This window comes from Phyllostomus discolor, chromosome 7 (assembly GCF_004126475.2).
Source record: "Phyllostomus discolor isolate MPI-MPIP mPhyDis1 chromosome 7, mPhyDis1.pri.v3, whole genome shotgun sequence".
Taxonomy (NCBI): Eukaryota; Metazoa; Chordata; class Mammalia; order Chiroptera; family Phyllostomidae; genus Phyllostomus; species Phyllostomus discolor.
The window spans coordinates 18,124,880-18,269,058 of NC_040909.2; the positions used below are offsets into that span (position 1 = coordinate 18,124,880).

General features: G+C 37.0%; 2 protein-coding genes and 1 non-coding gene across 17 annotated transcripts; 1 reads left to right on the forward strand and 2 right to left on the reverse strand.

Annotated features, from left to right (window-relative positions):
• The first annotated feature begins 8,185 nt into the window (after nucleotides 1-8,185).
• Nucleotides 8,186-47,938, forward strand: AZI2 (5-azacytidine induced 2). Of its 8 annotated transcripts, none has more exons than XM_036030565.1 (10): nucleotides 8,676-9,020; nucleotides 16,997-17,217; nucleotides 18,635-18,760; nucleotides 19,206-19,305; nucleotides 20,373-20,521; nucleotides 24,553-24,611; nucleotides 28,628-28,750; nucleotides 31,632-31,754; nucleotides 36,519-36,528; nucleotides 47,875-47,886. In XM_036030565.1, coding segments are annotated over exons 1-9 (903 nt in total). In that variant the 5' UTR covers nucleotides 8,676-9,019; the 3' UTR covers nucleotides 36,520-36,528; nucleotides 47,875-47,886. The 8 variants fall into 8 exon arrangements, 7 of the variants coding, with proteins under 7 accessions (XP_028373911.1, XP_035886454.1, XP_035886459.1 ...); XM_036030563.1 differs by having other exon boundaries at nucleotides 8,679-9,020; nucleotides 28,628-28,746; nucleotides 47,875-47,938; XM_036030562.1 differs by lacking the exon at nucleotides 47,875-47,886 and having other exon boundaries at nucleotides 8,679-9,020; nucleotides 28,628-28,746; nucleotides 36,519-37,170.
• Nucleotides 34,898-106,192, reverse strand: CMC1 (C-X9-C motif containing 1). 8 transcript variants are annotated; one of them, XM_036030572.1, is made up of 5 exons: nucleotides 105,983-106,150; nucleotides 90,230-90,300; nucleotides 89,554-89,638; nucleotides 37,757-37,847; nucleotides 34,898-36,081 (listed from the first exon to the last, which is right to left on the reverse strand). In XM_036030572.1, the coding sequence occupies exons 3-5, from the start codon at nucleotides 89,594-89,596 to the stop codon at nucleotides 35,961-35,963; spliced, it is 255 nt and encodes an 84-aa protein (XP_035886465.1). In that variant the 5' UTR covers nucleotides 89,597-89,638; nucleotides 90,230-90,300; nucleotides 105,983-106,150; the 3' UTR covers nucleotides 34,898-35,960. The 8 variants fall into 8 exon arrangements, with proteins under 8 accessions (XP_035886465.1, XP_035886463.1, XP_035886462.1 ...); XM_036030570.1 differs by having other exon boundaries at nucleotides 89,554-89,643; nucleotides 90,213-90,300; XM_036030569.1 differs by having other exon boundaries at nucleotides 89,554-89,643; nucleotides 105,983-106,149.
• Nucleotides 106,193-115,592: 9,400 nt separating this feature from the next.
• On the reverse strand, nucleotides 115,593-115,732 carry LOC114502187. Its single transcript, XR_003685038.1, has one exon. It is a non-coding gene; the product is annotated as a small nucleolar RNA SNORA42/SNORA80 family (small nucleolar RNA).
• Between the last annotated feature and the right edge of the window lie 28,447 nt (nucleotides 115,733-144,179).

Below are 144,179 nucleotides of genomic sequence, written 5' to 3' on the forward strand. Positions count from 1 at the left end.
TAAGATAGGGAAGGCAAGGCACATTTGTTCCACAAAAGAACCCCCCCAAATCTCATATTCATGTTCCACATTTTATTTAGAGCTTTCACAGCCTCACCATGATTGTTCTGGGAAGACTGAGTCTTATCTCCATGTGGACATCTCTCCAGGATATTCTGTACTGAAGCTTCCTGGGCTCCACTTCATTTGACATGTTCACACCCAGTTTCTCTCAGAATATTTGTTGAAATTCTTTGTTCCCTGATTATTCCCCAACCTTTTCTTTTTCTGTTATGTGTGTATTTACTTTTTTTTTTTAGTTGTTAACTGTGGTTTTAATAGAAGGTATAAATAAATCAGTCCGTAATATTGAACAGAACTTCACAATTTGCTTTTTAAACAATATATTGTAAACATTTCCTGTTCTTAAATGTCTATACTATCATTGGCATAATTTTAGTCTTGAAACTGAAATTATATTCTTTATTTACTCAATTATTTCAGTTCTAATAAAATTCAAAGTAAAGATCACAATATTTTTTCAATATTAGAATCACTAGTTGATTTTTTTGTATTTTACAAGTAATTGGTTCAGAAGCCATGAATTACCTATTTTAATTTTTTAAAATTTTTATTAATTTTTAGAGAGAAGGGAAGGGAGGGAGAAGGGGAAAAAAACGTCAATGTGTGGTTGCCATTCACATGCTCCCTCCCCACCACTGGGGACCTGGCCCACAACCCAGACATGTGCCCTGACTGGGAATCAAACCAGTGACCCTCAGTACACAGCCTAGCACTCAATCCACTGAGCCACACCAACCAGGGCTACCTATTTTTCTTTTGTTGCCTGTGCTTTTGGTGTCATATCTAAAATATCATTGCCAAATCCAATATTATGAAGCTGTCTTCCTATTTTTCTAAATGATAGTTATTGTTTAGCTGTTACATTTAGGTCTTTGATTCATTTTGACTTAATTTCTATACACAGTGTGAGGCAAGGATCCAACTTCATTGTTTTGCATATAGACACTCAGTTTTCCCAACACTATTTGTTGAAAAGACTGCCCTTTCCCCATTAAATGGTCTTGGCACCTCTGCTGAAAATTATTTGATTATATATGAGTGTTTGTTGGGGCTCTCTATTCTATTACATTGACCTATGTGTATTTCTACTTGCCAGCACAAAACTGTTTTGATTCTGTAGCTTTGTAATATGTTTTGAGGTCAGCAAATGTGAAGCCTCCAGCTTTATTCCAGCTTTGTTCTTTTTTTTCAAGGTTGTTATGGCTATTCAAGGTTCCTTGAGATTCCATACTAATTTTAAGATACTTTCCATTTTTTAATCCTCACTTGAGGATATATGTGTATTGATTTTAGAAAAAGAAGAAGGGAGAAAAGAGAGGGAGAGGGGGTGGGAGGAGATGGAAAGGGAGAGGTGAGAGAAAAAGAGAGAAAGAATGTGTGTGTGTGTGTGTGTGTGTGTGAGAGACACACACACACACACACACACACAAAGAAACATCAACAGTTTGCCTCCCATACATGCCCTGGCCAGGAATTGAACCTGCAACCTAGGTATGTGCCCTGAGCAGTGATCAAACCTGCAACCTTTTGGTGTATAAGACAACATGAGCCATCTGGCCAGGATGTTTTTGCTTTTGATAATAGCCATTCTAATGAGTGTGGTCAATAATTTTAATTCTAATCACTTATTTCCTCAAAGTATTTTTTCATCAATATGTTAAAATCTTCTAGTATTGTGGGTTTGTCTTCTAGTTCTGTCTAGTTTTGCTTCATATGTGCTCAAGCTATTTTATTCTATGCATATCATTTTTATCTTTTGATGAAGTAACACTTTTTCTTGAAAGTGTGCTCTGTCTTATGTCAAAATACCAGGCTACTTCCTCCTTTAGTTTTTTCATGATCAGTATTTTTTCATCCTTTGCTCTTTTCCACAGATATCTTATAATCAACAGTTAATTTTTTTCAATAACAATCTTTGTTTTTAGTAGTCTGTGTATATTTAATATCATACTGCTGTATTTGGCTTTAAATATATCATCCTACAGTGTGAAACAATAAAATGGATGTCAACTATGTCTGTTTTTTTCTAACAATTTTTATTAAAACATCATTAGAAGGTTCAAAATTATTCTTGATTAAAATTTCATATTAAAATCATTTAACATTTTTACTATTTTTTCAACAAAAAGGAGACTTGGGCCTGATATAATCTAGGTTGAGGATGGTGAAAAGTATACTTTCTCTAACTCCACTACAGGAACATTTCATAAACACTCCATATAATGTGCTACAGCTTATAGTCGACAATTCCTTACTGCTCTATAGTATTTCTCATCTAAAAAAAAAAAAGTGAGTAAACCTGTCTCACAGTTTTTGTAAAGACGAAAGTCATTTATAAAATTTCAAAAATTTTTGTTGTTGCCTTATTTTTAGAAAACAAGAATTACGGAGTAATCTGACAATTTGCTTAATACTGAGATACACAAAATTTTTCCCTAGGCCTTTTCCTTAACCCAAGCCATTATTGTGTCCCTAAACCAAAGGTACCCACATGCATATTTTTAAAGTATGTTTGCTCTATCTGCAAAACCACAGTTGTCCTCTGCCTTGCTACACAGACAAAAATCTTTTCATCCTCTGAGTTTTTATACTATATTTCATACCATTTAAAAACTATTAACCAAAACAATAAATGTTCAAACTTAGTGACTGAAATACTCAATGTCAAAAAATAATTACATTTTTCATAAATGTAAATATTATCGATAATTTAAATATTTCTGTTGCTACTAAATTCCCAAGTTAAAACACAGAACTTATATAGCTCTGGTCACTTCATTTCCATTTTCATCTAAATGGTATTAAAATTAAAAAGTGAAAAATAATAAAAGATTAATATGACTTCTAAAATTTTGTTTTGAGCAATCAACTCAGTTACTATGCTCAAAATGCTCAACATATCAATGATTTTCTCAATGTACAGTTAAGTGTTAACAGTTCTGCCTTATCTCTGATTAAATACTTTACAAGTATTTACAGTTCTGCCTTATCTCTGATCTTTAAACTTCTTTGTTCTCTAACACAGGTATTTGCAACATGTTAATTCATTTCAGGTAAATTTGTCAAACAGTCTTATCAAGGAAATAATAATGATAAAAAAAAACTCTTCAAATACAACATTTGGATTATTCTAGGAAAAGGACTGGTAGGATGGAGTAAGAACTTCTCTTAAGATTTCTGCCCATGATATACAGGTAGCAATGCAACTCACTACGAAGGTTTACAACTGAGAATTTTCATGCTAGTTTAAGATGATCTTTGGAGAAAAACCTTTGTATTTCAGGCGAAAGGGAACATGCAACTTTGATTTGTACTAGGAAAAACTAGGTGTCAAAATAGTGATGATGCCTTTCTGCCACATATTCCAAAAAAAAAATATGACTAAGTAATGTAAAAAAAATTATGACTCAGTATATTCTGGAGATATAGAATCCTAGTCCTAATGTGAAGTACAGCCATAATTCTTTATTTTTTTATTGTTTTTTAAAAGATTTTATTTATTTATTTTTAGAGAGGAGGGAAAGGAGGGAGAAAGAAAAGGAGAGAAACATCAATATGTGGTTGCCTCTCACGTGGCCCCCAGTGGGGACCTGGCCTGCAACCCAGGCATGTGCCCCAAATGGGAATCGAACTGGTGACCCTTTGGTTTGTAGCCCTAGCTCAATCCGCTGAGCTATACCAGCCAGGGCTTGAGCCACAATTCTTAAAACGAATGTTGGATAATTTTTCTGGGGTTCCTTAATTCTCTGAAAATTTTCATAAATGTAAAAAAGTCAATAATAATCTAGAGTACACATACTATAAAATCATAAACTGAATGAAAACTTTATAAATGAGTTAAAGACAACAAATTTCAGTGCCCAAGTCAGCACTGTTCATAGGACCTGTGGGAAAAATCAGCTGGGCTAGATTAAGAATGGTCTTTTGAAACATGTTAAGGAGTTATCTCAGGAGCTTCTGAGGAGAAATGTAATGGTAAGATTTATATTTTTAAAAGATCATTTACATATCCCTATAAATGGTGAGTTGGAGGGCAAAAAACAAAAAAAAAGGGTGGAGGACTAATTAGAGGAAACTATTATAATAATACAGATAAGAAACTGACACCATAGTGACTGTGAAATAGGATCGGAAAGATAATTAAGGGATAGAATCCATAAAACCAGGTGAACAGATCCACTATGTGATGAGAGGGAGGGGGTTACTTAAGACAAAAGAGATCAACATAAAATGATTGTCAGGAGAAAACTGTTAACAAAATACTCTCTGTGAATTAAAAGATAAAATATGCCTTTGTTCTTGGATTTTTAAGAATCAATTTACTCACCATTTCAATCTACACTAGTAAATTATGTTTTTAACTTTGTAACTACTGAAAGTCTACAATTTCATTTTTATTTCATGAGTTGTGCAACAGGTTTGGAAATTTTCCCTTTCCTCTGCTACATGCTTTATTTGAAAAATCTAGCTTAATGTTTTTCTATGCATCTTACTGAAGTTTAAAGTCACCCTTTAGTTACTGTTTATTTGGTAGTCTTATAAAATGTCTTTCCTCTGAAAAGTTGAGGTTTCTAAATGAAAAAAAAAAAGGTTTATTTTTTTTCCATAGGAACATAAACACAGTCAGGGAATTTCCAGTCACGTTGTTAAATTTCACGCAGGTCTGTGACTATGTGACTGATTTTTCTGTAATAGATTTTACTTCCTTATTCATTAAAAAGACAGTTTGCCTGTCTCATCTCACTGTCTAAAACAATGTTTGGCATATGGTAGGTGATAAATAAATATCTGTTAAATAATGAATACATTAATGAATTCATATCTCAAATAGCAGGAAAAGTATAACTGTCAAGTGCCAGAGGAAGGTTGCTCACACTTCATTTAATGAGAACTGTAGGAGTCCCTCTACTGGATCTTCTTTCTTTTTCTGTACCATCTACCAACCCCATCCTGGGTCTCTGTTAGCTGTCCTCATATTTCTTCTCCCTACTCCTCACATCAAAGGCTTTCCAGGACTACTAATTTTTTCTTTACCTATGTTTCCAAAAGAAACTCATTGCATTTAGTTCCTGTGCATACAATTGTAATACTGCAAACAATCATGACTGACGACAAATCACTTCAAGTCAAGCAGTTATTATGAAGCACAGATTGTGTGTCCAGGACAAGGCTAACTGCTAGAGGCAGTAGTATAGACTTCTATTGTAAATAGAATAATTTATATTCCATTTGCCACAGTAATTTGATTATGTACTGTCATCCATCTATTTGAAAAGCACATGAACAAGCTCTTTTAGTTAGGAACTTGGTATCAATTCCTTTTTTCCTTGAATTCATATTTTTATTTCACTTCCCCCACATAGGTTTATTCCCAACCTATATTATGCTTGAAAATATTTTAAATTGACCATCCTATCATGTTTCCCTGCAATAAAAGTATATTTTAAACTTCTGAAAACATAAATTCTATGAATTTTCTTTAGTGTTATCATTGAATTACTATAACACTACTGATCAAATAATGCACATATCACAAATTATGATGGCTATGAAATAATAAAAGCCAGCTTTTGTGGGAAAGCATGTCATAAAGAAATGGACAGGGTCTTCCTCCTCCCTTCCCATTCCCATTTAGGTCATGTAACCAGAATGAACATTATTGCTAGAAAAAAACAGAGCTCAGGTTGATTCTATTCTTATTTTTGGTATCTCTCCATTTTAAATATTTGGAAGTAGGAAATTTTCTGGTTATACCAATAATCACACTTTTGAACTACTAAACAATGTACCAAAAATCACAGGGGGTATGTCATCAAAAATAATTTTTAATGACCAGCTGACAACTCAATTGAGTTCTGCAATATTAAAAGCCATTGGAAATTACCATTCTGGCAAAAGAGTTAACTACCCAGCTATTAGAATCATTCACTTTCTAAACAAGATTGAGGTCAGATTAAAAATACTGCTTTATGCCCTGGCTGGCATAGCTCAGTGGATTGAGCGCGGGCTGGGAACCAAAGCATCGCAGGTTCAATTCCCAGTCAGGGTACATGCCTGGGTTGCAGGCCATGACCCACAGCAACCGCACATTGATGTTTCTCTCTATCTCCCTCTGTTCCCTCTCTAAAAATAAATAAATAAAATCTTAAAAAAAAAGTACTGCTTTATTACAGAGTGCAAGAGGTACCATTACCAAAGGGGAAAGGTATCTGATATAGACACACTCTAAGGCAGGTCAATTTTAGCAAAGAAAACATGCACGTTGACAACCTGAAACCTAATACCCTTAAACTATCCTTTGCATAGTCCCTTGGAAAGCCTTCATGTGCCTTCCACAATTAAGGGTTGGCCACATGTGTTGCCCAGTTTGAAGACTGCTGCTTCAAGATACAGATTTGGATGCACACAGTGTTAACAAAAATCACACAGTAGTTCACAACCTTCTTTGTGTGTGTTTGCTGTGTGTGTGTGAGAGAGATGAGGTATAGAAGAGAGGGAAAACAAACTATGCAGGCCTAGACACCAAATTTTTCATTTTTGGTAGTATTTTTTAATCTGCTTTTTATCTGTCACTAAATCTGTTTCCTTACCCTAAAGCTCAACCTGGATATGACTCATCAGAGAAACTTTAAAATACTGAGCTAAATAATTTCCTCCTTTACTCAAAGAAAAAAAGTGAATGTCTGTTTTTCAACAACTCTGAAATTACTCTTAATTAGGAAATTTTTGGACTAGAAAGCATTTCTACATCCATGAATCAAATACCAAATTATTTTATTTGGGATGATTTGGGGTGGAACTGATTTTGGTAACATTCTTCAATAGTCTACTAGCTAAAACACACCGCTTGGTAGCACGCTTTTAACTTTTTCCCCACTACCGTCATTGGCTATGGTTGAACCTCAGGAATTAAGTAGGTTTGTTTTTAAATTTGCATAGTGCATTATAGATGCAAACAAACAGGATTCTTGCCCACAAAAACATTGCTCTCTTCCCTGTCCCAGACCAATAAATTGAAGCCAATGAACCTTCCTAAATGATTACATTAATATACATATTTAAGCATTTTAAACACACCGACTAACTTTAAGTAGTGACCTTTGTTCATAAGAGCTGCGAATTTTCATTTAAATCTAAACCAAAAAGGGAGGCTTAGCAACAATCAAAACATAATTTAAAATAAACCCTACAGCCGAATCAATTCTTTGATGAGTTGACGTTTGGGCTGACGAATTAAAAGGCGATGCAAAAACACCTGCCAACAGAACAATATTTAAGCCCTCGGTTGACAAAAGCACTTTGCAAAGGCGTGGCCAGGAGTGTAACTGTTGCCAGTTGGTGGTTCATGAATATAAACTGCTTGTAATTACCTTTTTCTCGGTTATTCCTTTAACCAGAAATAGCCCTAAAACTCGAGGGCTCCATCTGGCTGCGACTTCCAAACGTGATAAAAAGACAACTACTCCGAACTCCACAGCTCTGGAATGTCATCTAAAAAAAAAAAAAACCCACTGGTGGCAGCAATTCCAGAGCAGCTGGTACTATCACCAAATCCCAAAGCTGTGCCCTAAATTCAATAAATTTCACATTTTTTAAAGAGTTGTGTGTGGAATAACTACGGGACGTTCTGCAACGCGCCCAGTTTGTTTCAAATAATCGCCCGTGGGTTTGAATCAGCCTCTGGGAAACAGGAGGGGGCGAGGAATATGGCTCCCCACGTGCGCCCCTCCTGTACGCACGCGCATCCTGACAGGTTTCCCAGTTCTTCCCAGCAACCGCGAGGCGACTACATTGTAAGCTAGAAAAGGCGCTACCGAGCGGAGCAACACGTAGCACACCCGCTCCGGAACCCTCAACTCGCTGCTAAACGAAAAGGAAGCACTCGACTACACCAATGGAGGCCAAGAGACCAACCGTGACGTCGTCAAAGAACGCTCTTACCCAACTCTTCCAGTTCCCCCTCCAACTCTTCGCGTCGCCACGGCCCCGCCCCGTCCTGCAGCGAAGACTCACGGGACACGTAGTACGCCACGCCCACCTTCTCCCAACTCCTAACCCGCAGCCCCGCCCTTCCAAGCTCCGACTCTCCCTGCTGCTCCCTCAGGCCTGACTTCCGGTTTCCCGGCGCGGCCCGAGGTCGATCCGCGGTCTGTGGCAGTCCCTTTTCCGGCTGTGTGCAGGTCTTCCCAGCACCCCCCTCGACAGGACGCCCCCTCCGCGATGGGCGACGCGGCCGCGGGCCGGTGCGAGTGCCGCGGGGGCCGGCGAGCCTGAGTCTCGCGCGCGTGTTGCTGGGTAACGGGGCTGCTCCGGGCGGCAGCTCTGGCCCTCCAGCCTTGGCTTGCTTCTCCTTCTCGAACCTCCGGGGCCTGGGCAACAGATTGGGGCGAGACGGTCCTAGTGCGGGCGAAGCCAGAGAAATGGGAATCCCTCCGCGGTGTACCCAGGTCGGCTGCCTCCGCTGGAGAACCGGCTGTGTCTTCGAGGAAACCGGAAGCTCGTGGTGACCCCTTGCGACCCGGTTTGTTTTCGGTCGGGCTCCGAACATTGGGGAATCGAAACTCGGAGGCCCTACGTAGCTTGTCTTCGGGGTGAGTGACTCCCTTGAGCCGGCTTAGAGGCGCGGGCAGTGTCAGGACTAACCGCCGCTGCTCCTGCTGTCCCGGAGCCCCGTCATTTTCTCTGACGAACCCGGGCCCCCTCCTACTAGGGAGCGGCCCACTCCTCGGCATCCTGTACCCCTGCCACCCTCGCATCCTGGCTGTTCCAGGCCCATCCTTCACTTTACTTCTCCTTTTCTTTTTGTATTCTGATTTACGGGGGCGCCTTCAGTTTTGTTTCATTCATTGAGATTGCATTTATACCTAAAACGGGAGGGGGGCGCGTGGCTAGGACGGTACTGCCTGCGGCGTCGGAGCAGTGGACTCAACCCCTGTGTCCATTATCGAGGTCTAACAGTAGGTATTCGCCGTTTTTCCTATGTCTTACTTGTGTATTGTATGGTTTTCGGTCGTTTGGATAGTGACTGCTACGTGCAAGGTAGGCTAAGACCCCCTTCCCTCCCACAGGGAACTTGAGTACTCAAAAGTGAGATAAGATACAAAAACTGCAATACAGATGAAAACATAAATTGCTCCAGATGTGTTGTGGGAAATAGGCTGATAAGACTATGACGTGGGAGTATTGAAATTGACCCTTGCCTTTTAAACGTAGAAGACACTTTTCATTTTTGTCATTTTAAATTGGATTGAGCAAGCTCTCGTGGCATAATTTAAATTCCAGTTCTCTAAACATGCCATATCTAATTTTCCTAACCTGTTGTGATCACTCATTGCATCACTTGTAAATTAAGAGTTGTGCATCCCTCAAAGGGTGATTAACAAAATTTTAATTCATTATGGTTTGTAAGATGGAAAACTGTATACCTATGTAAAGTTTTACCATTATAGAAATGGTATAGTGTCATGGAAAATGCACTGGATTAAGTCAAAACATTACCTCATCTGCATGGTGGTTTTTCTACTTGTTAATTTGACACTGGGTAAGGGATAAAATCTCCTCTTGATTTCCTCTCTCTTAAATGGTATTAAGGTTTACTTTTCAAGGTACCTAAGCAGAGTTCCTAAGAGTTCGCTAGCTCTGCAGTCAACTGGGTGATTTTCATTCTTGGCTCTCCCACTTTCTAACATTTGCCTACCGAGAAGATATTTATGTAGATTTTAATGGATTGTTAAGAATAAATGAGACAGTTTCCCTTGCAGGCAAAGCATATTGCTTAACATACTGTAAACACTTGGTAAATACTAATTACCAGCACAGAACACTTTCATGATTAATAAAATAATTTTCTGAAGTTTTTCATAATCCATGAAGTAACAGTCAATGTGGAATGTATATTCTCAATTACATTTGTTATATCGCTATTAGAGAATACAGTAATTAGTGCTAATACCAGTAACATTTAGTGTACATAGGTGCTCAGTTACCTTGAAATGTATTACTTAATGAAAGGAATGAAAAGTAGACTGCTTTTTATAGTACATACTTAAACTTGACAAAGTTTATATGTATGTTAACCCTGAAAGTCTTAGGATTCCCTAGCCATACACATTGATTTCTGAACTCATGTAGTTAGTGAAGTAACTCTGTGAGGGTTATGAAAATGAAAACAAAGTTTTTCTTACTGTGCATGTGATGCTCAGTACATTTTTGGGCACTCACTGAGTGCTCACGGAGTTACAGGGTGTTTTGAGTGTTGAGATACATAGTTGAGTGACAGTATCTTGAAAAAAAGCACTTGATGATCCCCTCTTTTTGAACTAGTTAGGCCATTCCTGTCTCTAATTATTTCATTAAAAATAGAAAAAAGAGGAGTGTTGGTCTATGTGCTTCCATTAAGACTTGATTCTTGCTTCATAGTGTCTTAACTAACCCTATGAAGAGATTCTAGCTCTTCAGAAGTGGAAAGATGATGGAAATTATAAGTAAGACGGTTCAAGAGGCAATGTAGAATAGAAAAAAGAAAGTAACAAACAGGCCTTGATTTAAACTCTGCCTGTCTCGAATACTGCCAGTGTGATTGTAGGCAAATTTGTCACCTCTTTGAGCCTCAATTTTCTTATCTCTGGTATGATAATACCTGCCTAGCCAAGTTTGGGGTAGACCAGAGGTAATGTGTGTACTATATATCTTTTACTCAGTTCCTGGCAGAAATGTGAATTCCCTTCCATCTCTTTAGGTTGTCGTTCCATATTCAGATGAAAATGTTGCCTTCACAATTTAGGAAGGTGACATCTTAGTGATGTACTTCAACTCTCTTGTTTTATTGGTGGGAAAATTTAGATCTGGGGAGGTAAATAATCATGGTGTCAGAATGTAAACTAGAATCTGAATTTCTGAATCTCCATCTAGGGTTCTTTCTACCACTGAGTTCAGATAATTTGAACTCAGATATTAGTCCAGGTAATTTTTGCCTTGTCCAGATAATTTTTGGGCAAGTCAGAATCCATATTATATTGCCTTTCATAGTGTTGTATTAAGAGCATACATTTGGAAAACAGCTTATCTGGTTCACATCCCCACTTTGCCACTGATTACTTATGTAGTTGTAATTAAAGTATTTAATTTTTCGCAGTTTGTTTATAAATTATGAAAATAATACTTAAGTAGAAAAATGCATGTAGAAGCCCTAGTGCGTGGCATATATGAGCAATGAATGGTAGATATTATGACGATGAGATGTGAGAAGATAATTATTTTTACTCCTAGAAAAAAGACCAGGCTGGTATCAAAGATATTCTGTGTTTTGTAGTGTCTCACACCCCAGCATATGTAGCATATCTCAGCTGACTGCAGTGAAGACTTTATTCTGATTAAGTGTGAATCTTTTTCCCCCCCTTTATGTCTCTCCTCTAACCTCAGGAAATACTGTTTTCTATCTACCTGACCTGGCAAATTGTGCCCTTCTTTGTCCATTATTATTGCACTATTGTGATTGATAAGAAATACATTTTTTGGTCATTCAGGTAACCAAAGTAATATTTATCAAATATATTTGGTCTTCACAGCTCTCTGTACCCTTAGAATTTCCTGAAGGATAATAGCTATGAGAGCATCTTTTGTCATAATACAAGCGTGGGCAAAAGTAGGTCTGCAGCTTTAATACAAATAAATAATATAATAAATAAGAATAAACTCTTGCGTACTCACAACTGTAAACCTACTTTTCTCTACTCCCGTATTTGGTCTCATTCTCAACTCCTGGAAATGGGCACCTTCTTACTTACAACAAGCCACTTTCCACCAGATCTAGGTCTATGTTAATGAGATGACTTTGAGACAACACCTAAGGATGGTGGCTGCTTGCCAGGAGAACCACTCAAGTGATTAGAGGGTTGGAACTTTCAGTCCCACAGACTTCCAAGTAGTGGAGAGGGACTGGAAGTTGAATCGGTTGCCAGTGATATAATCAATATTCTCTATTATGTAATAAAGACTCTGTAAAAATGCAAGCAGGAGAGGGCTTAGAGAGTTTCCAGGTTTGTTAAGCAGAACACTTCCATGTGCCATTGTGCCCACTCCCCAAACTTCAGGAGGACAGAAACTCCTTTTTTCAGGATCCCACCTTATGTATCTCTTCATTTAGCTATTGATTCAAGTCCTTCAATTTTTAAGACAGATAAGCAATTTTCCTGCCACCATCCAGTGCATCCCATGTCATGTGTATAATTAGAATAAATATATAGCATAATGGTATAAAACTTGAAAAAGTTTTAATGCAAATAATGTTTTCTTATAGGGAGATACCACCATGTGTAACTTTATGTTGATTTATAAATAAAATAGGCAATCAATGTAAATATATAAAACAGTCTACGTACTAATTTTGTCTTAAAAATGACCAGTTATCATACTGTATAAAGTATGGCGTTGTTATAGCAATACACTTCCTTTCATCTAAGGTACTTAACAGACTTCCATAGGGTTCCTAGTTTTTTAGTTCTTGATGAACTTAAGTGTGTGAAAGAGTCACTGGGGAGGGAAAAATACTAATAGGTTCTGAAACCCCAGGACTTGTGCTACTTAATTATCGGGCTGGCCAAAAATTTCATTTAGTATTTTCTGTAAAGTAAGACACATTTTTCATTTTCACCAATAACTGATTTGGATATTTTGAGTATGTCGACTATCTCCTGGATAGTATAAAATTGATTGTTCTCAATGACTTGATTTGATTGCTATCAACTACAATTGGCCTACCTGATTGTGGAGCATTGTCTCAGGAGAAATCTCCAATACAAAACTTTGCAGACCACTTTTGACACACTTGATTGGTCAGCACCTTCTCCATGCACTACAAAATCTTTCTTTGCATTTCAGTTGCATTTTTACTTTTCTTGAAATAAAGCATAATGTGCCAAAAATGTTGTATATTTTCTTCCATCTTTAGTATTAAAATGGCTACACAAAAATTCACCACCTTTGATAAGGTTGTGTGTATTTTTTAAATGAACGCTGCTATGACACCTGTCACAATACAATTGAACAAAATTGTTTCCACTGAAGTTTAAGACATCTAAGCACTACTATAGCCATCTTATGGAAAAAACCAAATGAACTTTTTGGCAACCCAATAATTACCTTGTTTTGGCTAAGCTTTATAACCTTGCCAGGTCTCAGTTTTCTTATCTGTGAAATAAGTGCAATAAGATTTTCTATGTCATAGGGCCATGATGAAAATAAACTGGGGGTATCTGTAAAATGCTTAGCACAATACTAAGTAATTCATTTGGTTTTGAATATATTTTACAAATGTTACTGTAATTTTTAGGACTGTAAGATGCACTGGACCATAAGACACACCTAGGTTTTAGAGGAAAATAGGAAAACAAAATTGAAGCACAAAATGTGGTAAAATATTCAATAACATATATAACATAGGTCACTGCCCTCCCTCCCCCACCGTAGTGAGTCAGGCACGCTACATTGGAACTATAAGATGCACCCCCCTTTTCTCAAATTTGGGGGAGTGTGTTTTAACAGTCCAGAAAATATGGTACATAAGTATTCTTCACCTTTTTATGTACCATGTACAGATCTGTCTTAAATTCCACAGAGTAAGAACCAAATTCTGGAGTCATCTCCATATCAAAAAAAGAACCATCTCAGGGCTAATCAGATGGGTCAGTTGGTTGGCGCATCCTCCCATACAGCAAAAAGGTTGGTTCAATTCCTGGTCAGGGCGCCTACAGGAGACAACCAGTCAATGTCTGTCTCTTGTTCTCCCCCCTTTCTCCCCCGCTTCCTCTCTGAAATCAGTTTCTGTGTGTGTATGTCTCCCTTCAGGTAAGGATTTTTTAAAAAAGCATTTCAGTTAGTCTCCATTCTGTTTTTCTAGTTGTAATTCTTGATGCTATTCCTTTTTTCATCCTTTCTCCCCACACTCTTTCACACCTTTGAACTTGTCCCCCCCATTGGAATTTAGCAAACACTTTAGGTTTTTAGTACAATAAGTATAATGAAAATAACCACCCTCTTAATTTAAGATTACAGGCTTAATTTAGAGTCATTCGATCTCTTGTGGTATCTTCTTTGAAAACCACTCTTCCTCTCCATCCCTCCAGCCCCATAGCATTCTGTATTGTTTCAAATATTACTTACCTTAAAGTGCACCTACTGTAGGACATCTTTGTAGAGAGCAGTTAATGCTTATTTCTTGTTTCTCAGCTGTGTTTTTTAAAAAAATTATTCCAGTTGAATAAGTCCTGCCCATTAATATATTATAAATCAGATGTCTAAGATGGGCACAATTTTACCTCTCCCTAAACTAGACTACATCCTACACTTAACTAGCCATTTACTCTTCTTTTTCTTGTTCTGCTTTTAAGATATTACGCATGTGTGAAAGAACCTTATATGGAGATACATGGACATGCTTGCAGTTTGCAATATGGGAATAACCCATACTTGCCTTTGGAAAGGAAATAAGAGAATTTCAACTAGCAGCAACATGATTGGAATGATGTTTGCTGTTATGTTGGTATAGCATTGGCCCCAGAGAGAAAAACTTAAGCCTCTTTAGAGGAAGAAAACTTACATAAACTCTTTTTCCATCATTAGGAGAAAGTGCAACTTGCACTGGAAGTAGTGGGAGTTAATTATGGTTATGAGATCTGCCACTTTTGGAGGATATCATAGGTAGCCTAGTCCCTTCTTGCTTTCGGATTTCATTGATATACTGGGAAAAACTCCATAGTTTAAGAGTAGGAGTTAGTGAAGATAGCTTGAATGGCAGATTTCACCTACTCTGACTTGTAGGATACACATTTATTTTTGCCTACCTTTCCCATAATCCATTTGGAAAACAAATTGCTAGACACTTCAAACTCTGGCCTTAATTGTAAGCAGTTGAAAGGTTTTAGTTATAAAACCAGAAAACCAAAATACACAGTGATAAAAGGCCAGACCCCACCCTGCCCCCCAAAAAAAATTTTTAAAAAGCCTTTCCTCAGTATTTATGTTGTCTGAAATAAAGCAAAACAGACTTTACAGGCATTGATTGACACAGGGAAGGAGATCAAAAATTTCAGAGGAAAACAGACATAGTAAAACATAGATTCTGGACCTGTATTTACACCTCAACTCTGCATTTACTGCGTTAATACAGAAAATCACTTCCTTCTGCATCAGTTTCCTCATCTATAATACTTTTTAGAACAGTGATTGACACTAGTAAGCAATCAATTATTTCAAGCAAGGGATGGCAATAAAAACACTTTTCAGGAATCATTAATGGAATGTTGTATTTGGTGTTTTATTTTGAAAGATTGTTTAGGTTCTCTTATGGCCTGCTGTCGCTCTTACCCTGTCTTCCCCATGTAAGTCTTTAGAAGGTTTCAGCCACTATTTCACCTTCCATAGTATTGTTCAGGAATGTAACTCAGAACTCTCATTGGGGAAGTAATGCTGAACCTAACAACAAAAGTAGATGTACAAAGCTAGTATATTGTTCACTGACTAATGAAGTAACTGGTTTCTCTTAGGTTTTAGACCCAGAGTTTCTTTTTCAGTCCTATTCTATCCATTCTTCACTCAATAATCAGCATTTGCCCTAGCCAGTATGGCTTGGTTGGAGTGTTGATCAATAAACTAAAGGGCCATGTGTTCGATTCCTGGTCAGGGCCCATGCCTGGGTTGCAGGTTTGGTTCTGTTCCCAGTCGCAGCACATACAACAGGCAGCTAATCAATGTTTCTCTCCCTCTTGTCTCTCCCTCCCTTCCACTCTATAAAATCAATGGGCCTATCCTCAAGTGAGGATTTAAAAAATTAGACTGTTTAAATAATAATAATATTGAGCATCTTGCACACAGTGATGAGCTGTGGACATAGTAATGAGCAAGAACAAACCTAAACCCTGCCCTCACAGAGCTACAGTTCTACTAGCTTTAATTTGGGCAAATTACTTTACTCTCCCAATCCCAACCAAATGTAGATGATACCTACTTCATAGAATTGTATAGATGAATTTAAACAAGGTAGTGTTAAAAGAATGTAAAACATGGTATGGGACATAGTGGACACTCAAATATTAATTCTTTTGTCTTCTATTGTGAATGTATAACAAATATAATCAGTTAATGGTATAGAAAGAATATCATGGAGTGTACATTAAAACATATAATGTATTTGTAATGAATTATACTGAAAGAACTCTTAAAATTTATAATTTGGGAAGCTATAAAATTTTTGTAAGATTTTATTTATTTGTTTTTAGAGAGGGAAGGGAGGGAGATAGACAGAGAGAGAGAAACATCAATGTTTCTCAATGTGCGGTTGCTGGGGGTCATGGCCTGCAACCCAGGCATGTACCCTGACTGGGAATCGAACCTGCAACACTTTGGTTTGCAGCCCGCGCTCAATCTGCTGAGCTACACCAGCCAGGGCAGAAGCCATAAAACTTGCTGCTTATATCTAAGAGTGAAAATGATGAAGAAGAAATACATGACTATAAAAAATTTAATCTTTTTCTTTGAAAATTGTTTTGAAATGGTGTTTCATAACTTTTTAAAACCTACTAATAGCTTAGATTATGGTTTTATATGTTCTATAGATATCAACTCATTTAATAATCTTAAAAACTCTGTGGAGTAGTTGCTGTTAGTTCGTACACTTTATAAACAAGGGAACTGAGGCAGAGAGGTTAAGCAGCTTGTCCAATGGCATGCAGACACTAAAGCAGGAGAGCTTGGATTCAGAGCCTGGTTTCTGGCTTGTAGTTTCAGAGCCTGGGCTCCTAACTCAGTACTTATGGTGCCTGTAAAAGAAGCAGGAATTTTTAAACATTGCCTCAGTATTCACGTGACTCTAAATATTTCTTCTTTCTCTGTTTATTTGTTCAATGAGACATTTGTATTTTTTTATTCTTTTAAATAGTGGTCATGGATACACTGGTAGAAGATGATATCTGCATTCTGAATCATGAAAAAGCCCACAGGAGAGATACAGTGACTCCAGTCTCAATATATTCAGGAGATGAGTCAGTTGCTTCACATTTTGCCCTTGTCACTGCATATGAAGACATCAAAAAACGACTCAAGGATTCAGAGAAAGAAAACTCTTTCTTAAAGAAAAGAGTAAGATTTTTGGAAGAAAAGGTAAGCATTACCTTCATTATATATTATAACTACAAGAATAATTCAAAATATTTAAAATTTTAAATATTTTTCTGTCGTGTCTTCCATGGTTATACCAAATTTCCAAAAATAACTCACTTTAATCTGAAAACTCTAGGCATTGTACCCATCATACTGTGCTTCACATATAATGGGACAATATTTATAGAATAGGATTTAGCAACTTGGGACTGTGCACCAAACATTTTTCTTAACTCTTTTTCAGACTGACTTACCTTTATAACTTTATGTTTTTTATTCAGCATTTTAAATCTGTAAGAAATATGGCCAATAAGGAAGGAAATTAGGCGTCAAAGGTGGAAGCTCCTAGAACACTGTTCTATTATTTTTAATAATGTCTTCACCAGGACTTACCTCAACATTCTCTTTTGCTTTTGGGACATAGGTAACAAGAAGAATGATTTTTAACTAATAAATTTCTTCTAATCACCTTTTTCATGAAGAAGCGTGACACTTTTAAATGTAGACTATACAAGCAAGGTAGTTGATTCATTGTAAGTCATCAGGTCTACTTTGTTTTGTATACTGGGAATCTTCCTCACTCATCCATTTATTTTGAGTTTTAAAGTTTTAACTTAGTTTATTTAATCAGAAAAAGCAGTATATTCATATTTTACAAACAGCATCTTCAACGAAGGGGGAAGAAAATAGATTCCATTGCAGCCAAAGAAATGAATTAACTTTTTGTGAAAACTCAAGGATAGAGCTTTGTAGAATTTACTTCATTTGGGGGAGTAAGAGAAGGGGTGTCCATTGTAAAAATAATCATATTTTCTTTGTATTCATATGAATTTACTTTAAAGGTGATTAAATGAATTTGTGACATATTGGGATAAGTAAGAAAAGGTAACATTTTAGAACTCATAGTTGTGTGTATTTTAAAGTTCAGAAGAATATTGTGAGTTAACATTGGAAATATTTCTGTATTTTCTGACCAACAGTACAATTAATTTCTGTTCTGGAATAATATAGGACTTAATGAACTAACCCATCTGCTCCTTAAAAAGTCAAGAACACCTTAACTTGATACTTTTTGTGATAATGGAAATTAAATACTACTGGCATGGAAAACACCTAAGAACTATAAAAAAGTGATATACCGTGTTTTAGTATGATAAATTAATATGTTATAAGACAGGTACTGCAAGGCATAAAATAATAAGTAAAAGCATAAAAGACTACTTTTAAAAATATTCTGTGCTTTTTTGCTTTCTTAATCAGTAAAGCTTGATTGTGTGGAAGTAGACTGTTCAGTTAATTATGATCCAGGCTTTATCCCTACATTACAATGATTAAAGATGTGAAGCCATCAGAAGACTAATTTTTTTTTTATATAGAATACCCTCTGAAGCTTTCTCTTCTAATTTTACACCATTAGCTTATAGGAGCTCGATTAGATGAAGAAACAAGCTCAGTGGGACGAGAACAAGTAAATAAGGCCTATCATGCTTATCGAGAGGTTTGCATTGATAGAGATAATTTAAAGAGCAAATTGGATAAAATGGTAAGTTGGTTTGAAATGAATGACATCTGTATATTGCAAATGAGTTTTCTCATTCAAGAGGTTAAATTTAGAAATAAAAGAAATACTTACATTTATTCAATTGAAAATTGGAAATATATAGGCTCAAGGCAAAAAGAAAATTTTAATAATATTTGCAACTTATTTGTATAATGATGTTTAGGACTTAAATACATCTAACACCACTAACATATTGAAAAATTATGACATGGTAGAATTTATTAGTGTTTAAACAAATAAAAAAAGCCAGTGAATAAAGTCCTACATTAGAAAAAGAAAAAAGAGATTAGTGAAAAACTGAGTTCATTTTCCCACTTTGCTTTTAAAAAACTAGAATCAGTTTTTAAACATCTACCTGAAAATTAATATATAATACCAACCTATAGATTTTATTGAATGTAATTTGGCATTTTCCCTTCTTAACTAGAACAAAGACAACTCTGAATCTTTGAAAGTGTTGAATGAACAACTGCAGTCCAAAGAAGTAGAACTCCTCCAGCTAAGGACAGAAGTGGAAACTCAGCAGGGTATGCTACTTACTTGTTAATAAATATACTAATAGGATGAATATATTTTTCCCTTTGTATGATGTATCCATGATCAGTTTTCTATATCTGTATGCTGAGGCTTTAACTTATTATTTTTTAGGCTTGCATTAATTTCTCTAAAGTGTTGACTCCTTTTAATTTTTTCTTAGATATAAATTGCACTTTTCCCAGAAAATAAAATAGTTTTTATTCAGGGCTAGTTTATGATGAAGTAAATGAAGAAATGAGTAGAAGCCCATCCTTGCCCACTGATAAACCCTGGCTCTTCCTTCCCACTGACATTTTTTGCCCATTGTTAGACACACTGTCAGAGTAGTTACAATTACTTTTTTAATATCTGAAGGTTATTAAAATGTGCAGATGAGTGATGAGTTGCTGGGGTGAAAAGTTAGGTCTTGGGGATACGAGTACTGGCACATTCACATGAACAAACATTCTGATGAAACAAGCTGAGAAGTAGGCCTGAGAGACCTTTCGATAGCAGATAGAGATGAGCTCTCCCATGGTAGCTGATTGGGGCTTTTTCTAGGTAGACTTAGGAACTAAACCAGGGCAAGTCAGTATCTAGCTGTATTGAGGGTCCATTGTGGAAGCCTTATGAATAAAATTATTTTGATATTAATGTTCTAGGCTTAAGTGTAAAACTTTATACTCTGAAAGGACCAGTTGGAGTGATTAACTGAGTTTACTCACTTTAACATTTATCACTGCCTTAACCTTGACTTATATAAAGATTATTAGTCTGTCTATAATTTGAGCTAAGTGTTATGTATTTTGAAGTTCCAAACTGACAAACTTGTACTTTAAACTAGACAGAGAATCAGGGATAGGGGTGAATAATACATTCTAAAACAAGATTGTTAGAGTTTTTTAAAAATCTCATTAGCATAGTTTCTTTTTATTACTATTTTAAAAAAATAATTTTGCATATTTTGTGTTAGTTTTTCTGTTATCTGTATTTCACTAGCATATTTACTAGCCTTTTTAGAATTGCAAGTAATGTAGAAGGCAGAAATAAAAATATTAATGTCCATTTTTTTCCCTAGTGATAAGGAATTTAAATCCCCCTTCATCAAACTGGGAGGTGGAAAAGTTGAGCTGCGACCTGAAGATCCATGGTTTGGAACAAGAACTAGAACTGATGAGGGAAGAATGTAACAATCTCAAAACAGAGCTACAAAAAGCCAAACAAACGGTACTGCAGAATTATTAATTGAGAAATTCAGAATTCTGTGTGCATTGTATGAATGGCTTTTAACTAGGTATTAAATCGGAGCTAACAAATTGTAACTACTTACTGTTACATTCTCTGATAAATTCACCTCTATCTTTCCAATTTTTGCTAAAATTTGATATACTGTATACATTTACAATATTCTTGGAATTATATAATTTTATTGTAAAAACTTTTTAAAAGCTTATTATTTATTAATTTATTAAAGCTATTTCAAACTCCCTTTCCTTCAATTTCCTTAAGTCATTTGTTTTCTTGAAAGGTTTAAAGAGAACTTGGGTTTTAAATTTCCCATTTTATTTTCCTAATAATTTGATTAATTTAGACACCATAAGAAACAATTTTTAGAATTCTTAAAAAAGACTTTAAAGAGTCCACTGTATTCAGAAGTATAATATTTTGGGGGCAAATTTAGTTTTTAACAAATAGCTGATAATTCAAGGATTGGGTTGTAGCGGGTGGTTGGGGCCAAAAACCAAAAAATCCTGATATGAGTTGCTTAAAGTGTGATTAGCTTAGTCATCCACTGAAACAAGTTGCCTATCTGTCCTCACCAAGCATCCATTTATTAATACTTTACACTGGGTTCTAACAAACTTGGATACATGTTTTCAGATGTCATGACAGATAATGCCAAGGATAAAAAGAAGTGATAGAGAAGCAAGGAAGTGTGAGCAAAGCACCAGGTGCAAAGTTTAAATTGGTTATTACAAGAAATTTAGAAGCTTAGTAGTCTGGAATCAGATAGCCATTATATACAGTCATGTATGTTAAACTAAGGTAACTGGTTAAATAATTATTTCTCAGTTCAACCACTCTGCCCATCAGAGTATTACAGCACCACTGAGGAGCTGTGTCACCTACCCCAGATTCCTCCGGGATGCCACAAACTGAAACAGTAACTACTTCCAACACCTCTGACAGCCAGCCAGGACTGTGCCTCTGAATCCCAACTGCCCTTACATGGAGCTGACAGTTCTTTCAACTCTATAGTGCAGCTTTTATCAAAGGGGACCACTAGTTAAGAATGAGCCAGGCATTAAGAGTAATACAGCACCCTACTTTGTCCTTGACCAGATGGATTCCTCTGAAACATACAAAGAAGTTGTTTTGGAGCCCCCAACCCTGATGAATGGGAAACACTACAATTACAGTCAACTCCTATTAAAGTCAAATGTTTTTTTTTCTATTTGACATCTCAAGTTGATTTTCCCAGCTCTGAGCCTGTGACTATGTACCACAATTCCTTCAAATGCTTTCAGCATCCTATCCCACAAGCCCAGCTGCCAGTCATTCCATGAGCCTTCTCTTAAAAAGATATGCTTGCAAGTAAAGATCTGTACCTTGAAGCTCTAAATTATAATTGTCGTTATATATATTTTACTTGAAATAATCTGACAGCTTTTATACATAATGGGTATTTCCATATAGAGCAGGAAGCGTAAAAACTTGTCTCGTGGAATCATAAAAACTTGTCTTATAGAATCATAAGAACTTGTCTTATAATTGTGGTACTTGACTACATAATATCAGGAGAGTTATTTAACTCTTCTGAAATTTTGTTTATAAGCATTAAATATCTATTTTTTCATGAAGATTAAATTAGATAATATATGAAGCAATTAGCACAGAGCCTACTACATTCAATAAGTGAATGTTTTTCCAAAAAAAAAGAAAAACATAATTAGGGTAATTCAGAATGGTGCTTTTTGCAATAGGTATGTAGATTTGAGTTACAGTTCAGCTCTATTTAGTTACTCTTTTCCACTAGATGGTGCTAGGAGATAAATTTGCTGTTAGTTTAATTCATCTATCATAAATCTCAGAAACAGACTTGAAGGTAGAAGAAAGTTTAGAAATCACTTCTTCCTACTGATGAAATTGAGTCCAAGAGACTGAGAAACTTGAAGAGTCAAAGGTGAAATGGGGGGAATATTAAAAAAAAAAAAAAAAAAGTCCTCATCTTCATAGGAATTTACTTGGTAGGGGGAAGTGAGATTTAAAGTTTAAAATGCTCACAACGAATATAAAATGAACCAGGAAAAGAAAGAATGGAAATGCTTAATTCATCAAGGGTTCCAGGTTTTGATCTTATCTTGACATGGCAGGATGTCTACTTTTAATTCGTGTTTCAAAAGTGTTGCCAGCCAGAGTCAGCAGTAGAATCAAAAAGCAGATGAAAGCTAGAGAAATTCATGTTCACATTAATAATCTTGGTTATGTCTGCTATAGACTCATTTACAAATATTTTTAAGATAGTACTCTCTGTGAAACAGTGCCTTCTTAAATGTGATACAGCATCTTACATGGACATAATAGTGTTTTTTGTTTTGTTTGTTCTTTTAAGTATTTAGTAAATTCATTTGACTAGGTTGGGTATTAATGAGGTAAAGGTTCAAGGGTCAGTTCCACTGTGGGTCTTTTAGACTTCCTGTATACCCACTATTCCTGCCTTTGGTGCAGTTGATAAAGCTTTGAGGAAAACAGATGGCACTGCCAAGGAAGTGCAGGAAACACTGGGTCAGGAAAGTGGAGTTGGTGTAGATGTGTAAGGTTCCTAATAACAGCCCATTCACAATATCCTGTAGTGTACTGAAGGTTCTGAGAAGTCTGCTAGTATAGGAACCTGTTTACCTTGAGCAATATTTACCAAGATTTTGTAGCCATCGGCCCATTTATGGGAAACTCCCACATCATATGGCACTGGTTGGGAAACAGATCCATTACTGCCTTTTAAAACATGGCAAACTGATGACTGGCCAGGAACCAGGTCTTTGACTATCAGAAACAATTCCTTTGTGCTTAATGCTAGTTTACATTAGATTGACTGAACTGTTTGGCAGTAGCTGGAAAAACACTTTTTCAATCCCAACTGTCAGATTTTTAAAAAATCAGTCTTTAAAAATGAAGGTTTCCGTTCTACCTATGTGTTTAAGTATACACTAATTTAAATGTATATTTTTAAATCAGTGATTCAAAGAAGCTAAAAGAGGCTGATCTGATTCCTTTATCTCCTGTGGAGAAGAGGAAAGAAAAATGTCCAAGGTTATGTGCTTTGGACGTTGTCTGATCTTGGGCCAGTTCTGCTTCCCTTCTCCCCGAGATACAACTTAAATGTTACAGTATTTTCTGAATAATCAGAAATCCAAAAAATGCTTTAACTCCTATAATCGAAAGCATTTAAAAATTTTACTCTTCACAGTTCGTAATACTCATAAAGTCCTTACACGGCCTGTTAATGTTCCACTTTAAAACACTTAGATTATGTAAATAAGAAATACTAAAATTAAATTTCAATATTTTAAATTTTGTTCTCTCAGTTTATTCTGGCCAATTCTGCCAATTGAATTACCTGTGATAGTGATTTTTATTTGTTACAGATCCTTAAATGAGAATGCACTGCAAACAAGTGTGTTACGGAGCTGTCTTAAATATATTAAGTCTATTGTTTAGTATCTTTTATAGGTTTCTTTCTGTCATATCTATAACCTACACCACTAAAACTTAAAATACATGAAGATTTTATAAACTTGTCTATATGGAAAGGAAGTTTATGCTTATCTTAAAAAGTAACCTATTAAATTTGGGTACTTTTTAAAAGTAATACCAATAAAAATGAAATAGCTATAAAACTTCCATTTTCTCATGGAATTCATTCAGATGCACCTTGAGTAAATATTAACTTATTTGTTACCCTTTTTAGAATATAGGCTGCAGATTGATATATTCAGAAATACATTTTGTAAGATTCTGAGTTCTTTTACAAGAGAGCAATTCCACTTTTTTAAATTAAAATATGAATGACTTTAGTTGTAACTGAGTTTGAGATATCTTGTACAGGTTTGGAGGTATTTCATTAAAACTGAATGTGTGTATATATGCTGTACAGCTATAGATGTATTCTACCCATCTGAAACATGTCTCTGTTAATACAAAGTGTACTGAGAGTAAGTGGACTGTAACAGCTTTCAAACTTTTTTTTAAAATGACAGGATCCATCTCAAGAAGACAATCTGCAGAGCAGAGACCTGCAAAGACTAAGCATTTCAAGGTATGAACATTTTTCATCATTCAAAAGTAATGCCTTCTTCTTCCATAGGCCACTTTGTATAGGTACTTAGATTTGTCATGATTTAACCTTAAAAACAAAGGGGTATTACTTGGGTACTGCATGTAATCTCTGACCACAAGATATAAAAGTATTTAACTGTTAGTTAACAATAGATGTGAACTTGAGTGGTAGAAAGGTGTATAATGTGATACCTTAAACAGAATTTCTAAACATTCAGTAATATTTTAGATAGGATATTAGGGAGTTAGCTGTGTAGAAGTATTTTGTAATAAATCCTAATTTTGTACATGAAGAATTACGCATTCCCACATACAGTAGTAACATTTTGTCTCAAGGGTAAACTTAGCCTTAATCTTCGGTATAATAGGAATTTTAAGAGAATTATCCTCCTGGGGTAAGGACAAGAGTAGCTATCAGAGTTTGTATGTATTCAAACATTTTCTCAAATATAGATCATTTTTACTTAAGTAACTTAAATACCGTAATTTAAATTACCTGATAATTTTTGTTTCTGCTCTGTTAGCATCCCCGCTCTGCATGGACTTCCATCCGGTATAAAATTCTGATTTGACTTCACTGTTTGATCATTTGTCTTCCAAAGTTTACTGAACTACAGTAAAGTAACTAATGTGAATTCATACTTTTTCCTATGAAAATGGTCCATTAAGGAAAACAATATAAGGAAACACCATGCAGCCACTCTTTCTGATCCAGGGATAGGCAGACTTCTTCAATAAGGGGCAAGCAATGAATATTTTAGACGTTGTGGAACATACAATCTCTGTTGCAAATAAATGCCATTTAACAGTGCTTTGATTTTGCTTTCGACTTCTAAACTTACAGCAAAGACGCTTTGCCCTTTTTATTTTTCACATTGTGTCTAGTACAGTGTCCATTTAAATTACTTCTGAAAGTTGTTTTGTCAGTTTATCTGCCTCATTAGTACTCAAGCACGCTTGTGTTCAATAGCATATGACTAAAATAACTATGTTAAGTACCTCAGTTTAAAAATATGTGATTGCTAAAAGATGCTAACCATCATTTGAGCCTTCAGTAAGTTGTTTTTGTTTTTTGCTGGTGTAGGGTTTTACTCCAGTTTGTGAAAAATGCAGTATCTATTAGATGCAGTAAAGCAAAGCACAATAAAATGAGGTATGCCTATAGAACATACCAGAGTGTAATACACATAATATGGGGATAAGTATAGTTTCTCGTAACTTGTTTTCATTGGGTTGCAGTGTAAAGTGACTGCTTGCTGTGCCTTAGAGTAAAAAATGTATGAAATACGCTCTTAAGGGTGAGTCACAGTTGACAAAATATACATTTCTAAGTCTCTGGCTCTTGGCTAAGCCTATGCCATATTTTCATTTTAGTTCCCCTGGGGATATAATAGCTGAGTAAATTTTCAAAAGCTAAGAAAAATATGTATGGCTGAAATAAAAGCTTAGTTAAGTATATTTTTCTTATTCAAGGGATATTTATTTCAGTATTAAAGAGTTAAATGCATAGTGTCAATTAAGAAAACTGGGCTTGCTCTTGCTGGTATAGCTCAGTGGATTGAGTACAGGCCTGCGAAGCAAAGGGTTGCCATTTCAATTCCTAGTCAAGGCACATGCCTGGGTTGCACACCAGGTCCCTGGTGCGGGGCACCAGAGGCAACCACACATTGATGTTTCTCTCCCTCTCTCCATCCCCCTAACCCTCTCTCTAAAAGTAAATAAAGAAGAAAAATCTTACCTTTAAAAAAAAGAAAAGAAAACTGGGCTTATTCACTTTGTAAGCAAGACATGTATGTACCCCTTCCCAGAGAATGTGAATAAATAGGCTTCGTTACATTTAATATTCAGAGGTTTGAGGTTTTACCAGGATGGCTATGAATGTGGCCCAACACAGAATCGTAAATTTACTTTAAAATCTTTTTTTGCTCATCAGTTTTTGTTAGTGTTTGTGTGTTTAATTTGTGGCCCAGAGACACCAAAAGGTTGGACACGACATAGAATTAAAAATAAATTTTCAACACACCTTGAAGACTATATAACACTTAATATTAGTTGTAAAGTAACTGCCATTACTTTGCTATCCACAAGAGGGAGAACTTATACTTAGTAACAATTTTAATTTATATATCTATAGTTTTCAATTCAGGTAACACTAAGGGCAAAAGAAAAAGACTAGATATATGTTGAACTTCGTGACCTAGTTGTTAGTTTAACCTAATTTATAAGCAGTCTTCATTTTTTTAAATTGCAAAATCTATATTAGACATTGCTTCTAATAATTCTGCTAATTCTCTTACTTTATATGCTTACTATTTCGAATGATTAAATATGTTTGGTATTCTGGTATCTAAACACTATCTTGGATGGATATTCGCTTTTCTTTTCTCCAAGTCGGGTACTGATTTACCATCTCATGCCGATAATAAAACACTATTTGCATGCAGTATTATTCGTATCATGACTGCATGAATTATTAGCATGTGTGCAGTGTTTATACCCACTGCCGTGTTATACGAGCAACTCTGGAAAGCATACCAAATGCCCAAAATGGTACCAAGGAACCAACAGCTCTTTTCACACTTAAAATAGGTTCCTATGTGAAACATGCATTGTAGCACCCATCTCATGTTTACAGATGAAATGGAGGTGGTTAACTAACTTTTGTGAAGTAATTATTTCACACATATCAAAAATCTGCAAAAAAGCCTTGTGATTTTTAATAGACTACTGGTTAACAAGTAATATTGACAACAGACGAAAGCCTGTAGATTTTTTTCAGAGACAGTATAAAGTTTATTCTGCTACTTCTATTGAAATCACTGTCTGAGTGCATTGAAGTATTTTGAGAAAAATGTATGTAACCTTACATAATTCAAAATAATTCAATTTTTCAATGTATCTGTTGGTTCTGTGATTAAAGTAGGATATTAGATTTAAACATCAAGAGTATTAGTCCTTGAAGTTTTTTTAAAAAGGTTTATAGCTCAACAAAAATTAAAGCATGAAGTGACTTGTCTGTCAAATTTGATTTCATCATTACTAAATTTACACTGGTATCTTTACTAGGCAATACTGCTTGTTTGAACACTGTTGTACTGGTTGTTCTTACATCTGATGTTGTATGTATTCTAGTACAGCAAAGGAAGAATATATGTTGAAGACTGATTTATTTATTAGCAATTAAGAACCTAAAAAGGAAGAAAATTATGAATATCCAAATAAGAATGTTTAATGGAAGATGAAACTTACTTAAAAATTACATTTAAAGTAACTAATATTTCTCAGATAATTGAAATAATATTTCTGATCATAAAAATGAGAGGAATTTGTGAAGTTTTCATTTCTGTTTCCTATAATCTCTCTAGATTCCTTTCCTTTACCAGGAAATCGTCTGGCTCTTCATGTCTTGTGCTGTCATGTCACATTGGTTTAGAACCAACAATATGAGACAGCCCAGTCAAACATAAAAGAATGGAATGCATGAAACTTAAATTTTATTTTAATGGGGCTTGGGTATACATTCAGCAATTGATATAGTATTTCGATTCACAATGTCAGAACAGAATGGTCATAAGTTAAATACAAATTTAAGACCCATATATGAATATCACATTGGTCTTGATCAGAGGTGCAAATGAAGAACATACTCCCTACTATTAAATGTATTAACACCACTGTACTATAGTCTATAATAATACCTCAATTCTGAGATGAGAGCCATAGAAACTCTCATTGGTTAGAATACTTTTTATTATAGCCTTCTGTTTAATATAGTTCATTTAATTGCCATAAATTATGGCAATGTTATTATGAATAAGGCCTTTTTAATTATTATAATGCCCTGATTAAATATTTTTCAGCTATTTAATGTTTTAATTTACATAATCTTAAAACTAATTTGAGCAAAATACAGATATGATTATTTCTATTTTAAAGTTATTCTCTTCATTAAGAAAATAATGACCATTAACTCTGTTTTTTAAACTTGTATATCAGTGATAACATGCAAAATGCATACTGGGAACTGAAGAGAGAAATGTCTAATCTACATCTGGTGACTCAAGTACAAGCTGAACTACTAAGAAAACTGAAAACCCCAACTGCAATCAAGAAAGGCAAGTCAGTGTTTGCTGGAAACCACTGATTCCAGCCAAACTGCTTGAAGAGCAACTAGCTATCCTATCTTATCAAAATCTCATCAAATGAGTTTGATAAGGCAAAGTATATATAGTCTGTTCACAGCCTACCCATTCTCTGCTTTGGCTTCAGTCTCATGCTGGTCAACTTCACACATAAAGGTGTTGCTGATGTGTTTTTTCTTCAGTACTGTATTCTTTTCCCCTTGTGGCTTTTTTTTCTCAGCCAAGTGTTGCTTATGTGTATAAGGCTGAGGTGTTAAGTTTGCTCTAGTTGACCTTTTACCACAACTACTTCATCTATTTAAAAAAAAGAAAAGACACCCAAAACTATTTTTCATTACAGAATACACCAAAGACCTAGCTCTAAATTGTTTGTTTTGAAAAAGTAACTGATTCATTATTTGGTTATTTTCTTTTTTGTAAAGTTAATTTTTCTGTCCATAAAGGATAGATTATTTAGAAGAGTACTAGGTACTTACCCCTTCTAGCCAAACAGAAATTTTCATTGCTTTGCCTTTCATATTTAACTGCTTGGCTGACAAAACATTTTGCATTTTGTGCTAACTAGTGGTGGTTACTTTGTCAAAGCTAATTTTATACCTCAGAGAAAAATCAGTGCATTTATACCTTTTACTTCATAATAGTTGTATTTCTGAAAAGTTGTATAATTTTTAAGTGCCCTAAAATTTATTTTAAAGTAATAAGATGTGACTTTTTATAAAAAATAATCACCAGTTTAAAACTGTTATATGTACCTCAGATTGTCCCTAAAGAGTGCATGAAAGAATTGTACTTAAAGCTCTCAGTAGTGTACATTAGTGGGGGGAAATTTTGCACATTGGGAAAGTTAAATTCAGAATTCCTTTCATTTTTCTACAGCTAGTTCCTTATGAAGCAGACAAAAGAACATGGTGCTTTGGCAGCCATTGACTTACTTTCTGGTTCATTTTTTCCCTTGAGTTTTACAGTGGCCAGGGTTACATATAAGGTAATACCAGTTGATGGTAGAAATAGGATCTCTCTTAAAAGGGACTTGTACAGTAATTTTGCAGTGAGTATTCAGTGTGGCTCTTTGTTTATATAATAAATATAACTTCCAAATAATAATATAGGACAAATGCTCTTTCTGTATTTCGAAATGGTTCATTCCTGTGTCCCTTCTGATCTGGTGAATGATACATATTTAGAGCTTTGGAGCATAAGTTTTCTAAAACATTTCCTACAACAGTGGCAGGCTCAAGTCCACCCCTCCTCACTCAGCACAGAACTCAATGCTTTGAGGAGCAGACAGCGCCAAGTCTAGATCACCTTTTTCCCTGACCTACAGTATCACCCTGCCCAAAAGCTGAACGGTGATACTTCCAATTCTCCCAAACTCCTCTCTCCTCCTAAGAAAAGACAATGAGCTTATTTTATAATGTGGTTCAATTGCTTTCTTCTAAAACTACAGAGTCAAGCCTTAGTTGAAATTGCTATCGCTTTTGAACTTGGGATAAATTTGTCTTTCTGCCCTTGCTGAATTGGAGGAAGAAAAGCTCATACTACCATCTTGTTGGCTGTGGCTAAACAACAGCTTCAGAGCAGTCTGTTTTCTAAGGCATTACATGTGTACTAAAGACATACTTTTATGTTATTTTTTTTTTTACTTGGTCTATAGTGTGGCCATGGCAGAATGTACATTTACCATTGCATGTGTTTCACAAGACATAGGATTATTTTGTAGCTTTTATTTAAACTGTTTTATTCATAAAGGCCTGGATAAATATTATTTGTATCTCACCAACTCACAATATAATTCTTTCTGAAAAAAATTTACTTTTGGATCACCTATGGAAAAATACTTAAATAAGTAAAGGAATATGATATTTAACAAAAAAAAAAATTACTCAAACTTAAGAACAGCTTTCTCAGTCTCCTCCACTGAAGTAAATAGCCTGGAAGCCACCTCTAGCCACACTCTTAAAAGCCAAGAACAGGATCTTTGCTTGTATTGGGTTGGCCAAAAGTTCATTTGGTTTTTTCTGTACAATGGTTCTAGCAGTGTTTAGTTGTCTTTAACTTCATTCAAAACAATTTTGTTAGACTGTATTGTGACAGCTGTCATATCAGCATGCATTTAAAAAAAGAAACTATCAAAATTGGTGGATTTTTGAGTATCCATTTTAATATTGAAGATGGAAGAAAATATGCAACTTTATTTCAAGAAAAGTAAAAACACAACAGAAACACAAAACAAGACTTTTGTATAGAGAAGGTGCTGTGATTGATCAAATGTGTCAAAAGTGGTTTGCGAAGTTTCTTGGTACTATTGACATTTTGGCCAAATAATTCTTTCTGTGGGGCTGTCTTATGCACTGGAAGAAGTTTAGCAGCATCTCTGGCCTCTATCCACTAGAAGCCAATGGCAGGAGATAGGTGACATCCTCAAAATATCCAGATCAATAAAGTTATTGGTGAAAATGAAAAATATGTCTTTTATTTTACGGAAAAAACTAAATGGACTTTTTGGTCAACCTAGTATTTTAACTTTATTAGTTTCCAACTTTTTAAAAATTTTACATTCTTCACTTTAAATAACTCAGTGATACAAATGGACAGGATTACTATGCTGTGTCCATTTTGCAAATGAGAACAGTGATACCTGGAGCAGACAGTGACTTCCATGTCAGGATAGCTGATCCAGTATTAGAACTGAGATCATTGGTCCTCTCTCTTTAAGTCCCAGTGCCCAATGATTACACTTGTTTGGGAGTGTTAACTTTATTTCCAGTTATAAATCAACCAAATTAATACATTGTTATATGTTTTTATGATCACAAATGCCATGACAGCTGACATTTGGCCTATACTTTCTTTTTTAGCTTGTGCTCCTGTAGGATGCATGGAAGACCTTGGGAAAGACAGCACAAAACTGCACTTGACGAATTTCACTGTAACATACAAAAGACATCCCACTCTCTCACCAAATGGCAAAACTCTTTGTAGTACATCTTCCCCTTTACCAGGAGATGTAAAAGTTTTATCAGAGAAAGCAATTCTCCAATCATGGACAGATAACGAGCGACCCATTCCTCATGACTGTACAAACTTTCAGGAACACAACTCTTACGGCAGAAATTCTCTGGAAGATAATTCGTGGGTATTCCCAAGCCCTCCTAAATCAAGTGAGTCAGCATTTGGGGAAACTAAAAATAAAACTTTGCCTTTACCCATCCTGCCACATTACTTGGATCAACATAATCAAAACTGCCTTTATAAGAACTAATTCTGAAGACATTCATGACTTGGTAATGAGGTTGCTATACCTCCTGCAATAGTTCTCTTGAGAAATTATTTAATAAACTGAAAGTGGGGTTTGATTAAAATTTTGCAGGGTTCTTCGATGTACACATTTGCACATATTGTACCATAGTACGTAGTTGATTTTCCAGTATGAAAGAGCAACCCTCCAGCTTCTCTTCTGTCTAAGAATCAGATATATGCTAATAATAAACTAATAAACGAGGTGTTTCAAAAAGACAGTTCTACCTTTGATGATGATTGTAAGTTTCTGCCTCTCACATAAAGAATGAAATTGAAAGCTTTTAGACACAGTTTTACAAAGCATGTAAAATGCCTAAATTTGTTCATTAAAAATAGAGGAGGCCATTAACATAAGAAAAAATGGCAAGTTGCATAAAGGAGCAAATGGCAATGTGAACGGCTTATATTTCTGTTGACTTATAGTGCATAAATAAAAATATAAATAGTGTAATAACAGTATGTAGGTTATTCCATCTCTATATGCTATTGTTTTCAAAGTTTTAAATCATTTTTAATCACAATGTTGATAAAATTTAGAATTGCGATTTGAACTTTAAAACTTGAAGCAACCTGATCATTGAAGCCAACTTTGTCCCAGTACATCCCTCAAGTCCTAACTGAAGTGATTAAATAGTAGAAAATCTATATGGTGTGTGAATAAACTATTATCCTATACATCAACCAATTAGAAGTGAAAAGAACATCACAAAGGTTTCAATCTAATCTGTCTCTTCAGAGTCTATAATGAAGTCATTTTCTTCAAAGGGTCTATACCCGCTCATGTAGACCAGCTTATAAATTGTTAGGCTTTGGTTTGAAATGTAACATTTTCCTCACTGAGTGGTTTTTAATCGATTTAGGAATTTAATTCTAAAAACCAAAATCTATGCTGTATTGATACAGATACAGTCATAGCATGTCCCCAAACTCTTTGATTCTAAATGGCCTATCATTTATAAAGAAGTAAGGAAAAAACAAGGATGGCTTCACATGGAAATTACTAAGTTCTTTCAGGGCTGCAGTATTAAGAATATTAGTAATAAAATTATTACTCGATTCCTATATCCTTTGCCTGAGATAAAGTGTTTCATGTGGGAAATCTTAGCCTTTTTAATAGACAGTTTGAAATGTTTGTCTTGAACTAAAAGATTATCACAGATTTCTGTATTGACTGAATAGCATACATACATAAACAGTGTTCACTGTTCACCAGACTTTTGTCTATTACCTCACTTACTCAAGCTTGTCTGTGATTAATGGAATTGGTGTCAGATGCTGGAATTTATTCTGACCAATGAACACAGCTGCCTCAAGGGAGTAGAATCTCCTGCCAAGTAACAGAAGACAATATGCATAAAACAAATATAAAATTCCAGGCTTCAGCTAAAGGAAGCAACTACCTGTGTAATACCACAGCAGCAGAAACTATTTTTCATGTAGCTACAGAGGCTGTATATTATATCTAATCTCTAAGCTTACTGGTTTGCCTTTTTTAAAGCCAAGATTGGAAATTTTACAATGTAAAGAAAATAAGTTGTATGAGATAATGGCTTGATTAATGCTTTGAACAATGCAAGGAAATTATTTAATTAAAATTATTTTTGTTTGAAATTGAAGTGGGAGTGAAATTTTGTCCTTGACTCCATATTCCAAGGTCAAGTACTAATTTTGAGTTACTAATTTGATTCATATAAAAGGTATCTGTCTTGTTAAGCTAACTTCTTTTAAGTGGAGAAAATGCTTTTCCATCTAAACAGAAGGGTATCTGTGAAACAGGTATGTTAGAAAGTCAATGGTTAGTGTTCTTGGTAGTTTAAAGTGCTAAATAAATGATGTGTGAGACTACTTTAAAAAGATTAACCAAAAATTGTTTGTACCCAGCCATAATTTTTTAAATGTACACTTTATGATCATCTGTTCTAAGTAAGATTCACAGAGAAATGAAAGAATGGGCCATCTGTAGTTTTATAAACTTGCTCCAAAGGGCTTCCCTTGAAAATTTCTTAATCTTTAGATTTTTATAACAACACATCAATTTACACATCCATGACAATGAAGAGAACATAGCTAACAACAAAAAGGCCACTTACTCCTTCCTCTTGATCCCCATCCCCTATTGGGTAAAAATTTTTTGTTATCTTGTCTAAAAGGAAACAGGTTTTGCCAAAATGGAACCTAATTCAGAAGCAGCGCAGGGACATACCTATGTGAAACATCAGAAAGTCAAAATAGGGCAAATTCAGACTTGCAGAACTGAAGTGCTGAATCACATGAAAACTGGTCCAGAAAGGCTACGTCGAGGAGGTAGAACTTCCAGGGTAGATCTGGACTGTCACTTAACAGATCAGCAGAGGCACAAATGAGTGAGCAAGGTAACACCTGAGGCAGATACGCCCACTGGAGAAGTAAACTTGAGTGTCGATAGGCATGGATACTCTAAAAGCTATACATAAGAGTTTAGTTTTTGACAGAATAAAAAAGGATGAACTTATTTATACTATATATCTAGCAACTATAGGGAAAGTGAATCTACATAAATGAATTATCCACATAAAATTGAAGTTGGCCCCTGTGATTCTAATCAAAATTATAAAAGCCACAGATTATGTATTTCACTAGCTTTAAACGTATTTTGCCTTTTAATTAACAAAAATGAAGGTCCTGTGCTATAGGAAATGCACCAATACCAAAAGGTCAACAGGAATATAGGCTTGTTTTACCCCTATTGCTATGTGACCTCTAGATCACTACTGGCTTTGCTTTTGTCTTCTCTAGCAATCTGCCTCCTTTTGATCTGTGTGGCCTGGGTAAATGTGGTTTTGGGGGGTTTTAAATAAGAGTAAAATAGTTCTTTGAATGGCTTACTCAAAAGTGTGGAACTTGAACATGCCATTGGTTCTTAGGATCCTCTTTGCTTGCTTTAAATCCTTCTACAAAGTCAGATATATTTCATAGGATTGGGGACAAAGTGAAATCTTGTCCTTGTATGTGGTAATTTTTGTGATTTTAGTGAGAACTATAGACATAAAATTTACTTACCTGGAAACTGGTTGCAACGGCTGTGGTAAAAAGTTAATGGTTCATGGGGTGGGGAGGAAGCAACTTTTAATATAAAAGCTCAACTGGAACCAAATTATTGCATTGGGACAAAATTTTCACATTAGCTCCTGACACCATTACTATGTTACAAAATGGTCATTTATGTTTATAAAGAAAACTTTTTTAAAAAGCAGTATTTTCAGTAGCCAAATTAACAGGTCAAGGAAAGTAGCAGTACATTTAGGAAATTTTCTTTAAAGATGTTTAAAATTAATTCATTTTAAGTAATCTATCATCTGTGTTTCCAAATAATTCTTTAGTACTAATAATAACAATAACTAACCATTAAAGAGCATTTGCCTAAAATACTCAGTCGTTGCAAAAACTGTATGAGGCTTATTTCCACAGGTGTACAGCTAGTAAGCAGAGAACTAGGAAGGACTCTGGTTCATGACCACTCCATTGTACTGCCTGGTTATTTAAACCCCTTTGAAGGTGGTCCATTCCTGCTTTCCTTTAGTTGGTTACGCCAATCCCCACAATTAGCCTTTTCTTCTGACAGAGTACAGTAAGTCTATACTGAACCCTAAAAATCAGTATCACCATTATAGAACTATAGTTGTGGAAAAGATTTTTGAAAACTCCATAATGACCAGGCAAACCATATCCCATTCCACTATTTGCTACTACCCCATTTAATAAACAACTTTAAAATTAAAAAAATCTTTATTTCAGATAAGATTAATATTTCCATAATTCAGGATAAAGTAAATACTTCCTTGAGTCCATCATTTTAGGTAAATGTGATTTCCAGGAATAGAGTTACTGAGTATCATTTGAATATTTGCCTACATGCTTGTTGGAAGCTTCTGTATCCTTTTCTTGGCAGGAATCCCAGTTTTTCTGAATTCTTCCCTTTCCTTTAGGTATTCCATTTTGCATTCTTCATAAAAGGCAGGATCATTATAACTACAAGAAAAAAATGAACATCTTTTCAAGTGAACCATTTTATTAAGTATTTAATATAAACTTACCTTAGTAACATTCCATTCATTAGGTACAACCCTTAGAAGTACATTTTAAAAAGTGACTAAAATAATATTGACTGTCAATTGCAACTGAAATTTTAAAATATTTTTTAAAAAGTCTTCTGGTAATGATCATAAATTCACTGTACACATTAGACTACCAAACTAGTTAAAGAAAGGAAACAAAAAGACCTAGTGGTTCTCTTTTGAATAGCTCTATCCAAATGAGACACAGCAATGAGAAGCACAGTGCCTATCCTCAGGCAGCCCATGGTGGTACAGAGCAGACAGGTAAGGAAGGAATTACTAGTAAGTACACAAAGTGCTGTGACGGAGATACAGACCAGGGCACCATGGAAACATGGGGAAGAGTGGGAGAAGGGGAGATGTCAAGGGGAAATGCTGGAGTTAACGTTTTGAAAGACCACCAGAAATCCCTATAGAAGGCACATGTACAACAACAAAAGATGAGGAAAAACTGTAATGCTTAAAGAATGGCAAGTAAATTGGAACCAGTATGGCAAACTGTAGATGGGATTTCTAATAGGGAAGTATATTCTACAAGTATATTTCATACAGGAAAAAGGGCCTGACATGAAGCTGGAAAGGGCAAGAACCAAACCATGATGGTGCATTTATGCCACAGTAAAAAGTTAAAAAATCTATCTTGAAGATGACGGGCACTATTAGGAGAACAACTGTAAGGTCAGCTTTGTGTCTTAGGCGAATCTGACAGCAAGCATGTGGCAGACAGGTGAAAAGGGGATATCCAATAAATAAAATAACCCAGATAAGCAACAATGAGGGCTTAGGCCGAAGGAGCAGCAGCTGTGATGAAAAGGAGGCAATGGATCTGGGGAAGATTTAGGAAATGAAATCAACAGGAAATAATCAGTTAGAGTTAGGAGACAAGGAAGATACTAGGCAATGGCATAATTCACAAAGACATAAAATGCAGAAGTAAAAGGAGCCAAGTTCAGTTCTGGACTTAAGAAAGTATTCTGCTATACTATCTGTCAATAATGTGAGTAAAAAAAAAGGGTGGAATTCAGCAGAAAGGACCTGCATTCAAAGAACTTGGCATATTTTCACTTTAAGATTCAAGGAACTACAACTATCAGTGAACATAGTATTTAAGATTTAAAATTTTAATTCAAAAATCTAAATTTATCTTTGTGTCCTTCTTTTGACTTATTGCAACCTTCCTAGGAGTTAAATTAATCAAAAAATAAAATCACAAGGCTGGCAAAGGTCTTAGAGATAGTCTGAGTCTGTACCTTATCATTAGGTTTACCTTAAGCCCATCTATAATACATTCTATAGATCAACCTGTTCATGAAAAGAAATTGGTTAAATCACATGGAAATCATGTCTTTGTTAACTGATTTCATGTAGTTGATCAGATATAATGCTCACCCACATAATTTAAAGAGATCATAAATGTTGCTTTTTTAGAATAATCTTCAACCAATTTTAGACTCAGCCAAAAATATCTGGGGCGGGGGGAAGTACAGAATATATTACATTGAATGAATTAAATAACATATTCTTACTATTACGTATACTACACACACATATACACAGATGCACAGACACTTAGGTAACTAACTACTTACTAAGAGGTTAGACATTCTTTTAATGCAGAATTTTCTTTCCGGCATTTCACTACCATAAGGACTCCAGACTCCTTGCAACATTTGGTAAAATCTGAAATAAAAAATTTGGGGAAAAGTGACTTGTAATTACATCAACACAATTTCTGACAGCTCTAAAAACTAATTTAACATCTATTACCTAGACTGTGCTTGGCACATTGCACATGCTCCACCAAAGACATGTACATGAGTAAAAAGAATGAGATGAGTTTCATTTACTTTGTGGAAATAAATAACGAGATTTGAAAAGAGAGACAGAGGACCTCTGAGAAAGAGTGAGGAGGCTTCATGAAGACAGATGGGACTTCTAATAAAACGTATGTTCTACAAGAAATCATTAAGGAGAATAAAAGAGGAGCTGTTTCCAAGACGTGCAGTCTCTGCAGGTCCAGTGTCTGCATGTCTTCTCCTGGTGGCTTCAAGGTACCCCCGTTCTTTAAGACAACCTCGCCATGCTGCCTTAACTCCTGAAAACAGGGCTCCTACTCAATTCTCGGGTCTACTCTTAGATGCCCCAGAAAATTTCAAATGGCTTTCTGTCAAATTTCCATTCTGGTATTTGGCCTTTTAAACTATACTAGCCCCTCTGGTATCCTGCCTTCTCAGGATCACCAGCTCAGAAAAGCCTGGTGCCATCATCTACCCACAGCTGGGCCACCCGCTCATCTTTCTTACATGTGCTCGGGGTCAGACTTAGTTGTCCCTTATCCTTTCTGAAGGACAGCATGGGCTTTGCTCCCTATCATGTATGCCAGCTCTCCTGAATTATTCCAGTCCTTCCTCCTGACCTCTGGCTGCTCTAGTTCCCTGCTTTGCCACTTCCAATCTCATGTATCTCCTGTAAGTAACCATCAATTTCCATGTCAGATCTTAAATTATGACATTATCCCCACAAAGAAGTGGTAGGCAAAAAGTGACATTTTCTGAATATTTTTATAACTCCTTTAATACAAAGTTATCAAGATCTTTGAGCTATACATGTTACCCTTCCAGTTACTAACAAAAATAATTTATGATTATTTTGAATCAAGCAGGTAATTTCAGGAGTCTCCATGAAGACACACAATATGTAACAAAAATATTTTTAAACCACAAGAAAACTGGAAAAGATTGAGATTTATTAAATGCATAAAAACCCAATAGAGGGGCTTTAACTGGGACAACAACCTTATAAATATCCACATCTACCTGCAAACTTTGAAGGATAAGTGGTAGAATAAAAACAAAGGCAGCAGATGCAAGAAATAACTTTAATGCAAATATTATGTCTGGTCACATTAAACTACGGGTGACATGTAATACTCCACTTCAAATATACACAGGATTAGCTTCCCTTAGCTTCTTGTTCACAAGTCTCAGAAGTCCCACCAATTACTCTGATTCCTGAAACTATTCAGAATCGTCTTCATTCCAACTACAAATGTTCTCATTCCTGTCTGTGCAGATGAGCTGGACACAGAGGCCAAATCAGACCAAGGGAGTATCTTTCGTGTCCTTGACTAGACTCCCTCCAACTCAGAAAGGCACGGCATAGAGTCAGCTCATTATCCACAGAGATCATGGCTACCAAAAACTTTTACTCTGGAATGTCATTAGCATTCCTACATGTTAATTTTCCTATTTATAGCACAGTGAAATCTGCCTTTCTAGAAGAATTATCATCCCGAATAAAAATTAAGACATAAGCAACACCCAAAGGGAAAATGCGCATCAAGCTAGCCCAGAAGGGACCAAATCTGGCTACGGGCTTCCAGAAGGGAACTGCTGTGATGATAGGGGTGATGAGCCATAGGCTGATCCCTGGCACCACTACATCCTTCCCATAGCCTCACACACCTACTCCAGACCAGTTCACTCAATGTCTGGAAGAAAGAATTTGCCTAATGAAATATCCTAGCTGACCAAACCCCAGTAATTTTTCTGGAAAACGCAAACACAATGGCTATTATCAAAAGTCCACTTTCCAAATTTAACAAACCCAGTATTTTTACAGAGAGAAATTCACAATATATATTTGGGCATTGCATCATTTTAAGATTTCTTTTCCTAAAAACAGAAATGCCCTTCGTTGGGAATTCATGTGAGACAGCATTTATGTGCTCTGATCCCAATAAAGGCACAGTCTACATATTTTCACACTTGTCCAAATCTCTTCAGGCAGGAATAACTGTGACTGGCCTGAAGCCTCAAGCTGTTTGTAGGGTTTTTGTCACTTGTTTAGCAACAAGATTTTAATGAGGATCTTTCTTTCATACCACATTAGCATACATTCATATAATAATGATGTTGCTAATACTGCCAACTGATTTCTAAAATGGTATTCTGAAACAAGCCCAATTTAAATTGCTCCTTTCAATATAATATTAAATGTTAAAAAGCTTTGTGATGCCTCTATATAATTTAATTTTAATTACCACTAAACACTATAAAAATAAAATTTCATTCACTTAAGTCTATCTTAAGGTAATACAAATGAATATCAATAAACATTGAGAGTAGAAAGATTATTAAAAGTTATTCCAAACTTTAAAGAAAAGAAGTTAAAGAAGAATTCAAGATGTTTTTCTTAAAAATATTGAGAACATGAGAGTATACTTCTTTCATAAACCCTCATTTCTCTGGGGAAAAAAAAACACTTCATACTGTATAATACCCTATTGGAAAAATATTCTTTAGGTATAATAAAATTTGTGGCAAGTACATCTGTGAAAAACAGAAGGAGATAAAGCCTTTTCCTAACTTGAACATAATGGGTAAAATAATCACAGTGTAATTAAGTACAAGTAGCCTATAAAATTTCCAGTTGATATATTAAAAAATCCTTTGAGGGAACTTCTGTATAAAAGCAGTAAGAGAAATAAATGATTTAGAATGGTTTTTAACTCAATTTATGGAACTTTCATTCTATGTTAATATTTCAATAACCAACAAGAATAAAGTTCTTAATTAAGCCAAAGGTAAGTATTTATGCAGCAGCTATGCATGGAAAAAGAAATACTGAGCACTTGATCTTTTACACTTTTCATTTACTCAGGTTTAAGAACCATTACTTCACAAATGTAGTAAGTCATCCAGTTACAACTAAAGCATCCAGTGAGGGATGGCACTTTAAAAACATACCAAATCAAAAGAAATAATTCCCAGTGTTTCCTGTCTTTGACTAGAACCACTCCATTTCTATCTCCACTAATTTATACTTTTTTAAAAAAACCCAAGCTTATACATTTTTACAGCACCCCTTTAGACATAGCACTCATTTCTAACTTTCTAGTACTCTATTTCCTTAATTAGTAATGTATTCATAAAGTACTTTTTCAAGGTGTATTATAAAAAGCAAATATATATTTGGGTGCCATATAATTTACAATGTTAACCTATAAGCTTATATGTAATATTTCTGTGATTACACCATCACCTTGATGGTTTCACCTTTAAATCTAGAACTTCAATTTAATCTAAAGGAAAAGCATTTTCGAGGTCTTGCTCATTAACGACATGTAGTAGGGAAGATTTTAAAATCACCCTTAGTTCCTAATATATCATTAACTTTACAACTGGAAATTATAAGCATAAAACACTTTGCTTTTATAGAACTGGATAATAAAAAGAGAGACATACTTTAAACAATATATAAAATATCTTTTGACCAGTTTAGAATCATAAGAGATTTTTAAAAACACAGAACTGAAAATGATACAATTTGCGGAGGGCCTAGGTAGGAGCCAACTTTCAGTAAGGTTCTCCTGCAGTTTTAAATTTGTAGTATAAAGTTAAGTCTAAAACTCATTTTTTCTCAGGATGAGCTGTCTTTGAGTGACGACTTCTGTAGTGAACAGCCTGACGTCGGGTCCCCATAGACAAGGCTTAAGTGCCGTGCTGCTCTCAGTAATCATCGTCCCTTCTGGAAGCTGCGAAGTAAAGAGTGCCTGAAGACAACGGGAGGTCACCCTTAGTTCTGAGCTCACCAGTTGCAAATGCAGTGACGACGGCCCAGGCCAAGGCAGAGACAATGAAGACAGCAGACTGTCTTCCTTGTAATGACTGCACAGCGGAAGCAAACCAGGGCCACAAGGCCACACAGCACATTATCTTCTATACCTGATAGCATGAACAGCATTTCATGAAGTTCACGTGAAAGATTCTATAAACAGTTCTGACTCTATGTGCATTTATTTATAAAATATAGTAATAAAACTGTAGACCTCGTTGCAACCTTTGAGTCAATGATCTCAGTAGTTTGACTTTTGGAAAGAATTCAATCCAATTCGATTCCATACAAAGCCAAGAATTATAAATAATTCCAGATTGCATGAGAAGTTAATTAGGACAAGTTACATTTAGTTGAAAAAAGTGTACCAGTGAGTATTTGCCAGCAAATATTCTAACAACAACAAAATTCCACAGACAATTTTCAGGGGATCGATAAAATTACTCCAAATAGAAAAACATAACACACAGAGCTGACAGTGTCTTTTACAAGACACACAAACTGAAACAGTGGCTTCTTCACTACATTCACGCCTTTAAAAATGTTTCTGTTTCCAAAGGTAAAATTAAAATACGACAGATGGGAAATTGCCAAGTCATGCTGTCATCTTAATGCTTAAGAAGAAATCTGATTAGAAACATTTCATTTTTCTTTCTTAAATCATATAGCATGATAAAGAATACGATACTCCTGTTTTTACAATAGCAACAACAGTAACAATAGCTAACACTTGTATTTCCTATGCACCAGGAACTGTCCAATGAGTTAATTCTGGCTTCAGAGGTATGAACTGAATCAATAAACTAAATTTTAATTTTTTCATATATTCTTTCAGTACTTATCCATAAACTCATAAAATATCTATCATTCATTCAACAAACATTTTCAAATTAACTTACACTATGTGCCTAGCATTGTGCTAGGTTCTGGGGCTTTTGTGCTGAACAAGACAGAGAGGGTCCCTGCCCTATGGAAGCTAACAACAGTCCCTGCGGAAGATAGACAATTAAAAAGTACTATCCTTTGAGTTTGACATCTGCTCTGATAGGGGAAAGGTGGGGAGGGTACTTGGATGCAAGGGATTGCATTTCCAAACCTATTCAAGAGGGAATTCCCAGAAGTAGTTTTAAGTTATGATCTATACTAATCAAGCTAGCTAAAGAAGAGAAGGAAGGATGTTCTGGACAAAGGGAAGAGTGCAGGTCTGGTGGTGAATAGGCAAGACATATTACAGAGAATAATTCGGAAAGGCTGGAACGTTTCAGGTTTTTTGGTTGTGTGTGCATATGTGTGCATGCATGCATGAGTGTGTTTGGTGAGTGGAGGCAGAGGAGAAGGAAGAAAGGCATACACCAATTATGACTGGTAGGCAGTGCTAAAATGATTGGGCTTTCTCCTAAGGGCAGTGGAAATCCTCAGAAGGGTTTTAAACAGTGGAAAGGCACAACCACATTTTCCGCAGAGAACTAGAACAGCAGGCAGAGGGACCCAGGAGTTGAAATAATAGGAAAACTGGTCAGGAATCTAGTACAATAAATAATGCAAGCAAGACACGGCACGGGGCTGGAAAGGCCGAGGAAGTGGAAGTGGAGAGAATAGACGGCTGTAACAGAAACTTACAGGACCTGGCACACAATTAGTTGTGAAGGAAACAGATACAGGAGTCAAGGATAAATTTCTTGTTGCGTGCATTCTGGTGGAGTCTGATGATTTTAAAAAACACCAGAAAAGGGACAGCATATCATGTTGTCTTGTTTTAGTGGGAGCCACTGAAGGGAGCTGGAGCAAGGATGACTACGGGGCCTGCGACACAGGCATGTAGAGTCGTCCAGAAGTTAGTCAGTCATATGGGTCTGAAGCAAGTCTGAGAATATGGTTTTGACAGTAGTAACTTATAAAAATAATGAAAACAAAAGAGGCCCTGGGAAACCACTGGAGAACACCAGTATCTGAGCATCTAGCAGAGAGGTAGGAGGCTGCAAAAGACCCTGCAGCATCCTTGACAGAAGTCAAGGAACCAAGTGAATGGCCCTCACTATATGATCAGGGTCCACTGGAGCCAATTTTATTTTTTTAGTTTCTTTTATATTTTTAACTATTGCAAGGATGATATTCATTACTTCTACTTATCTTTCTTATGGGACTTCCAAAAAACACAAAGAAAATAGACATGTTTGTAATAAAACTCATTCTGTCTTGCACTTATCAAGTAAGCTCAATGGATCTTTGTGTAAAGCCAAGATACAATATTGACTCTTAATGATCTTAGTTTTCCTACACCCTGAAACACTTCACCATAACATCATAGGAACTGTTTCATGACTCATCACTTATTCCCAACTATAGTAAAAATGACTAAAATAAGAAAAAAAACTGAGAGAATCACCTAGAAAAATGATGTAACAGTGAACTAAACCATTATTACATCAATTTTCTTATGTGTTGCCCATGTATTACCTCATTATTTGTGACTATATAAAAGTAGTCTTTTTGTTTCTGCTTTTTTGCTTTCCTTGAACACAGATGAGTATTAAGGGTTTTGTTTGTTTGTTTGTTTGTTTGTTTTTTACTTTCTAACTATGTTACTTAGAATAATAGCCCACAAAGATGTTCAAATCCTAATCCCTGGAACCTGTAAATTTGTTAGGTTACAGGGCAAAGGGGAATTAAGGTTGCTAATTAGTTTAACCTTAAAACATGGAAATTATCCTGGATTATCTGGGTGAGCTCAAAATAATCACAAGGGATCTTAAAAGTGGAAGAAGGGGATAAAAGAAAAAAGAGGAAAAGATGTGATGTTAGAAGCAGGGTCAGAGAGATATGATCTTGGCTTTAAAGATGAAAAAAGGGGAACACACTCCAAAACACTGGGGGGACTTATTATAGATTGAATGTCTGTGTCCCTGAAAGACCCTACTGCCTCCCACTTCCCCACTCTGTGATGGTATTAAGAGGCAGGGCCTTTGGGAGGTAATTGGGGTTAAAGCCAAGAAGGTGGAGCACTCACAAATGGGATCCGTGTCCTTGTAAAACAGCTTGCTTCCTATCTCTGTTCTCCAGCAGGTAAGAACGGAAGTCAGCAGTGTGCAATCAGCAAGAGGTCTCTCATCAGAACCCCCCAGTGCTGGCCCCCTACTCTGGAACGTCCAGCCTCCTGAACTGTAGTTCCATTGTTTATTAGCCATCCAGTTTATGGTATTTTGTCTCAACTGCTTAAGGCAGGCCTCTAGAAGCTAAAAAAGGCAAAGAAACAGACCTTCCCATAGAGCCTACAGAAAGGAATACAGTTCGGTCAACATCTTGGCTTTAACCCAGTAAGACCCGAGTCACACTTCTGAATTACAGAACGGTAATATAATAAATGTATTGTTTTAAGCTTCTAAACATTTACAATTTGTCACAGCAGCAATAGCAAACTCATACACTGCTGAGAGTGAAAAAAGAAAATTGACAAAAAGATGTTTCACAATTATTAGATGAAATCAGAAGACGAATGCAAAGAGACCAATAGCAGTATTCTAAACTCTAATGATGATGGTGAAATTGACTGTGGGCAAATCGTAGACCATGAATCTTGAGATGACAACATCCTAGATGAACTTTCTCAAAATCAGAAACTGATCATATATTTTGAGGGACAAAAATATGATATTCTCATCTCATCACTCATTCAACAGGAGGGCCTTTGCAGGCGGTATTATGTAACAAAATCCTGTACTATCCCATTGTGCTAAAGAATATGTGGCAGTGTTCTTCCATCGTTTATATGAAGTTTGTGTGCTGAAATGTACTTGGTCCAAACACCAAGAACAGGTGTATAAACAAAGATGAATAGAAGAAATGTATATTTATGGCACACATAAATTTAAAAATAAAAATGTTTTAAAATTATGGAGCAAAAAAAAAGGTGGCTATCCTCTTCAACAAAATTAGTACCCATGAATGTTTTAAAAAACATTGCATCTTAAGGATGCAAGTACAAGAAAAGCCAGGATGGTGAACCAGACCGCGCTAGAAATGCATCTGACATGTGGAGTCAGTATTTACAAGACAGATATGTTTTGGGTTTATAATGAAGAGTTAGTTGTATTCAAAGGGCACTGACTCTTTCAAGAATAAAACTTTGAAAACAAAAAAAAAGAATAAACATTTAGGCTTGATATGTTTCATTCTTACTAAAAACTCTGCTCTTCTGTAAATTTAATATAATGTGAAAATATACAAAAAACTTTAAAAAGGCATCCATCAGATGGCTATCTTTTCTGAGGTAGCTTGGGTTAAAGGAGTGGTCACTACCATCCAATGTTGCTGAGCCATCTACTAAAATAAGAAATGAAAATCACCTATCAGTTTTTCTGTTAAGATTTTAAGTCATACTACTGTCCGGAAATATCTGATTTATATAATGTCCAGGAGGAGGGGTTAGAACAAATAAAAATCCTTGTTCCTTATCACTGATGTATTATATATAGCTTTATTTTCAACTCTCTAGGACTGTTATTTCTTTAATCAGGTGTTCATTAAAAACAAAATACGGTTCCTAACTTCATGTGCTTATAATATAGTGGCAGACACAGGTAGGAATTCTGTAATACCAAATAGCTGTCTCCATTTGATCAATTTGAGTTTGTTAACCCTTTAAAACCTGTACTGTGCTATACAGCAGCCACTGAGCATTTGAAATGTGCTCATATGAACCGTGGTATGTTGTAAGTGTAAAATATATATTGATTTTGAAAGTTTAGGATGAAAAATGAAATGTAAAATAACTCATTAATTTTTATATTGATTGCAAGTTGAAAAGACAGTATCTTGGATATAGTAATTAAATAAAATAGAATGTTGACGTTAACTTTACCTTTTTAAATTAATTTTCACACTTTTAAAAGGTAGCTGCTATAAATTAAAAATTATACCTATGGTTCACATTATGTTTCTACTGTCCAATGAAATTTTCTGCAATGATGGAAATGTTCTCTGCACTTTCCAGTAGGGTAACCACTAGCCACATGTGATTACCAAGCACTTGAAATGTGGCTAAAGCAGCCGAGGATGTGAGTTTTTCATTTTAATAAATTTTAACTAAATTAAATTCTGTCTAGTGGCTACCATAATGGACAATGCAGCTCTAGATACTTTTGGTTCTTTATACTCAGATGAGATGCATATAGGTTAGTAATGAGTTGGCTATTGAGTCATGATTTGAAATTTATGATCATAAGGCTGTTTAATCCTCCTTATCTTTCCTTAGAGCACAGGTGGCAAACACAAGGCCCGTGACCTTGTTTTATCCAGCCCAGCACTTGTTTCTACCTGGTGGCAGCGCCGAGCTCTCACCTGACTGTTAAGGAACAGTTACATTTATACAGCCCTAAAATTACATTCGGTCCTTTGAAGGCAACCTCAAGGCTGATGTGGCCCCCGGTGAAAATGAGTTTGACACCCCTGCCTTAGAGTATATTCTTCTATCCACTGACCCCTTTCAAACCTATAAAAATACTTAATCAAAATATTTAAGAAAATAGAAACCAAGTATCATTAATATCATCTGATAAACTTGACATGCTTAGATGTTATTCAACAAATAATTCAATAAATGAATGTCAAATTTATAATCCTTTCTACGAGGCTTACATTGATTTAATTCACCCTTATATTTACAATTATGGTGGCTTGCGCTGTTATCTAATGTCTTTGACACAGACCTAAATTTTTGATACTGTTTGTTCTTTATTATCATCATTTCTTGAGTTTAGTCAGAGTCAGGGTTGTAGTCAGAATTTATCCATAAAACAATATATAATATTTGGGGCTTTAACATAAATTAAAGAGCTTCGGGGGGTACTCAGATTCACTATCTCCGTTTATTAAAATATAAGTTTAATGGGAATAAAATGTGATCCTGACGAGGAGCACTTAGCAGGTAGCACATGGAATGGAGATGATTTCTCTTTATGGATAACCAAAAGGCAATGGCACATTTATGTTGAGCAGGGTCTAAAATGGTTTTTAATTCATTTCTCCATTAGAAATGGTCTTTTTTTCCTCCTTTTTGCCATGTAACTTCATAATTTTTGCAAGGTATTTAAAGGTATTACAATAGTAGTAAGAACCAAATGATAATGGCAACTAAAATATAGTGAGTATTCACTAGATACCAGGAACTACACTGAGTACTTTATTTGCTCACATGAGTTCTACAAAAACACTGTTAAATAAGCACTAACGTTGTCCTCATTTACCAGATGAGGAACCTGAGCCTTAAGGAGGTTATGTCACATTTCCAAGATCCTACACACTGTGGCACGGACTGGCCTAGGGCCCAGCCTTTTTAATTCTGGAAAAATACTTGTAAATACTATCAAATCCCACTTATTCCTTTCCACAAAGAGGACACAAGAAAACCTCCACACCTAGCAGAAATGTCTTTGCCCACAGGATGGACTTAGCCCAGGCCTGTTATCTCACATGAGGTCACAACAGGGACCCGGGGAGAGTGAGTGGGGAAGATCCCACACCTCCCATCACAACCACAGGAAAAGGTAAGCCACAGCTTACTACTGTTTAGCAACCACCTGAGAAAAATAACATCAGATACCTCCCTCTCTGGTTCCACAGCCATTTTCCGGAATTCTTATCAAATATAATCAAATATTTAAAGTACGGATTTTACACATTAGAAAGTGGCTTCTCTAAGCAGTAAATAATAAAATACTAAATTTTGTATATCAGATTTTAAGTGCTACCAGAATTTGAAAGACAGACACAGGCTAGTGAGCGAAGGAAAGCACCAAATCAACCCATCTTTTAAAAAGATCTAACAGATGTGTAAGTTTCCCCAAATAGTAGAATCCATGAGTATTACTAATAGTGACAGAAGGAGAGGACTGAGTGACAAAGCAAGAGAAATATATGTGCATGAGTCTGGTTTACACATTTTGTTACATGTTCCCTCTTGGACACCCCTCTCCCCGGCCTCTCAAGTACTGATTGAAGCAGCCAACAAAGGAACGGGCACATTTCTGAACATACAGCCATCCGGCTTCCTTGCCATCTCCCAGTGGGTGGTCCCCCCTCTCCCATCCGCTAACAAGTAGAATCACACAAAAGGTGGAGCAATGCTTTTAATGATGTAAGCAATGAACTAGCCTGCTGAAGTTTTTCATGCTTGCAAGTGGTTTTACAGTCTATTTTGGGGATGAGTCTATGACAAGTGACCATTAACCATCACTGGAAAAGAGCAGCTGCCTTGCTCTAGACTTGAGGGATAAAAACGGTTAGAGTGGGAAGAATCTTACAGGTCACTTAATCTAAACTCTTACTCAATTCAGAAAGTCATTCCTAATCTATCTCACTGTTTAGACTTGTGGTGACAGAAAAATCCTTATCTCACAAAGTAGCCAGTTCCTGTGTGTGTGTGTGTGTGTGTGTGTGTGTCTTGAGGTGAGGGGTTTATAGCCTGCAAAAAACTACAGCAAGTCTAATGCTGCCTCCTCATCAAATACTATAGGAAATAATATTACTATTGTTTTCCTTTTCCTGATTCAAAGCCAGTGTGAATGCTGCGCCCTTCTCCTTATTAGATGTGGTTTCCAGACTATTGATACAACCAGGGTCACCCTCCTCATAATCTGCTGGTTTGCAAATTTATGTATTTAACACCCTGCTTTGCTCCATAAAGGATCTGAAACAGCTTGACCTGAGCCTTAAGAAACAGCATCCATAAAGGTAGTAAGTTCTTCAAATCCAAAAACAATAGGCAACTCAAATATAAAAATAACTATGGTTATGTCTTTCTTTAAGAAATATATAAATAAATATATAATATAAATCACTTGTACAGAATTACCAGCCCTTCTTCATCCTGTCCTCTCTTAGCTGAAGGAAAAAATATTTTCACATAAGTAAAAAGTAGCCTTTGACACCGTTAAAATGCCACTTACCAGCTTTCTTTTAATCTAACAGTCACACCCACAACCAAAGAACCAACTCCATACCACACAATACCATGCAGACAATTTAAAAAAAGTGCACAGATAAGGAAAGATTTCCAAGACTTAAACAGAAAACAGCAAAGTGCAGAAGAGTCTATGAATAGTATGTTACCATTCCGGTTTATAACACACACATACAAGTGTGTGTACGTGTGTATGCATGCATCTAGAACGAAAGACCGATGTCTGTGTAAGCAGAAAACGGCTGTAGAAGAATATATAAGAACACCGGTGCCTGTGGTTGTCTCGGCAGAGCGAAATGGGAATCTAGGAACAAGAATCGAAGACGCACATGTGCTGTGTTTTGCTAGTCTGTGCATGCCAATCTTACAAAATATAATTTTTTAAAAAAGTAGTAGCTTTGGTGGAAGAGAGGGGAGAGTAAAAAGCCCAGATAAGAGGAGCTTTGGCTTTGATGAGCAGAGTGAAGCCATGGCCTTCCATTTCTTTTCCTAAATAAGCTCTTTCCCCCTGAATTGCTGCTCACCAACTAGGGTGTAGGGGAAATCCCTCTACATCTCACTAAGAACATCCACTCGTCACTCTAGGGATATTTCTGCATGTATGGCTTAATTTCATTAAATGCTAATTGTTCTCAAATAACAAATCTGAACATTCCTTTTCCCAAAATATACTGCTATAGAGATCCTACTATTCCCATTATACTCAGGCCGGCTGAAAAGCACTCTTCCAAGATGAAATGACACCATCAAAAATCACACTGCTGGCTTTCTTTTCATTTAACATGGTCACAACAACTGCCAAAATGGAAGAAATCTGGCAATGATACGACTTGTACTACCTTGCTAATATACAGGTTCAAATTCTCAGTTTTAAAGAGAGAAAAACAGAGGATAAAAGACATGTTATGCTAAATTTAATTAGGCATTTAATAAGTGTAGTATCCCTAGTTAACAAGGCAAATTGATCCTTTCAGTTCTGGCTGCAGTTTATTTAAAGACTTTACAATTTTACTACTTAAGAGCAAGTCCTATGGAGGTGTTATCTCACCATTTATATTTTCACAACACTTATGATATTGCTATCACACTCTTAAAATAAATGAAAAGCCCATGCCACATTTCAGACCAATATAATGATACAGACTCTATTTTTATTTCTAGAAATAAACATTAAAATAATTCTGTATTGCTCACTTTATTCTTATAATGTTGAATATAAAAAATAGTAAAACTAGGATTTTTTTAAAAATCCCAGGTGTACTTGAAAACCAGAGTTTTTAAAATTGGGCACTAGAAAAATATATCATTATAAAATTCTGATAACAATAGATACCATTTTATGACAAAATTATTATGCTTTTAATTTTCTATTAAATTGTGATTTAGTAGCTTGCTACTTTAAAGATTAGTGTGTATATAGAATGAATTTAGTGGTGCACATAATGAGACAAGAAGGTAGAGGGTGAACATGAAAAGATTATTTTACATTGCAGTGCATGAGCTATTTGATAATTCCAGCATAGTACAAAAGAAAGCTTCTCTCTAGATTGACCATGGTTCAGTTAACATCACTGAATATCTAATACCTCCGACTCAATTAATTCTCACTTGATTAAGATCAGACTGATATTCAAACTAAATCATCTCTCCAGTCAAGTAGAAATCAATATTTCTGATTTTACTTTTAAATTACAATAGAAAACAAAATGCACACATCTCCAATATGCCAAGAGTAGCTTTTCCATTCTAGTCTACCATGGCATGGCTAACACAGTTGATTAAAGAATTATTCTAATTTGAACACCAATATGTAGCAGAATCTGATTAATTTGAACACAGAGATGGAATAAAGTAATTAAATATATCTTATACAGGGCAAATAGAAATTGACATAAAATAAACTTGACTTCTTTAAAACAAACCTCACTATTTATCAGCTCAACTACTTAGGAATATGGTTTTATTAAAGATTGATTACTCACAGAGAAGAGCCTTTTTTCAGGCACAGATATTTATAAGGTGGACAAAGAGTTCTTTTTTAAGTCATGTTCTTTCTGCCACTGCCACCTCCAAAAAGCAGGCACATACCCAAAACCAAATGATATGACTTTTCCAGAAAAACCAGGACATACTGACCTATTCTTGTTGAGGTAAAACTTAGTGAATCCTAAAATAACAAAACGCTTACATATTTGTAACTCTTACTACTAAAGAGAATATGAAATAGACTTTCCTCCTCTTTCATTCCTTCATTCCCTTCAAATTTAAGATGGGGGAGGGGAGTAAACCTAAATTATTTGTTGGGTTAATTGAATACCAAGTATTGTTTTGCTTGTTATCAAACTCAATAATTCAGATGAAAATGACAGAATATTTTCAAATATTATACAATATTATCTAAGAAAGAAAATCACAGCTAAATGTACTATTAGAATTAAAAATAATACAATTTAGATACTTAGTGTGTGTCAAATACTGTGTTATATATAAATACTTTCTGTGTAAAGATTTAATTTAAATGTGAAATATATACTAATTATATATTATTGTTAAACCTTACAAAGTAGCTTACTATTATATACTAAATGATTCATAGGTGTTACCACCTTAGATGTCTTTTCTGGTGTCTTAAGTATATCACTTGCCGAAAAAAAATATGAGGAACCAAGAACTGTGCAACTTAATCTGGAAATACAGATTTTCAAAATTTATACCCTATGAGAAACTGCCTAGAATTTAGTTACAAATTATAACTGAGGGCATGAAATTAAAATTTGCTATGATAAGATACTCTCTGAAGACTTGTAACACCCCAGGCAGGGGCCACATGTGCAACTTGGAAGGTGGGCCGTTTGTGTGTTAGACCGAAAAGGATATTCTTTACTTTTCACGAAAGATGCCACACTATGTTTCTTGAACCTCACAGACATCTCAGTTTGATTTTCTTACTTATGACTGAAGCATATCTTTAGAAAAATATTTCTCTCATACACACATTATACAGAGTGGGGCAAAAGTAGGGTTTACAGTTGTGAGTATCTGAAAGTTTGGTTCTCGTATTACTATTTATTAATAATTATATTATTTCCATAAAAACAATTGTAAACCTACTTTTGCCCAACCCTGCCCATGTTTATATATTATAAAATATATATTCCTCTATCTGTTATGTTTATATAATTTATAATGTATAATATATAAACAGTATTATCTAATATATGTATTATATATGCATACATGTATATAAATATATAAAAATAACAGTGCAAGCACCAAGATTAACAACCAGTGCCTATGCCCCATATTTACAGGTACAGCTGTTACTTTGTTCCAGGTAATTGTTTGCCTTGCAGAAATGAACTTATAATTTTGAAAGTTGGAGTTTTTGTTTTACGTAAAATCTTGTCGTCTTAAATAGTTTAGCTAACTTTGTTTTCTCGGACACCTCTGAGAGAAAATACAAAGTATGTCCGCACAGTGGCGCCCAGCTGAAGGCTGACGCTCTGTGCCATCAGCTTGAAAGGCTTTCACGAACACTTCAACTCAAAGATAATGATGCACATGCAGTTTGTCCATCCAAAACTACTGTCGCTTACTAGGCAACTACTAAAGCAGAAGTCTCATACTAAGTCTAAACGGCACTGCAGCCACAGAAGCAGAGGAATTAAAGGAAGACATTCCCGTGTCTAACTCCCCAATCTCTAATGCCCAGGCCTCATGCTTTCCAGAGTCCTACGAGGCAGCGGCAGTCACAATGGATGTTGCACATTTACTTCCCTTCAGGAACCTAAAACAGGGAATCAAAACAGATTCTTAACTAAAAGTTTAGATTTCTCTGAAGCCCACTGCATGTATTCTGTATCCACTGCTAGACCTCCCTACATATATGCTCCAAGAAGCAAGTGAGGTACGGATATTTTGTTTGAATGGGTGCTACTTTACAAAATAAAGGGGTTTCTTTTCCTCTACTATTAAATACCAGGCATTTAGTAAGTCAACAAATTGTCTGCCACCCTCAGAAGTCTCCAATGGAACAGCAAAGCAATGACACACTTTGTGTTAAACAATACAAAATAAAACGGCAATTATGGGGAAATGACAACAAGTATTACTTGGCAGTGAAAGACTGACTGTCCAAAGACAGTCAGACACTGAAGGGGGACAGGCTCACCACGGGTGATCAGAAAGGCAGCACAAAATTCAAAGGACTCTTCCCACATTTGCAAAGACAAATGAAAGAATTCCAAGAAATGTAAAACAACAATCTTTGCCTCTATTCCCCTACTAAACAGTCTATGAATCAACGTGTGAGTACAAATGATGACATGAATAACTATTTTAAATATGTCTAATAATTTTACATGGTCAGAATCCAATATACCAGCTGTTAGTTATATTCACTCACAAAGCATTATGGCAAAGTCTAGCAGGTCAGTAATATGTGGCTTGGCTTTTAAGTAGATACTCATAAGACATTGCTAAATAAGAATTATACTTTTGTTCTATATTTTATTACTAACTTTCATTAAAATAACTAAATTAATTAAAATATAAAATATCTAAAACATAAAAACTAAAAAAAGGATTTTAAAATTTTCTGTCATAAGGACTGAAGTAGAGAAAGTGGTTGTCACAGTCTTATTCACTGATTCTACAAAGAATATTTTTAATTTTAAAACAGAATGTCAAACAGGGTTGATTGAAATAAAGAGAAATAAATTAATGCTAAATAATTACTAAGGAAGTTTTGTTTATGGAAATGAATAATTCAGTGTGTTAGAAAGTAAATTCAAACAGCAGCTGCTTTGCTGACTTTAAGCTAAAAAGAGCTTTCTCGAAATGTATAAACTTTAAAACTAGAGAATCATCATTTTTTTTAGTCAAACCGAATTATTTCTTAGGTTTCCTGTTATTAATATAAAGTACTGCACGGTTATAATAATAATCAACCATCCACTTAAGGAGTCTATCATTACATTTTTCATGGGAGGTATCTGTCACTTTCTAGTTAATTGAATATATGCATGATTCCTGGCCTGTTAAGTCTTATAACAGCTGGAGGGAGAGATGAATTAAGATTTCTAACAATCTGTTCCCAACCCACTTGGTTCTGGATATTATTCAGATCTCAGAATGAATCTATGGCTGCCTTTTAACTCCACGGCAGTCCACTTCTGTCTTCTAATTACTTACTCCAATATATCAGGAAGGAGCTCTCCCTCCATCAATAAGAAATGAACCCAAACTTAAATAAACAAACACTTGACAAAAACTGCACATATTACAAATTAAGTTCATTTTTACTAAACAACTGATCCATAAAAGAACCAGTTTCTCATAACAGCAGCTAGTCGATACAGAAACTTGAAAAATAAATGTTGTAAGTCCTCTCAAATTAAATCTGAAATTAAAACACTTCCAAACAGCCACATAAGACAAAAGGAAAAATGAGTTCCACTTACATTAAAAATTTTTGTGGTAGTCTGCAACTCTTTTGTGGGTCATGAAAATTTAGACCACAAACATTTGTTTTTTAAAAGTGAAAGAGAATAGGTAATATTAAAGTACATTGTGAATTTCCACTATAAAATGCACACATCCACAACAATGCACATGTATAGGTTATACTGGGTTGTACTTTAAAATCTCTCTTACCACAGGCCAGTTGAAAAGAGATTTTGATAGCCTACTGCATGCAAATTCTTCCCCTCAACAACAGCAGAAAAAACCCAAACAACATATTTGTAATTCATTCTTTTGTTAAATATTGACTGAGCATTTCCATCCCTGCTCTAGATACTAGGGATAGATGAGTAAAACAAACCAGGCTCTCTGCCCTTGTGAAGCTTATTCGAAAGAAACAGATAGACAAGAAACATGATACTGTTTAGTATGTCAGAATGTGGTAAGTTATAGGAAAAGGGAGGTTAAAGGGGTTATGGGAGAGTGGAGATGCTGGGTTACCTTTTACATAAGGTTGTCAAAGTAGGTCCCACTGAGGAGAATTTTAGGGGAAAACTAGAGGTAAAATGATCAATAAGATCATTTAGATCCCCAGTGATAGCAAATACAAATATTTTAGTTTCTAGTTCTACAAGACTGATCAAAAATATTTATAAGGAAAATGAACTTGAAGGAAGAGTAACTGTAGATAAGATTAAATTTCCAAAACTGTATTTCTAAACACAAGCAAGGGTGGCCACTTCACCAACCATCAAAAAGAAGGCCCAGTTATTAATGCCAATTAAGTCCCTCTGAATCAGGGCTTAATTTTAAGATGTCACTAAATAAAAGTACAGACTAAAGACAAATACAACATTTGACTTAAAATATTAATGCAAAAAATGAACTCAGGTTTAAAAAAATCCATTGAAAAATATTAATCACTCAGGGTATTTCTAGGGCAACAAAGTATGAAAACAGCATTCTCAACTTATTCTAAAGTCTTTTGTTTTTCTAAAAAGTCAGTGACATAAACTAAGCATCTCTGCAGCTTCTACCTGGTAACAGAAGAATGAAGAAAAAGTTTAGTTAACTAACCCATCCTTCATTTTGAATAAAACCAATTCCCTGAGTGATAGCAAACATGAGTACCAGCTGATGTTTTGGAATGACAAATCCAGAGAAGTTAACCTGCTGCTGGCATGCACTAAGAACCTAAGTCCTCCATTTTACGTAAGTCAATGAACACAAACATATTTCCTGAAGAGAAGGTGGGGGGAAAAGATGAAAGAACCCCTCCATGTTTTTTAATTCATAAAAATGGTTGAAAAAGCATGAGCAAATTTAGGATTTCTGTTATTATTATTTTATATTGACTGTAACTTAATTTCCATCAGCTTTTTAACTTCTTTTTTTTTAAATGAAATCCATGCAGTTGAGAAGGTAACTTCTGGTATTGACTAATGTCCATGCAGCTATATAAGTTATTCACCTTACTTATTCTGTAAAAATAATTCTCCCAAATCCATCTGATGTCTGAAATGCATAATACAAGTTTACTTGTTCTATAGTGTAGAAGAGTAAAATTTATTTCATCTGACAAAAAGGAAATACTATCACCAAATTTTGCTACATAACTACATAACTTGAAACTTTAACTTAACTACATAACTACATATCCTACTTAACTACATAATTTGAAACTTTAGAAAACAATTCTGTAAGAAAATAAAGCAATTACAGATATTTTTGCACATTAATGAGAAAAAAGGATGTCTCTGTTTTGTACCCATAATAATTAAATAAGGCTCTCATAATTGCAATGAATTGCAATGCCAGCTCTGTAACTTTTTTTGATAAAACTCATTTTTGTAACTGCCCCACAGTTGGTACTGACAGGTATTATTAATGGGCATATCCTGTGATAGCACTTTCTACATAACTAGGCATTAATATTTTAAAGGCCTTTTTAAAAAACCACTACTTCACATTTATTTTACCCAATTAAAATGGGTTCCTCAAAAAGTAACAATTATTCTTTTCCTTATTTGAGACCCATGCAGTTCAAATTTAATCACATATCCAAAATATAAAAGGTCTTAGGAAGAAAATTAACCCAGGTTTTACAGGACTAATGGGTTTTCAAAACCTTGTTGTAGTGACTTTTATGAGGAACATCAAAGCAAATTTTTGTCAAAAGCTGGACATCTTGGATATTTCATATTGACCTCAAACTTAAAATGTGTCTGCATTCACTGCTTCTTGCAAATCATCTGAAATCAAACCTTTGACATCATGAAGCCTCTCTCTCTTCTGGGGTCACGTCTTCAGTCACCAAGTCTTGTTAATGTTTCCTTTGATACTGCCCACTCTCTCTGCCATCTCCCCAAAAACGGGCCCTGTATTTGGTAGCTTAGTCAAACAGCTTCCCCTTTCCCTAGTATCACCTACTCCATCCAGCTTTAGTGCACATATGGATCACCACTCTTACATCTCATGTCACTACAGACAGGAGGAAAAAACAGAGCTAGAGATTAAAAGGACGCAAAACTCATTAAACTACTGCATTTATCTTGCCATAAAATTCCTATTTCTATTAAGAGACTTACAGGCAATCACTAAAGGCATAATTAGCATATATAGGCAGGTATAAAAGAAAGTTGACTTGAGATTCAAAATAATCTCAACAATATGGAAAACCAGGGCAAAAAAAGAAATTTAGAGAATAAACTTCTCAGGGACAAATGAAAACTCAGGCATTTGGTTAAAAAAAATTCAAAGTGTACAGCAGAATGACAGAATGCAATCCAACAATATGAAACAGGACAGGCCACCTAAACCGACCTCAGTATCAGTGTTCCAGGCACAACGGCAGGGCACTCACAGCACGTCTGTGTTCTACTCTGAGGGCCACATACAGAGATGGACCAAATGAGCGAGTTCCTATGGAAAGGTGGTCAGGAGGCCTATGCACACCACGTTATGTATTAACCACGTCTTGGGAACCTATCGAGGCCATGATGGGAAAAGAGAAAATACTTAAATTTAGCCAGAAATGAGGCTCAAAACAGGGAATGAGACTATGATTAGTAAAGTAGGCTTAAGTAAAATCCTGGAAAATGTTAAATTTAAGAATTTAGACTTGATCCTACAGGAAGTGGGGAATGGCATGAACTAAACTGTACATTTCAGAAATCTTTACCTAGCAATAACATTTAGGGCAAAGTTCGGGGAGAAGAAGGAAAATAAATTTCTAGGTTGGGGAAGCTAGTCTATATGCTAATAAAACAATCCAGGCAACAGACATTGAGGATAGTTCTGGGTAAACACTGCAGGATACCGAAGGCTCATAAACCTTTTCGCAGTAAGATAAACAAAAGGAGTTTAAAAAGGGAAAAAACTGGCCAGCTGCCACATACCGTCTCATACCATAAACTTCGCAAAGTAACAGTCAGGAAAGAAAGAAAAGATTCGGGCAAGGTTCAGCATGGCAAGGCTCCCAGTCCCAATTCCTTCCCCTAGAACCCACTGGGGAAAGAAAATGCGCTCAAAAATCCCGAGAATTCCCACTAGTAGCACTCTTCATGCTGGAGAGAAGCAGACTGAGGGCATAAATAGGAAACCTAGAGAAAAGTGAAAAACAAAACCAAACCCCTCGGAATAAAAGCCACCACCCAACTTCAAAGGCTATCTCGGCAGAAAAGCCACCAGGGTGTGCCCCCTTTCAGGCTTCCACACTTCACACAGAAGATGAGCCACAGGTAACCCCACAGGAAAGGGGGAACATGCTGAAGGCCAGTCGCCAAACCACGCACTGGCCAGTGCGCTCTCCTCCCCGACCTCCGGGCGTCAGGAGAGCCGCAGAGGAACACACGCCTCAGCCCTCACGCTGCAGCCCAGCAGGGAGGACGATCCTATCAAGCGAAGGTGGCAGGAGTGTTAGAGAGAATTCACCCACAATTCTTCAAAGGTACAGCACGGCAGCCCTGAAAATACACCCTAAGGAAAGAAAATTCATCTCAAATGTCACACTATATAAGAACTTAATAAAAACACGAATTCAAGAAAACTAGACTTCAAGGACTGGTTGATGAAATAGAGGGAGAAGAAAGAGAAGATATAAATATAAATTGAAGACCTAAACAAATCCATAACAGTGTGAGGTAAATACATTAGTAATATGTAAGAAATAGAATAGACAGGTACAATGCAAATGAAACTTTATAAGAATGACTTGAGGTAATCATAGTAAGTATAAAAGAAAATTTTTTAAAAGGTTAATGCAAACACAGAAAAACAAAGTGTGATAGGCAGCTATTGTGGTAGCAGCTCCCAGATGGCCCAGAACGATCCCAGGCTTCTGCTATCCACGCCCTGAGCTAAACCACTCCCTCTGAAGGAAGGCTAACCCTAGAGATTTCCTTCTAATTCATGAATATGGCAATGTGGATGGGATATCACAGTCATGGCTGGGTTGCAAAATATCATGACTTCTGTCTTGTTAGCAGATGCTCTCTATTGACTTCCCAGCTTTCATGCTTGGAGGAAGAAAACTGTCACATGTGGGAGAGGCTTGTGCGGCACGGACTGGAAGGCGGCCTCTGGCCAAGTCGGCAAGGAGCTGAGACTGTCAGCACAACATCCCACGGGAGAACCAAATGCTGCCAACAAGCAAGCATTGAGTGGGTTTGGAAGGAGGCCCTTTCCCAGACGAGAGTTCAGATGAGACTGCAGACCCTGAGCCAACACCTTCAAGGACCCAGCCACACCATGTTGGATTCCTCACCCACAGGAATAGTGAGATAATAAATGTGTGCTATTTTTAGCCACTAAGTTTTGGGGTAATTCGTTATGTAGCAAATAATATCAAGTGTTAATCCCATTTCAAAGTCCTAAGGATGACTGGTATCTCTGAGGTAGAGAATTCAAGAAAGGAAAAAAAATATTTTTAATTGACAATTTAAAAAATGTTTTCTGACATAAAGAATTGAATCTGCAAAGCAAACTGACAGTATGTTCCAGAAAGAAATGATGCAGAACAGACAACACCCAAAATATATTCTAGTTAAGTTACCAAACTCAAGGGTAAAGAAAGATGTTTTCTAATGTCCAGGCAGAAAAATCAAGTCATGTATGGCAGAGTAGTTGAAAGGTAGGGCAACAATGAAAAACAGGCTGACCTCAGACTTCCCAGAGTAACATTCCATGTTACAAAATACTAAATGAGCCCTGGCTGGTGTGGCTCAGTGGATTGAGTACCAGCCTGAGAACCAAAGGGTCGCCAGTTTGATCCCCAGTCAGGGCACATGCCTGGGTTGTGGGCCAGGTCCCCAGTACAGGGATGTGCAAGAGACAACAACACATTGATGTTTCTCTCCCTCTCTTTCTCCCTCCCTTCTCCTCTCTCTAAAAATAAAATAAATGAAATATTAAAAAAACTAAAGCAATATGTACAAAGGTCTGAAAAAAAGAAAATGTGACCTGATAATTTTATACCCACACTATATGTCATGCATGCAAAAGGCAACAGGCAGTCATTTCCAACCATGAAAGATACCTAGGATTCCAGAACCCAAAGACTCTTTTTAAACAAAACTAGTTATTTGACAATAAATCTATCTAATCAAGTAATGGAGCAAAACAAAGAAATAAGGAAAAGATGTAGTAAGCAAAGAATTTAGGGCCATAGAAAAAATGTAAGTATTATAAATTTTGACAATGTGAAAATACAACTTACAAAAACTGGGACCTTAAAGATAGGAAGTGGAGAAAGAATAATAATACTTTCAAAGCAGGTAATCAATCAATACTGTCCAAAATTAGCATCTGAGGAATATATTCCTTATATTATATAAAGCATTTGTTATTTTTATTAAAAGAACAATGTTTCCTAAAAACCTAACTCAAACTCAGAGGAAAGTAAGTGACGAAAGCCTGAACTGCAGTAGAGGTCTCACGTATTGTTAGAAAGACTACTGAACTGAGGCTAGCCAACTGCAAAGGCTCGATTCAACACTAAGTTTCTAAGATCACATCATTTCCCCTAATAAAAATCTTTGCTAGAAGGAAACCCCTGCTTTCTACTGTGGAAGTCTAGACTTCTTTGCTTGGCTTTCAAGGAACACGGAAACATGACCCTAAACAGCAACTAGTCTCACACAGTTAGACTGAACTTCTCACTGTAACACAAATACCTTATGCTCTATCCAGCTCTCATGTTTAAACTCCTACTTGGGGTATCTCCTAAATAAATAGGTCATTTAGAGACTACAAATTTAAAGACTATTTCTTCCCCAATACTTACTAATAAGATAGAGTTTTTAAAAGCCCAAAAAGGTATCTAAATCTAAGCTAGCTAAAAAAAATCTATTTGCTGCATAAAATTCTTCCTAAAATCTCCAAATTTAACTAAAATATTCTTTTAGATTCCTAGAGCAATCACAGACCTTTCTGTATAAAAACTGAACTTAAAATTAATATTGCTTTGTAAATTGCATTAGTCTGAACTAAAAAATTAAAATAATATAAAAATAAAAATACTAGGTTATTAGTGTTATAAAAATTAAAAAGAAAAATAATTAGCAATGCTTAATTACAAAGAAAGTGAGAGCTGAATAAATATGATTTGAAATACAAATGTTCTTAAACCTTTGATACTTGGTATTTTTTATTTTGTTTTATTTTTTTAGAGAGGGTAGAGGATAGGGAGAGAAGCTTCAATGTGATAGAGAAACATCAACTGGTTGTCTCTCATACATGCCCGAACCAGGACGAAAGGCAACCTAGGCATTGTCCTGACTAGGAATCAAACTGGCGACGTTTTCGCCTTACAGGACGATACCCAACCAACTGAGTCACATCATTCAGGACAATATTTTGTATTTTTAAAAGATAATTTAAGACCAAAACCAGGAGCTCCTAATGCTGTGACCTAAGATTGAAGTTCTCCATAGGATGTAATAGGCACTTAATAGTGCTATGTTTTCCTGTGGAGACATAAATTTTTTTTAAAAAAGATAATTTAATATATACAGAATACTATAGTTTACTAAGTGTTTTAATGCTCATTTTTATTTATTTCCAAAAGTAATTTTATAATTAGAATCACTCACAAAGGAATTGTAAGCACATTTAAAAACTAGAAATTATAAAAATAACAATTATTTTTCAAAACTATTGTTTAACCAACAATTATGAAACTTCAGATTTATCATAGAAATATATTCATATAATCCTCTTTAATAACACAGAATTATATTTGCAAATAAGCAGCTAAAACTTTATTTTTCCTTTTAACCATTATCAGAATGTATATATTCTTTGTCTTAATATTCCAGCATATTAAGAATACCAGATGCAGGTTTGGATTTCCCCCTTAATGATTATAAAGTCTAAAATTATTTTAATTCACTCCTTGAGTAAGACCTAAAACTTTGTTAAGAAACACTTAACACCTAATGTTACATGTACGGTAAAGAGAAAGAATAGGATTTCCATATATTTCTACCACAAGATGGAGATAAAGTAGATGTATTTATATATTTCAAAAATATATAACTTTTATTAAAATATTTGATAGCACTTAGGTCATAGTCAGAAATATATGCTGACCTTTAAGATAAATATATAAAACTACTTCATATGTGATCAGTTTCAATTAATTTCCAAAAATATTGTTTTGATAAAAGAGAAGAAAATACAAAAACATGTTTTCAAGTTCTGGTTCATTTTACAGAGGGAACTACGAGTATTACAATCTTTTTAAAAATACACTTAAAAACAGGACTCCTGTTTCTATAGCAGCGCTGTCCAACAGTACCTTCCGCAGTCACGGAAATGGTCAACATCTGTATTATCCAATATTGTAGCCGAAGGCCACATGTGGCTATCCAGCATTTGGAATGTGGCTAGTGCTACTAAAAAATATTAAATGGTTAATATAACTAGTAAATGCTATACAGGACAGCACAAATTTACGTAATAGCCAACTTAATATTTTAATATATATCAAATCCAATCGTTTTCAGATATTAAAATAATTAATAGATAAAACCTCAACCTTAAAAATAAGATAATTATAAATTAATGATAAAAATAGGTTCTCACAATTTTAATAAAGGTTTTTCCATAACCATGAGAAAATAAATGGAAAAGCTCAATATAACTATACAAGTGAAAAAACATTGTACATTAAAAGAAATAAAGCTTTACAGCATCCTTCAGAGGGAATAAAAGAGCATTATTAAAATATATAAATCATACAAATATTTTTAAATATTTTTAAAATATAGCAATAAACCTGTGAATTTTAATAGTTGATATTGAAATGTACTCAAATATTCAAAACATTAAATATTTACACACAAAATGAAACCCATACTTATCATTTACACAAGTCGAGGTTTAGTTAATGTTTTCAATAGAGAAAAAAAGTGTCCCTTCTTACCAAACAGTAAGGATCTAATCTACAACCACAAAGTGGAGCACTTTGCGCCAGACGCAGATTCCAACACAAATCACTGGACTTCAAGAAATGCAAAGTAGGGCAGCATTTAGGCTAGAGAGCCAACGGCCAGTGTGTTTCAAACTAGTACTCTGATCAATTCAAAGATGCTATAAGATGTTAAAACCAAAAAAAAATATTTTAAGATCACATCCTGAAAGCATAATGATTCATGATCAAATCATTCACTAAGGTCTATAGAGAGTTTTGGCAGAAAAAGGGAGGGAGCCGACATGAAAGTACTATGTACACATGACAATAAAGAGACAAAAGAGTGTTAGAAAGGAATTTGTAGACTGGTCACCAAGTAATTCTTGAAAATAGGTTGATGGTTTGAGTATTCTGGCACAGGTGCTCTGTACCAGAATATCTTATTTTAAAAACCAACCCCCCAAACCCCAAAAGTTTAATTAACCTGCATGTAGGTTACAAAAGTGGGATGTTCTCATTTGCAAATAAATAGTCAAAATCTGCTTACTGTTGACGAGTCACACTCTAACAGAAATTGAAGAGTAGAGTTCCTCTACTCAGCAGATCTACCCCTCCTAGAAAAGATCGCATCAAATTACTTCTGCATGTGCTGTGTTAAAACTGAACCCCTAGAGGGCAACTGAGCTTCAATTTTTACTTCATAATTTACTTCAGTTCCAAACCAGTTTATAGATACCATGTTCTATTTCCCTATACCTTGAAACTTTTCCTTCAAAACAAAAGAGAAATAGATGAAAAGAAGGAAACTGAGATATTCCACCCACTAATAACAAAATATCATTATGGACTGTGTTCTTTAATGGTGAAAATTCAAAGTTCAAGAATATGTATATTCTTATAGGCTTATTCCTGAATAACACACAAAATAAATGAATATGTGAACATTAACACTCTCAGTGGGAACCATGTAGCAGATAGGAAAGACATACTTAACAAGTCTATTTAATCTAAATGCTTTGCATAACTTTACATTTATTAAATGGCATGTTAAAATGTACAAAAAAATAAAATGAAGAATCTGGTCTCAATAACAATTAACCCTATATATAAACTACCCAATATAACCCACTGTAGGAATACCAATGTTCCACCAAGGTCAAAATTATGAAAAGGTTTCCTGACTGTCCATCTAAGCTACCTCTAAATCACGAAGTACAAATGTTAATATTCAATTAGGCCAACTCAAAATACCGATGTAGGAAAAAAAGAGTTGCAAGGGGGACCCTTCCTTCAAAATATGGAATTTATTTATAAAAAACTGTGTATTTATTCAGTCACCTTCAAAGTATTCTCCATTTGATGTAATACACCTATTGAAATTTTTTCCACTGCTCAAAAACAGTTTTTGAACTTGTTGATTTTGATGCCTTTTAGTGTTTCAGCTGTTTCTTGTTTCACCTCTTCTACATCTGCAAAACGTTTTCCTCTGAGAACTTTTTCATTCCAGGGAAAGAAAAAAAAGTCACTCAAGGGTGAGATTGGGTAAATAGGGAGGATGGGGCATGGGGGTCATGCCATTGTTGGTCAAAAACTGCTGAACACTCAACAAGGTGTGGGCAGGGGCGCTTGTAAATCACCTATCATGAGATGGGCAAACATACTGAATCTTCAAAAAAATTCACTGAAGCCGAACACAGCCTCTCACAACAATCCCAGTTGGTACATTGATACAGATGGGTTCCCAGAACACTCACCTAGTAGGAAAAGCCTGTACTACAAGGGAACCACCCTCCAGAAGATAAATCCAGTTTTTGGGGGGACCCCCCTTGTATTGTATCAGTGTTAACTAGGCCACTAACCTAGACAACTCAACAATGGCATATTTATTTTTTTAAATATATTTTATTGATTATGCTATTACAGTGTCCCATTTCCCCCCTTCATTCCGCTCCACCCTGTACACCATCTCCCACCCACATTCCCCCCTTTAGTTCGTGTCCATGGATCATATATGTAAGTTCTTTGGCTTCTACATTTCCCATACTATCCTTACCCTCCCACTATCTATTTTCTACCTACCATCTATGCTACTTATTCTCTGTACCTCTGCCCCCTCTCTCTCCCTCCCACTTCCCTATTGATAACCCTCCATGTGATCTCCATTTCTCTGGTTCTGTTCCTGTTCTAGTTGTTTGTTTAGTTTGTTTTTGATTTAGGTATGGTTGTTAATAACTGTGAGTTTGTCATCATTTTACTGTTCATATTTTTTTATCTTCTTTTTCTTAGATAAGTCCCTTTAACATTTCATATAATAAGGGCTTAGTGATGATGAACTCCTTTAACTTGATCTTATCTGAGACGCACTTTATCTGTCCTTCCATTCTAAATGGAAGCTTTGCTGGATAGAGTAATCTTGGATAGAGGTCCTTACCTTTCATGACTTGGAATTCTTCTTTCCAGCCCCTTCTTGCCTGCAAGGTCTCTTTTGAGAAATCAGCTGACAGTCTTATGGGAACTCCTTTGGAGGTAACTTTCTTCTTTTCTCTTCCTGCTTTTGAGATTCTCTCCTTATCTTTAATCTTGGGTAATGTAATTATGATGTGCCTTTGTGTGTTCCTCCTTGGGTCCAACTTCTTTGGGACTGAGCTTCCTGGACTTCCTGGAAGTCTATTTCCTTTGCCAGAATGGGGAAGTTCTCTTTCATTATTTGTTCAAATTTTCAATTTCTTGCTCTTCCTCTTCTCCTGGTGCTCCTATGATTCAGATGTTAGAACATTTAACAACGTCCTGAAGGTTCCTAAGCCTGTCCTCATTTTTTTGAATTCTTGTTTCTTCATTCTTTTCTGGTTGAATATTTCTTTCTTCCTTCTGGTCCACACCATTGATTTGAGTACAAGTTTCCTTCCCATCACTGTTGGTTCCCTGTACATTTTCCTTTATTTCACTTAGCATGGCCTTCATTTTTTCATCTAATTTGCAACCATACTCAACCAATTTTGTGAGCTCCTGATTACCAGTGTTTTGAACTGTGTATCTGATAGGTTGCCTATCTCTTTGTTGCTTAGTTGTATTTTTTTCTGGAGCTCTGATCTGTTCTTTCACTTGGGCCATTTTCTTTTTGTCTTGGCACGCCTGTTATGTAGTAAGGGGCAGAGCCTTAGGTGTTCACCTGGGCCGGGTAAGCCATGTCGCTGGGTTCTGACACTGTATGTGGGGCCGAGGTCTGAGAGGGAACACCACCACTTGCTACACTCTCTACCAGATTTCAGTCATTTCCCCGGCTACCCACAAGCAAATTGGGCCCTTCTGGTGCTGATTCCCAGGATGGGTGGGCTTGTGTACATCCTGGGACCCTGTGGGTCTCCCCAACAAACTTTCCTGTGAGGCTGGGAGTTTCTCCTGCTGGCGCCTCAACCCCCACAGGTGTTTTCAATCGGTGGTTTGAGACTTTATTTCCCTTGTACCGGGACCCTGGGTTGCGCAGTCCATCCCGCTCCCCCTTTGTTTCGCCTGGTTTATCTGAGTGTGAATATGGAACTGCCAGGTCCACCAGCCACTGCCTTGCCTGCCCCGTTCCACAATCTGCCACCTTGCTGGGTCCGCCAGCTGCCGCCTTGCTGCAAGTCCTCTCTGCCCTGGCCGCCCATCTCCACCCCTCCTACTGGCATGGATGAATGTTTCTTCTTTAACTCCTTGGTTGTTGGACTTCTATACAGTTCGATTTTCTGTCAGTTTTGGTTGTTTTTGTTTTTAAATTATTGTTGTCCTTCTTTTGACTGTGCAAGGAGGCACAGTGTGTCTACCTACGCCTCCATCTTGGCCAGAAGTTATCCAACAATGGCCCATTTAATTCAGCCTTTCTTAGCGAAACTCAAAACTTGAGCATATTCAAGTCTAATATGTATATACCACCAGAGTAACAGAATGAGCTGAGAATTTATCTGGATGATATACTGGATTAAATAATAAATTGATAATTGGATAAATCATGTGGTTTTCATCCAAATAAGATTTTTAAAGGATCAACTCTCATCCTGTATATATATATTCTGTAATAGGTACTCACTAAGTGGAACGAAATTTTAACCCGACCCGTGAGCAGTTTTTAAATGTGAACGTGTCCACACACAAGCCTCCCTTCCCAGTGCGGCACGTCACCAGGGACTCTCTATTTAGTTGGCACCAGAACCACCACCTTGGGGAGGGCAGAGAATACAAGCTCATGCTGGTTAAGATTTTGTCTCCATGTCATAGTAATTTTCTTCACTAAATTTGTAAACTAATCATTCACAGTACATTCTGTGGGCTGAGAGATCTAAAATTATCACAGACCAATCTCTGCTCATTTAGATTAGAATCTATATATGGAATTTGACAAACCAAAGAATGCAATGATGGAACACAGAGAAGAGACAGGCCACAGAAGAGGGAGAAGTTTGTGTGCCACAGGTTGCTAATTTCCAGAACAGGAAAAAGGGAGGGGAAGTAGTCATATAATTTATAGGGGAAGGAAAGCGGTCAAGGTTTCAGACTACAAGAGCATACTTGGGTTCATTATTTCCTAAGAGTTTACTAAGGGCCTTTGGCCCACTGGAAAAGAACTTGAAGGTTGACACAGATAACTTGAGGCTCAACTTCCAAGTTGAAAGTAAGGGAAATAAAGTTTCAAGAAACAAAAACACTTAAAACTAAGAATAGCAACAACAAAACAACCAAAAACTTACAAACAAAAAAGAGTACTCCAGATAGTGAACTATGTAACTTTAAAATACACAAAATGATTAAGTACAAACTTCAAATTATAAAATAAATAAGTCATGGGGATGTAACATACAGGAGAGAAAATATAGTCAATAATAAAATAATTTTGTACAATGATAGATGGTTAGTAGACATATTGTGGTGATCAGGTGGTAAATTGTATAAATGTCGAATTACTATGTTATAAACCTGAAACTAATATAAAGTATTGTCAACTATACCTTAATTTTTATATATACATAATCTGTCCAAAAGATATCGAGCATGTAGTATGAAAAAGAGACATTTATTGAAGAAGATACAAGATATAAAAACTATTGTACATAGGGCAGTGATTCCTCAGTCCCCTTCAGAGTGGGCACCTTGGAGCCTCTCATAGTTCTCCCAGTCTCCATCAGCTGCCCTGTCATATTTTCCTGAATTTCATCAACCATCTGAAATGTCTTCCCTTTCAAAGATGATTTTAGTTTTAGGAAGAGCCAGAAGTCAGAGGACACGAAATCTGGGCTATAGCGGGGCCGAGTCACCTGGGTGATTAGATGTTTTGCAAAAAACTCTGTAGAGACATGATGCATGAGCAGGCACATTGTTGTGATGAAACTGCCAATTACCAGTTGCCCATAGCTACACCCTTCTGAATCATTTGAATAGTTTCTGCAGAGGAACATTCAAGCTTAACGTAAAATCTGATGCAGATTTGTTGCTCTACTTGCTCAGTCATTTTGAATGTGTTGGCCACACAGTACACATGCTCACTCAACAGTGTCTATAGGCCCCACTGACTAGTACAGTGAAGTTGTTGTTGTTCACACACATGTGCATTCCAGTACATTCTCCTTGGCTGCCAGGTTACAAAGATGTCATGCAAACTGTTCTCATTATATTAACAATGGCTAGACTTTTTCCAAAGAGACCTCGTATATATACACATACACAAAGTGCCCTGGAGAGGGGAATAAAACCCACATGGCCTGTTACTATGTGTTACTGGAAGGAGCAATTTTGTGCCTTTGGCTAATCCTGTTTCTCACATCTTGGACGCATATTCAAATCACACTGGGATCTTTAGGGGGTAAAAAACACAATACTTTTCTTGGTGGAGAGCAGCCTGTACATCATTACTTTTTAAAAGATTCCCACATAATTCTGATATATAGCAACGAGTGAAGACCACTGATCTAGCCTACGTGTGATGTTGAAGGTCAAATGCACTCCAATCATAATGGCAGAGTAGAGATGTTGCTATAAAAATATGATCATTTGAATCTCATCATCTGAATAGATTTGACCAGGGAAAATATGGAAGGAAAAGTTAATAGAAGAAATTGCATGAAGCCTTTATCACTGAGCATTAACAGGTCTACTCTGAAAATCATGGGGTACTAGCTAAAACTAAAGAGTTCCTTAATAAATCAACCATATATAATTTGAACATATGGTCCCCTGAGGCCAAAATAAGAGAAAAACAAACAGTTCCAATTTTTCACATTAGTACATCAAAAAGTATGGCTAGTCAAACCTTCAATATGATCAGAAATACAACTTTTCAATAGTTTAAAGTTTATGAGCTAAGCATTAAATAAATCTATGGGAGACACACCAGGCAAAAAATAGATGCAACAATTTGTACTATATACTGACACAATCTAGAGTTCAGTGACTGTCTAGTTCCTTTAAAGTGAGTACGAATTTCCAGATACAGTCTTGATTCTTCATCTAGGATTGTCCAGAGTTCAGTTTGTGTACTTGAGTGAGGTAATCAAAAGCTGCAAATGCATTAATCTGTACTGAGCTGGAACAGAACTGCTCCTACTGATCCAATAAAGGCATCCTCCACCACAATAGATGGGTACTGTTTGTCTGGAAAAGACAGAATGGAAATGAAGTAGTCTGAGATCAAGGACCCAATAGGCTTAGAAAGACAACTAAAAGAATGAGACGTACATGTTTCAAAGAGAACTGGATTCTAATCATGTATTTAATATGAAACGTGGTTTAGGCTAATCACCTAATCTCTTACATAAAGAGCATTAGAAAGGTGATACCTAAAGATACACTTAAATGCTATACAAGAATTGTTTTCAGCAACCTCACTGACTAGGGTGGTGTCAGTGTGGGGTCAAACTATGGAAGTAGTGATCCCTCACCCACCATGGGAGTTATGTTCCAGAGACCCCCACAATAGGTGAAAATCTGCGAAGTAGCAGCGTTATATTTATTTTATTATTTATGTATATTTTAAGGCTTTATAAACCCTTCCCACACTCCTATAAACCTTTTCCACTCTCTTATTAACCTTTCCCACACTCTTATAAACATTTCATATGCTCTTAAACACTTTCTACACTCTTAAACCTATGTAATTTTAACAACATATAAAATTCTATATGGGTGCTCACCAGTGAAGTATACAGTCATCCCTCACCGTATCGCGGTTCACTTATTGCGGCTTCACCGTACCATGGGTTTCCCAAACTGCAATAAGTGAACCGTGATATGGTGAGGGACGACTGTGCTTGGTAATAAACACATGGTGAAGTTCAGAAAACAAAGAGGAAGCTAAACCTGGAAAACTGGTAGAAAGATAATGTGTCCTAGTACATTAAATCCAGTAAGGTTGTCTCCAGCTTTGCTAATAAAGATATTTAAAGTAAGAAAAGATGTCTAATAATATGGATTTAGAGTTAAATTTGTGGCGTGATTTGAGTTTAGTAATCATTAGAACCAATTTTAAGATTATGGTGAAAAATCAGAAGTATTAAAAAAGTCAATTAGCACAGGTATTACATTCAAATATAGAGTAAAACTACTGGTGTTGATTGGGGGAGAAAATACTCTGACACTGAACTTTCAGGTTCTGTGAGCACAAGTCAACAGCCATTAAATTAAAACAGCAAACTACTGTTTAAGTATTTAGCAATTCTTAGACCAAAGGTGTTTTCCTTTAGCTTTGGGAACTTAAAATGTTATATTTAAAAATATGACTAATCAATTTCTCTAGAAAAGATAATGAATAACACGTGCCCAAGGATGCCTGTAAGAATGAAAAAAACAAGACTATGTCACAGTAAACTATGGAAAAACACTATACTGCAGTAACACGCAGCAGCATGACACTTCATAAATGAGAGAGGCTATGCCACCGCAGTCTGAGATGGCGTCCCCTTAGCTCTGGCAAACATGTATCACTGCCGGTCATTTTCATGAACAAGAGCTTCTAGTTTTAAAATAATGCAGAAAGCTATCATTTAGAAATGAAAGTAGTCGATTTGTTTTGTGTTCTGTTGGAGAATTAATTTTTCAGTTCCGTCTGTATAAAGTCTTTTCCTGGGAAGACAAAGACAATGACAAGGGAGAGGAAGAAAGGACAAATTTCAGATGCTTTTGATTTCTTGCTAGAAAACAAACCTAAACTTCTGTTTCACACTTTAAAGGCAGTCCAAAATCAAGATTGATTCGCAAACTTTGTCATTACCCCCCAAATGCACCAGTGGTCTCCTAAGGTCACTCTCCGCACTGCCACATAGACAAACCGTGCCCACTCTCACTTCTGTGCCTTCAGTCCTGAGTCTACGGTCTGAAATGCTTTCCTAGCTTCCCTGTTCTTACCCCACAGCCACACTTCACGGTCCAGTTCATAGTCCATGTTCTTCATTAAGCTTCACCTGACTAAATCAGAATTCACCAGCGTTTCTTTTTTCTAAACTAACATATAGAATTGTATTATAATTTTTTATATGGTATAATTCTATGTTACGCATGCCTGGTTTGTCCCTCATCGGCCAGGCAATGGGTTCTTAAAAGCAAGTCTCACACTTCTACTCTGCCTCTGTAACACTTCTCACAATTTTGAACATGTGATAAGCATTCAATAAATATTTAATAAGCATGCTATTAAAATTAATTCTGTAAACTAAGAGAAATATTATTTGAAACACTTAAAAGTTTCTGAAGAAGCAAATGTCTGGTTATCTACTCAATCTTCTTTACCTATATTCAATAAAAAGTAACTGGCAAGTAAAACAAACAAATTCTAGAAAACTTGGAAAAAAGTTGAAAAACTACAGTATTCCCAGTACTAAGAAACAACATTTCTGTTAACATTTCTACATAGTTCTTTCTTCACAGAATTAATCATAATTTTAATGTAAGTTTCATTTAATAACTATCTCCCCCACCAAACTCCATATGAACAAGGAGTGAATCTGCTTCAGTCACAGTTTCGTGTGCAGAGTACGCAGTTATGTACAGTGCTTGGTGTGGAGTTAATTTTGGTAAGCTACTCTTGTGTTTTTAAATTTTAATGTAATTAAACCTGGGGTTTAATTAAACCTGGGGTTGTTTTTCAGCAAACAGCCATCGGGTAAATATGTTAGGCTCTGTGAGCTACAAGGTCTCTCTGCAGCGCTGTGGCATGAAAGAAGCCATAGACAATGCATAAGTAATAGGCACGGCCTGTGCTCCAGTCGAACACAGACAGGCTGCAGACGATTTACGACCATCCAGCTGCAGACTGCCAGACCCTGAGTGAAAATTATGACTAGTTTCTCATATCAATAATACATTTATTATGATCACAAACGTGCGTATATCATCATTTCCTATACCAGCGATTCTCAACCTTTTCAATCTCATGGCACATGTAAACTAACAGCACACCAAAAACTATATTATATTTTTGCTGACCTGACCAAAAAAAAAATAGGTATAATTTTGACTCATTCACACCGGATGGCTATTCTTGTGTTGGCTGTTGTCATTTTTTTATTTGATAACCTATGGGAAAAAAGGTCAGTGCCTTTGACTAAATACTCAGCTATTTCATGTTTCAAAAAAATCTTGTGGCAAAGCAGTTGAGTATCACTGTCCTATACTGTAATTTTTGTAACTAATCAGACTATTGACATCTAAGTTTTGGGCAATTCTCCATATTATATATAAGGCTATGTTGAACACGCTAATGTGTATTTTATTGCCCATCTCTGATTGTTCCCTACCAGGAGAATTGCTAGATCAAGGTTATTTTTTTTAAATACTCACAAACCCCTTTCTTGACATTGTGTTGATCTATATTCCCAGTCAGTAATATACTTGCTCCTCCAAAACCTGTCAACATCATACATTATATATATTTCTTATCCTCAAATACTTCAACAAGCACATGATTAGAGTACTATATTTGCTTATTTTATTAGATATTTACATACAATGAAATAAGCCGGAAATAGACCACTCAATGAAACAAAAGTATAGTATACAAGTATGCAACATAAATCAACAAAATACAGAATGTTGAAATCACTCCCGAAAGGTCCTTTAATGTCCCTTTCCCATCACTCCCTGCCCCATTCCCGCCCCAACAGTGCAACAATCGTTTGAATTAGTTTAGCCTATTCTAGAACACTACCTAAAATACTGCCTGTTCTGCATATCTTTTAACTATGTGCTCTTTGATATATCTTTTATATTTACATTTCACTCAGAATAACAGTTTTAGCTTCATCTTTGCTACTGTGTACAACAGTGATTTATTCAGTTTTACTGCTGAACAGTATTTCGTTGTATAAGTATACCACAATTAGTTTATCTCTTTTCCTCCTGAGAGACACCTATGCTATTTTCAACTTTTGGCTATTATGGAAAAGCTACTGTATGTGCTAGAGCATTGGGCAAGTATGTGTTTAGGAAATGCTGTCAGTGTTTTAAATGTAGCCATTCTGGTAGGTAGGCAATTCCAATTACATAAAGGTTACCTGTATGATACTGTTCTATAGATCCCTAAGGTTCTCTTCATATTTTTTATCTTTTTGCCTCTGTTCCTTAGATTGAATATTTCTATTGATCTATCTTTAGGTTCATGGCTCCTATCATTTTCATTCTGAAGTTTTTATGTCAGACACTGTTCTCTTCTCCAGTTCTAAAATTCTCAGTCTTTTTTATTGTTTTGAAATCTCTGTTAAGATTTGTCTTTTTATTCATTGCAATCATAGTTTCCTTTATATTCTTTTCTTTAAGATTTTATTATTTATTTTTAGAGAGATGGGAAGGAAGGGAGAAAGACAGAGAGATATGATGATAAGAGAGAAAAACATTGATTGGTTGCCTCTCACACACCCCTAACTCGTGACCTGGTCTGCAACCCAGGGATGTACTCCGACTGGGAATCAAACTAGCAACCTTTTGGTTTGCAAGATGATGCCCAACCCACTGAGCAACCCATACCAATCACAGCATATTTTCTTTATATTCTTAAGCAATTACAACAGCTGATTTAAAATCATTATCTGCTACTTCCAATACCTTAGTTATCTTGAAGTTAGCCTCCCTTGATTTCTGTAAAAAATGGATATTTTCCTGAATATTCAGCATCGTATCATGAATATGGTGAATATGTAAAAAGTTTGAAATCTGTTCCATTTCTCTAAAAATCATTTTTTCCTTTCTAACTTATTCATATTTAAGCAGTCAACTTTCTTCTCTGAATCAAAACTGCAGAACCCTATCTCCCCTAAAATGTACAGTGGGTAGCAGCTCAAATTTTGGTTCAGTTTTTAGCCTTAAATGAGGTGCTTGGATTTTGCCCCATGTGTGGTTTAGAACTGAGACAGGGATATAGGCAGAGTTTATGCACAGAATTTGAGGTTCCTCTTTTCTGGCTCTTAGAATGTATGCTGTTCTCCCTGCCTCACTCCAAACATATAAATATGAACTTCCCAGGGCCTGCAGTTATACAAACCCTGTGTTGGGGACCGCCCTGCCTGGTCTTAGGAAGCTGTAAACCCCCGTGACTTAAGCTGAGTGAAAGACCTCCGGACCAGGAGCCACTAAGGAGACAAAACTTATTCCCCTGGCATGAACGCTGCCTGTTCTGTGCCTGGCCTCCTAGGCTTGATCAGTTAGCCAATGACAGGTAAGATTTCCTATGGAGGGAATCGCCTAAGACAGGCATGATCACGAGGAGGCCTCAGAGAACAGGCTTGGGGCTGTGGAAATGAAGGGGTGATGGACATCAACCCCTGCCCCCTCAGCTTTGTCAAAGCCTGAGTCCTTGTTCTTAGATGTGAGAAACCCAAATCTCCTGGCTGCCTTTGTCTCCTCTGCCCGACTCAGGTCTGCAGAAATAGCAGGGGCGGTGCAGTCCAGACCAGAGACAACAGACCCCTGGCGTAATCAGGCCTGGGACATAGAATATGCAAGATCCTGTGAGATCTGTTTGCTGGAGGATGTTATTAGATTAGAATTTGAAGGCACAGACAGGAAACCGAAACTAGCCCTTTGAGCCCTGTAGTCCTTTCAAATGATAAAACTCCAACTTTGCTCAGAATCACAGCCGGGGTTTTGTCAGCATCTTTGAAAGTCACCTATTTCTTTTGATCTTTTCTGCCAGACTGTGAATCCACAAACTAAGTCTGTATTCTTAATACAAATCTGTTTGGGAATGGAAACGGGGCACTCCCCACTACAGCTGTTCTGTCCCTACTTCCCCACAGGACCTGGTTGTCTTTGTGTATGTTTTTCTCGTGTTTGGACAAGTCATCCACAGCGTTCCATGATCACTGCAGGCCGGTGAGCACGCGTCAATCCTGTACCTGGTTCTTCGAACTCGCAAGACCAAAAAGTTTTTGTCTTTACTTTGGTCAGAGTCTCAGCCACTCAAAAGAGTAAAGGTTCACCCAATGCTATTCCCTTCCTTCAGTGTTTGACTTCCTCTGATTTCCATTGCCTTTGGTTACTCTCCAAACTTTTCGGTAGCTGTTTCTAAATTTTGTTCATAGTTTGTAGTTGTTTCCTGAAGGACAGGTGTGATAAGAACTATTAAGCCATGCCAGAAGCTGAATTTCTCCATAATAAAATTTTAAATGCCATCAAGTTTATAGGTTACATATAACAGTACAGTGGTACTGTGGTACTAGTCATCACTTCATTCCGATAACACAACAAGCAATGATGGATGAAACATTTTCTCTCGTGGGGTGGGATGGAGACTCACAAGTTCTAATAAGTGGGACAAGTGGCCAGCAAGCACCAAGTGCTGAAACATTTTTTTCTCACCAAAATGGGACAAGTACCAGGTTTGATGACTTCAGAAGCCGAGAGTACCAAGGTGCCACTGTATACAAAGTGTGGTTTGCAATTAATCTGCTAAAGTGAGACTAAATATGTTTCAGTTTTAATAAGACTTAATTTATCAGAAAGTTGTATCCTTTGCTCATTTTTTAAACTGGATAGTCATCAATTCCTTCTTGATAATAATTCTTTAGACACTAAGGATGTCAAATTTTTGTCACATGTTACAATATATTTTTCTAGGTTGTGATCCTTCTCTCTATTACGTTTATTGCATATAACATTCAGGAAATTTTACTTTTCATGTGTTTAGTTTTTGTGTAATAAAATATAATATTTGATTCTTTATAGTTTTACTTTTTTAAGAAATATATGTTCATAGGGAGGATCCAAGATGGAGGCATAGGTGGTCGCACTGTACCTCCTCACGCAACCAAAACTAAGGACAACAAGAATTTACAAACAAAAAACAACCAGAACAGAGAGAAATTAACTGAACAGAAGTCTAAATACCATACATCCAGTCCGGTAAGGAGAGGCAGCGTCAGAGGCCTACGGAGAGGGGTCTAGGGGTCCCAGCAGGAAAAATCGGTGGCTGGCAGATGCGCTCGTGCAGGGCACAGACCACAGCTGGTGGACCCCAGAAGTGCGGGGGCAGCTGACGGACCCGGTGACAGACCCTGGGCAAGCAGACCCAGTGAGGCGTGCAAGGCAGGTGGCTGTCCACAGCCACACATTCGAGCACAGAACTAAGCCAAAACAGGCAGCGCGACACAGACCACGCAACCCAGGGACCTAGCGCCGGGAAACAAAGCCTGAAGGCACCAACTGAAAACACCTGTGGGAGTCGAGGCTGGGAGATTCTCTCAGCCTCACAGGAGGCTCCTTGGAGAAACCCACAGAGTCCAAGAGAGTTCACAAGCCCACCTGCCCGGGAGCCAGCACCAGAGGGGACCAATTTGCTTGTGGGAAGGGACAAGGGGGACTGGAGTCCTGGTGAGAGCGGAGCGGGCGCCATCATTCCCTCTCAGACCCCGCCCCCACATACAATGTCACAACCCAGCGACTAAGGTGCCCTGTCCTGGTGAACACCTAAGGCTCTGCCCTTCATATGTAACAGGCGCAACCAGACCAAAGGGAAAAAAATTAAATTAAATTAAAAAGATGGCTCAAACAGAGTTAAAAGCCCCAGAGCCAATTTTTTTAAGCAACCGAGAAATAGCCAACCTATCAGATGCACAGTTCAAAGCACTGGTGATCAGGATGCTCACAGAACTGGTGGACTTTGGTCATAAATTAGATGAACAAATGCAGATTACAAGTGAAATGAAGAAACATGCACACGGAACCAAGAGTGATGGAAAGAAAACTGTGTTTCAAATCAATGGAAGGGACCAGAAGGAGGAAAGGAACAACCAAACAGAAAAGAATGAAGAAACAAGAATTTGAAAAAATGAGGAGAGGCTTAAGGACCTCCAGGACACCTTTAAATGTACCAACATCTAAATTATAGGGGTACCAGGAGGAGAAGAGGAAACACAACAAGTGGAAAAGTTATTTGAACAAGTAATAAAGGAGAACTTCCCCAAGATGGCAAGGGAAATAGACTTCCAAGAAGTTCAGGAAGCTCAGAGAGTCCCAAAGAGGTTGGACCCAAGGAGGAACATGCCAAGGCACATCATAATTACATTACCCAAGATAAAAATGAAGGAGAGAATTCTAGAAGCAGCAAGAGATAAGGGGACAGTTACCTACAAAGGATTTCCCATCAGAATGTCAGCTGATTTCTCAAAAGAGACCTTGCAGGCAAGAAGGGGCTGGAAAGAAGTATTCCAAGTCATGAAAGGTAAGGACCTACATCCAAGAATACTCTATCCAGCAAAGCTTTCATTTAGAATGGAAGGGGAAATAAAGTGCTTCTCAGATAAGGCCAAGTTAAAGGAGTTCATCATCACCAAGCCCTTATTTTATAAAATGTTAAAGGGACATATCTAAGAAAAAGAAGATAAAAAATATGAACAGTAAAAAAAGACATCAAACTTACAGTTAGTAACAACCACACTAAAACAAAAGCAAAATAAGCAAACAAAGAGAACAGGAGCGGAACCACAGAAATGGAGATCACATGGAGGGTTAGCAACAGGGAAGCGGGAGGAGGAGGAGGAGGAGGGGGAAAAGATACAGAGAATAAATAGCATGGACAATAGGTAGAAAATACACAGGGGGAGGACAGGAATGGTGTGGGAAATGTAGAAGCGAAAGAACTTATGACACATGGACATGAACTAAAGGGGGGAGAATGTGGGTGGGAGGGGGTGGGCAGGGGGAAGGGGAGTGAAAGGGGAAAATGGGACAACTGTAATAGCATAATCAATAAAATATATTAAAAAAGAAAGAAATATATGTTCATTATGGCAAACTTTTTAAAATCCATAAAAATCACCCATAATCCTCCTTCCTCCCACATTCCTTTATAGTTGTTTTTAAAACTTGAGTATATTTCCAGTCAGTTGGGAGACTTTTTACTATTATCTACTAAAGTTAAAATTATATATATCACATAACCCAGAAATCCTATATAGCATATGGGTACCAAAGGACATAAACAAGATGTTTACAGAGGTATTATTTGTACAAAAACTAGAAATGACCTAAATATTCATCCCAGTAGAATGGGTAAACAAATATAATAGTACTACATGACAATAAAAATGAACTATTACATGCAAAAACATGGCTAAATCTAACAAGCATGATGAGTAAAAGAAGTCAGACATAAAAGAGCATATCCTGTATGATTCCATTAAAAATAAAAAACAGGCAATCTAATCTATGCAGTTTACAGTCAAAACAGGTGCTACTTTTTGGGCCCTGGCTGGTGTGGCTCAGTGGACTGAATGCCAGTCTGCAAATCAAAGGGTTGCCGGTTTGATTCCCAGTCAGGGGACATGCCTGGGTTGTGGGCCAGGTCCCCAGTAGGGGGTGTGCAAGAGGCAACCACACATTGATGTTTCTCTCCCTCTCTTTCTCCCTCCCTTCCCCTCTCTCTAAAAATAAATAAACAAAATCTTTACAAAAACAGTTGCTACTTTTTGGGAGGAGGAAAAGGATAGTAACTGCAAGGGAGCACAAAGAAGGCTGGCTTCCGGTAATTCTATTTTCACCACAATAGTGGTTGCACAGATATGTTTCCTCTGTCTTAATTCATTAAGATATCACCTATAATTTGAAAATACAGATATAAAAAAGTGTATTTAAAGGAAGTGATATTTTCAATTTGAATATGAGAAAAATACACATAGGCAAAGAAATAATCTATGATCTACCTTCTTTCTTCCTATATTTCCATATACTTATTATTAAATTTTGAATGTATTTCTATTTCCCTAAATATATGTATCATTTTTTATCATGGAGATTATATTTTATATCATGCTTTTTACAAAGGGTATAGGAACACGTTCATGTTTGTGAATGATCCTTCATAAAATCAACTATTAATTACCACATATTTTATTGAATGATTTTTCTTTTCTCTACTGAATAATTTTTCATAAGAAGATGTAAGGTAATAAAAATCAAGGAAAGTAAATTTCATGAAAAGGGAACCTACCATATGGCAAAATATATTTGCCAATGATACTTTGGACAACGGTTTGATCTCTGAAATATATAAAGAACTCACATGACTGCACATCAGGAAGACAAACAATCCAATTAAAAAATGGGCAAAGGACCTGAACAGATACTTCTCCAAGAAAAGCATACAGAGGGCCCAGAGACATATGAAAGGATGCTCAGCATCACTAGCCATCAGAGAATTGCAAATTAAAACCACAAAGAGATACCAGTTCACACCGGTCAGAATGGCGATCATAAACAAATCAACAAACAAGTGCTGGTGAGTTTGTGGAGAAAAGAGAACCCTAGTACACTGTTCGTGGGAATGCAGACTGGTGCAGCCACTGTGAAAAACAGTATGGAATTTCCTCAGAAAACTAAAAATGGAACTGTCTTTTGACCCAGCAATTCCACTGCTGGGATTACACCCTAAAAATCCTGAAACACTATTCAAAAGAACCTTTTCACCCCAATGTTCATAGCAGCGTTACTTACTATAGCCAAGTGCTGGAAGTAACCTAAGTGCCCATCAGTAATGAGTGAATCAAAACACTGTGGTACCTTTACACAATGGAATACTATACAGTAGAAAGAAAGAAGGAACTCCTAGCCTTCGCAACAGCATGTATGGAACTGGAGAGCATTATACTAAGTGAAAGAAGCCAGGTGGTGAAGGACAAATACCATATGACCTCACCTATAAGTGGAACCTAATCGACAATACAAATAAGTGAGCAAAACAGAACCAGAGACATGGAAATAAAGAACAAACTGACAGTTACCAAAGAAGACAATGGGTGGATAACGGGGGAAAGAAGGGGAAGGGGAGAGTCAGTGAACATGTATACAGAACCCATGGCCAAGGACAATGGGGGGAGGGTTCATGTGGGGGTGGGGATTAGGCAAGGCAGGGGAGGGCAATGGGAAAAAATGGGCACAACTGTAACTGAACAATGATAAAAAATTTTAAGTAAATTTCAATAAAAATAAACATCAAAGTAGATACTATTAATTATAATTTATGAAAGAAAACATTTCAACACATAACACAAATTATTATGCTATGTGGATATGATTGCATTTTGAATGTATAAATAAATGGGTCTGTGGTTTGTTTATGCAGAGCTATAGCCCCCAAAAGAATGGTACATGAAGCAATATTAGAAGTGTCCCCAGAAAATAAAATAAATATTTAATATTTATTTTAAATATTTAAATATTAAATATTTTCCATCTTGGTGAAGTCTGGGATAAATAACAGCAAACACAATCCAGCAACTGCAAAGAGATAACAAGAAATAAACTAGCACATAGGCCAGAAAAATAAAATATCAGGCAAAGCATATCATCACCTACCAAATCTACCAGTCATGACAGGCACAGCTAATTGATCTAATGACACTCTTTCTGACTGATTCCATTCATAATGTGCTAGGCAGTCATTTCCAACTAATTAAAGTCAGCACAGATAAACTGTATTTGCTGTATTTGGCATAGTCAAATGCTACACTAAAGTGGAAAGGACACTAGAATGGGAATTAAGATATATAAATTCTAATATCAACTCTGATATATACAAATCACATGATACTAAACAGGTAATTTAATCTCTTTATTGTGGTGTGAGACAGACCATATCCTTGAATTCCCCACTGTATCTATCTAGTACCATAAATGGCATATAGTACTACTGAAGTGAAGTTGGTTGAATTAACATATCAGTGTAGTTATTATTTATTCTGGAAGGAAACTGATTATAGGAAGCTGAAGGAATCTTAAAAGAAAACCCAATAAATAAAAATATCAGTTTGTAATCTATCATTGTCCAAGCTGAAAATGTATACCAAATGAACACTATGAAAACTTGACTATTTACACAAAAACATTAGAAAAATACTAGAACCACCACAATTGGATAAAAACATTCTACTCCTTCATTTCCCTCTAAAAAAGTAATCAATTTTTATTACTGCCTAATACACTGGTTTCAAACTTAGATGTCTAAACACTTCAAAGTTAATGTCCAAAACCAAACTCCTGATTGTTCAATAACCAAAAACTAAAATAATAAAATTTCTCCATACCCAGTCTTCCTCATCTGTTAACTACAACTCCATCTTTTTACTTGTTCAGGATACATAATAGGGAGTCATATCTTTCTCTCTTGCCTCTCTTGTCAAAATTATCCTCAATGTGCCCACTCTCATCATCTCCATTGTTACCACCCTTCTAATCCACTATCACCTGTCACTTGGATTATGACACTCATATCCTTAACCTGGCATCCCTGATTCTGCCCGCGCCCCTATTCCACCTGTTCTTCACATAGCAGTGAGTGTAAATCAGACCCTGTCTTAGACAACTACTCTAAGCCATCAATGTCTTTCCATTTCCCTCTTCAGTACCTACCGGACCTCAGTACCACAAAATCCTCAATGATTCTGCCCCCTATCAATCTGCTCAACTCACTTTCCTCTCTCCTCATTCATCCCACCCTAAGCACCATGACCTTTTTCATATTCCTTGAACATTCCACTTCACATAGTGCTTCAGAGTCTCCCCACAGGCTGTCCTTCTGTTTACATCATTCTTCCTACTGATAGAATACATGAAGTATCACTCCTTCACCTCCTTTAAAAATTGTGTCCAAATGTCACTTTTCAGTGAGATCTAGATGGACCACCTATCAAATACCATAGCCCCATTCTAACACCAGCATTCCTCTCTGCCCTTACCCAACTTTGTTTTTCTCCAGATCACTTATATTTGCTTATAATGATATGTATCTCTCTCCTTCATTGGAATGCAAGGGCTGTAATGGTAAAGATTTGTATCTATTCACCATTCATATTATGGTGACTGGCCTACAGGAAATACCCAGTAAATATTTTTGAATGACTATGTTCCATATAACCCTAAGATTCCATCAAGTGCTTAAAAGAATCTGAAAATTCTATTTTTGCTTTATAAAAATATATTTTAGTGATATAATAAATGACTAATACTAATACATGCAAATAGTACTATCAAATGCTGACATATTGGAAACAACTAATATATTAAAACATGATGCCAAAAATATATATATGATGCCAGATAAAGTTTCTCTCATATTTGTTTAATTGAACAATATTCTGCAAATTTGAATAAATCATAAGAAATCATTACTATTTAGAACTATTTCTTTAATTTCAGATATAATCTATATTCTGCAACCATCAAAAAAGTAAACCACAAAAATGAACTAGAAGACAAGATACATGAGGCCATATCTGTGATCTAAAACAGCTGATGTAAAACCTGCTTCATGAAAATAGCACAGCATTGTTTTCATGTAAGTTTACTCTGTAAATGTAAATGTGATGTACTCTGTAAATGTAACATAATTAAGCACAGAATAAAATGTTGCTTTTATACATTACAGCTTAAGTGTGATTTTATACTCAGATTTTACATACAAGGACATGGTACTGTTTAAAGGCTATATTTAATTTTAGATTAATTTCTCATAAGATGAAAAACAAGCCCATTACACCAAAATAATTGAAAGTTAATGTCTATGAAAACTAGGAAAATACTAAAAACTTGTTAATGATGTACTAGCAGAACAATTACAACTCATTTTATACTAATAATATTTATTCATTTTAACGATATTTCTGTCAAGCCATGTCAGTCTTTGCTTTTGTGTTCAAATACAGACTTTTCACACTCATGCCTTCAAAGGTGAGTTGCATAAATTAGTTGCTTAAAATCTTAAATCCATTTGTCCAGACAAAATTCAATGCTAATTTAGTCATTTAGAAGACTTAGCATTTAAAATTTCAGTTACTTCAAAACTAAAACATACTAAACCTTTCCCTGGCTAGTGAGAAAACAACTAGCCATTTTATTCAAGATTATTTATGTCAAATTATAGATCATTTTTATTGCAAAATTGCTTTGTTATTCAGAAATAAAACAATCATAATAAGCCATTTAGTCCTACAACAGAGGTATGAGTTCAATGTAAATGAGAACTATTAAATCAATGAGTAATGACCAGTGTGAACTTTGTTCAGCTGTGAAACAACTCAGCTGTGTTTGTGACTGATACAGGTCTATTACTCATGATGCTACTGGCATGACACCAGGCCTGACAGGCATACACAAATACTTACTGCTAATTTATTTTATTAACCTTTATTATGAACATTCGCAGAAAAGAGTTAACATGGCAGGCCTGATACTGCTATCATTAGAAAGAGCTGCTTGCAAGGTTGGTGCTTAGCTGGTATCTAAGAACTTGAACCTGGGGAGTATTCCCATCATTCTCCACTCGAAAGAAGTGGCTCATTGCCTAAACTGTGCAAACCACATGGTTTATGCTGAACACCTGCTTTCCTTCTGGGAGTCAGAAATTTCAGTGCATGCTAGGAAGAGGCTGCCTGTGTGACCAGGTCCCAGTAAAAACTCTGAGGACTGAGTCTCGAACGAGTTTCCTTGGTGAACATTTCACACATGTTGTTAACACTCATTGCTGGAAGAATTAAGCACATCCTGAGTGACTCTACTGGGAGAGGCCCCTTGGAAGCCTGAGCCTGGTTTCCTCTGGACTTCAACCCCATGTGCCTTTTCCCTCTGTTGGTTTTGCTTGTATCCTTTCACTGGAATAAATCTTAGCCACAAATGTGACTATGTGCTCAGTCTTATGAATCCTCCTAGCAGATCACCAAACCCAGGGCTGGTGACACAGTCCTGTGTAGCTCCAAAGGGGATGAACTATACCTTACATCTCTTCATATTTCTTAGAGTGCATACATAATATGTTTAACAGATAGCATCGTATTTGGTGATTTTCTATATTATCCTCCTAATACATCCGAAACAGTCTAAAGGTATGTCACATGTCCACTTCAGTGTTGGTTAACACTGGTGAACTGGTCACACAGCAAAAATATATGTGGTAACAGCACGATTCAAACTACAAATGAAATTTTTGGCAGGTTCAAAAGACTGATTACTTTGATCATTTATAGTGTCCAATTTGTTTTAATGAGTTTTTGATGGTTTTCTACCTGCAAACCTCTGAAAGATTACCCTAAGCATTCTTAATTTGATTTTGATTTTTGTCTATTCACGTATCTTTTTTGTCTATTGACATATCATTTCTAAAATCAAAAGCACTGCAACAGAAGAAAATGATACAGGAGAAACAGGAGTCAGTAAGTAAGAAAAAATAGCTAGGCTATAGAAAGTTCCAAGTCATCCCTGAAGACGAAATACTTTATCAAATGCCAACTATGCAATTCAAAAAAGCAAATACGATATAATTTTTACAAAACACAGCAACTCAGTGACTCTTCCTCTTATGGAGGCTCTATTTCCAGAAGATAAATGTATAATATTAGGATGTATACTATAATACTAGATAGCATCTATACTAGATGCAATATACTATAATATTTTATAATACTAGAATGCATAGAATTCCTAATATATGTGACAAAAATATTTTTTTAAATATAACTAATATGAAAAACATAAATCCTTAAGTTAGCAGTGAGTCAACTACATGGGAAAAGTTACCGAGTGGAGAGTGATCCCCAGAGTCCACCAAACACTTTCTAAAACACCACAAGTTGGTAATTCCCAGATCCAAGGAAAAGCAATGATTCTACTATCATGCTTGGTGGAATGAGGTTTCTAGTTTGGCTTATAGGAGGAGGATAAAATGGAAGGGAGATTGGGCATTCTAGAATTTTCCTTCAATTCCATTCCCAATGTACTCGCTGTTCATTGTGTTACTGTCCTCCAGTACACTTTGGCCATTTATTTTAGTGTCTCTACTCACTGCCAGTAAAATCCCTGGCAAAAGAAGAATATTATAAAGTTGAATCTTCTATTTAAATCAATTGTTCAATAGCTTTTCTTTCAATGTGTGCTTTGTTAACAGAGTTTATAATCATGTCAGAGTTTATACAATAGGAAGATCAGGCTTCTCAATTCTGTACGTAATCTGTAGGTTAAGCCATCTTTATTCATCAAGTCAAAGTTAAGTTCCAAAAGTAAAAGTGTTGATCACTATTTTTCTCTTCAGAAAGAATGTTTAAAAAAGTGTACCTATTTTATAAAGGGAAAGATTTTCAAGTGGACACCAGGTTTAATAAAAACTGCTTAACCGTCATACAAAAGCTAAGATGTTCTTGATTCTGGTTATAATTTTCATTGTATTGAAATGGCAGCAGCGTTACTGTGACTGTAAAAATTCATTATAGAATTAGAATCGTGTCATTGTAGATAAAAGTTAAATTTTACTACTGGGATATATAATGATGAAACACTCCAAGTATTATCTGCTACTTAAGATAGATTTTAATTATATTTAAAACATAAGGTGAAATGTGCAACTCAGACTAAATCAGTGCATAATAAAAACCAATAGTGTATACAGAGATAATGAAGGTATCATGGAAACTGGTTAAAATTTATAATGAAGAGAGAACTAGTAAGAATATAGCAACCTGGCTGAAATTGATATTCATTAGGGTACTCTTCACATCAATAGGGAGCATTTGGACTCTGTGGTCTTTATCAGTGTCCCAGCTGGTAATGGTTGAAGGTTAATGCCTTACCCCATTCTGTTCAATTTTCTATCCTAATTAGCCCTCCAAATCTATAGCTGTGAGCACCAAGTGTCTGTGCTCAAAAGAAACTAATTAATGCTAGCAAATTAGATCAAGTCCAAAGATCCAACAGCCAAACTCTTAGTTAAATGCTCCTTGTTAATAGGAAGTGTAGCTGTCAATAACTGCTGTTGGTGACTATAATGAGGCATCTTGCTTTCACTGAAAGTGATTTCATTTCTCTTTGTCCCTGGAAAAGCTGTTCCATTCCCTTCACAAACCTAAGTTGCTGGCAGTCTGACCCAATTCTTATGATCAACTGGGTTGAAATGACATGAAAAAAAAAATCAAATGCTTTCCTACATAATTATGTTTCAGGTATTTAGCAGAAAGTCAGATCACTTATTAAAATTCCTATATCTTTACCCAAGAACTATACAAAGTGTAATGCTTTTATGTAAAACCCTATAATTATTTAATAAAGCAAAGTGATAAATAGTAAATAAACTACAGTAGAAGTTGTCCTGATTCTAATTTACATTTTATTGTTCAGTTTAAATGTAGCTGTTGTTCTGCCACTTGGGCAACACCAGTGTGTGTTCTTTCCTAATTCACATGGTTAAACAGGGAGAACACCAAAGATTACTACTTTATAAAATAATCAATTTTAGATTCTAAAACACTGTTTTGGACCATATGGCCTTAAAAAAATCAATATATGATTATCTATAAAAATTCAAGTGTTCAAAAATCAATTGTTTTAATATGTTCTAAAACTTAAAAATAAATTGAAATAACCCAAATTTTAAGATGCTTTCGGTCTCCAGAAGATTTTAAGTATATTCATTAAACAGAAACATAACCCTGTCAACAGCCTAGGCAACTTAACATCTGATACGGAAGCAAAAAAATTAAACATTTTTTCCTGTACCATTACAATATAATAGTTGTGGAACACAAATGAAATTTTAAATTTATACTATGTTTCTTTCATTTCAAAAATCAAAAACAGTTTCATCACCTAAGAAAAGACAGTTCTGAAACCCAAAGCTGTACAATCGTTCTGCATTTTCATCCATATCATGGGAGTAAAAAGCTTCCTTTCATTCTAGGTATCACAGCAATGTGTTATAAAACTGCATAAATACAACTCATATTTATAACTTTAGACTATTTATTTAAGTCAACTTCCCAGTAGTGAAAAGGTAACCCTAACCCTATAACCTTATTATTGATTTTTAAGTGTTATTCTCTCCCACCTGAATCAGGATATATATATTCTTTAAAGTTCTATAAGGCAATTATCTCCTGAGACTATCAGCACGACACCTGCCAGTGCCAGATGTGCACTGAACCCTGCCTGCAGGTGCCAATGGGTTCGGTTTTCCTGGCACCTAAGGGGGTGGGGGTGGAAGGAAGTACTCTGAATAAACAACTAATTCATAATGAAAGCAAGAGTAATACCATAGAATGATACTAATAAAATTATTAGTAATTTATTAATACATTTATGGATGAATTTAATTGCAATCTAGTTTATAAATTTATAAATGGATTTAAAACTGGTATGCCCTAGTAAGTCACTTAAGAAACAGAAATGACCACATTATGTCATTTCTGAGGAACTATTTCTCCTTTTTTACTGCCTCCATCCATTAATAGCAAGGCCATTCTCTAAGGAGATACCACCCAAGGGATGGAAGTGTTCCTAGCATCCAAAGTTACAAAACTGCAGTGGACACGGCCTGGCCCCCCGACAGAGAAACTTGCAGGGAAGGTGCAGCCATCACCTGTGCTACAAGTTACTGTGGCCCCTCAGTGAAGACTACAGGGGAAAGTCGGGAAAGGGAGCCAGGAAAATAGCCTACTCTGGTGAAATTTTACAACTACTTTTTTTAGATGTCCATTCTAAGAGGTAGCTGTTTTTTCCCCAGATTTTACTTATTTTTAGAGAGAGGGGAAGGGAGAAAGAGAAGGTGAGAAACATCAATGGGTTGCCTCTTACAGGTGCCCAGAAAGACCAAACCTACACCCCAGGAACATGCCCCAACAGGGAAGCAAACCTGCGACTTTCCACTCTGTGGGATTGCACTCAACCAACTGGTTAGGGCAGAGCCACACTGGTCAGGGCAGAGGTAGCCTGTTTTTAAAGGACATTTCTATAGTAATACTTCCACCTGTTTTTCTAACCACCCATCATTATAGCCTCATATTGTACTTTCCACTGCTTTGCTTACATTTTCACTCTTTACATACTAATCAACAATACATCTCTAGATTTACAGAATAGAGCAGTATTCTATGAAACGTATTTTAAAACATTCTCCAAAAAATAACATGCATATGTGAGTGTCAGTGCATGCATTTAAAACAGCTTCCACTTATAAACATTAAACAACAACAACAAAACAGACTCATTGTAAGTACTACTGGGATTCCATCAACAATTCAGTAATACACAATGACACCAAAGAAAATTATCTTAGAATATATACTGTACCTATATAAATATATGGATAGATGAAAAACAGTTATATTTATGTTATATACATGTTATATTTTGTTTCTTCTTTCTCTATGAAAACCACCATAGTAACTTCTTTCTCCAAAACACTCATACTAAGTTTTTCTCTACATGTAACTATATTTCGGGAGGCGGGGGGAGTGCTTTTTACTAATAATTTGAGAGAATATTTTTAAATTGTAAATGAATTGAATACCGCCTGGAAGTTCTGAAAGCTGAAACCCTGGTATCTCAGTGAAAGGGTGAGAAGCAATTCATACATATTAATTCACTGACTACTTACTCTAAGGCTAAGGATTAAATTCAGATCATATTACAAAAAAATGTATTTGATCTTTATATGAATATTAGAATCTTACCTTGAACTTGTTCAGAACATCTCTCCCGGGCCTTTTCCCTCATTATTTTAGGGATCAAAACATCTTTTTCAACATGTCTGAGATGCTGCTCTGAAAAAAAAAGATCTTTCTTTAATAATAGTAAAGTCTTAAGTAAATCACTTGTTTAGGGGAAAAATATGCACTGTGGTTTACTGAAATTAAAGCCTGTGCAAATATATTTAAAACTGACTGTTTTATAACCTCATAAACTGTGATTACTTTAGTCACTGAAAATCATTCCAAATTATTTTTATATACAACAGAAAAAACTGTGACAGACATAGGCAACATCTAAAAATTTCTGCAAACTATACTGCTGTACCTTTATATAACATATTTCATGCAATCCTGTCAAAATTAAGTCACAGACTAAAAATTATAATTTTTCCTTATTAATATAACCCATTAGAAAAGTTTTACTGATACTGAGATTCAAGGATAGGTGATTTTTATTGATACTGAGATCCAAGATTAAGAGACACACGAATAATTTATTTAGTAATAGGAGTAGCCTAAGAAGGCCAGAACCGGCCGAAGTAAAAGTGGAACTATGTGTGCAGATAAAAACAAAGCCTATGAGATCTCTGTGCATTTTAAACACAACTACCAAAATTAGACTAAAGTGGCTGACTGAGCACCTGCCCCAGGGTCCCACTTGCTCCTTAAATTCCTACAGTCCTGAAAAGCAGAGGGTATGTGTCTTCAGGACCCCAAACTGAAGAATCTCTAAAAGACAAAAGGCAGATTCCAGGAGGCAGTCATTTTGCCACAGAGTTTTCCCCCAGGAGCAAAAGTGGGTGTTGCCTTGGCCAGGTTGCTCAGTTGGTTGGAATGCCCTCCTGTACACCACCTGTACAGAGGGTGTTGCTCCACGCTCTGAAACAGCAAAAATGGGGAGCAAAAGACTTCCCTTGAGAAAACGGAAACATTATTGGTTGAAATACTTGAGTAGGAGCCAAGTGAGTCACTTCTGCTGCCTTTAGACCATGGGTAAAAGAAGTAAGTAATGGGTAATGATCCCAAAAGTCGATCAGGAAGTTTCACAGTATCTAGTAAGGTAGGAACTCCTAAACTTTTCCTGGTACCATGTGGTTCCCAACAACCTCTGGATGCAGGTAGCTATGGACTGATACAGTATTTGCAGAGAGAATAACAAGGCATCTCAAAAAGCAAACAAAAGCAACAACAAAATAGCCAGGAATCTCCTTAATTTGATGAAGGACAACACAGTAAAAGGGAGAAACTAACTAATTAATCAAGAAGTAACCAAGTAAACAAGGAGTTCTTTAAAATCCTAAGAGAGTTTAAAGAATACAGAAAATACTACTTTAAAATTTGTATAATAGACATATTGAAGCAAATAAAAGACATGAGTTTTTGGACAGAAATGGACCATAGATTATCTACATGCACTTAGATGAATTGTTTGAAGCTCAAAAATCCTAAAAGCTTCCAAAGGGAAAAAACATAACCCACGCAGAGGAATGAGAATCAGGTTACATGTTTCACTGATAAGACGTGGATGCTGTAAGACAATGGAGAAATAACTTCCAAGTTCTGAGAGAGACTTACTTTATATCCAAGAATTCCGGAGCCAATTAAAAGCAAAGCTTACTTTTCAAACCATACTGATCAGAAAATATCTAATGAAAAAGAATTTATCCCTACTGCTGTGTGACAAGCCACTAACCACACTCAGTGATATAAAATAAGCATCATATAGGGATCCTACAGGTCAGGAATTCAGGAAGGCAAAGCAGAATCGACTCTTCTCTCCCTCACAGTGTCTCAGGCCTCATCTGAGTAGACTCAAATGACAGCTGTTGATTTCAACAGCTGCAAAAGCTGGGGCTGGAGGATTTAATTCCAAGATGACTTCTTTCTTCACTTATGCATCTGACGTCTGAGCTGGAGCGGCCAAAGGACTGGCTCAGTGTGGACTGTAAACCAGAGCACCTATGCATGGCCACTTCATTTGGTTTGGCTACTCACAGCACAGCGCATAGGCTATATGAAAAGGGGCAATCTGAGAAGGAATGGCTGGAGAACAAGCCTTCCAAGATAACCGAGGGAAAGCAGGAAGGCCTTGTCGGACCCTGTCATGAAGCCATGCATCACCATTCAAGCTACACTGTAATGATTTCAAATCATTAAGGATTTCAAATCACAGCTTATACCCAAGTGGAGGGGAATTAAGACTGTTCCTTGTGGTAAAACCACATTACAGAAGCGCAAGTGAAATGGAAGATAGTGTTGTGAACTTTGTAAAATAAAATCTACCAAAAGGCCCTGGCTGGTGTGGCTCAGTGCACTGAGTGCCAGCCTGCAAATCAAGGGACCCCCGGTTCAGTTCCCAGTCAGGGCACGTGCCTGGGTCGCAAGTCAGGTCCCCAGTTGGGGGCGTGTAAGAGGCAAATGACAGATTATGTCTCACACACTGATGTTTCTCTCCCTCTCCTTCACCCTCCCTTCCCCTCTCTCTAAAAATAAATAAATAATTTTTTAAACTGCCACCAGAAGTAACAGACAATATATTCTGATAAAATAAAAATGAATGAATACACAGAGATTAGAAAAAGATATTTAAATATTGAAACTGTAAAGTACTTGAACAACATCATCAACAAATTTGACCTAACATTTATAAATATTCTGCTCAATAACAGCTGAATAGTTATCAAGACAAACCATAGGCTGGGCTATGAAACAAATCTTAATAAATGTGAAAGAATTTACCATATGACTTAGACTTACCATATGACCCAGCAAACATAATACACCTTAGGATTTACCCTAGAGAAATGAAAACTTAAGTTCACACAAAAACCAGTACACAAATGTTCACTGCAGGTTTATTAGTACCAGCCAAAATAAGAAAATAATCCTCAAGTCCCTCACCTGCTGAATGGATTAACAATGGTTTATCCAGAAAATGGAATATTAGTCAGCAATAAAACAGGATAAAACTATTGATATATAACAGCAGCAACTGGGATGGACTCTAGGACATTATGCAAAATGAAAACAAGATAATGTCAGAGTTATTAGTTATTCAACAATTCCACTTACATGAGATTCTTAAAAGAGACAAAATTAGTGATGGAAAACAAATCACTGGTTACCACTAGTTAGAGCTGAGGAAGCAGTGTGGGGTATTAAGGGATAATGAGGATTTTTTGATGCTGATATAGCAGTTCTGTGTGCTAAACAGCTGTTACCATGGTTATTTAATCTTCACATGTAATAAAATGCCATATAACTACACATATACAGCAGTACATGTAAAAAAGAGGGGAAATTCAGCTAAGACATGTACCTGAGGTAGACAGTATGATACTAACGTCAATTCCTGGTTTCCTTAGTTACAATGAATTATAGCTGTGTCCCAACCTTTTTTCCTTTTTTCCTCTAAAGGGGCCTTCTTGGACATTATGTCCTAATGCCCCCTAAGAAATGTTACTATCACAGATACACAGTATATCTGTTTACACGCTGTATGTACAACAGTGCTTTATACATTAAAAAAGTAAGGTTCTCTCCCCCAGTGTGAATGTGTGCCCCTTTAAAGTCACTATCACACTCGCTGCAGACATGCACTAGGACTATTTAAGACAGTATCATTAGGGAACCTAGCTGGGGAACAGATCCATGGAAATGGCACTAATTTGCAGCTTGATGCATTTAAACTAGCTCAAAATTTAGTTATAATTTTTTTTAAAGTTTTAAAATGTATAAAGGAAAGCCAAGGACCTAGAATACCCAAAACAACATTGAAACAGAGGAACAAATTTGGATGATTTGCACTACCTTATGAGAAAGGTGTACTACCATGCTACAGCAAAGTAGAGTCCCAAAATACTTTCTCCAAATATATAGCCAATTTATAAATGCACCAAGACTAGTCAATGAAAAAATAAAATTATTTTCAACAAGGACCTGGATAAACATGAAGATAAAATTAATCTGAACTCTCTGACCTCCAAATTTACAGAACCCAGAAAAATTAATACGCCATGGATCATAAATTAAAACCATTAAACAAAATTAAAAGGTAAACCACAGACCAGAAGCAAGTGTTCACTATCCATATATATATGTAATATATACACAAATATATATATATCTGACAAAGGACTTGAATCAAATATATAAAGAACTTGTGTATATCCATAACAAAAATACAAACAACCCAATAAAAATAGGAGAAAAGGCTTAAATGGACACTTCAAAAAGATGATCGACAAATTGTAAATACATACATGAAAATATGTTAAAAATCACCAGTCATTAAGAAAATGCAAATGAAACCCATGATATCATTTACACCCACCAGAATGACTAAAATTAAAAACACTGAGAACACCAAATGTTAGGGAGAATGTGGAGAAACTGGAACTTTCGTATATTGCTGGTGGGAGTGTGAAATGATAAACCTCTTTGGAAAACTGCTTGCGATGTTATGAAGTTAAATATACACCCAACCTATTTTCCACTCCTAGGTATTCATTTACATGAGATGAATGAAAATACATGTCTAGAAAACAATTTGTACAAGTCTGTTTAAAAATTAGAAAATAACTAAATACCTAACTGAATGAATACTACTTAGCAATACCAAGAAACTAAGCACTGATACACTTGATATGGGTGAATCTCAAAAATGTACTTTAGAAAAAGAAGCCAGACACGACTACATACTGCATGATTCAAGGACATGCAGAACTAGTCTAAAGTGATAAAAATCAGAACACTGGTTATCTGCGGAGTTGAGAAAGGTATAGGCTGAAGGATGTCTTGATTAGGGTGTTAAGTCAGAAATAACACGCTTTAAAGTATATAAATAAACCCAGCCAGGCAGCATACTAACCATTACATACCAACTTTTAACTAATTATGGTTTTATACATATTTCAGAGCTATCTTCAACACTACAAATATTACAGATGGCACTTTTATTCATAAAATTACAGTGCCTTCAGTGTCAATGTGATGCATATATGTTATCCATTTGTATAGGAGCTTACCAAAAAAAGAAAATCAAAGTCTGAGAGTTTGCTACTACATACTCATATGAATTTATACGGAGATAAAGAATCAGAATAATGCCACTAGGAAAAATTTCCAAAGCTCTAACTTCTCAACATTCTATCACCACCTGAAAGTCAATTTTCACCTTTTTCACTGGGTGAACTTGTTAGCTCGGATTTTGTTCTGGGGCTCACATATTCCTGCAAATATGGCAGCACTCGATTACAAGGCTACTGACAACAGTACTTGCTATGAATCCACAAAGAGAACAGTGAAGCAAATCAGAGATCAGAATCTTTCACTGGAAAGAAGTGACACCCAAAGGGCAAGGTATGCCTTTTCAATAAGAAAATTACTTTAATTTAACTAAATGGATTCTTACCTAGACACTGCCCCTTTTTAACACTTTAACTTTCTAGTATCATTTATTTGCCCCTAACGATATTTCCACGCTACTGTTTACTCTGGAGGAAAGACAGGAAAACTTTGTAGTAAATTTACAAGTCTCCTCATTAGCAACAATTTTGATCTTTAGGTCCCTCTTCTTTATTTCATAGCAAGAGTCTCCAAATAAAGGCCCAGGCAGATGGCATCACTCACAGTAGGAGGCAAGAACTTGCAATCACTACCTTCACACCAGGAAGCTAAGCACACTCCAGTTCCCCTCAAAAGGACAAAGACATGGCTGCTTCTGAGCAGATTTTCATGTTCTCGCCAGCTCATTCATATCTTCTTGCTATGATGATAGTGTAAAATGATGAAGCGGGTAGACTGGGCAGATATCCTCAGAAAGGGAATACGAGGATAGTCATCAGTGTTCTTTCTACCTTCTTCCCTTTAAGTCAGGGGTGTCAAACTCATTTTCACCAGGAGCCACATCAGCCTCACGGTTGCCTTCAAAGGGCCGAATGTCATTTGAGGACTGTATAAATGTAACTGCTACTTTACTAGGGGCAAGGAGCTCGGCGCTGCTGCGTGGTAGAAACAAGGTGCCGGGCCGGATAAAACAAGCTGGAGGGCTGGATTCGGCCCACAAGCCTTGTGTTTGCCACCCGTGCTTTAAGTCATACTTGAACTAACAAAAATAAAAAAGAAAATCAGTAGTAGGAGAGATTACCCCACCCGCCCCCAATATTCTAGCCTGCCTCTGTTTATGAAACCTCAAGATGGGGACAATAATGGCCTATTGTTGTCACCATAGCCCTCCCAGATAACTATTTTGATTCCATTTTTGCAGAAGTAGATGCTCAGAGGTGAAATAACCCAAGCTTCTGATAAAATGCCAATGTCAAGATCATGGAACAAAGGTCCTACATCTTCTTCCACAACACTATTACACACCTGAGAAGGTGGCCTATTTAAGGGATTTCAGCAAACAAGCTTATGTGAGCTTCCAGCCATCCTGAAGCATGGAAACCCAGGTTGTCCAATCCATGGCCCACAGGCCAACTGCATTTGGCCCAGGATGGTTATGAATGCAGCCCAATGAAATTGTAAATATATTTAAAACTTTTTTTTGCTCATCAGTTTTCGTTCGTGTTTGTGTATTTAATGTGTGGCCCAAAACATCTCTTCTTCCAGTGCAGCCCAGAGATGCCCAAAGGTTGGACACCCCATAGAACTGTTTGTTTCAGAAGCATCATTTTGAAGAAGCAAACTTCACAACTATATAATAGTTATGTCTCTCTCTCTCTCTTTTTTTTATCAGAAAGTTAAATGGAATTCTGATTCTCTGATTCATGCTATAGAGAAAATTAATTTTTTTTAGAAAAAGCAAAAGCAGAATTTTTTGTCAGTTGGTTGAAAAATACCTTCTAAGAGTCAGTCAATCAGCAACAGTCTAATTGTTTTCATAAGTTCAAACTCTTACAAAATACGAAAAGCACATCAATGAGGCAGATGTGCCTATTTCTGCTTAGCTTTTGGCTCAGATACCACCTATGTCCTACAGTCATAAGCTTCATTTGAACTTCATCCTACCAGCTTTCATTGTAACTAAATGCCTAGTTGACTCTAAATGTGCCCATTTCCCAAAAGCATTTATTTCTTGGACCTCGGATTCTGCACAATGCTAGGTATCAAAACTTCCTCTTCCACCCACGTTACTTTAACCAAGACGAGGCCAGAAAGAGACAACAAATCTCAAAGTAGACCAAAGCAGGAAATCAACTTATGCAATAAGACATGCCAATTTTAGAAACACGCTGCAATCTCCACTGAGACCATAATTTCTTAAATTAAAAAGTTTCACATTCCTTTCTTTGGTAAAACTTCAAGACTATCTTTCCTGCAAGCAGAGTTTCCCATTGATATCTATTAGAAAATCAGCAGTGTTGTGGGAGGCAGAAGTAAATATCCGAGAAAGCAATGAAGGACAGCACGCCTGGGCCTTCTCAGCAATAACAGCCTGCTTATTTTTTCTGTAATGCACATGTAGAACATGGCAGACTATTCTCAAATCTATGAATGTTCCTCAATGCCTCTGGCCACCCTATCTCTACTGGTTTTTCTTCTTCATCTTACAACAGTTCACTAAATTTATACAAAGAAACATGTACCATTTTGATAATGGAGTGGGGAAATTACTTTTCAATTGAGAAGTTATTCAACCTTTGCTCCAATCAATCACAGTATCTTTCTTGGTATGGCCTTCAGAACCAGTTTGAGTTAACATGAAAAACAGTTCCATAATACAACTTTTTTCCATAATGTAAATTTTTTGTGGCAGTAGCGTTTCCCATGACGAGCATCTCCCACCTTCATCAGACTGGTTTTGGCTAACTCTGGCTGAAATTCAAGTTCGCCTTTTGAACAAAAGGAGGATATTAAGGTGAATGTACTGTAGATGCTGAAGGCAAATTGTAAAGGAGTCTCAAAAATATTCTGGACAACTGTAATAATATTAGAAAAAGTATAAATGCTTCCAAGATAAAGATCTGCTCCTCTTCCTTTTGTGGCTCCATTTTTAAAGACTGTGTTTACTATGCTGAGTTCTTGGTGCTTGTCTCTGTCTGCAAAACTACTTTACCACATTTCCAAGAATATATTGATAATTCCCATGTCCCACCAGCATCACAATTCCAACTGAACGTTTCTACAGTTCAAATCTTCATTCTGCCATCCCAGTGGTTATGTTATCCTCCTCACCCCCCAAAAAATCAGCTTACATTTACATAATATGCAGAAAAAGCACAATAAATATTTGCAGAAGGCAGGAAGGGATTGTAGAAGGAAGGAATGGGTATTATGAAGAAGCTGAGGTACATAAAGCTCAAAGCAACCTTCCAACATGACCCAGCAAATAACTGGTGAAGTCAAACTCCAGCTCAATCTTCTGTCTTTATTTTCTATCTTCTACTTCCTATTTTCTTATCAAAGTTTACTTATCTACAATCGAACATACTTGTTCCATCCCAAGTTCTCCCTGACCCCAGCACCTGAAAGAGACTTCTCCTTCTAACCCTGAGATTTTGTGGCCACCAATACTACAGTTCTAATCACATTTGGACTTACAATGTTTCACATCACACTATCTGTATAATCTTCTCCTAATAGATCAGTGGCTGCTATGGACAAAATTGCATCCTCCACTTCACCCCCCAAATTCACGTTGAAGCCCTAAACCTCAATATGACTATATTTGGAGATAGGGATTTTATGAGGTTAAGGTTAAATGAGGTCATATAGATAGGGCCCTAATCTGATAGCTGGCCTTATAAGGGGAAGACCCAGTAACAAAATCGGTCAGCACGTTGATCTTGGACTTCCCAGTCTCCCCAACTCTGAACAAGTAATCTTTGTTATTTAAGCCACCCAGTCTATAGTATGTTCTTATGGCAGCCCGACTACACTAAGACAGATTCTGTTACCAAAAGTTGTCGATTCTGGCCACATCTAACAACCACTGAGGGGTCTTTATGAAATTCTGATGCCTACACCCTACCACAGACCAGTAAAAACAGAAATGCTAGGGTAAAACTCAGGCATTGGTATTTTTAAATGCTCCCCAGATAATTCTAAGATGAGGCTAAATTTAGAACCACTGCATGAAACTTAAATTTAATGATGTGAGAGATCATACCTAATTTCATCTGTTACTCCCTAACTTCTGGCATATGATAAATATGCAATAAAACTGTTTAATATATGATATTTAAAAGCTTCAACATTTGATAATTACAGATACTCATTCTGTTAACAAGTATTTATTAGTTACCTACCACATACCAATCACCACACTAGGGAGTGTATATACACTAAGGAGTAAGACAAGAAAGGCTCCTTATTCTGCAGCATAAACATTTAAAATGATATATTTCAATTATTCATGCTTAGTAATGCTTAGTTAACTCATCCTTTGATCTGTACAATTCTCCCAGTAGCAGTTCTTTAGAAAAATACAATGAGGAATAGAAAAACACCACATTTAAAAATTTTTTTCCTTCAATCTCTTTACTTAAAAATGTAAATATATAATTGGGGATGGTAGAGAAGGTTATCAATATTTTTATTTGGGCATAGTTTTGTTTGCTCCACTTGTATGAGGTATAAAGTAATTATTTCTCACATATTTAACATCTATAAACCGAGAGATTTCTATAAATATGCCATTAGCACCCCTATATCAAACTAATGATAATAATCCAGTAAGGGAAACATAAACGTAAAGCTGCCCTTTCCTGTGGTGAAACTTCTGTGCTACGTCAAGAACCCCTTGAGACCAATTCCAAGTGTTAACAACCAAAAATTCAAGAAGTGAAGCAGCCTTAGCAGTTATCTGAAGTATCTCACTCTCCCTGCCCCTCATCTTCAAACCTCACATCACACCATCTAGAATACTCTAAGGGCATGAGGCTGGTGGCCAAGTCTAAAACCAGAAAGCAGCTGTGCTACCCCCCAAATTCAACTCGGTGCTGTTTCCACAACAGGATCATACCTCCCTGGGCTTGGGAACAATGTCTTACTGTCCAAGTGTAATTAGCTGTCCTATCCTTTCTGATCACCTAGTTTCCAATGGAGTTCATTAAAGAAGTGAGATCAGACAAAAAATAGTTACTGTTTCCTGCACAGGGAGAATACTCCCATTTTCACATCCTGATTTTCTTCATCTCTCAGATGATCTGATATGGACACATCCCATCTCTAATTCTCGTTTTATTTCTCAAGCAAAAAAAAAAAAAAAACTCTGTATCTAGAATGAAAGAAACTCTGTACCCAGGTTATTTGATAACTTGGTGTTTCTTTTTTAATTCCAAATATTTTGTTGATTTTTTTGAAAGATTGGGGGTGGTAACAATAAGGAAAAGCTTCCTATGAAACTGATGTTAAAGTGAGGTATGAAAAATGAACAAGAATTAGACAGATCTGAGAATAGGGAAAAGAAGGAAAATTCCACAAAGCAGAAATAGCTTGTCAAATTGCCGAGAGGCAAGATAACAAAGCACAGTTTGGCATATGTTAAGTATATCTTTAGCCAATGTGATTCATATTCAAACTGTTTTACCACAACCCCACAACACTTTGCATCTGGATGCTGTACACACATCTGTGTGTATGTGTATATTTGTGAAGTACCCCTTCCTACCTGACCTATCACTACACAAATTCTCACTACCCAAACTAAGGTTCCTAATAGGTTCACATATATTAGTTTTAGGGTACAGCTTGTATCCCTCCTTTAGGAGAGAATGTAGAAGCATTTATACCTGCACCCTTCTTAGGACTGCCCTTGGACATGGTACCACTGTGTAGTTTTCCCTGATGCTGCGCCCTCAGCTGCTGCAGCGGGCAGTGACTGACAGGTAACACAAAACCCTGCTCCCTTGCCTCCAAAGCAGGACAAACCTTGTACTCTGTCATGCACCGAAGCTTTTTAGGCTGAGACGGGCTTTCCCTAAAATCATCTTGCTCAGCTTCCTCCCCTTCCCTCTCCTGTCCCCCTCACTCCACAGGCTTTCCTCCTAAGAGCATTCCATTAATAAATCACTTGCATATGATACCCAGACCTGGTGCCCAGATCTTGTTTTTTAATATCATGTCCCAATAAAAGGAACCAGGGTTTGTCAGAGAAATAACTAATTCTATGGATGGGCCAGGGGTAGATACAAGAAATGCATAATAATAATAATAATAATAATAATAATAGAAGCATATCACAAGGTCCCAGAAGCTAGTTTGTAGGAACAAGGTCCCAGAAGCTAGTTTGTAGGAACTCTGACCCGCCAACTCTGGGAAAATGTGAGCACCAAAATAATTACATATGGTAACAAATTATAAACTATTGGTAAAATAGGAATTAGTAAGTCCACACCAATAATAAATCTATAAATAAACAAGAAATACAGTGATGTCTTGCTAACAGCAAAATGTCAACCACCTAATAAACATAGAGAGAATACTGGAGGTACAAAATCATTACTTTGCAACCATCATAGAAAAGACTAAATAAGGCAAAAATCATTAGTGGATGCTGAATCAAAGGGGAATTTTTGATGAGGAAAGAACTTTTGCAAGGTCTTAAATGATCTGCCCACAGATAACTTATTAATTGCAAGACAGGAAAGACATATCAGAAAGAATTGAACAAGACCCTGACAGCACGATCGAAATTCACACTACCTGTGAGTGACAGAGGCACTTCATGTGCCTCGTGCCTCCAGATATGATACTCTGAGACAGACAGAAACATCACCACTCACACAGCGTCTGGCTGAAATTGCATAACCTCAATCTAATCAAAAGTCGGATAAACACAAAATGAGGAACATTCTAAGTGTCACTTCCTTACCTGAAAACGTACAGTCTTCCCATTGTTCTGAGAATAAAATTCAAAGTCCCTGAACTGGTTTGCAGGACATTTCCTAATTGACAACTCAAACCCTCCAATGCCACAGCAAATGCTCCTCTTTGATCTTGACTTTCTTGTGCATTTTTTGCTTAGGCCAATGTTTTTCATCTTTCCAAGAACCACCCATTAGAGGGTTGTTAAATTAATCTAGTGAGAGAAACAATGTATTTTCTAGTGCAAACATACTCTGAGTTCAGATATATACAAAGTGTAGAAGTTAACCAGATTTTTAATTCTAATACAATGTATGTCTGTCTGAGAAGATCCTGTGGAGGTACAGAAGTAATCATAAAATCAAAATTTTTAAATCACCTACATAATCGTTTACATATTAATTGCATGATGCTCAGAAAAAGGTTCTTCAAATCTACTTACGTCTAATTCAAAAATTAAAAATTGCCACTAAATCTAAGTGCTAGTACCCCTAAAGCTAATCTACCAACACCCCCACTGGAACCACTAAAAGAACCCACGCAAACCTAAGACTCCAAGAGCTACCATAATGATACCCCCCCAAGACATATATACCTTCAACATCTATGAATACAATCTCATAAAATTCCTTACCCCACCTCCCACCCCTGGAGCCCTATCACTGTCCCATCATTATCCCCTAATTCGATCTCTAGGACAAAACACCAGTTAGATCTCTGGGACAGGAATGGACACACAGACAGGTGTGTACACACACACACACACAGGCACTTGATATAAGGAAACCTTTCATGCTGTCATTACCCTATTACACAAAAGTAGAAAATAAATCCGCATTAATTGACAGAGGGAAGGGCAACTTGCTACCCTGCTAAGAGAGAGGTGGAAGAAAAAGGAGAAAGGACTCTCTTCTAGTTATTAGAGAAAGTCAGAATGATCAGGCCCAGATTCCTAAGAGTTGTCAGCTGGGTAGATAATCATGTCAGAAATTTATCTGGATCTGAGACCAGGAAAGGCCTACGCCGGTGTTGTTTCAGTTATAGCACTGGGCTGTTTTATAACTTGTTAGGGGCAGTTTGACTTCTAGACTTTTGTTGAATAGAGAGATCATTTCTGACCAGTGCAAAAGATAGCCCCAAAAGATTAGTTTATGATCCTGTTTTAAATAAACCAGTTTTCATCTAAGCCAGTAATCTACAAAATTGTTTATTTATCTAGTTTCTCAGTTGTTTTTTGAACTGTTTTTTACATTTTACTGGTTCCCTCTCTAATTAACAAGTTGAAGAAAATCTTCAAAACATTTGCATCAGTAGTAATTTTGCGTAACAGATAACTTTACCTTTATGAAAATTCTACTCTTAACAAGCAAAACTTTTAACATTGTTTCTAGAGATGATCATGGGTTATACATTCAAAATAAACCACCTTTGAAATTTTTAATCACCTACATTTGACTGGATTTTTTAAAATATAAAATATTTGTAGAAAGAGTTATACATTAGTAAAGAAAACTATTAACTTGGAGTAAGAGTCACTATGCTTAAGTCCTACTAAAGAATAAGCTACGGTGTGTATCTCTTGATAATTACTATGCAATCACAGGTCTCATTCATGGCTAAAGATGTAGAGAATTTCTTCTGGAAATAGGAAGATTAGAAAACAAGAAAATACAGGTGATAGACCGATCAGTCAATAAAACTGGGAGAGTTCAGAACAGCGTTCTCCTCTCCTCTGCATGTTATATCATCTATGGAATACTCTAAAGTGTGAGAGACGGGAAGACAACCCAGGCACTAGCACTTTTTTAGAAATGTAAGCTCTCCACAGCCACTTTTCCTGAGTGTTTCAGACTCTCTCCGGCTTTTCCTCTCTGCAATCAAATAGTAAGAAAAAAATAATGAACATAATTATACCTGATAAACTTACAAAGAGTGGCATTATTCCCTCTATGGTAACAAAAAGGAAAATAGTTTAAATAAAACAACATAGAAAAGTAAGTATGTAACCTACATTTCATCGTTGGGTTCAGTGTTTCTTGAGAAAAATGGACACTACAGCTACTTAAAAGCTACTGCTAAATGAAGATCCAAACTACATAAAGATCTCAAAAAATGTAATATAAACCAGTGGGAAAATAAATTTTGCTATATGAGCTTCGTTTAGCATACCTACTCGGTAAGGGCACATACCATTCATGGTGGACTATAAAAAGCAAGAGAAATATCAAAATGTGAAGCTATGCTTCAACATATGAACCAAACCAAAAAAAAAGTGGGGGGGGGAGGGGCAGAGGGAGGCTTCAAAACATTCGTATTTTTTACTTTAACCAGATAAAGAATTTTGTCTAAAATCTTTCTTCCTGCTGACTCCCCTTTCTTACTTTCCACTCCAATCTTGTTTCCATCCCCACTTGTAAATTTCCAATCATCTTGTCATGAAATGTGACTATTACCATCCACCCAACTGCTAAAGTAAAACGCCTGAGGAATTATCCTTAATGCCTCGGTTTCCCTCCCCACCCTTACTCAGTGCAGCAGCCAGTCTAGTCAGTTTCTACCGTCTTAGTCTGTGTCCTTCACTCAAGACTCCTGACAATGCATGCCACTGCACCCAGGGTAGGAAAGACATAAATTATATCAGGCCATAATATAACTTTAAAATTATATTATGCCCTCCTTCAAAGTCTCCAAATGCCTTCTTACCATAGCCTCAAGCCCCTGCAACATCTAGCCCCTACCTACTTTCCCAACATCTTTCTTTCCTTCCATTCTCCTCCAAGTTCTGGCCTGCATTCCAGTCAAGTATTTTAAGCATCTACAACACTGACTGCCTGGCATATGCTTTCCCTACCTCTTCCTGTGACTGCTTATCCTTCAGATTCCTATTCAAATGACACTTCCTCAAGGAGTGCCTCACTGAGCACTACTTAAAGTAGTCCTCTCTTCCTCATCTACCACAAGACACTGCTTATCTTCTTCAACATGTTAATCACATTCTGTAGAAATGTGTGTCTAAGGTGGGGCAGTGGGAGTTGTCTTCTTTCTTCTACCACCAGAGTATGAGTTCTATTCCCAGCAGGGATCTTGTTTGTTCTATCTACCAGTTTCTTAGGGCCTAGAACAATACATGACATATAATAGGCACTCAACAAGCAATTGTTCAATCAACAAAGGCTCAAATTGAAGTCTACACCTATACCACTGAACTGAAAAAGAAATTATCTGAGTTCCATCCAGAGTTGGTTCTTCCAGCAATTAGCTGTGTGGCCCTGAACACACCACAAGATTGGAATGAGTTAAGAGACTCTGGACAGTAAGACAGAGGAAGCAGCAAGTATGAAGATTTTTTCTCCTAAATTTCCCTGTCTAAATTCAAGAATCAAGACATGCGAAAGCCTGTAACCTGAGTTTCTCTCATCTGTGTGAGATTACTATGAGTGTCACTTCTGGCTCAGAAATACTAGAATTATATAGGCCTCAATCTACTTCCAATCCAAACTTCCCATTCCCATCCCTCACCGACATTCCTCCTACTCCCAACAAGACAAGGTATTTACCCTGCAACCAAACCTCACACCCTGCATTTTCCTGCCTACACATTTGCTCATTCTTCCACATCTTTGCCAACTGCAACAACTAGAAATTCTATCTTTCAAAGCCCAGATCAATCGTTAACTGCTCCATAAAGTCTGGTCCAATCACCTGGCCCAATACTGGTATGATCTTTACATGTTCTGGAAGTTCTTTTACCCTCCAAATTCTTTTATCCTGTTTCCTAATCTGTAAAACGGAGATCATCGTATCTACCATACCATCCTATTGTTGATTGAGAATATACAGTTGGATAATAAAGTGTTCAATGAATGTATTACTTGTCGGCTACATATATTTTTCTCTCTCCTTGAGGTCCAACAGAGTGATTTTCATCTCTGCATCTCCAAAAGTTTGAATCCATTTCTCCTTCCAATGCCTTGTGTTTTCACATCCGTAAAGTAAAAGGAATGGACTAGAACAATGTTCTCCCAACTATACTCTTACATACATCGCCTAAAGCAAAGATACTACAGGTGAACTTCCTTACGGAAGGAATTCAAGGGGGAACTGAAACTACTCTTGCAGATGGAAATGGGTGAAAGCATTTACGTTAAAAAACACTGATGACGACTTTGGTGATTCTTTCCAAAGCAACTGCCTCTTGTCACAGTGATGGATCCTTTGTACTGTTGTTTTTAAGTTGAGCTACAGATATTGAAGTCTGTGCCCCAACAGGGCGAAAAAACAGAATGAGGCTGCAGAAACCTGCCGCGTTAAGAAGGAAAATGTTTGTCAGTCACAAATGTACTAAAGCTCGGACAAGAAACCCAACGCCTTTACCTGACACTAATCTAACCACAAGCAGCGGGGAGACAACCCGTGGCGGAGGGAAGAAAATGGGGCTGGCCAAAAACCTACTAAGCAGCCTGGTAGGCGGGAGGGGGCATCTGCGGAAGCGGTGCAACCTCCGAGTTGGGCATTTTTCCTAGGCCGGCCCCCAGCCCGCAGGCCCGCGGTTAGAAACCCGGGCCAAGACTCTTCAACAACCCGTGTCCCGCCCTCGTACCTGCCGGGTCGAGCGCCATACCGGCCACAGGGGATGGCAGCCGCGTGGCTACCCCCGGGCAGGGGGCGGGGAGGGGAGGAGCCTGGGCACCGCTGCACGTGCTGCGGCCCGGAGCTTCCTGCCGAAGGAGGAGGAGGAGCGCAGCGCCCTTCTCAGAGTCCAGCGGACTCCGTTCCCTTTTCCCTAGTCGCTACTTCCGCCGCCCATTGCGCTTGCGCCCTCCCGGCCCCGCCCCTAATCGTGTAACGATCGGAACGTACTTTACTGTGGGAAGTGACCGGGGAGGGGGCGTGGCTGTGCGCGTGCCTTGGAAGCGGAGCAGTCCTAAACCCTGGCTGCCTTGCTTTGGGCGGAGCTCGAGTGCCCGGCGGCCGGCTTTGATCTCTAGTGACGGAGCCGATGCTGTGGGCCTTTGGGACTGCGACTCCCTTGGTAACTTGGTCTAAATCTAAGCCCCACCCTCTACACCGGCTTTGGGAGAACTAAATGAATCATCCAGTTCATTTTTTCTTCATTAATGTTCATTCATTTACAAATGTCTATTTCATGCTTGCCAGGTTCCAGCCATGGTTTTGAATACTACTGGAAAATAATTGAACAAAAATAAGGCCCCCTCATGCTCGAGGAGCAACGCGTTGGAAGGGGGTCAGACACAAGCAACACGCTGTTAAATGTGATAAAAGCCATGCTCGCGAGATAGGCACAGCTCATTATAATACCATAAAGGTAGTATGTGTGCAGTGTTATTCTTTCTTTTCCAAATCAGCAGTCTGGCTCCCTTAGAGGTTAAAATTAAAAATTGGGCTCTAGGGGTGTCTCCATTTACTGAAATAATATCCTCAGGGCATACCGCCCGAATCGCGACCCCGATAAAGCTGTGTTTTGTGAAGAAAATGAAGTAAGGTGGTAACCATCCTCCTTAAGAACCCCAATTACCCTCTTCTCAATACAAGAAACTTTTTGGTGACAATTATACCCATTTCCACTCGCAACCAGCTTTCAGAAATGCTTCCTTGTCATATCCACGTTTAGCTAGCTCGAGCCTCCAAAGGGTGACATGCAGCCGGGGACAGATGGGACAGATGTTAGAAAAACAAGGAGCAGCTGCTTCTTCCCTGCAAGGGATTTAGGGCTTTCAAAATGATCCCCTCCCCACCTACCTGCAGTCCCTCCTCCCCTGCTGCTGCTTCCGCCTGGTCAGTTGGCAGAAAAGCTGACGCAGTTGAGCAGGGCTGGGAAAGTGGGTCTCTGCTCAGCAGGTCTTCCGTTTAAGGGCCTATTTGGGCATAACGGTCCTTATTACAGCTGTAGGTTGAGGTGCCAAGGTGAAGAATTAATGTTTCATTCAGCCAGGCAGGAAATCGGATCCTTTTCCTTGTGTTTTATAAATGTCCTTAGAACTACACCAATTTTATCCTGGCACATCTTTTATTTTTCTGGAGGTGAAGGATTTAATTTAGAAAGTAAATGTATTTGAGGAGATGATACAGGGTATAAAAACACAAGTCAGATGCACAGTTAAGTAATTACAAGAAATCTTCCTATACGCAAAAGAGCATCAGGGCAAAGGGGAAACTTGGAGAGCTTTAGTCAAAAACGTAGGTACCAACACCTGCACCTGTATCATGACCTATTAGCTTTGTGACTTAAATAAGTTCTGATGTTTCTCCAAACTTTAGTTTCTAATTTGCAAGGTTGTTGTGAGACATAAATGTGATATCATACAACACTGTTTTAGCAATTAAAGACCACTTCTATAGTTTTTGCCATACCAAGTATCATTTGAACCACTATTATTTGATATTTTTTTATTTAAATAAACTCACATTTTTTTTTAAAAAAGAAGAACTTAAATAGGCACTATCCACTTTAGCCTTATCTGAAGTAATGATCTCTCTAAAATCATGGGTTTTGTGTGTCCCATAAAATCAACTGCCAGTCACGTCACATTATAAGAAGCACTAGCGAAAGTTGTACCTCAATGCCTCGTACGTAATAGTGTATCCCTCTCCTCGCTACATTAAACTACATCACTTTGGGGCAAAGTCTCTACAGTCTAACTGGGAAATATAAGTCATTTCTTAAAAAGTCAAGTCATAGAAATTTAATTGTCAATTAAAGCAGAAGAAATTTCTTAACATATCACATTATTAATAGACAATTCTTTAGATAATAATTGCAGTAAGCACATAAAGAGAAAGGAGAACATGTTGTCCTGGAAATTAGGAACTATGTATTATCTAACCATGATCCCAAGGACTCAGATAATATTTGTCACCTAAATGCCCCACAGTGGCCTTTTCCAGAGGATTGAATGCCAGGATGGTTAGGAAAGACTTCAAACATGTGGTACAAATTATGGTTGGCCTTAAAGGGTGGGTAGCCTAGATAGGCAGAGAAGAAGGCATGTCACACTAGGAGAAAAACAAGAACAAAAGATCTGAGATGTTCTTGAAGGATGGGTGGGGCATGGAAAGGGGGTAGGTAAGAAATGGAACCATATGGGGGTGAAAAGCACAGGGCTGCATGGTAGGCATGTGGAGGGCAATGCTCAAAAACACTTTATCCCTGGCTGGTGTGGCTCAGTGGATTGAGTGTCGGCCTGCAAACTAAAGGTCACTGGCTCAATTCCCAGTCAGGGCACATGCCTGGTTGGTGGGCCTGGTCCCCAGTTGGGGGCCAGGTTGCCAACCGGGGGTGTTCCAGAGACAACTAATCAACATATCTCTTGCACATGGATATTTCTCTCCCTCCCTTTCTCTAAGAATAAATACATAAAATCTTTTTTAAAAAACCACTTTCATGCATTTGAGGATTTGGAAAACTAGGATAGATGAAAATGAGACTAAAATGTTAGAGGGTACCAGATTCCCAAAGCCCTAAACATTAAGCTGAAGAGTGTTTAAATTTGTTACTATAGGCACTCAGGACCTGCTGACGCCTAACAAATAGAAAAATGGCACTGTGGTCAAAGTGATGTTTTCTAAACATTTCTGCAGGATAAATTGAGGTGATGAAGAGAGACCCAGGAGGTAAGCAGAACAGTAAACAGGCCATTGCAGTAGTTCAGGGGGGATTGGAAAACAGCCTAAACTAGGACATGTAGAAAGGTAAAAAGAAAGGATGAATGTAAAAGCAATTGCAAAGGAAGAATCTAAACTTTATAATTCAACTTAGGAGACTAGAACGAGGAGTCAAGAATTTCTAGATGACTCCATTCCTAAGCAAATATATACAGACACATGAGAATACCATGGCAATGCAACCATTCATGCTTCAAGATCTGCCCTCCATTCTCATTACTTGGTCAAACCAGTTAGAAAAAAGTTGCAATAATACAAGTGAGTAAGAATGATGGTATGTCAACTGCAGAGGATATGAAATGAAGGCAGAGTGAGCTATGCAGTATATAGACTAGACATTAATACATATGTATTTATATGGATTTCTTAGTCTAATATCCAAGGAATGTGCAAGTGCAAATATCTAAGTTGTTTATCAAGTCAATTCTGATTACACCTATTATTTCTTTTTGCTCTACTTGATATCCAGTTGGTTATTTTAAAATATTGAGACGGCCTGTCAGCCCCTACTTGCTTCTAACTCTGCCCAGCATCAGAATTAAAGATTTTCCATCCATAGCTCTGCTCTGCCTTATCTTTGAGCCAATAAGAATTAAATTTGGAAAAATGTTAGAATCCCCCATCCCTACCAGTAGATGGAATTTGGAACTATTTCCTGGCTAGAAGATCACTCTCCAAGGGGCCCTACTGGTTCTGTCTGCTTTCTGAGCTACATGATTTAGCCCCCAGCTCCCTGTGGCCTCTACCATCTATGATGTGAATGGGCTTAAGTTCAGGTGGACACATATCAGTTTGCTAATCTGCCGTAACAAAGTGCCACAGACTGGGCAGCATAAAAAACAGAAATTTATCTCCTCACAACTGGAGGCTAGAAGTCCAAGATCATGATGTCTACGGGTTTGGTTTCTCCTGAGGTTCCCTCTCCTTGGCTTGTAGATAGCCATCTTCTCTCTTTCTCTTCACATGATCTTCTCTCCATCTGGGTCTGTGTCCAAGTTTCCTTTTTTTACAAGGAGACAACTCATATTGGATTAGGGCCTACCCTAGTGACCTCAGTTTAACTTAATTACCTCTTCAAAGACTCTGTCTCCAGATAGTTACATTTTCAAGTACTAGGCTTAAGACTTCAACATGCAAATTTTCTGAGACACAATTCAGCCTGTAACCACAGTCTATTTTTTTAAACACTTTTCTTTTTTCTAAAGATTTTATTTATTTATTTATTTTAGAGAGGGAAGAGAGGGAGAAAGAGAGAAAGAGAGAGACATCAGTGTGCTGTTGCTGGGGGTCATGGTCTGCAACCCAGGCATGTACCCTGACTGGGAATCGAACTTTCGACACTGGTTCTCAGCCTGCGCTCAATCCACTGAGCTACACCAGCCAGGGCTCACAGTCTATTTTTTTTTTTACAAGGACTGTGAACCTTCCCTGAATCCCAAATCACTTGGCTAAAGCCCTGAAAACCTGCCTAACATTAGTCTTTCCCCAGAGGACACTTTGTCCCTGTTTTCCTGGTGTTCAAATAAGGCCTGCTTCAACATGGATAAGGCCACCTGGTCACTTTGACCAGCTCCTATCTGTCCCTCATCGCCCACATCCAATTGACGACAACATTTTCTCAGTTCTTCCTTAATATATCTTTATTTCATCTACCAACCACACTGTCATAATATTCCATCCAAGATCTATCAGCAACAGCCTCCTAACTTTTTCCTTGTTCCTCCCATCATTCTTTCTAACTCATTTGACCCACAACAGCAAATATGACCACAAAATTTCTTATATAAAAGCTGAGTGGTTCCCCATATAAATAAAATCCATACCCTTCCCTTTAACAAGGTTCACAAAACTTTTAATAAACTAGTCCCAGCTTACTACCTCACCCTTTCATAACTAGCCTCCTGTACCCAGTAATTGCCATTATATGAATTTACTTGCAATAGTTTATTATGGAGACTTTTCTGTGCACAAACGGGTAAAATTCTGTGTTTAAAAACTGGAGTCATTGTAGAAAGAGCGTGTAGTGGAATAAAAGGGCCTTCGAAACTAACTAGCTAAATTCAAGTTCCCCTCCCCTTCTTTTACTTTTTAACATTTTTTATTGAGACGTAATATATACAGAAAATGGCACAAACCTTTGCGCAGCTGAACGAGTTTTTACATCTGTATACATTTTTGAACCACTACCCACATTAAGATACAGAACATTTCTAGTCATACAGACTGTTCCTTGATACCCACTTCTAGTCAAACCCCACCCAGCAAAAGTAACTACTCTCCTGATATCGATGAGAATTGACTAATTTGGCCTGCTTTTGAGCTTTATAAAAAAGTAATCATACATATCTGGCCTCTTTGGCTCAACTTGATAGCTATGAGACTCTACCATGTATCTGTGTAACTGTGAGACTCATTCATGTGTCTACATATTTGCTTTCCTAACTTAAATTTGGTAAATCATTTCTCCTCCTTAGCCTAGTTTCCTCAATAACACCATCCTGCATGATACACAAATGCTGAATGCGGTTTCTGGCAAATTGTAGGCTGTTCATAAATTCTAGCTATCGTTACTGTGATAAACATCTTTTGCTTTTAAGAAAACTGTTGCTATTATTACACTATATTCAGGTTTGTTTGTTCTATTGTTGTTGTCGTTGTTGTTTTATATGATAATTCAGAGCTACCCTGCCTTCAGGACTGAAATGTAGGTAACAATGTGTTTAAATCAGGATTATGTGAAACACCCTTCAAATGAACAAAGGAGATTTAACAGTGTGCCCTATCACTTATCAGGTGAGAAAAAAAAGTGTGAAAAAATCACCTCTCACCTCTGCAGAAGGCTTTCTATATTTCATGTTTTGTTTTTACTCTATTATTTTCTGGGTGGCCTCCTTCAAGACAGACCGCAGTTTTCTCTGGGGTCAGACATTTAGTTCTCAAAAAAGAAAAAAAGAGATAGTAATAAAGATAATGAAAATACTATGACATGACTTTTATTGGAGTTCTGTTACCGTGGTCTTGTGCAGATGCTATGATACTTTGTAGAATTTCTCACAGGAGCTGAAAAACTTAACAAATGAGAACAGCAGTGTCCTCTGTTGTACACTGCGTCTGAAACGTTAGTGACATTCGAGTTAGATGGCCAGCTGTACTGAAAAGATCTCAAGGATCTTTTGCTTATTTAGAGGAAATAGTCAAGTCAGTGAAAACTTTTAGTGCCCGAATGTCTCTGCACTATTAATCTGACAGTGGGGCAACTTTCTGAATTCATCATCTACTCCTCCCCCAAACTGGAGAACCTACTACATGCTTTGCACTGTGCTGAGTCCTGGGGAGACAAAGACAAATAAGATGATGAGGCTCTCTCCTTAAGGAACTTGGAATCTAGAGAGAGAGAGACAAGCAGGTGGGCAGATAATTATAGTCCAACATGATAGAAGATGATGTGGGAACCTAGGAGAAGGAAAAATTCATTCATATTACAGAAATCTTTATATAAGTGTTTGTATTAAACTAAGCCTTAAAGGATGATTAGGTATGCAACGAGAGAAAGACAAATGGAGCCTCCCCGACAGCATGTTAGTGCACAGAATAGGTGTAGGACAACCATCACGAACCACGAATATTGTTGAAATAACTAGGTTGACCACTATTATTTGGAGCCATATAGACAAGACCCAAGAAGGAAAACAATCAAATGCTGAGAATTGCTGTCAAGAGGCAGTGCTTTCTCACCAGTGCTTTGCCTGGACTAAACGACCCCGTAGCATTGAATCTGGTATCTTTATAACAGGCAGGAAGTAGTAAGTACAAATGAAGAGCTGCCACAAATTCAGGCCTTGACCTTCTGTAAAGAAGAGTGCCTACACTAATATATTCCATTAACTGGATTCCATGTCCTGGATTCGGTGATTCTGTGACATTGCACCACAAGGCACGGATGGAAGGTTTCCTATAGAAATGAGTTATTTATGTTGCCACATCACAGGACTCTCTGTTCTTTGAGGGGAGAGGCTTTGTCTTATGTACACTTGCAGCCCCAGCGTCTGTCACAGGACTTGGCATTTGCAATGTAAATGTTTGCAGCATAGGTCCCTGTTAATGAAGAATGTAAGAATACCATGTGAAACCAATGTGGGTCACATGGTCCATTGATTATTTCTCCTTCGCATCACCTCCACTCTTTTTCCTGTCACTACCTCTGCCTTAATTTAGGCTCTGTTGTCCTTTCTGATTTTGGCTACAGGTACTTTCTAGACTCTCTATGCTTTAAGAAATGTTTTCTGCCCCAGGCACTCTCTTATGTAGAACAGGAGTAACACATTTCTGGCATTATCTGCTTGGTATCTGCCTCTTCCTGAGGAAATTGCCCCTCCCCTTCTTTATTACATGGTTTCTACCAGTGTCCTCACATCCTTACATGACACCTGACTTTAACCATACTCTTTTTTCCAAGAATGGGTGTCTGACCTAAAATTGGCCAGTGAAACTTTGCCCTAGGAAATATTAAATACGAGTCTAAGTATACCAGCCAGTTCGTCTCCTGAGGCCGACATTATAAAATGCAAAGTGTAAAAGCCAGTCAGAGACAAGTTTTACGCCGTGGAGAGAAAGCTATCTCTAAGGAGAAAGAAAAGGTGATGCCCAACCAGAGAGAAGCAGAAATTCGAGATTGAGAAAATCTTGGTGGAGTTTGAACCTGTGGACGTAGGTACTCTGAGGCTCAGCTCCAGTCCTGCCTTTCTGGGCCTTTGCTCTTCTTTGAGTCACCAAAGGCTTGTGTATAGGTCATGTCTTGTATGCCTCTCCGAGTCCTCTCAGCCCCAGCTCCCACATGTGGCCACGTTCTTTGTATGCTCCAACCCTCGTGTGGGTATATCTGGCGGCACCTTGTACCTCTCCCCTGCCTCTCTGACGCTGCTGTATGGAACACCCCTGGGGACCCTCTCGGCTGTCACACACATACAACCCAGAAGTGCAGAGGACATTAATAATGCCTGTGGGGCCATCTTGGTCAACAGTGAGTGGAATCCAATGGATACATGAGTCCTGCTTTGTATTTCCTGGAAAGGCAGTTCACAGGCACATTTTGTAAGACACCTCCAAAGGTCTCAGGGTACCCAGCCCTAGTAACCTGTGAAGTGGACAACTCAATAAAACATCTCAGTGTTTGCCTTTCCCTCCTCCCCTGTTTCACTCTGCCCTGTCCTTCACTCTTGCTCCCTGGGATTATATTCCAAGACAATCCACTTGTACACAATTTGGGCTAAAACTACTTGCTCTTTGTTTCTCATTTCCATTTAAGACTGATTCAAGTCCTTGCTTTCAAAGACATTGTCGCAATTAATACAAAGATCTGCAATGATTCCCTCACTGACTATAGACTAAGATCATACAAGCAACAGGACGGAATGGGAACACACAGAAATCTGATCCAGAGTCTGTGTGCTTAGCTTCTCCAGTGCTGTGTAAACATCTGTCACCTTCTCCAAAACTATCAAGTTCTCTCTAACTATGCACCACACCATTGGGAATACATAAAAATCCAGGCCGAAAAATCCCAGCCTACTGTCTCCAGTAGCACACCAGTCCCCTATTTGCCTGTTTCTGTCCTCTTGTGAGATGTGTCTAAATACCACATTTTATTCCATTGTCTATGGCTGAATTTTAAGGTTGTTTGTAACTTTTCTTTTAAAATCGGCTCTGAGATAATTATTCTAAAAATAAAACTTTCATCTCTAGCTCTGTTTATTTCTGAAGGATGATTCCTTGAAGTGGAACTATTGTGCTCATTACTGTGGATTAATTGTCAACAATGCAAAGTTGTTTTAAATACATTTGCTAATCCCATACAAATAGGTATATGGATACAACTTAGTTTTTACCAGTAGAGATAAATATTTTGTGTGCTTGACACACTTTTTATTGTCCCTCTATGAATTATGTACATATTATTTTTCATTTTGAATTGACTATTATTTTTCTCACTGATTTATTTATTATCTTTCTATATGAAAACTTTTTCTATCCTGTTTGTGATTTTTATTGTAATTGCTTTTTCTTTTACTTTTCTTAGTAATGATCTGACAGCCTTATATACGTATGGAGTATTTTTCTTTTTTATTCCATTATTTAATACTTAGTAAGAGATCACCCATCCTATTCTCTATATTTATTTCTTCTGTTTTCTGTTTTTTTAAAAATAGATTGCTAATTATATCTGTTTTCTTTCCTTCCTCTTAATTTCATTTTATTAGGGTGGGAATTGAATATCTAACTTAATTTTTCTAAATAAAATAATCTTTTTTTCTAACACTATATTCCCAGAAAGATTTACTGAATAACCTTCTACCTTTCCCTTTTCAGTTCTTCTTCTTTTTTTTTAAATCTCAAATCTATTTCTAGGCTGTTTATCCTCTCCATCTACTGCCCATTTCTGTGACTGTGTTGTGGTCTTGTCATTTCCAACTAGTTCTTAAGTGCTGAATAGGTAAAGTGAAGGTACAAATGATATATTTTTTTTCTTCCACTATGCAACCTGCTTCAGTGCCCGGAGCCTACACGCAGATGCCAGGAAACAGTTCAAGGCCACAGTTTACTCTGGCATGGGGCACTATGAGAGATTCGGGGGTGGGGAGGTGGGCCTGCCAAAAATTCAGACCTGTGTATTGCAAATTATATTTTCACCTCTTCCAATGTCAGGCCGTGTCTCAACGCATTGGCCCATTGGACTTACTGAAGGCTCAAGACAAGATCTGTGATTGTCCTGTCAGTGGCAGGACAACAAGCAGTGTCAACTGCTCTGTCCTTCTTGCTCTATGCATGCTGGTTCCTAGTTTGTGAGCAGACAGATGAGGGATGGGCTCTGAGAGCCTGTAGTCTACTTTCCAGGTTCAGCTAAAGAATCTTGACCTCCCATCCTGGGTTGCAGAGCATGTTTATATTTATTCAGTGCAAACCAGCGGGATCCCCAGGAAGCAGAGTTTGAGGTGGAGATTAACACACAGGAAGTTTATTGGGGAGTGCTCTGGTGTTCAATACTTCTGGAAAAGAAGGGAGAGAAACAGGGTCAGGCAGAGGGAGAAGCTGAGCTGTGGTATAGTCATAACAAGAACTTAGCCGACTCCCCAAGAAGCTCTGAAGCTGGGATGGCCCTTTAGAACTGTCCTAAATTGGAGCAAAGAGGCTAAGCTTTATACTCCTGCACTGACCAACCATTGGTAGAAGGTCACCCTAGGAAGGGGCATGGCCTTGAGTGAGGTATGTCTCTTTAGTAGAAGCTGTAGCACTAATGGTCATTACAGAAACATAAATTTGCGAGATTTATTCATTATTGTGTGTCCCTCTCTACAACAAAGGCTCCAGAAGGTAAAGGACCATGTCTGGGTTTAATCACTATTGTAGCCTCAAAGCACAGTAATTTTTTTGTTGTTGTTGAGTTCCTGGCACATACAAAGCACTCAATAAATGACTGCTGGATAAATAAATGACTAGAGGAGGCAATATTCTCATTGTCTATAGCTTACAATGAAGAGGGGAGCACAGAGGTACGGCTAATAAATAGCAGAGCCGGGATTTAAATCCACATCTCTTTGGTTCCAGAAGCCATGCTCTTTCTGTGATGATAGTGTCTTAGTCAGCACAGGCTGGGAAAACAAAATACTACAGACTGGTGGCTTAGACAAAAGAAATTTATATTCTCATGGTTAGGAAGCTGGAAGTCAAGGTGCCATCAAAGTTGATTTCTGATGAAACATCTCTTCCTTTCTTGTAGGGATGCCTTCTCTCTTTGTTCTCACAGGGCTTCTTGTCAGGAGAGAAAGAGAGACAGAAAGATCTGGTGTCTCTTCTTCTTATAAGAACACCAGTTCTATCGGATAAAGGCCCCCACCCTTGTGACCTCATTTAACCTTTATTACCCCCTTACAGGCCCTAACTCCACTGGTGATCACATTGGGGGCTAGAGCTTCAACATATGAAGATGGGGGAACACAATTCAGTCTGTAGCAGAAAAATTTCCAGGGTGTATTATAAAGACACAAAGATGTGTGGGGATCTACCCTAGGCAGTATTGTGTGGCTCTCCAAAGCCTTCTGTACTCCTTTTATTAAAGGAATCCTGCCATTTGTGCCCAATTACATGAGAAATAAGAGAAAAATAGAAATATGTTGAAGCATAAGGTATAAGAAACTTTAAATTAACAGACAGTAGTACTTCAATATTGGGATGATTTGGTCCTCTCTTAATTAGCGACTCTAAATTGCTGCCAGACTGTGAAGCACTTTCTTAATCACCTTCTGACCCATATTTTCTCCTTGAAGATATTTGGCTTTCAATCTTTCTAGTATTTTGCAATAGCCATGGTCTTCGGCCATGAGACTAGTCACTCATCCATACTTGGGCTAGTTTTCCTCTTAAGAGGAAAATAGGGCCTTGTCACTCCCTTGTTCAACCATTCCACACAACCTCACTTTTCCTTGTAGCAGTGGTTCTAAAACTTCACTGTGCATCAGAATCACCCACAGGGCCATTAAAACACACAGCTTGCTGTGCCCCGCCCCCTCCCAGAGAGTTTCTGATTCCAGATGAGGCCTGAGAATTTCTCACTTATTCCTATGTGATGCTAATGCAGCTGATCCTGGGACCACACCGTGAGCATCATGGCCCTGCAGGTAAGGCTAACCATAGCTCTTGTCTCTATCTGGCTCCACCTATCCTATCTTGCTTATCCCTCTCCCTCTCACCATTCTGCACCCCCTCTTCCTAGACCCAATATATCTTACAACCTACCCATATATCTTTACCATACCTGGGACAGTTTAGACACTCTCATAATTCATGTCTTTATATCCTGGCAAAGTCAATTTCCTACCCAGGTCTCCTATCCCTCCTCTCTACAGCCTACTCTTGCTCTCTTAGAATTGTAATATGATTCCACATGCTGTGTTTATATCTTCATTTTATATTAATGCTTTCTTTTGATTGTTTCCAAGACTTTCTCCTTTACTAGACTACGGGGTTTGGCTTTACAGGGACCATGTATCACTTCCTTCTATATTTTGCATGATTCACATAGTACCTGGAAAGAATAGCTGTTTTGTATATGTTGAATTTGTGTTTAATTTAAAGTTAATTTAATTTAATTATTCCTAAAAGATTTAAACTATTTGTGAGATAAGATAACTCTGACTTTTTATAAGATTCCTTTCATTCCGTTAGGATCTGAGACCCTACCAGAAAGCATTTCAATTTCAGCAGTTGCCCATAGGTTCCCTTGATCACTAGCTGTTACTTTCAGCGTGTGTAGGTAGCTGACCTCCATTCCAGTCTGGTGACCAGGCTCTTGTCTGGCACCCTCCACCACCCTCTTTGGCTTACACATCTGCATCTTGAAATCTGGACTAGGTCTCAGCTCACTGGAGGGGTCCTGGACTCTACTTCCTACCAGAATACCACAGTCACTCTGCTTGATCTGTTTGGCTCACTGGAACTGGCTGGTGCCACGAGACTATTGGTCCATTCACCAGCACTTACTATAATATAGAGAGAGGCTTCTGATTGGACCTCACTCCTCACCTTCCCCTTTTCCCTAGTGCCCACTTGTCAACACTTTTCCACTAACCCTGATTCATTATTTCACTATTCTTCAACTCATTCTTCTATTAATTCTTCGACTCAGGGTTTGCATGAGACAAAGGGTTTAACATCATCTACTCTACTTCTGCTTCAAACTATTTATTATTACATCCTGAAATTGTAAAGGAGGAAAAAACTCTGGGCTGGAAAAAAATTAATCAAAACCCACCTGTGAAAAACTGCTAATGGCTTCTTCAGTTTACCATCAAGGGGCAACATAATCTGGGTTTTTAGAGCATATGAATAACTCATCATTAATCGTACTAGAGGTATATAGCATCCCAATTATAAAAATTATCAGCCACAAAAAATTGCATACCCTGGTTATTTTCAGTGTGAAATAAACCTTGAATTTGTAGATTATTTTTACTTTGTAGGTTGGGTTTAAGTAAAAATGATACTATATTTCTTCCACAAGCTAAATAGGTTAAAAACAAAAAAGAACAAACTGTCAACTTGTAGAAACCAGATGCAAGAGATGATAGTGAAGCCACTAAGGCAAGTTTCAAATGAAAAGTTTTAACTGTATTTGGCTAAAATAAATAAACTTTGTAAAAAAAATTCTTACCCTCAGGAATTGCCATATTTCTCACTTCTATGAGGAGCTTGATTTTATCTCTATTAGATGAAATTCCCTGAAGTTTATAATAATAATTATTTATAACAAACCAGAAGAATGGATGATGAACATTATTCTCCACTGCTTAAATGCTTTTCTAATATTAATTTTTTGATCTCTTCACTCAAGAGTTGTCTGTTTTCTCAGTTTCCAGTGGTATAGTGATATTGCCTTCCACTACAAAAGGAATTAAACAATTTTGAAATGCCATTCAAAATAAAATGGGGAACAATAATTCCCACTAATGCCCGACTTGCAGCGTTGTCAATATTAAATAAAGAAATAATTATGAAATTGCTGGCCAACACATGGCACACAATTTGTGGTCAATAAATGTTAGATGTCTTATAATAGAACTTTTGCAGTCTGTGAATTCCAGAAATGCCCTGGGGTGTCCAACCTGTGGCCCAGGATGGCTATGAATGCAGTGCCCCCTCCACCCCAAAAATCATAAATTTACTTAAAACCTTTTTTTTTGCTCATCTGTTTTTGTTAATGTTTGTGTATTTAATGTATGGCCCAAGACAACTCTTCTTCCAACATGGCCCAGACATGCCAAAAGTTTGGACACCCCTGCTTAGGTATTGATGATGTTACTCTTAAGAAATAGAAGTGGCTATAATTTCTTGTCAGAGTGAATTCGCCTTGGAGTGGTCTTGAGAAGAATATTGGAACACCGTGACCAGTAAGCCACATCCAGTGTTCTAGAAAGACTGTGGGAGGGGAGCTGATGAAATCTGGCACCTTAAGGGATGTGTCTTCTCCACAATTCAAAACGGAATTGCATTCGCTAAGAGGAGGTTTGTTGTCAAGAAATGAGACAAGTAGGAAATCATTAAAACTGATGCTTCCGTGAATGCATTTTGACCTCTCCTCCCCTCTCACTGCAGCCCCTCTGTGGCCGGCAACACTGTTGTCCACTGCCCCGGCCCCCACCTACCCTTTTTTAAAGCCCCCTTTTTCTTTGGACCACACTGAAACTATACTCAGCTACTTCTCTCATGAATTTGACTTTTTTTCCTCTCCCTCAATACCCCTCTTCCATTTTGAAATCCTTGATTTTTTCATTATATTTGATCTTGAGAGTTCTGGCCTTCTCTGTTGCCTTTTTCTTAGAAAATTGATCTACTTGGGGGATGCAACTGTTGCCTTTTATTTGGAAGGTTTCCAGATATTACTCGAGTTCTGATTTCTCAAGTTTCAGGTTTGCGTGCCTAGCTCTCTACCAGATAATTTTGATGTCATATTGATACCTAAACTCAGCACATAAGGAAAAACTTATTTTCTATCATCCTCATTCTCAGAACTTAGACCATGCCTGACATCTCAATCATCTTTGAATCTAAGTTCTGCATTTCACTTTCCAAATGAGAGTTATGTTGTGTGACCTTCTGTGATACTGTCTTTCTTTCCTCACAGTCCCCACATCTCTTCCCACCTGGACTATTTTTGTAGCTTCCCGACTACTTCAGACCTCTAGGATTTCTTGTCTCCAACTCACTCTATGCACCTCAGCAAGATTGTGGCTTTACACTTTTTTTAAAAGATTTTATTTATTTATTTTTAGGAAGGGAAGGGAGGGAGATGGAGAGAGAGAGAGAGAGAGAGAGAGGGAGAGAGAAACATCAATGTGTGGTTGCTGGGGGTTATGGCCTGCAACCCAGGAATGTACCCTAACTGGGAATCAAACCTGGGACACTTTGGTTCCCAGCCCACGCTCAATCCACTAAGCTACGCCAGCCAGGGCTAAATTTTTTTTAATTTTTAAAAAAATGTTTTATAGTTGTTCAATTACAGTTGTCCCCATTTTCCCCCCATTACTCTCCCCTGCCCTGCCCACCCCTTCCCTCCCACATTCAGTTCTCCCCCCTCCCCATTGTCCTTGTCCATGGTTCCTTTATACATGTCCCTTGATGACCCTTTCCCTTCTTTCCTCTGGCATCCCCCTCGCCCCTCCTCTCTGGTCACTGCCAGTTTGGTCTTTATTTCCATGTCTCTGGTTCTCTTTTGCTCGCTTGTTTATTTTATTGGTTAGATTCCACTTAAACCATTTTCTGTCTCATCATGTTATTGCTTCCTGAAAGCCCTTTAATGACTTCAGATTTTCCATAGGTCAATTTCCAAACTCCCAGGACTACCATGCCTACATCTTGCCTAACCTGATTTTATAATCCCACTCCTTCCCACTTATCATTATCTGTCTGGTGCCCCAATTCATTCCATTTATAGGGCATTTCAAAAAGGCAGTGGCTCTTTAAAGGAAGGGAAAAACAGAGTCCCAAAACCTGCCTGAGATACTTTGCTTTCTGTCCAGGACATTTCCTCACGATTCAAAACCCCTTCTTTAGAGACTTAGCTTGATCTCACAAATAAAAAGTGGCACTAGAATTCCATAAGGTGTCTCTAACAAAGTTTTTTTTCCTATTTACCACGTGATCTGAACACTGAGAACTGGCAAATTTCCCAAGTTTTTCTTTATTCATATAAAGTTCATAAAAAAGACATAGATCCTCCAATGTTTGTATTTTTATAACTTTAGAAATTTAAAATGTATTTTATTATTAAATATTTAAAATAGAAAATATAATGGTACCCCTATACCTGTCACTATATTTAATGGACAGTAAATGTCAAAAAAAGAGTAAGATTTATTGCAAGTCACTTTAAAAAATATTTTTTATTTTAGTTTACTAACGAATGTTTTGCTCACTGATAACTATTAATGGCTAGATATTGTGATTTTAATCCATTGATTAAGAAGTAAATAAACTTCTTGTATTTGTTTTTTTGGCAGTGTCTAATAAACTAATAAGATATAATGAGTTTTATGACCCAAACTCCCATTTACCTGAAGCTCTATAAATTAATACTGTGGCAATGAGTCAGAAGATATAAAATATATTGACATTTCTGTAATATTTATGTTAGTTTCTTTCTATGAATTGATGGGAATGGAAAAAGAGTTTACTCTTGGAAAGTACAAATCTTAGTTGTTCTCTTATTAGACACAGAACCGAGTTACCCAATAAATTTCCTATCACAGCTCAACTTCCAGGAAACTTGCAGTATTTTAATTGCTAATCATCATAAATTAACTTGTCCCAGTCCTAATATGTCTGTTATTCTCCTTCTTCTTCACAGGTTTTGTACTTTTAATTCCTAATTATCTTACTCACATTTTTAAAGATGAATCTAACCATTTATTGAAAATAAGGGGATTTAAAAACACAGAAACACACCAATGTGATATATTGATGAAAATCATCAGAGAATTCCAAGATACTTTCATAGCAAATTTAAGCTAGTGTATTATAAATAAGACATTAATAGCGACTTGTTTTAAACAGGAATAATGAAACCTAATTTTCATCAGGTCCACAGTAATCTGAAATCTTCAATTTCATTTTAGTATCTACCTTCTCACCTCCAACTTTTACCAGAACTACTAAATAATAAACAAAGAATTGATGAAGATTTGTCACCTTTTCTCGTCGTTTTGATAAGACACTCAAGGGCTCAAGTTCAAATGATTCTTTTTAAGGAAAGGAAAGAGAAATAAGGTAGCTGACTAATTTACAAATGGAGAACTATGTTGCCCACAGAAGTACCTCACTGTACAAGTGAGGCATCCCAGTCTCTGCTCATGGCCGGCCTGCTGAGGTACTCGGTTACTGTATTTGTTAAAGTAAAACCAGTGGGAAGAAGCTAAAGAGCTTCGAAGTAGATGAACAGGTAGATATTAAATGATTTGCCCAGTGGAAAATGAGTCCATGGCAAAGTCCAACCTAGAACTCAGAGTTCTTGCAGGCATCCCTGGAATCATTGTAACTGATTTGGGTAATGTTTCATGTTGAAAACTTTCTAATTGTTTTGAGCAATGGAATAATCTGATTGTTGGCTAAAGTTACCATTTTGAAGATCAGGGTTTATTTGAATGTGTAAATTCTTTCATGTCCATTGAAAAACTATGCCCACAGTTGAATTATAGATTAGGCACTGGCATAGGTGTTGATGATACAGGAGTGAATAAAATAGTGTTCACGGCCTTCAAGATGCTTCTGTCTACAAGTAAGCTTTTAATTATAATAAAGTCGAAAAGCGGGCGGGGCCTAATGGGTGCTGGGCCACATGTGCAGAAGGAGGGGTGTTGAATGCATTTCTGGTTGGAAGGGTATGGAGGTGGGTAGTCCAGAAAGGCTTTTGAAAGGCACTGACATTTAAAATATGAGATTAATAAGAGTAATTCAGGCTAAAGGACAGGAGACGGGAGAGAGAATTAGGTTGAGGGAAACTTGTGCAAGAACTCTGAAGGACAAAAATCCTGGTAGGTTTTGAGAACCCTAAGGAAGCAGTCTGGCTGATGCTTGTGTGTAAGGGTAAAAGATGAGACTGCAAACAGTGCTCCATTACCTTACAGGTCCCATTAATAGAGTTGGCCTTGATCCTGAGAGCAAGGATGGGCCACTTCAAGGTTAAAAGTGCAGTGATATGAGATTATGTTTTCAAAGGACTTAGTAGGTTCATTTACTGGCATTCAAGGGGTCACAAGCATGAATGATTATAAATAATCAGCTTTAAGGTCCTCGGTTCCCTTTTGTAGTCTTTCTTAAAGCCGATCTATGGGACAAGGCACACACTTGTGGTGAAGGCTTCCTTCAGTTTTCTTTTCCCTCTCACCTCATCACAACTGTCCTCCCTCTTCCCAAAAAAGAAAGACGCATCACTTAGCCATTCTTCATCTCGCTCTGGTGGGCACCAAATAAAATAGACAACTCAAAATATTGATATTGGAGAAGACTTCTCTTATCAAGACACAATACATCCATCTGTAGATTTGAAATTTTCCCTTGTTTCAAAAATATTTTTATTAAGGGAAAAATCTAGCATCAGAAATGGGGTATTAGAAAGTTTTGAAATCATATATGTTGCTAAGTGTTAATGCAGGACTGATGATAAATTTTACTTAACAACTTTGTACATTCCTGAATAATCACCAAAGAATGCAATACTCCTGAGGAAAGTTTGGCGAGTGTAAAGAAAGAGAATTGTGGTCAAAGACAGTGATGAGGATGGACACCTTCATTTCACCAGGCAACAACTCAAAACAAAGTTCTCTGCTTTATCTCCCTATCATAGAGGAGAAACATCCCAAATTGTAAAAAAATATGTTAGGAAATGAGAATATACAATAAAGTATGCCTTCTGGACATCTTCAGATTCCTTAGTAAGGAGAAATTACTTTGCCAACGCCAGTGAGAGAGCTCTCACTTTCCTGTTTTCAGCTGTACAATCTGTCTGATTTCGAAAAGAAAAAAGTTTTAGATAATTGATTTATTTTAACAAATTTTACAACTTCAGTGAAAGGAACACATAACAATATTAGTTAATGTTCGTGTTTTTATTCAGGGTGTGGAGAAATAATTTCATTCCTTTTCATAAGGGATTACTGAACACTGTAAACCCAGGTTAACTTTTCACAAGGACTAAGTCTTTGCTCTCTGGCTCTCATCCACACCTCTATCTCATCTCATTGAATCATTCCTCCAAGTATTATTATGAGAGTAACTTAAAAAAACATGTTTTAGATTCTACGCTAAATAACACATGAACAGCAATCATTAAAATATGGTAGTATCTTTTCTGGTTTCCTATTAATTTTTTCAAAGCATGTTAATCTAATGCCCTAAACTTAAAATTAGCATTAGTTTATTATGATAAAGGCCACTATTTCAAGTGTGAATTTGCTGCTTTAATTCTGTGTTTGTTTCCACTATATTACTATATTTTCTATGTATAATAATCCTCAAGTCCATCCTATGTCTACCTATCATGATTTTTTAAAAGATTTTATTTATTTATTTTTTAGAGAGGGAAGGGAGGGAGAAAGAGAGAGAGAAATATTAATGTGCAGTTGCTGGGGGTCATGGTCTGCAACCCAGTCATGTACCCTGACTGGGAATCAAACCTACGACACTATGATTTTTAATGCATCATGAAATGACCTAGAAAAGAAAACTTTGGCTCAAATGTAAAGGTCTTTCTTTGAACAGATGACAGGAAATATCCTAACATGTGGAAATATAAAAATAAAAATTATATATATATAATTATATCTATTATATATAGGGATATATATACATATCTCCAGGCTTTCACTAACCTTAGACCTATAAATAACAATTAATATATAATTGTTATATATTAAGTTTTGCTAAAGCTTTTTTGGTATACTTCTTAGACACTCACCAAGTAAATAACTCTATTACCTGGTAAAAGATCCTTTCACAAGATAGGAGGTGTTGCTTGCTTTCCAGAAGAAGATGGAAAGAGGACCTAATCAAGTTATCAACTGATACATATTGTAAAATAACTTAATGATAGATAATGTAATTTTTGTTATATTACTTGAAAGGAATTTAAAGAAATAACTGTTATTGTTAAAATAAAATTTTTCTCTGGCCCACATAGTTATTTATTAGATTAAAGCTTCTCAAAAATCATATCTATAAGGTCAAACATGGACATAAAATTTATTCTAAATGCTGTCTCATTCTAGAAATAGTAACGTTTATCCACAGATACATAAACCCATAGAAAATAAGATATCCATCCCATTAAATGGTTTTCTTTAAAAATTTTACTTTTTATGTTTAATAAGTATTTTTCTAAATGTGTAATATATTTATATTGTTTTGACAAACTATGTTATAAGTGTACCTAACTCAATCTACAATAAATTAATCCTTAGAGCCTTACAAGTATGTTACAGAAATAAAAAATCCGGCTTATGCATATGCTTTTCTGTTGTGTGATAAGATAATCAATAGAAGGTTACTAATTAATCCTTATCATAAGATCATGGGAGAAGTAGAATGAAAATATAAAATTTATGGAAAAAATAGAATTTCCAATTGTTAGAGAAGTTGTTCATGTAGATATTTAAGAAGACGATGACAGGTTATCCAATCTCATGATTTAGATTCAGCTAGATACACTCAAAAAAGGCCACAGCTTGGGTTGTCATTTTTGGGGAGTTCTTTTTGGTATCATTGATACACCAAATAGTCTACAATTTGCAATACTTTAAACTTACTGTGAAATAATTTTATGTTAACTTAACAATTTATAAGAGGGTAAATATATCTTTTAAAATTTCTATAGGGTGTTTGTAAACAAAATACTTAATGATCACCATTAGAGAAATGTCAAAGAGAACAGAAGGAGCAGGCAGAGGCGAGGTGAGACACGAGAAGACCAGCTATGCGGGTGTTGCAGTAGGAGACAGGACAACGGCTGCACTCACACAGACATTCAAGGTGGGGCAATGGCAACTACAGCAGTGAATAGTTGGCAGCATATTTACTTGGTGCTGATAAACTACTGCTAATTAGTAGACTTTACTTTCTATAGAAATATGTGATTCATTTATAACTTGAGAAATCATGGTTTTTACAATTTAAATAATCAAGTTCTTATGAAAAGGCAACTTATAATAACTTTTCTCATCATTTACTATTCAGGATTGATTCAATAGACAAGGTGTCTAGTATAAAGCACTGGGCTAATTTTGGTTTAGGTAATGAGTCAGTCAGATAGGTAGCTAGATTTCTAGGTCTTATAGGGGATATGACTTTAAAACACTACACTATAAGGCAATAAGTTATATGTGCCACAAATATACCCTTTGACATTAAAATATAAATACAAATAAATATTTTATCCAAGGGCTTTTAATATAATGTATATGGAATACTGCTTTTCAAGCTCTAGTATTAGATGTGCATTTATCCAATGCTATTACTACCTTTTCCAATTTATCATGTCTTAAAGAGAACAAAATGGCCAATTTAGAAAATTAACAAAATAATGAAGACTTGGACTTTTGAACAGCAGATTACTGAAAAGGACCTTGCTGTGACAGACTGTATATTCAATTACCTAGTTGGATCAGTCTGCATTTTAAATGGAAATGACAAAGTCCAGAGGAAAAAAATAACTGACTATTCACTCCAATGCGGTTCTTTTTTCTTGGCTCCTCCCTGCCAATGGTCTTGAACTACACTTCTCTTTGTCTTAACCCCTTGCATGTAAAAATGCTTAATTAGGGGATAATCTGAAATTTTCTTCATTCTTTTTTGAAGAGTCTGTGCAATTAAAAAGTTGAGAATCTGCTTAGCTGTTTGAGGAGCACAGATTACATTGAACAATCCACCCTTAAAAATGAAATAGAATGTTATAATCATAAATAGCTCTGCCTTGCAGTCATTTCTGTAATTCTGTCTAACATTCATATTGTCATTTGATTAGTTAATCATCCATTTTCAAAGGTGTGAATGTGTTTTCACACTTCTGCTAAGACAGTGTTAACTATGAAACTATAGATAGCAATAGAGATTAATTATCTATTGCACAAGTTTCCACACCTTGTGCTTACCAGATAGAGGAAGAGCGTACATGTCTTAACACAGGTGTGATTTCAAAAAATGGAAAAAAATACACTTGGTCAAATGAGTTCAAGGAGTACTTTCAATTGACATATTTTTAAAATATTAACCGCATTTACACTTTTAATTTTATTTTGTAAAAAATTGATTTCCTGTGAATAACAAGATTTGTTTCCTGAGTGAATTGGTGCATATCTTAGTTATAAACAAGTAAATAAGTGGAGGCACTTTACAAATGAATTAGTCTTTCAGGGAATTGGAAAAGGGAACATTGAACTCTACCAGATTATTACAGTAACTGTAACTTCGGAAAGAAAAAGTCAGAAATTTTAGATTTGTCCTCTGAACAGTTAACTCAATACATTGAGCCATCTGAGGACTTTAGTAACTCAAAATAATAATAATTATAACTATTATTATAGTAGTAATAAACTCTCCAACTGGCTTTTCATTTTGCTGCTGCTCTCTGACCCTAATGATAAAATCTGTTCATTTAGAATCTGGCTTACCACCTTTTTGGGCACTTAATTTTTCTATCTCAATAAGTTGCTAGCTTTGATGTGTATGGTATCATGATCAAAAAAAGGGACTAAAGCATAGAAGTTTATCTGTAACCTCATTCTTTGTTGAAATAAAGATGTGCTAAAATTTTAACCCATCATGATATCTAATAATTCCTCAGTCCAAGATCAGTATTAGCTAAAGTAGTGTAGTGCATCATTAATGTCCTGATTGTCTTCTTTAGGATGTAAACCAAGTACTAAAAAGGAACGAAAATTTACTTCTCATTCAGAAAATGTCTCCTCTACCTCATGTGCTTTCTTTCTTTAGACACGTGGGTGAAGGCATTCTTCCAGGCATGGTTCTGTGGAGACACTCAGACAAGCTTGCAGACCTCTGCTCTTTTAGTGCTTGCCATTGTAAATACCTAGCCGGCCCCAAATTCCTTCTCCTTTCTTAGTTTGGATATGACACCACACAAGCAAATGCCAAGCCATTACAGTTTTGGGCAGAAAAATGAGATAAAAACAAAATACCATTGGTTTTTTGTAAGAAGTAGCATAACATCCCAATATTCCTAACCAGTCTACTGGTAGCATACTGTTTTGCGTCATTCCAAAAGGGCTGGCCAATTTATATTTAAGTTGTCTTCCCTAACCTCAAGTCCCAACTCCATGCTAGGACAATGTCCATTCAGTGAATCAGAATGGCCATCATTTATCACGAGGACACCACCTAGAATTAGGGCACTTTAGCTCTCTGGCTCATTTTGACCTTCCTGGAACATTCAACTTAACCAGACACTCCTGAGAAAGCTTAGCCCTAGCAGCATCACTGACCACTTTGCAACCTTACAACAGCAACATTTGGGAGAAAATTGTTTGAAGAAAGTGAAATATGACTAAAGCTACAGATTTGACTTAGAGGGCTCAGAAAAGTAACTCCCATCTTCACTGAGCATGCCTCTTGGAGAAGAGTGCTATGCCCTCATAGGCTTACTCCAACCCTCCTACTTGCCTTTCTGCAGGTCTAAGAGAGAGAAAACACACATGAGTTGAAAGAGAAGGGGTCTGAAAAACTAGATGTATTTCCCTGAAAACCTCAGATCTTAAGGTTTAAGATTTTGAATGTTTTGACCAGCTCCAGAAGTAGATCACGCTTCCCTAACAGCACCACACACATTTTAAAAAGTGCTCATTTAGAGCATATATTGGCTGGCCTCATTGTCTACAGGTGCTCTAATTTGGGGGCAAAAAATATGTATATATAGTAATGCTGAAGTTTCTCTTAAATTCACAGTTGGTTCTGAAACAGGGCATGAAGCAGATGAACTCTCCCATTCTTTGGAGTATTCCAAGCCAGAAAAGTTCCTAGGGATGATTTTCATCTCTTCATCCTAGTCTTTGGGGACTATCTTATGGTGTACCAGAGCCATCTAGAGTTTTAGGAGTATAAGTCAGTATTGACGTGTCAATGCCCTTCCAGTTTTCTGCTCACCATTCATAAATACCACTGGCATCTGGCTTACCACTTTTATATTTGTATTTTCATTTTTAAAAAAACATTTTGCATTTATTTATTTTTAGAGCACAGCAGGGAGGGAGGAAGAGAAGGAGAGAAACATTGATGTGCGAGAGAAACATGGATTGGTTGCCTCTTGTGTGCCTCCAACTGGGGACCTGGCCCTGCAAGCCAGGAGCATGCCCTGACCTGGAAGCAAATCAGCAACTTTTTGGTTTGCAGAATGACACACAACCCACTTAGCCACACCAGTCATGGCTATATTGGTTTTTATAAAATACCATTTATATATTTAAGGTTCAAAAATGAAGTAAAATTATTTCAGTCAATAGATCATAAAACTTTTTCTGTGTACCTGTTTTTTTTACTTACTGTATTTTACAAATAATTCCTTTGCAATGGGATTTTTATGAGAACAAGGAGTAATAATATTAAGCATTTATATTGTTATGCCTAATATTTACTATGTGCTAGACATTCCACTAAGCACTGCATTATTTCCATGAATAATCACAACTAATTTATGACATGTAACAAATTAGGAAAATAAAGTACAGAAATATTAAACAATTTACCCAAGATTACATAACAGAAAAGACTCAGAATAGCCAAGAATTAGATCATGCTTATTTGCTGGCTGGACAAGGAGGAGTCACGTTGCAATGTTTCTCATTAGTCCTGAAGTGACTTACTGCTTTTGTAGCATATATGCTGTCAGGTGGCCAAAGATGATCCCTCAATGAACCCTGCCTCTTGGTTCTTTCCCAGGTCCTGTGACTTACTCTGACCTACTACAATGTGGGAGAAGTGACACATTGTGTGTCTTCCAAGACTAGATCAGAAAAAGCTTAGTGGCTTTTGCTTTGGTCCCTTAGAACACACTCTCCCGGAATGCTGAGGTGCTATGTGAGAAGTCCGAGCCCCTAGCCCATCATGCTGGACAGGCCGTGTGAAGGCATTCCAGGTAAGCCCAGACTTCAGCCATCCCTTCCAGAGTGCTTTAGACATGTGAGCAGGCTGTCTTGGACTCTCCAAGCCAAGCAGTTTGTCACAGCTGAATACCATGGAGTGACCTCAGTCAGCGTCACATGGAGCAGAGAATCACTCTGCTGAGCCCTGCCCAAATTCCTGACCCACAAAATAATGAGGTAGAATTAAATGGCTACTGTTTGAAGCCATTATATTTTGGTGTAATTTCTTGTCCAGCAAATGGTGCCTGGAAAGGCAGTGCTTTGTAACAAAAATTTTAAATACGTGACATTGGCTTTGCAACTGGGCAGTGGGTGGACACTGGTAGGGCTCCAAGAATATTGTAAGTGTAGGCTCAAAGGGCCTCAGAAGGCCATGGCCGATGGTTCTTATAATAATCAGGGAAGAGTTATTGAAGATGGGAAAAAAGGATCCTGTTATATAGTGACATACAGTTGCCTACGGCGACTTGGAAAATAGAAAAGGTGCTTAGAACACTCATGGGCTTGGCTGTGGAGATTTCCAGACAAAAAGAGCAAGAAAGGACCAACTGCTTATTCTCCTGATTATGATAAACTACAAGAAGGAAGATGAAATAAAGAAGAAGCTGTTAAGTTTTTGATTCAACTTTAGAGGAATTATAATATATGTAGGACTTGCTAGGCTTGAAAATAAGACTATTTTCCACCCGCCAGTGTCTCTCAGTAAAAGATTTTCAAAGTAACAGATAGCAAGATGAGATCCAGAGCCATCAGTAGAACATGGCTTCAGGGTAAATAACTCACGGACCTTTAAGACCCATTGTTAGGATCTTACAAAGATTCAAGAAGACTTTTATAGGCCCTCTCCATTAAAAAAAATAAGACTTTTAAAAATTTTAAAGGTGTTGTCCCATGGCAGCCTGACACGTGGCCCCGATATAGAACGTGTCTCAGAAAGAAATGCGGGTATGACTTTATTTATTGGAGTTTATTATAAATTGATTTAAGAAACCCACAAAGTTTTTAAAGGAATCAAAACTTTGGAATGAAAGAGACAGAGATAGTACATAATTATTTCTATGGGCAGGAAGTGGGAAGAAGTCTACCTTCCTGCAAACAGGTATTTATTTTTAATGTAAGACAAATAAAGATTCAGAGGGAAGATCCAACGGACTCATAAGCCAAAGCCAAGAGCCAGAATAATTCATTCACAGGAGGCAGAACTGGGCAAAATGAAGGGATTGGTGGCACGTGCCTGAGTGGATTTCCGAACTTCTGCGGACCTGTGATTCCTGCACACCTTCTGTTCCTTCCCTTTGTGGATGGGATGGTCTGCCTCGCCATCCAGTCTCTGCCTCACCATTTTAGTTTGAGAAAACCTTCTCCTTTATGATCAACAGGGAACTATATTCGGTGACCTATACCCAGATGATAACACATATCCACCAAAAGACTTTTTACAGAATGCTCATCGCAGCTTCATTCACTATGATTTCAAGATAGACACAGTGCAAATGTCATTTGACAATGAAAGAAGCTAGATGAAAAAGATCACATACTATATGATTTCATTTGTATTTAGTTGAAGCACATGCAAATTAAGCTATTAGGGTAGGGGGTAAAGGAGTGGCTGGCAAAGAGGAATTGACTGGAAAGAACCATAACAATATCTTCTAAGGTGATAGAAGATTTTAAATCTTGGTCTGGGATGGGTACAAGATAGGGCTTCCATCTCTTCTATGTTTTAGCTAAGAAGAAACTTAATTTTAGTACCAGTGAATCCTTATACCAATCAGTGCTATTGTATTTTTGTTTTGTATAGAATATCCTTTCATTTCTTATTATTCTCATCAGAGATTTTCCATTAATTTTTTCTTGCTATTTCACTTTTGACTTATCCCTTTTTGTAATCTATCACTTTTCATTATCACTTTTACAATCTTCCAAGGTCAGCATTTCCTGAGTACAAACTTTAAATCACAGTCTAACAATTCATAAACAATTAGAGTTGTATTTATTTATGGCACTCATTAGCACAATGCAAATTAACTCCATTGATAGCACAATAGCTTTTATCACTAGAGACAATACCATTACTTCATATATTAAATTATTTGGTTTTCAGACCAGTAACCTGAAGTTTTGTTTCTTCCCCTTTGTTTCTTCTTTTGCCTGAGACAAACTCACTGCATCTTGCATGTTCCAAATTTAAACCTGACACCTAGATAGAAAGCTGACAAACAGGAAACTACTAAAGGAAGAGGCTCTTCCTACCATGTTTGATACCATCAAAACACACTTTTTGTAAAATCTTTTCTTTTGGGGGCACAAAGGGGTGGGACAGTAAAAGTGTCAGTTTCTATTCTTATCCTTTTGTGCCTATGTTAATAAAAAATGATTGCACAATTAGTACAGTCTCAGCTAGTATTTGCTTTATAATTCGATCTGGGTCAAATTCTTGTCCACGATTTGATTCAGATTACTTTGTTCTTACACCCTTTGCCTGAAGAGTTACAAACCAAAAATGGTAATGAAATGCACTGTGTCCCTTTTAGGGCATTTCTGCTAAACTTAGGCAAGAATAATTGTATATCCCTATTTCCTTCATATCTAATGAAGCAAAGTCAAGCAGTGCCCATGTGAACCAAGGAAGCTGTTGTCTGTTGACTGAGCACATGACCTTCATGTCAATCTTTAGCTACAAAATCTTCCCATCTTTTAAATAAAAGTGAGACCCAGAAACAGTCCATGGTTTATGCATGAAATTCAGGATGTCTTATAACTAGCTGTGTAGGCCACCCCTAGATTAATTTTCTTCATTAGGTTTTTTAAATTATAAGACTAGCACATTTTCATTATAAAAATTGAAACTGTACAGAAACATATTTTTAAAAAGTAAATAAAAGTTCCCCTTGCCATCTCTGTCTCTTGCCTTAGCTCCCTTCCCCCACAAACTGACCACCATTGGCGATTTGTAGGGATCTTTTCATGTCCATGTAGTTCCCACTTAAATATAGCATGTATTTATATAACAATGAGAATTTCTTCCATTGTGAATCTTTCACTATTTTACAAGATTACCACCATTCTTCCATACATGTTTACGTGCTAAACCCACATACTTCTTACAGAACAAACATAAATCCTAACAGAATCATCTAGAAATAAGTTATGATATTCTTCCCTTGAAACAAGCAGGTGATTTTCAGTAGCTTCAGTCTAAGGCAGGGTATGAGAATCATCACCTGACTCATTCTGGGCCTTGCATCCTGAATGTTAGAACAGGTGAGGACCTGAGAGGTCAGCTGGTGCAATTTCTTTATTTTGCATTTGAAAAACTGCCTGAGAGAGATTGAGTGACTTGGCTAAGGACTCATGAATTATTAATAGTAGAATCTAGAATAGACCTTTGGTTTCCTGACCCTTCTTGCAAATCTTTACTGTGCAGCATAGTGAGCCATAAGCATGTGCTTATGGCTTCATGTCTGCATGCACAAAAGGATAATTTGGTTTCAAAATTTCATAACTCAATCATTTAAATACTATGTTACCATCTGATTTCCTGGAACAAACAACCATTTTAACTGCCAACTGTGTATGGTGGTATCCTTGTAAATGTTTAACAACTGGCTCTGAAAAACAAAAAGTTCTGATTTGCAGCATTTGCTACTTTCTGTGGCCAAATTCAAGCTACCACTTTGATATAACCTAACATGAAGTTGGGATAACCTAACATGAACTTGGGAGTTGGGAAGAGGTACGCAAAATCAGCTTCCTGCACCAGTGTATGCTGACTTTAGCATACCAATGATTATACAAGAGTAGCCAACATAAACATATCTTTACTTAAAAAAGACATATTTGGAGTGATCACTCACAAAAGACTCTTTACAAAATGAGTCATTGTACAGCTGTTTTGAAGAGCTGGAACTTTTCAAATGTACTAATATTTTCTGTGCGCCTCACATTTCCCAGACTTTCTTGTAGTTGGGTTGTCCCCAAGTGACAAGTTTAGACTGATGGTTTGTGAGTAGAAGTGATGGATATGTGTCACTTCTGAACCAAGGCAGTAGACAACAAGCATTTATTTCTCATGGTCCTGGAGGCCTGGGAGTCCAAAATCAAGGTGCCAGTCAATTTGGTTTCTGGTGAGACCTCTCTTCCTGGCCTGCAGATGACCATCTTCTTGCTGTGCTGCTATCTGGTGGAGAGAGAGCACAAACAAGCTCTCCGGTCTCTTCTTTTAGCTGCAGCAATCCCATCATGAGAGCCCCACCCTCATAATCTTACCAAAACCTAATTACCTACCAAAGGTCCCACCTCCAAAATACCGTTACATTAGTTAGCTGTTAAGGATTCAACATATGAATTTGCAGGTGGGGGTGGAATATAATTATATGTCCATAGCATCTGTAAACTATTTCAAAAGTTTGGGTCTATAATGATGCTAGGAGCGCTTGAAAACATCTCTATTTATGAAGAAAAGGTCACCTACATGAACTTTCAAGGTTGTTTCTAGCCCTGAGGTTCTGTGAAATTGAAAATGTAGCAATTAAAATGCATGATAATCCAATCTTGTAAAACGGAGATAACAATAGTATGTGCAACACCAAGTTGACGTGAAGAATAAATAACTCAGGTAAAGCACTTCTGACAGTGCTTTATAAAGCACTATGAAGCACTACATAAATATTAGCTATTATCCTCTAACTTGACAAAATGACAGCTTACAGTATTAAGAAAAGATAAGGATTTATATTAAGTTACCCATCTCTGATGGATTTTAAATGAAAGATGTGAGAGGCAGGGTGGATGGGGGATAACAACACAATAATTCAGGTTAAAAAAGGAAATGGCCAGCTAGAGAGTGTAAAAGGGAAGAAAACAAATACAATGGCCATCTAAATGTATCCCCTGGTGAATACAGTTCAAATGGACAAGACAGATTGAGTGCCTAATAGAACAAATGGAACACAGTTTGAAAATCTCTGGGAATTCTGAGATGTCGTAAGTTTCCCTCAATGGAGCTGAAAATAGTAGTAAGCAGAATGCTGGACTCAGGGTGTATTATCAAAGGACAAGGAACCACTTATCCAAGATAAACACTTAGTGCTGTCATGTTGATGTGACAGAGAATGACACTTAAGCACAGATATGGGACCGTGTTAGTCAAGGTAATGCTCTACTGTCATAGTCCAACTCTACTGTAGTATAGTCTGGGTAGAAATCTGCTAAGGCATATAGACACTGTAGTCTGGAATGACAAGTTTTCTATGCAATTTGTAAGAACAGCATGGATAGAACTGGAAAGCATTGTGCTAAGCGAAATAAGCCAGGTAGTGAAAGACAAATACCATATGATCTCACCTTTAACAGGATCCTAAACAACAAAACAAACAAGCAAGCAAAATATAACCAAAGACACTGAAATAGAAAACAGGCTGATAGGGACCAGAGGGAAAAGGGGAGAGAATTTCAGGGGAAAAAGGAAAGGGTTTACAGGAACAAGTATAAAGGACATGTGGACCAAAACTAAGGGGGTATGGAAATGGGAGGGAGGTGGGGAAGGATGGGAGGGTGGGCTAGGATGGGAGTAAAGGACAGAAAACTGTATTTGAACAACGATTAAAATAAAATTTAAAAATAAAAAATAAAAGATAAAAGAGAAATACTATACTACTAACTGGTAGATAGGGTTTAATCGAAATTATTTTAACTTAAACGGGCTTGGGTTGGGCTTCCTCAGAACAGACGTTGGGACAGGAACTTGAGTGTAAGTAGCTTATTTGGGTGGTGATCCCCGGAAGCCCTTGCACCGTAAAGGAGGCAAAAATGACACAAGGAAGGGAAATCAGCCAGTACAGGGTGAGCTAATAAGCAGATCACTGCTGTGGGCAACTGAGGTCCAATTCCACTGAAGACTTACGCAGCCCGTGAGGAGTTTTCTTGGGGACTATGAACTAAGGATGACAGAAGTCAGAGTATTACAGGGTCTTTTATCCAGGCAGTTGCTTTCTTCCTAGAATACCAAAAATCACTGAGTCAACTGCCTTAAACAATAAGAATTCTTTCACAAAACAAGCATTCCAAAGTCAAGGCAGCCTCAGATATAATATAGTTAGAGCTCCGACTCTGCTACTTGGGGGATCTCATGACTCAGTCTTCCCCTGTGTCGGCTCTGGCTTCTCAACCCCTCCACTATTGGTGCAAGAGGGCTACGCCAGGTCCAGCATCTCCTCTAGACATGACAAAATCCAGGGGCAGAAAATAAACTGGCTCTTCCTATTTCTCTAAAGTCCCCTAGCTGGCTTTCCTCCATGTCTAATTGGTCTTAACTGAGGCAACAGTTCATGCTACAACAGGAACACCACACTCAATCTAGACCAACCGGAAACCCTTTCCTTGGCAGGGACGGGCCAAACTCCCTTGAAGCCCATGACATGGGGAGGAGACAAAGAACTGCAGGACAACTGAAGTCGTGCTAATAAGAAAGGAAGAAGAATGTAACTATTGAGAAGAGAATGGTCTTGGATTGGGCTATCCCAGAAGCAGATCAGTATGTAAGTAGTTTATTTAGGAGATGAAACCAGGAAACCCTGAGGAAGTAGGGAAGTGAGAGAGAAGGGAAGGCAGTGAATGAAGGGCACCTTGCAAATCAAGTAACAAGAAGAGGCAACTGAAAATTAGTCCACCTGGAGAATGTTGGGAATCCACGTAGACATTCTCAAGAGTTACCCCAATCACATTGTGTGGCGGCTGAACATTCATTTACAAACTCCCATCTGCCATTGGCTGAGGGTTCCTTCCAGTGGTTTAATGCCCCAGCACTTCCACGCAGGCCTACAGAAAGCCCTCTGGCCGAGAGGCAGGTGCTGTCGGCAGGACGAATCCTGTAGATATGGGCAGACCACTGACAGCGTCTGCCACAGCAAACAGCAGGCTTTGCTTCTAACGTGAACTGTTTAAATTGGTAATTTCATCTTCAGACTTTTAGTACGACAATGGCAGCCCCCAGATTCATCTAAAATAAATGTAATCTTCATCATACCAGTGTGCCTTATAAACACAAACAGTTGTTCCAACTGAGCAGTGGAGATTTTCAGAATGAAATCCATGTTCTTGATTACCCCTGAGACTCAGATGTCAGCTTTGAGAACAAGTGGTGGCAGGGGCGGGCCTGTGGGGAGGTCTGCACGAGATTCTTCTCCATCGTTAATGCCTTTTCATAATGCTGTATATGTTTTTTACGAGGGATGATATTTTCAAAGGAAATATCTTTTAAGAAAGAATGACTTAAATAGCTCTAAGTTCTTTTAAAGAGTCACATTTTTTAAAAAATTAAGCCCTGGCTGGCGTAGCTCAGTGGATTGAGCGCGGGCTGGGAACCAAAGTGTCCCAGGTTCGATTCCCAGCCAGGGCACATTCCTGGGTTGCAGGCCATAACCCCCAGCAACCGCACATTGATCTCTCTCTCTCTCTCTCTCTCTCTCTCTCTCTCTCTCTCCCTCCCTCCCTCCCTTCCCTCTCTAAAAATAAATAAATAAAATCTTTAAAAAAAAATTAAGACAATTTTTTTAGAACCGTTTAAGGTTCAGAGCAAAATTTGGGGAAGGTACACAGATTTCCTACGTACTACTGCTCCCCCAACATGTACAGACTCCCCATTGTCAGCATCCCCATGCCAGAGTGGTACATGTTTTACAGTTGATGACATTCATTGGCACATCATAATCATGCAAAGTCCACAGTTTACATTGTTGCCCACTATTACTTGTCCACGTTCTATGGGTTTGGACAAACGTATAAGGAGAAGTTTGTTCAGCAGAGTCTTATAGTTTTCCTCAATATATATTGCACATATTTTGTTAGATTTATACCTAGGTATTCCATGTTGAGGGTACTGATGTAAACGGTATTGTGTTTTAAATTTCAAAAATTCCCCTTGCTCATTGCTGGCCTGTAGGAAAGTGACTGACTTTTGCATACTAACTTTGTATTCTGCAACTTTTCTGTAATCATGCAGTTCGAAGGTGGGTTTTGGGGGGGTTTCTACACAGACGATGATGTCAGTTTTATTTCTTACTTCCCAACATGTATGCCTTTTAAAAATTATCTTACTGCACTGACTGAACTTCCAGTACAATGTTTAAAAGGAGTGATGAGGGGGAACATTTTTATCTTATACGTGATCTTAACAGGAAACCTTCAAGTTTTTAATAATTAGACATAAGATTAGCTATAGATTTGTTTGTATATATTCTTTATTAAGTTTAAGAAGTCCACTTGCACTTTTTTCTGAAAAAAAAGTTTTTCACCATTAGACATAAGATTAGCTATAGATTTGTTTGTATATATTCTTTATTAAGTTTAAGAAGTCCACTTGCACTTTTTTCTGACCTAGAAAAGTGCAAATGGAATCTTTGGGGGGGGTGGGCAGGGCATAAATAAATGTAAAAAAAATCAGTATTGCTGTGGATTGAATCATATCTCCCTAGAATTAGTATGCTGAAGTTCTCACTCTAGTACCTCAGCAAGTGACGTTATTTGGGAACAGGGTCATGACAGAGATGATTTGTTATGGTAAGATAGGGTCACACTGGAGAAGGTTAGGCTTCTACCCCAGTATGACTGGCGTCCTTGTAAGAAAAATGCCATGTCCGGAGACAGACACACATACAGTGGGAAAGCCCTGTGAACGTGAAGATTGAGGAGATACATTCATAAGCCAAGAAATGCTACAAATTGTCAGCAGACTAGTAGAAGCTGGGAGAGCGGCATGGAACAAACACCCTTTCACAGCCTTCAGGAGGAACCAACCTTGTCAATACTTTGATCTTGGACTTCTGTCCTCTGGCACTGTGAGACAAACTTCTGTTGTTTAAGCCACTCGGTCTGTGGTACTAGTTTACAGCAGCTCTAGAAAACTAAGGCAAGTGCCTGTGATGGCTTGATGGATATTCCTTTCATATCTACTCCAGCTACATGCAACTCAAGATTTCTGAGAAAGGTTGTTCCTTCGGATGACAAGTGTTTGTGGTCCTGGTCTCTTAGCAAAAATAATAAATCACGGAGATTTGGGTCACCCAGAATAAAGGGGACAATGTGATGTATATTTCAGAAACGGTCAGATTTGTCCTGATTTTTTTTTAAAGATTTTTATTTATTTATTTTTAGAGAGGGAAGGGAGGGAGATAGAGAGAGAGAGAGAAACATCAATGTGCAGTTGCTGGGGGTCATGGCCTGCAACCCAGGTGTGTACCCTGGCTGGGAATCAAACCTGGGACACTTTGGTTCCCAGCCCATGCTCAATCCACTGAGCTATGCTAGCCAGGGCTGATTTGTCCTGATTTTTTAAGACAAAAGTCAGTACAGGAAAACACTGCTGTAGTGATTGCTGGAGACCTTTGATAATTTTCTTCTTTCCTTAGTATTACACTGCTTCCCTTTTCTGTGTCTGATAGTCACTTATAACTTAATCACGTGCTTAGTAAGGTCAGGTTGCTTAGGTAGCCAGAGGGGGCAAGATTTAAGTCAACTTGCCAAGAAAGTTGCAATATTGAGAGTGGGCCTTTGACGGAATTATAGTTCTGAGACTTCCAGCTCAGTTTCCATTTTAAAGGGCCCACCAAGAGTTTTGCAAAAATTGTTTCCACGTGCCCAGCTAATAAGGTCTGTACAATTTCACTGTGTGTATCAATGTGTCCATTACTTTGAGGAGAGATTGTGTTGTTTTAAACAGAGATTCAAAGTGAACTGAAAAAAATGATGTCTGCAACAATTTGAGAATCACGTTGTCAGGTACAATTGGCATTTTAAAACATCACTGAAAAATCTTTATTGTTTAAATTCCTTTTTACAGTATTAAAATATTATTCACCAGGCAGTGCTTTACATACCTTATTTTTAATACTTAATGGCAGCCATGTGGTTATTATTATTTCTATTTTCCAAATGGCAAATCAAAGGCTCAAAGAGGTTAAATAATTTGCTTAAGGTCACAAACTTCCTAAAGGGTCAAGACTCATACCTGGCTGTCTTGCTCCAAACACTATGTTCTTTTTATTCTAAGTTTCCTGGTTCTTTATTCAATGATAGTATTCTATTTAAAAGTCAACTTTTGTTTCAATTTCAGTAAGGTTAGTTGTAAGATTCAACTATTGTAGAAGGCATTGTTACACAATGGAGGGGTATTGACAGTGTAAACTTCAAGATTCTTTGCAATTTCCATCATTCTGCAATACCATAAGAAAGCCAAGAAGTTCTTTGGGTATCAGGGCCTTAAGCACAATAAACTGGAAGTGTGAGGCTCCTGATTGGACTCTCTGTCCTAGTCTTCCCCTTCACAGAACTTCTCTAAATTGCAGCCAGAACAACTTTTCTAAAGCGTGAACCAGATCCTGACCTTCCCTTGTCCCAAAGTTCCCAATGGCTTTTATCTGAATTGCACAACCTAAGCTCCTTGTTATCTTCTATGTTTTAAGAAGGTAGGCAGGGCATTGCTAATAATTAAACTGGGTTAAATAGTGGTAACTGGGGTTATTTTGGACCAAACTTGCCCTCTGGTCACTTTTTAAAAGATTTTATTTCTTTATTTTCAAAGAGAGGGGAAGGGAAAGAGAAAAACAGGGAGAGAAACATCAATATGTGGTTGTCTCTGATGAGCCCCCTACTGGGGACCTAGGTCCATAACCCAGTCGTGTGCCCTGATTGGGAACCAAACAGGCAACCCTTTGGTTCACAGGCCAACCAACACTGAGTCCACTGAGCCACACCAGCCAGGGCTGGTCACTTTTCCTTTAAGGCTGTACTGAATTTCTCTGCTATTCACCTATCTGACATCATATCCCTGAAACCTCCTTTACTCCCTCTCTTTGGTCACACTGGACTAATTTCTGGGCTTTGACACATATTTCCTTGTTTCCAGTTCAATCTATTTGCTGATTTTTCTGCTTGGAATGCTTTCCCAAAGCCTGCATATGCCTTCTCCTTTCTCATTGTTTGGACTTCAATTCCAATACTTCTTCCACAAGAGAGGTCATCCTTTACCATGAGAGTCAGAGTGTCCCCTGTTCCTTGGCTCACTCTCTCCCCTAGTCCCTTACTTCACCTCTTTCCTTAGAAACCAACAGGTATTTATTTCTATTCACTCTTCTATGGGTTTGTTGTCTGAACCCCTCCACTAATAAGTAAGTGCTTTGATGGCAGGGACTTTATCTTGTCCACTGCATAACACATAGCAGTTTCTCAACATATAAATATTAGTTAGCTGACTGATTTTTTAAAAAGAGTGGCTATTAAAAAACTTTCATGTCTGTAAGAATAGAGATGCTCTTGTATAGAGTATAAACATTGCCCTGACTGGTGTGGCTTAGTGGATTGGGCACCAGCCTACAAACCAAAGCGTCGCCAGTTCGATTCCCATTCAGGGCATATGCCTGGGTAGTGGGCCAGGTTCCCTGGTGCAGGGACATGTAGGAGGCAACCACACAGATATTTCTCTCCTTCTGTTTCTCCTTTCTTTCCTCTCTAAAAAAATAAAATATTTTTTTAAAAATGGCCCCTGACCACTTCTCTATCCTGACTAGTCAGTCACCCCCAGCACTTGCCATCTCTGACCTTCTTACGTACTCATGTCCTATGAGACTTCCCTCCCTACTCACATTACTCCTTCTCGTCCTGGGCCTGCACCTCCACTGGAATTTCTTCGCTTCTATAGACCACGGCTCTCACAGTATCCCTATTTTTGGTGTCCCAACACTCATCGCACTTCATAATCTTGATCTGGTTAATTGTTTCTTCTGTTAGATTATCAGCTCCTTCAGAGAAAATTCATGTCTTTCTTCTGAACTTCTGTATTTTAAAAGCAAGGATGCTACTCATCACATCATGCTTGCTTAGCGAATGAGTGAATATACAAGCATACAGATCTCTCGACATATTTGCTTCACTCTGGCACTCTCTTGGATTTTTACATCTCTGCCTTTATCCTAAAAATATAACAGTTCCACACCCCAGGCATCAACACAGGATTTATCACCACCTCCTGATTCATTCTCAATTTCTAGATGTTAGGATATCCTGCTGTCCGCAGCATCAGTGCTAAGCTAAAAATCTTCAACCTCTTATTAGCTCTCAACATCTAATGAGTCACCACATGTGGTACTTGTTTAAAATTGTCTTGCTTTTTTTCCAGTGCCTGATGCCAGATATCTGCTCTCTTGTCCTTTAGCAGAAAGTCTCCTTATTGCCGTCATTATGGTCAAAATTGGTGAGTACACCTGCTGTCAGATTTTAGTGGATCTCATGGTGTGCAATCAGCTGTTGTTTGAGCTCTCTAATTTCAGCATTAGAATATTGGTAGATCAGATTCTGCCTGGCACAGATAATTCAGATGGCACAGAGAGGCTGATACGTGGCTCTAGAAGCAAGCTAGATGTCCTGAATAGATGTCTAAAAAAGTGTGATGGCAAAGTCAAAATCATGGGCATAGATGTATACTTAACTTCTGCTAGTTGTACCCCAAATAATAATGGATAAGGATTCTAATTCTTTAAGGATGTTTGTACACACACAGAGATGAGCCAGTATTATTCCTGTGGAGAAGCAGTATAACAGGATCTCAGAACCTGGACTGCGTGAGGTCGTATCTCAGCTCCCACACTACATGTTATGTGATCTAGGGTGTCAGTTTCCTGAACTGCAAATACAGATTTTAGTAGCAGACAACTTAGAGGGTTGTTCTACACGTGATATGCTTAATAATAGGGCTTGACGTGTACTATGCATTATATCATCATCATGATCATGATCATCATCATTCCATTCTGGTTACTATCCAGTTAACAAAGGAGAAATTTAAAATTCACCTGGTAGACATTTTGTGTGTGTGTGTGGCAAAACAGATTAAATTTTAACTACTACTGAAAACACACTTGCATTTTGCCTAGGACAAGTCACATTTAGAAAAGAAAGAAATTATGAAGGTAACTTTTCATGCTTTAAATCTGTTTAAAAAAAGTCATTACAATAGATTGTCCTCACATATTCACGTCCTCGTATTATTTTTCATACCTGTCTCCCCCCCCCGCCCAACACAGTGTTTTGTGAAAACACACTCAACGTTTGCTTAATTGAAACTGTTTATAGGTCTGTATGATGAACCTAAGGAGATTTCCGAATACTTTTCCTTTCTAAAAAATCTATAGAGGTAACACATGCTAGTGATAAATTTAACGAATACAAAAGAGAAAATTAAAACTGTGGTTCAAAATAAAGAAAAACAATAAAAAAAATTTTCCATCCCAATCCTTTTCACAGTAATTACCAATGACAACAGTATAGAGTGTATTACAGTGTATCATTTTAGATCTCCCTCTTTGTCTCTCTCTTTATCTATGTATCGATGTGTATGTGTATTCACATACACATATGTATAATATATAC

Coding starts and splice junctions, on each gene's coding strand:
- CMC1 (XM_036030567.1), bottom strand. CDS start 95,325: ATGAGCTGGCGAGAACATGAAAATCTGCTCAGAAGCAGCCATGTCTTT. Junction 89,644..95,231: donor CTTAGCTTCCTGGTGTGAAG/GTAGTGATTGCA, acceptor TTTTTTTTTCAG/AGCAGCATCTCAGACATGTT. Junction 36,082..37,756: donor AAAGAATGTCTAACCTCTTA/GTAAGTAGTTAG, acceptor TTTTTCTTGTAG/TTATAATGATCCTGCCTTTT.
- AZI2 (XM_036030561.1), top strand. CDS start 17,002: ATGGATACACTGGTAGAAGATGATATCTGCATTCTGAATCATGAAAAA. Junction 18,761..19,205: donor AGAGCAAATTGGATAAAATG/GTAAGTTGGTTT, acceptor CTTCTTAACTAG/AACAAAGACAACTCTGAATC. Junction 24,612..28,627: donor CAAAGACTAAGCATTTCAAG/GTATGAACATTT, acceptor CTTGTATATCAG/TGATAACATGCAAAATGCAT.